This window comes from Pempheris klunzingeri, chromosome 18, assembly GCF_042242105.1.
Source record: "Pempheris klunzingeri isolate RE-2024b chromosome 18, fPemKlu1.hap1, whole genome shotgun sequence".
Taxonomy (NCBI): Eukaryota; Metazoa; Chordata; class Actinopteri; order Acropomatiformes; family Pempheridae; genus Pempheris; species Pempheris klunzingeri.
In genome coordinates this window covers 4,398,983-4,540,001 of record NC_092029.1, presented here as the reverse complement: position 1 = coordinate 4,540,001, position 141,019 = coordinate 4,398,983, and the positions used below count along the sequence as shown (strand labels likewise).

Sequence of the window (141,019 nt, the reverse complement as noted above, 5' to 3'; positions counted from 1 at the left end):
TATATAAAGCAGCCTCTTCTGTTCGAGCTACCGTAGAGAGTGTTTTATGCCACTTACGACAAATTTACCTTAGCCCCATAACGTCTTTATAAGTTACGCATCACTGGTACTTTGCTGCTGAGGTGAAATCACCCAGCTCTGGCATGCAGCATTCCTCCGTATGTCTGACAGTGTCTGATATGGCACTGCAGGCTGTTCAGCAACAGCACCTCTGGGAGTGCTGCAAAAGTTCAGAGAGGGAAAAGAAGGTTGTGCAAGAGAGGTTGAGGGGCAAAAGGATGAAAGGGGAAAAGAGAGGGCGAGAGGGGGAGTGAGGGAGAAATAAAGAGAAGTCAGGGACCCAGGAGGGAGGCAGAGGAAGAGAGAGTAAATCTAATGCACCAAGGCCAGAGCCAGATAGACAGAGCCACTCTGGGCAATGGAGACATCAGGACTGACAGCGCTGGCCGGAGTCCAGGTAAGGAAAAAAAAAAGACAGACTGTATGGTGAATTAACTGAACGGCCAGGGGCATGGCTTCAACAACCACGTCTGGAGAACTGACAAGTGTAGATGAGCCAAGAGACACTGAAGAAATATGTCAGGCAATCAGCTAAGGCTGACAAGCGTAGCCGTGGTTGCTAAAAATCTATTGGCTTGATAGGAGCTGACTGCTTGGTGAGGGTAGTGCGGCCAGACCAGTAATATTTTTGCTTGTGTTGAGCGATGAATCTTAATTTCAGTTGTCAACGTGCATAACAGCATAAAAAAAGGTAAACTTATCAACCCGCAGTCTTCACGGCTAAGCTCTAATTGCTCCGGTCTCAAACACTGATACATGTATCTACACCTGCCAGCACGCCGCTATAAAGCCACGCAGATTAACACATGCACAAACACATTTTTTTTAATCTGCATTCTTTATGTATAAAACATTCACATGGTTAAATGAGACAACACAAGTAAACAAACCACAGTCTTTAATCTATAATTGATCTGGTATGGGCATAGATGTTTAGCCCATGGCTAATAACAGCCGCCATTCCAGACAACAGCCAATCCATCTGCCAAGACCAAAAGGATCTTTCTTTATCCTCTTATTTAAGGGCAAATACCAGTGTTGCTCTGCTTAACAGCGCATGTCTCGTATAGATATTCAGCCGATCACATGATAAAGACATCTGAGAAATTCGCCTCCTCGTACAGCCTGCTTTTAAATCGCCATCATGATTTTGTGGAAGGGCCTTTCTTACACTGATGGCACTTCCTGAGATCCTTTCAGGATGTACAGTAAAAGGGTTTTGTACCAGCAGCCACATCTTTTACCCTTGTTTAAACTCCAGAGGACAAACCCTTTGCATTGTGAATGCTGATGAGCGCTGATTAAACACGCTCTATGCAAAAACACCTGTGACAGCCCAGGAATATTTACTGGATGTTTATCTACTTCAAAGCAATCTTATTATCTCATTATCTTTGCATTCTGGTGAGCCTTTGTTTGCTGCATTGTGCTAAATGAGTCTTATTAACACCTGCCTCTGCCCTTGAGAAACGAGAGAAAGAAAGGACAGGTTGATGGGAGGGATAATCTCCATGATAGCTTGTCTTTAAGTGGTGATTTGTTCAAATTTACCGGGCATGTTATTCACAGGGAGTTGCAAGGCTTATTCATAACAAGTACATTATGTGTAGAGGTCAGTATAGAAAATCAGTGTGACAGATTTTCAAGGTTGGATACTCGTTGACGCAACTGTGGAGTTAATTGAAGTCTCATCGAACATTATTTTTATGCAGAGGGCACCTCCATGTCACAAAGTATTTGAAATTTATTGAGACAGACCTTAAGATGAGTCAGCTCTGTGACGCTGTACTTAAGCGCAGTGCTGTTAATAAATGCTAATGTCCTCACAATGACAATGCTAACATGCTGATGCTTAGGTCCGTGCAAAATGCCCATCACCCCAGTATCTGTTTTTGCCTGACCAATGGTCCAAACATTCAGGGCTCCACATGAACTTTTTCCACTAGTGGCACTGGTGCTCCCAGCTGACAAACATTTTAGGTGCACCAATAGAAATACCAATAGAAACATCAGATAAAAAAATACTAAGTAGTGTTTTAGGAGAAATAAAACATTAAGCTAAAAGATGTACTGAATGTTTGCCTTTAGACACCAAAGAATACATTTACAAATTTAAACAAAAAGGTACGGTACGTGGTCAGTAAGTCACTGTCACGGCACAACAATCATACAAAACAATATAAGTAAGGAACTGTATGAGTACGTTGTAAAGAAAGCACGTCTTCACAAAGCAAAGTCAGAACGACACGTTAGTTCCAGCTTGTTGTGGCTATTATTGTGCACTTGATACTGAAAGAGGACCCAGTTTCTATTTAAATCTGCAGAGAGTTTAATGCTTAGCTTCAGGCTTCTTTTACTAATGACTGGTGATTTCTGATATTCTAGTTTTAAGCAGCCATCTGGCCCCGTCTGTCTTCTTACCATACCTCTCTGTGTGCTGGGGTGTGAACGGCAGCGTGCTGGGTGTGTGTTTCCGGACCTCGCTGACCCAACTACCTGTGCATGTTCCTTTCCACAAAGCATGGTCCTTCGTGCTGAATCCAAAGATCATCAGAATCTGGTTGCTCTACAGTAAGGACACATCGGCTGCAACGGGGTGCTCCTCGTTAGAAAATTCAATAGCAATGTCTTCAGAGATGACTCCAAATTGTGACTAAATTGTTACAGTCTGGAGCCCTGAAATTAGTTTATTATAAAATAAGATGAGGAAAAGCCCAGATGTTCATATTTAAGAAGCTGTAGCCATAATGTTTGTCATTTTGCTGGAAAAAGAATAAATAATCACTGCTTTATTAAAATAGTTGCAGATTCAATTTTGATCTAATCATTTAATCTATTAATTGACTAATTGTTTAGCTCCTAATTGAATGTTTGACCTGATGTTGGCACTAGATGAAACATTGAAGGGATCACTAAAGTTTGTCTTTGAGGGGAACATAAATGTCTCTGCTGCATTTCATGGCAATCCATTGAATAGCAACGCGGCACAAAGCAATTTACTGCACTGTCCATGTGTAATTAGAATGAATCGTACATATGTCCAGATGACACACAGTATGGATTTACCAAGCCTCTCAGTATACTTTAAGTAAACTCTAATGGAGCATTGTTCTTCTGTCAGACAAACCTTAGGTCAATAAGGTGACACATCGATACTTTTTATAAATTACAAGTTCCTAAAAGCAACTTCCCATCTGCGAACAGAAGCATGTGTTTTGAAACAGGATCATTCATCGTCCTGTCCCTTTTTGCCAGACACAGTAGAGCACTGTGGTGTCCTCGCTAACACGGTTACATCAGTAGTGGCCTGGCTAACAAACTAAGCATCTGCTGTCCCCCACTATTCTCTGCCTCTAATGTCGTTAAACCCGATTCATGACACTTTGTTACCATCGACTGTGGAGTAATGATGCATGCTTACTTATCACTCCCAACAGTTTCTGTCTGTATCAGCCTGCCGGGTCGCTCTCAAATCTCAAACAAGCCCTCTTTATCGATTCAATGACCCACCAAACCGGCAAAGGCTGGTGTAATTAAGTATTGATCACGGAGAGCAGGTAAAATATTCAATAACAAAGTCTGGCAAGACATTTGTCATAAAGGTAAGACTAATGAATGTCTGTCATCTTCCCATGAGTCAGGGATGAAATGAAAGAATTGCCAGTCAGAGATAGATGTTTTAAGAATGACTCATTCTGTATATCCAAGGATAATATAAATTCCTTAATATAAATCTTTCATTTTTGCAAACTCAATTTCATTCCCTAAAAATTGTATGAACGTCCTTGGCCCCTGTGCGCTCTCTGTGCATTGTGCAATATTACATTTTGATGAGTGACAAAGATGTGCGACTTATGAGAAGAGGCTAAAAAAAAGTGTGTGTGTTATTATTGAACAGTCTTATCTGCCATTCTCTTGTTTTTATGTGGACTATTTTCTTTGTAGTCTTAACAACATGTTCATGGCTGGTAGTGTTTTACTGCTGATTGGATCACATTGCGAGTGTGCGTTTTGTCCCTTTATACCTTTACACCCCTCTAATTTGGTTTACACACAGTGACAACAGAAAAGCGGAGTATATCCTTACAACCAACTGTATCGGACCGCACGTAAATGTTTTAACAGGACACCAGCTTTGTTGACTGCTCAGCAGAGAACATTATGAGACCTCCTCTAGCATAACCAAGCACTGTGATGGCTGAATGTGAGTTGTTGCAGTAAAACTGTACAAAGACACACATTTCACATCTGAACAGGCCAGTGCATGCTCTGACTTTTAGACCTGAACTACTCTGCACAGCTGAAAGGCTGAACCATCACTAACGGGGAATTAATGGAAAATTCAGAGCTGTAAGAAGAGATTTCTGCAAAAACATAGACAATAAAACAGGATCAAATCTGACCAACCATAGTTTAGAATGTGAAAACATGATACCATGAACCTTTAAGGACCAAAAAATGTTTGGAAGAATGCCAAATTCTGAAAGTACAAGATGAACACATACTTTTAGCTGCAAAAACAATGAGCCCACAAACCCTAATGTATCTTTTTACTAACTAGGTATCTAAGCTAACACAGCCGCAACTAAATGAAAGTGACTCACAATAAGTGACGGCAATAACACGCATGTTCCTGCATTACATCCTGAACTTCATGACAAGTTTATGCATATGCCTGTGGAGGGGTGTCTGCCTCCTGTTTGTTGTGCACTCGCATGGCTGTGTATATTTGTGCTATTTATGTGCGAGTATGCAGATAGTGTATTAGAAGCCAGACTGCTCCCCTGCTGTTTCCCACAGAGACTGTGATTAGCTAGTCTTTCCAGGACAGAGACCTCAGCCAGCATCTGTGTTGCTGCTCCGCAACCTTATTGATGAGCCGCCACGAGCTTTAACAAGCATGACTTGTGTCACAGCACGCCTCCTGTAGGAGAATCATGGGCAAGACAGGCAATCTGCAAGGAGCTGCGGACCACTCCTGCGACCAGACTGTGAAACAGCCTTCTTTGTTTCTCTGACACCGTAGAGAGTAAATTCTGGCTTAATTACAGCTGCACTTTTGTGGCTTTGTTTCAGATTCTTTCCCCCATAATGGTAAAGCATACTTAATTTAGTAATAATTTTTACTAGAAGGTTGTATCCCTTCACCCTGTATCTGTAGACAATCACATCTCAATCATTTTAGATTTAAAATAAGAAATGTATAATGGCTATATCCTCGCTCTCAGTTGTCAAGTAAAAAAAACAAACAAAAACAGGCACTTTTTCTGAACTATTCCATCTCACATTGCAGCGGCTCCCTCTGGAGCTGAGCAAGTGGCCAAGATGTACATTTAAGTTAATGTTTTATTCAGTGCTGTACAATGTCAATAACACTGTTTATAGTGGTGTCTTAGTTTTCCATGGTGAGAGGCTCTAAAGTGTTTTCTAAAGTGCTTCAGTTCTGATGAAGAGCACTATACCCTTTAAACGGTTTTCTACGTATACTGTCTCCATAGTGTGTGTTTTAGTTTGGAACTGATATAGCAGGAATGATTTAGGTGTACAGGACGTATGGGGTTTATGGGTGGCAAGCTGATTGGACATCAATGACCTGTCAATCAGACTGACAGCGTAGAAGATGGCCTGAATTGATGCAGTGTGATTCACTGAAATTCCATAGACTGTATATAAGAAGTAACGTCACCCATTGGTCTGTGACCGACATTCTGCGGCCTCGATCTTTTCGTTTCATGGCAGTCACCATCTTGGTTCTCTGGAACCAGATGTTTGTTACCGCCTCTGATTGGTTAGTCCCACCCTAAAGCATACCCCATCTTATCGTCCTTTTTCTTCTGAATGGCACCATCATTTTCTAAACAAGCATCATGCTGTGTTGAAGACTGAACACTAGCGACTGAGACCATTAACTCATTAGGAACGTTTTAATGAAGTAATGAATCAATCAAGCACTCTTCTCACGCCTTTAGCTTTAAATAGGACTTGAAAAAATGTCAGCCAAAGAAATGTGGGATGATACAAAAAGAAATCTATCTATCTATCTTTTATCTACTTCCAAAAAAAGGAGAAACCTACATTTATACACTCATTCATTTACCGAGCCAATATGAGTCTGATTTTATCATTGCATTATTATGCAACATTACTATCAGTAGCTAAACAAGCAGATTTAATGGGAATCCTGATCTACTAGCCAAATGGGCCAGAGGGGGGAAAATGTTACGTCAAACCCCAGAGGGAGTTCTCTATCTGTTACTGCCAAACATGGAAGTGGAACTTCAGGAAGAACACAGGCCAAACGAGAGAACAAACAAGCGCTTGTCAGCAATAAAACCACAACATTAAACCCCAAAAAAAAATCAGGAGAAAAAGAAGAAAACAAAATGGCTGCTCCCTCAGTTAAAAGGTGAGAAGTTTTTCTTCTTTCTTACTTAAAATAATTTCCTTATCAACTGAAGTTTGACAGCAGAACCACTAAATCTCCGGCATCAAGCTGGCAACAATGTACAAAGGAGCAACGGACTAAGTCATGACAGAAATAGCTCACTATACAAATTCTCCTTTAAATCCCCAGATGGTCTGCGATTGGCTCCAGGTCCACACATTCACCAGCGAATAGCAGGAGAGAGGAGCTGCAGCCGAGGCCCACAGAGCCTGGGGAGCAACACACAACAGACTGTATTAACATTTACACATCCACCTGTGGGGGGAACAGAGGAGGGGCAGGAAAGAATATAACAGCTACATAGAGTATCATCTGCTCACAGTGTGGGTAGGCTATCAGTCCTATTATTGTGTTATTATTATCATCTCACCCTCTAACCATACAAAATGATTGGAAGCTGCGCTGACAATGGTCTTTTGACCAAAGCGTTTACTTTTTTTGTCAAATGTTCTCATATTTTCGCAAATAAATTGATATTTTCTGGCATCTGAATAGCCTCCTCTACTTTTTTGTTTGTATTTGGGCAATTTTTCTGTGTGAGAGAAGTCTTCATTGATGCTACACACACCATTTCTTAGGAAGCCTGGATTCTAGAGTGCAAACCTCTCAACCTTTCATATTTGTTTGACCATACAAATGAACTACCTGACCAACAAAGTGTTACTTGCATGAACTGGCTATTGCTGCCTTAGGTATTTATATCTCATGTGATAATAATGTATATATGGACTGTGGCATGCTGTTGGAAAATTGTGCATACATCATTTTACCTCTTTTATTCAGGCTATGTGTATATTTTTGCCAACTCAAGTCCATGTTTGAGGCCATTTGTCATGCTGCAACACCTGTTTTATGGGCCAGGGCTTCGCATAACACACCCAAAGTGCTGCCACATGACTAACAAGAAGCTTGGAATGCATTCTGTGTATTATCTGATCTGTAAGTAGTGACATGGCCAATCAGCACAAACAAAATAATCGTGAAAAGCCTGTTTTTAAACAGACCATGCTCCCAAGGTCTGTCCGTACGGTTACCAGGAATACAGCGATGCTGGGCGTCAGTATGAGGTGATTGTGTGTTGAAGTTTATATCGGTTGAGGTCATTCTGAAGTTATTACCCAGTCGATTTTTTTTTGCAGCAGCCACTTCGACTCATGCTATTCTCTTTATCTGTTTGAGCTGCATATCTTCGCCCACAATACAGCCCTCCTCTGTACACTTGTGAGCATCTTATCTGGGCAGCACTGTCTTCACAGCGGCACAGATGTTGATATCAGGCCATTGCATCACTCCTTTCTCCTGGAGACAGGTAGGAGAAAAGAAAGAACTACAAAAGGAGCAGGAATAAATCATCTGGCTTTTGTTATTGTAATTCAAAAGGGCTGGCTGCTAAAAATATAGAGAACATTAGCAAAACATGATTATAAATGATGTCATCTTGACTGTGGTATTCAAAGTATTCAATTTGAAGGTTAAAAGAATTAAGATGATTGTGCTGAGAATGCATTTCAGATGCAAAATTGAATTTACAAATTTATATTCATATGCTATATTTGTCAGTGAACTTTGCGTTGGATTTGTTAATCTAAATAACAATCGTGTTAAGAGAGCTACAAACTAATAAAAAAATAATTTTTGTTCTGTACAGACAGGAGGAAAACAGACAACAATAATTTGACCATGTGCAAAGCTCATTTCAGATTAGGGCACTTATCTAAAATTAATAAAAGGTGAGACATGGTCCAACGTTGTGAAGCTCAAAGCAAAATGCCAATATACAAAGAATGGCTATAATAAATGTTTTTATGATAAAAATGTATGAAATGTGAAAACAATGTCAATGGTTGAACCCTGAATCTGCAGGTTCTTTCATAATTTACAGAGTTTTACAGCGAGTTTCAGCTCATAGTTTATCCGTCCAGCTGCAGTATAAGTCCACAGCACATTAGGGCTCACCCTCCAGAAACCATGAATGCTTGTACAAATGTTTGTGCCTTACATTGTGTAGATATTTCACAGGATAAGTGAAAACATTGACCAGAGTCATTGGAATTCATCCTCAGAGTCCCATCCACGTCTGCACCAGATATCATGGCAATCCATATAATACTTGTTGAGGTACCAAAGGTTAAAAATGTAAACCTCAGGGTGGTGCTAGAGGAGACCAAAAAGTGAATAAGATTTATCGTCTGAGGACCACAAACATCTGTACAACCTTCCAAGGAAAACCATCTCATAGTGGTTCAGATATTTCAGCACGGACCAAAGTGGTAAACCGACTGACATTGACATTACCGGAGAGCACGGCTGAAAACACTGCATTTTAAAAACACTGCTCCTCCATACAATTTCTTGTTTACCTACAGCAGCACAACCTCCAGAGCACACTCAGAAACAGTGAAAGTGGGCACCGAGAGCAACCCCTCCACAGTAAATAGAACTGCGACTCCTGCCCCGACATCTCGACCAGCCGGGACAGAACAAATATACAGTTTGAGAGTGTGTCAGAAGGGTGAGTCCAAACAAGCCATTACAAAGGGAGTGGGGCTGAAGTGCAAAACAAGGCCGATGAAAGACAACACCAACCCTCTTGTCACCACAAATAAGTAGATAGGTACACACCCCCTTATTTTTAGGAAAATTTGAGGGAAAGCAACCAATTTACCTTCCCACCCTCCCCTTTGTTCAAGCTCAAAGCAGCCACTGCCTTCTTCAGATGGTTCTGTGCACACATTTATCAAACTCCAGATACAAAAAATGCCAGTGGAGCTCTGTGGGCTTGTGCTGTTATTCAACTAGTCGAATTTAGAGCTATTGAAGATCTTGCAAAACAGCACTGTTTTTGTTAAATGATGCTTACTAATAACTTTTTCTGCTGTACACAAATTTCTCAATTCATTATAAATTGCAGACATTTCTCAGCTGAACGCCTTGTACTGCAGCAGGCAGACAGAATGGATGTCAGGACAAAAAAATAAATAAGCACCCTATTTAACGCACCTCTAGCCATATTTACCACATTCATCATCATCATCAACTATTTTAGCTTGAAGCAGGTATTTTGTGCAAGATACAGTAAGTGCAGACACAAAAGCCACAGACACAAGCCCCGCTGTGTATAAACAAAGCCACCATGTTGATGTTTGTTTTCCCTGCAGAGACTGCAGTAGACCACAGTGACACTAAACCTGGTCGACTTTAAGAACAAATGGCAGGAGGAGAGCTCGTACACACAGCCAAGGTCCTTTCTGCCCCTGTGGCTGCTCACTGATCGAGGATGATAAATGGCTGAACATGGCCGAACCCTCATTTGGCTCTCACAGCATCAGGTGATAAAAGCGAAGCCCTTGTCAGGGATGGAGTGTGCTCTGCTCTGCAAGGACAAGGCCTCACACCCACAGAGACACTAAAGGAGAATGGACTTAATATTCACAGCAAGCAGGCAGACAGCGCGTTTGGGAGCTAGCTGTGGAAATGCAAGAGATGTGTCAGGACACAACTCTGCGGCTGAGTTTAGAGGGAAGAATTACTGTAATCACACACGTAAGCGCAGCATCTTTTTATGGTATGGCTCATCATGAACTTGTCATAGAAGCATTAACCTGGATGAGCTCATGTCACGCCTGCTTATCAGGCACTGGCATGAGCCCAAAACGATGACGACCAAAGGCAGAATAGTGAAGATACATCGTTTGGCAGGTAAACGCTTCAGCATGATTCTTGACCAGGTATGGATTAAGCACGGGCACTGCTGACTTATTTACAGCGCAGTCACTGAGGCAGTCTGAGGGGGGAGGCCACTTGGCAACCGCAGCACACTTTGAGACGATTGGACGGTTAATTATCCTAGTGGGCCTTACCAAGCTAATCACTTATCAAACGTCCCTGCATAATGTGAATCTGCTCTGACGAAGTGAAAAGAAAAATCTTTTAATTAAAGGAAGCAAGCAAACAAAGTAAAAGCCGCGGCTAATTATATTCAATCAGTTTGCAATCATAATGTTGCATGTCTCAATTACAGGATTTCAATGGCCTCATCACTGTAATCGCACACGGCGTGTTTGGATTTGAGCAGTCAGCCCTCTCTGTTTAAAAATGCCCACCCAGCTTCCTATTATAGCATGCTGCCTTTGGGATAATTGATTTTGTTTAATATAATAGGGGACAGTGAACAGGGAAGTCTCAAAGGAAATAGGACTGTCATGTGCCTTCCATTCTATTATAACACATTGTACCCTCACCCCAATCTCCTGATCTCCAGAACTAATGAAGTTGTATTTGCATACGCACTGACACCACTTGGAGACACTTTCTTTGCGTGTCAAGCCAAAAAAAAAATAAAAAACACGTTTCTGTCTCTATGCAGGTGAGGAAAAAGAACTGCTAAGAAATATGTTTCATCTTTCAGGTGATGACAGATGGTTGTCTGATGGTATGAAATGTGAGCATTGCTGCCGTCTCAAAATTTATAAAAATAACACAGATGTGCTGTCAGGTGATGCACAACATCCATTCCACTACTATCTGTGCCTGTATCTGTTTATTTCACAAAAATATCTGTAATCTGATTCAAGATGGATGTCCCCGACTGCTCCATTTTCTGTGTTCATTTGTTTTCTATTGCCATTTATACTCATACTCATCTGTACATGCACAAGTGTGTGTAAGTGTGGTCGCTTTAGAAAATCACAAAATGAAAAATAAAACATAATATTTTCACCATGTACCTGAATTAAACAAATGGTTTTTGAACACCACCTTCAAAAGAGAAAATAAGTCTAAATAAAAGCCGTCTGGGTGGAAATAAGGTTGGTAATAGAACAGGAGGTTGTTACAGTGCAAAATAGGCTGTAGATATAACAGGAGAAGGCCAAGTTGGTCTAGGAAGTAAATATAATAAAACTACTATCAAACTTTATATCACTCCAATTCATCACATTATCTCAAGACACTTTTCATAAAGAGAAGGTCTAGAGACCAAACTCTTTACACACTCCCATTGTACAACATCTATATTTTCAGGTGGTCCAGATGAAACAAAGTTGGTTTGACTTGTTTATGAAACAGCAAAAGTCTGAGGAGCTCTCTTGGCCACTTTGCACTGAGCCAGCTGGCCACTAAGACAACCCCGAACTTCGGTTTGTCTCCGTCCCATCTGTTTCACTATCCGCTTGATCGTGAGGTAAAAATAACTGTGCAACGTCAGTGAGCAAGTAATCTGTCCAGAGAGCTTAACTGTTTTATCCGAAAGCGTATTTATGTTCATTTACATCCCTGCATTCCACTGAAGATTTAAGACATTTCAACCCAGAAGTCCACGAGACCACGACTGAGGGGAAACACAGCCAGTCTGAGAAAATTGGAACATATATTTTACAAAAAGCTAAAAAGGTCAGGCTATCTCAGCGTGCGCTTTCTGCATCTATCTGTGATTTACAGCAAGTTAATATCATGAGCAGAAGGTTTAGTGTTCACGATTGCGTTGCAGCTTGAAAACCTACTTTTTCGATATCCATTTAGCACATATACACACACACACACAGAGTATCCACGCACTTTAAAAACTCAGTTGCATAACTTGTGTGAAGGCAGTGATTTCCATCTGAATTGCCGTCTTCATAAATGGGATTATAATACTTGTTATAGTGTTCTTGCCTGTTAAGCTATCAAGCTAATGCACTTCATTCTCTCTTCGCGGTCAAGAACGATCCATAATCCAATAATGGGATTTTTTTTTTTTTTTTTTTTTCTCTACAACTGAATTATATCAGCTTCCGACAAAAGCATGGACCTCTTTAACATATGTCATGTATGATATGATTATTCTGGCTATCTTTTTAAGCCATAGGTTTTCTTGCAATTATTCCTGCCAACATTAATGTCAACATGTCAGCGCTTTAATCTACGTCCTGTCACTCCATCGCTGCATGCCAAATATTGGCCACCTGGTATGGCAGTGTGTGGCAGGACAAATCTATCTAATCTGTATACTAAATAGCTGATTATGAATGATGTTTAATAGGCAGTCTGCTGAAGCTTTCATGAGCTGGAATTTCCATAACTCATTATCCTGCAGGTTTAATAACTGTAATCATATTAATCCGTGGAGTACAGACGCATAAATCAAAGCTATTCATATTTAAAGGATGTACAATTTCTGTTAACAGTTGTTTGCTATTTTCTGATGGATGGGTTTAGATCAGACCTCATTTGTCTTCTGTCAGGTCTGGTACAAGTGGGAGGGAGAAAACTGAGTCAGCTGAGAAAATCCAACGTAAAACTCCAAGTAAAATGTGTTTCAGGAACAGTGTTAACCAACGACCGGAGAAGAGGTGGTGGTTTGATTTGTTTATGAAACAGCAAAAGTGTGAAGAGCTCTCTTAGCCAGTTTGCACACAGCTGGCAACTAAGACCCTTAACTTCAGTTTGTCTGATTGATCATGAGGTAAAAATAACAGTGCAACGTCAGTGAGCAAGTAATCTGTTGAGGGAGCTGTTAACTTCTATCCAAATAATGCTTTTGTATTCATTTACATTACTACATTTCAACCAGAAGTCCACAAGACCACTACTACTCTTCGCCAAGAGAGTCAGACAGTAGTGTAAAGCAGTCTGAGGTGAAATATAGCCACTAGAATATCTGAGAAACATGTATTTTCCACAATGCTAAAAGGTCAAGATATGCCGTTACAGCATGTACTTTCTGCATCAATATAATGAGCAGAGGGTTTAGTGTTCATGATCGGGCCTTCTCGGTGTTAACCAATAACCAGAGAAGAGATTAAACTCAGACTATTATACAAAATAACCAACAAAAGCCAACAATAACTAAAAAAGTCTGCAGACACGATCAGAAAAGACAGCATTACAGAAAATAGCCTGACCTTTCAACAGCAGAGTGAAACATCACCAAGGCAACCAGCACATATATCTATAAACACTATAAACCTCAGTTAGAGTCAAACATACATGGATACAGTAGAGACCCACGTGTGTCAATGACAAACATACATATCGAAGCCTCATTGTTTGTTGATGTCCCTCAGAGTGTTGTTGTGCTCACCTACCTGAGTGGCATCCTGTGAGTTTCCTCCACCGTCGGCTCCACATGCAGCTTCTCTGCTCCATATCATAACCAGTCCAGTGTGCCTCTCTGTCCCGCTGCCATCCTTGAACACGCTGCGCTGAAAGGCCTCACACAGGTCACTGAAGGAGGAAGCTCCGCCATGAAAGAAGTCGTCACCTGGAGGATCCACCATTTGCATGCTAGCATGTTTTAATGCATTACTGCAGCTTCTTCTCTGCTGCAGCTGCTGATGTGGCATCTTGATTCTGCTCCATCTGTCCTTGGCATGCATGTCAGTCAGCAGTTGTTTTCAAAACCAAAAGGAGACCCGGTTATCGAGCCATGACAGCAGCGGTGGGGGGGATGGAAAGGAGAACATTTGTTTTGGCCTGAGATGCCGAGATCCCAGATAGAGAACCATAAAGTAGAAGTGAAAATACTGATGTTTAAAAAGTACTTCTCACTGTAACAAGAGTAAATGTGATTTATTACGTCTACCCCTGGATAATAAGCAAACTAGCTTAACTAATTTAACACAATCTAACACCTGACTTCAAAATGGGGGGGTTATAAATAAATGGTTTAGGCCCAGACATAAGGGGAAGCTTAACTAACAACCAACATTCACCATCTAACACACTTAAAGATATTCAAACACAAACAAGTTATTAAAATAAACATGTAAAGCAAAATAATTAGCTTCCAGCAAACTATAACAAAGCCAAACAGGAAGGAACTTTTGAGGATTCTTAATTTAAAGTCCCCCCTTTTTTCAATCACCATTTGGCTGCGTCCACTTCCTGTGGGCCGTCCTTAAAGGGACACCATTTCGAGGCTGCAGGTCTTTGCCAGGTGAGCTTGCTAAAACAAAACAACGGTGAGTGTTACTTGCAGGTAAAAGCCATGTGACAGAATATTAACTAAATTGTGTGCACCCAAAGCAGAAACAGCGTGAATAAAGTATGTCTGGGTGTCAAATGTGACCAAATATGAAAATACCAACACTAGTGGGCCACAAAAAGGGGTGAGCATAAACCAAAAAAGTTGTGGACCATAAAAACCAAAACAATAATCTGAAAGACACCGAACCACCTTGTATAGCTAAGGGGAACTGCAGAGTCACTGATAATTAACTTATCAGCCATTTAGCCATTTAGATTATAGCAGCTAAGTAGATATTTACAGCCAACATAGCAGCTACATTCATGGCACACCACTGTCCTCATTTTTATCTGAGTTTTACTGAAAACTAAAGCAACAATGTCATTTTAACCAATATTAATGTTGCCAGATTTAAGAAAAAGTAGTGCTGCCTCGCTCACTTTCTATTTAGTTCCTGAAGCTAACTTGCTGTGAGCTGATGAAACTCATTCACGATTATATGGCCTCCTTTAGCAGAAAGTGTAGACCAGACATTCATTAACTGGCTGATGCCTCTTAAAGTATGTGTACAGTTTACCCTTTAGGATAATTAATTAACATCTGGGTAACTGTGCAGTGATTTACACTGGCTAGCTAACAGTGTCTCAAGTGGCTCTAGAGGGAGAGTTTCTTCACTACTCATTTTAATGTGTAACAATTTGTTATTTGAAGAAATGAATTATCCAAAAATGACGGGTATCCTTGGGTGATTTTGTGTGATGAGATGAGAAATGTGGTTCATTTAAAAGGACCTTTTTTATTTAAGCCTAACATTCACGACTATTTTTTTAAATCTGGCCACCCCAATAAATCAAGCACATCCCAAGAAACCTAAATATCTGACAACTTAGATGTATTTAGGCCTGATTAAATTCCTCCCCAATGCTTACAAATGAGCAACAGCCCAGGAGGAATAAGCATAAAGCTATTTTTTCCATATCTGTTCATCTGAGAAGTAATAATGATATTTCCATATCTTCATCTAATGGAGGACAAGCTTTAATTATAGAGCCATGTGGCCCCAGGGTGTATCTGCAGAGCAATAAATAGGTATTAACCTCAGCCATGCTGCCTCTTAGGCCGCATTCACGGAGTGGGAGATGAGGTGATGAGATAGAAAGAGAGGCGAGAGGAAGCACAATGATGAGAAGTGGCAGCAGAAGCTGTTGTCCAGTCCCAAGGTCACACGCTGACATTCATCCAAATGGGCATGCAGCTTTTGTCATCAGCGTATTTGTTATGCTAATGGTGTTTGTTCTCTGAAGGATGTTTCGTCACAGGGAGAGTGCAGAATTAATGTGTTCTTTCTGTTGCACTTTAAAGTTACAGTAAGATGCAGTGTAATGCATTGCAGTCACACTCCAAGTGTATTCCAAGCATATGTTTCCTATTATGATGTCCTGATCACACCACCTTTGTTACTTACATCATGAACTACCTTGCAACAGTACAACACATACATGTCACAAATAGCCCAGAGTGAGAAAGCCGTGCTCCAGATGAAAGTGCTCTATGCGTATTTTATTTCCAATTCATACACGTGGAGATACGACAAACCATCAGCTTTAACACAACAGCACACATGACCATTACAAAAGTGACTTCAGCCTAAACATTTCCTTATCTGCTACCTCTATTGTTATTGTTTGCTTTGTTTCCCGTAGTGAGATGAAACTATTTGGTCAGGTTTCAGGAAGGGGAAAGTTATTCCTTACCTGAACTGACCTGAATTGAGGGTCTAAGCTTCATGAGACAAATTTATGAACTGTGACAGTGGGCTGTATAGTTAGAATTGATTTGACTTAAATTCTTATTTTCTCTTGCAGATTTTCTGGAAATTTGGTTAAGAGTTATATTACATTTAGATGGAAACCTGGCCATTGGCTGTCAGGAGGAGTGTCAGCTCGCAGCATTTGAGGGAACTGCCATCTTTGCTTCTGAGAAGGAGAGCAATTAATTTGTGTGACCACAAGTGCATGTCAGAAAAAATGTCTGAATAAATGGCCAATCCTGCCTGGTGAGGAGGACCTCTTGAGCATGTGTGTCTGATCCTAGAATGTAGGTAAACATTACACTTTCCACCTATTGGTCCTGATAACTGTTCATCTAAACAACCAATCCGCTGACCTTTTCTGTCTTTATACCAGTAAGCTCATACACTCAAGCAACCTGGTTAATTAAAGACAGTCCTGTAGGGCCAGTTAGGCATCATTGCACCCTACAGACACACAGTGGCCTTAATTGATATGTCTGACAAGGACGTAGAAACTGGGGTTTCTTAAGCTTGTAGCTTAATAGGTTGTAAATAAATTGGCAAGAGGCTTAATTTAACCTTGAAAGTTGCTCAACAGTTACTGCTAGCTCTTACAGTGGGTTGATTGGCAGCTGCATCATTGTTGTTCACTAAAAGACAGCTCATTGATGAAGTTTGTAGAATGGATGGATGGATGTAAATGTATCAATTAAACAATCAGAATATAGATGCATGCTTTGTCCTGTGAAAATGGTAAGTATATTGTGCACAGATGAAATGAAGACAAGCGCATAAATCAAAGTGTCATTGCATGTCGCATTTTCAGGAAGTAATGATCAAACGTCTTTACTGTAAACACCACGACAGTAAAGGCTCTTCAGCGTGTGACAAAATGTGGCACTTCAAACATGACAGCATTTTGAATTATTATTGAAATATTCCATTCCCACTCTAGCTTTCTAATTTGTTACATCATAATTTGCATAAACTACTTGGATGGAAAACCAGCCACTGTATTGTCTACACAGCAATGACAATGTGTCTCTGACGGTGCTTGAACATAAATAATGCATTGTGTTTATGCTGACAGTGTTCTCCATAGGGTATCTGTGAGCAGGGTTACATAGCACTCTACCGCAGCATGAAACAGATGTGATGGACCGCGCTGTTTCTCTGTGGTTCTCAGGCATGTTGTAAAACATTGTAATCATCACGGGGTGCTGCTGAGGACAAAGAAATTGTCCCAATCGTTTCAGCCCGTCCTCACTCCTGCTGCTATCTACTCATGCTGCTGCCTCTGCTGTGACAGAGAGTGCGTTTCAAACCTGTCTGTCACAATGGATTGGCAGGCAGGGTGTGTGTGTGTGTGTGTGTGTGTGTGTGCATTTGTGTGCGCAAGTGCAAATACATTACGAGTGTGAGCAGACTGATTGGCAGGCCGGCTTCTCGAAGGATTGCCACAAAATTTACTCTCCATTTGATGCGATTGCTGCTGTAGAGTTGATTGGATATGAACTAGCTTCTTAATCCACACTTTATGTGGTCATACTGTTAGAATGGGCGCTATTTGAGTAAATACTTGTAATTGTACTAAATCTTTCGCTGTTTGGGACAGTCTGCATTGTTGCAATCCCTTCAAGACAACTCACATCAGGTTCTGTAAATCCAGTCTTGATACGTTTGTTACTTTTTTCAGGGAAATATTGCATTTACATACAATCCAAAACTTTTTTTTCATGCAGCACTTGCTTGTAATGGAGTGTTCCTACGTTGTTGTACTTAAGTAAAAGATCCAAGTACTTCTTTTGCTTCTGAATCTCCTAAAAATATACATTACATACATTATTTAGATCTGCACTGTAGTTTGCATACATGGTGAGTTCAAAGTCATTCCAGCATTCTTTTTATTGTGAAATTTTAGAAGTACATGTTCCAGTAATTCCTCAAATATCACTTATGTGTCTGGTCTATAAATAGGAATCCACTTACAAACAAACCTGTGAGGGAGAACAAATCAGTAGTGGTGAATAGGGGTTGCGCAGCTTATTCTAACCAATTTATATAAAGGTAATAAGAGACAAATGAAATCTGCAGTGACTGGTTGAATGTGCCACACTATCACTGATACACCAAGGCATAAGGTAGAAACATAATTACTATATCAGGGCTTGTGCTTCAAACTGAATGAGTTGTCTTACGGACTAAATGCACTGAGTGTTGCCCAGTGACCTGAAAGTCAGCCATAAAAGTGTCGTTCCAGTGGGTGCTGAGGCTTGTGTCAGTTAGTCACTCAGCACAGCAGGCAGAGCCTACTTGGTGTTTTACAGTCCGCCTCCACCGTTCTCCAATTGAAATGTCCAAGCACGCCTGCAAATGACTATAGTCACAGAGATTCAGTGGGTCAAGTTACAGTTTCTCCACCACAATCTGTACAGTGACAAAAAACACATGTTGTACAATTGGTTCTTTAAGTCTTTTCTTATAGCATCCTTTAGAAGTTAAAGATTAGGCTGACTTAATGTTATAAACCCTCAAATTTTTCTTCTAGTTCATTTTTTTCTGCATTTCCTGTTACTGCATCACACTGAACACCCCCATGCAGGATTTGGCGAATAAATGCTTCCATTGCTACCAAGCAGCAGTAAGAAAAGTTGAGGCCCTGAAAGCCAATTTTTTCAATAACCTAAATTTAGAATAATTACAACCCCTCACACTGTGACTCTGATTGACAGCTTAATGTGCTCTACAGAAAAGACTACTTTTTGATTTTGACTGTATCAACACCCATTGTATTATATTACATTGTTGGACTCAAATACATATTTTTAATATAAATGAGCAAGATTGGTCAAAAAGCATGGCCACCATCAATCAAAATGTCTCTACAAAAATCATAATCGTAATTTTCAGTGTGCCTGCAAACCATTTTTTGGTGTGTATGCTTTGTGGTCAATCTGAAGTCTCATATTGGTCGGTGCAAGTGAGTGGGCATGATCCATCACATATTTGCTCATAACTCAAGCTGCCTTTGATCAATCCTGATGACACTCACCAGAGACATCCTGCACTATGTCCTGAACATACACAGCACATTTTGTTCAAATACAATGATGTGGGGACAAATGGCAGCACTTTGACTGTGCAATTATTGAGTCTTTGTAGGCTTTGTGGTGATCAAACAAGTGTGTGATTGGTATCACTCCTCCTTTAAACAGCACTAAACTAGCTGAAGTGACTTTACATGGCTTTCTGAAACCCGGAACCCATTCGTTGCACATCACCACCACCAGCTGTATCCTGTTTTATGTTAATTTCTCCATGGTTTGAAGTGGGCGGGACGCTGTAATCTGACCATGCATCAATTAGAGTAAAATTAGAAACACAACTTAATTACAATTGTGGCTTCTTATTTCATATTCCCATCACTGTAAATCAAGTCTAATCAAACCACATTCTCACATTCCTGATGAAGTGTATTAGCTCAGTTTGGTGATCTTAAACTAAATGAAGGACAATGTCAGAACTTTATAATTTTGATTGTTGTGTATCTAGTCATAAGTCTTTCATGAGAAATATTTAAGATTTGAAACCAAGTTTTCAGGGTCTTGAATACAGCTGTGATACAGCTTAGGGTATGAAATTTGAATCCCACTGGGAATGGCAGACTCCGCCACTGACAAAGACAACAACTACATAGAGAGGTAATTACACAAAGTTAAATTTAATGGCTATTGCTGGAAAAAGAAAAAGATTTCATGAAAATCTTGTGGAAAATAGACATGAGATTATCATTCTGATCATGTACAGTATTAATCCAATGGTTTGATTGCAGGTTAAAGGAGGTAATCTGTAAATCATTACCGTTTTCATTTTGAAAACAACCACAGCCTGAGCTATCAGTGTGACAGTGTTGAGTACCTGCTCCCCGGTATCTGTCACTCTCTGCTGATTGGCAGGTTGCATTCTGGAGGTGAGCCATGAAACTGTCACCTCAGCAGGCGCCTGGGGGCCTGGCTGTGCTGATATGATTTATGTAGGCGCTGATTGTGTCAGTTGCTCTGCAAATTGATTGTGTCACTTCGTCCTGTAAACCAGTGCCATGCAGAGGGTCTCTCCAAGATGGGGGCAAAAACCTTCAAGCTAGTCCATTTTACGGAGGAGGCTGGGGCAAAAGGTTTTCTGCGAAACTTGTACATTTTTAAAGAAGTGTCAAATACCCTGATAGCACTTCCAAGCGTGGATTTGACTTTGAGGATGTAGGTCAGAGTGCCTTCAAAGGAAGAGAAAGAGGTAGTTCTGTCACCAAACACACAGTTCAGTCTTGTTCATGTCTGAGTCACTCTGCTTTGCATCAGGCTGCTGCAATCAAGAGGAGCGCATTTAGATGAGTGCTCCTCTGGCCCTCATTTGGTTTGATAATCCACCCAGAGGACATCTGCAACTGCAAAAAGGAGAACAGAGTTGAGAGCACAAGTACAGGTTGATGAGGCTGAGAGCTGTGGACGATCACAGACACAAATTGGGTTAAATGAAGAGGGCATTTCAGGTTGTCTGCTTAAATGTGTTTACCTGGGTTTTACATAAATATTCTGGACAAATGCTCCAGTTCATATGTAGACTGGATGTTTACTGACTGCCAAAGAAAAACATGGTAAGAGCCAATGTTTACAATAGTCTAAGATTTTGAGTGTATGAAATGTTTGGGTTTAGCAATGTTGTCACTTTTGTTTTTGCCTCAAAGGAATTATTCAGCAAACACTGATTTGATTTATCAGTATGTACAAAAAGATTATCTGTCACTTACTACAGCAAATATAGTGACTGCAAGAACATTTTGAAGCTCTTAAGGCAAGGATTGGCTATGGAAACCTTGGCCCTTGAGCCGTGCCATTCAAGATGGAGGTCAGCCAGAGTAGGAATAAAACAAGGTTAAGGATTCAGGTATTACAGCACTTACAAGGGGTGCTTTAAATTTAAGCTGCATTTATCAGTATTTTAACAATGGAAAAAATGACTGTGTGTAATGTTGCTTGTACTGAAAGGAGTCACCTGTAGTGTTGAACCAACAGAGAATTATCATCCAGCTCATTGTTTTGGTTTTAAGGCCTGCAACTTTAATGTTTTCAATCACTCTCACCACTTTCATCAGTTTTGTTTTTCAGCCGCAGCAGGCAGCTTTTTTGATGACAAAAGCTCTACCTGCCCGGCACAAAACAACAGACAAGCAAATTATTCAACAGCTACAGCAGCTAATGTCGCTGTGTCCTGAGCCTGTCACTTTTATACAAGCATTCTATTAAAATTTCACTCTGATAATAATATAAATGGTCATGTAATGTAAAGTCTGACTTCTTACCTTTCTAACCAAATATCATTTAACCATTTACTCGAGATTATAGTTTACTATATCAGTGGTTTAGCCATCAGCAATGCTTATCTCCTTTCTGTGTTTGCGGTTTTACAGGGTGTTACATTGTTTGTGAGTCAGAAAATCACCATCAATGCTGTCAACACATCCGGTTCGCATTGTACAGGAGAGACCAGGAGAATCAGGCTGACAGACTGAAACACTGAAAACAATCTTTATAGCTTCATTTTTTCAATTGATTTACATTTCCCTGCTGTAAACCATTTAGCCTACATGAAAAGTTCAATGACCCGAGCTGAGAAACAGCAGTGAAAAATGAAAGAGGCGCTCTGAGAATGGGCGGCTGAACATGGCCTGAACATGGCCGTCTCCTCACCAGGGAAGAACAAGAAAAAGGTGAGCAAGTGGGAGAGAAGATTCTCAAGGTGAGTTGTAGTCAGTGAGTTTCATCAGTATCAGTTACTTTCACAGGAGTGGATGAGTATTTGATTAAATGGTGTCATTAACTGCTAAACTTCAGTACGTTATCATTTTGACATCAGGATCCTTCTCAGGATTTAAGAAGAGGCTGTGTTTTCAGGATAAATGCATAAATATTTCCTATCATGTTAAATAACTCTTCCTTTCTTTCTTTCTTCTCACTTTGGAACAGTTCTTGTCTTCGACAGCACCGTCCCCCTCTGTGTGTCAGCCCTGAGGTTGACTGGATGGCGACCAGTCCAAGTTGTACTCTGCCTCTTGCCTGATGTCAGCTAGGACTGGCTCCAGCCTCCTGATAAACCAATATAGCTAAAGGATGAATGGACAGATGGCTGTATATATATATGTGTGTAAGGGCAGCATGGTGGCTCAGCGGTTGGCACTACCAGCCATGTATTTGCATGTTCTCCCTGTGCATGCGTGGATTTCCTCTTGGTTTTGCTTTGCTTTCCTGCCGCAGTTCAAACCCATGCACATTAGATTTACTGTTAACTCTGAATTTTATGAAATTATCATAACCTGTAATATTCTGGCATACTTGTATATACACCCACATACCTTGTTTTATATATATATATTTTTCTATTCTTATTGTTTCACTGCACATTATACTGTGTTTAACTGTGTATGTGACAAATAAAGAATCTTGAATCTTGAACCTCTCTTACATCATGGGCCAAGATGGGACTCATGTCCATCCATGAAAGCAGCTGCAGGTACTCCTGCACATCAAACTTCAGGAAGTGTCGGACAAACCACTTCATAAAACCCCTCAAGTGCCCTCCAGGAGTCAGTGATGTCTGGCCAGTAAGCCGACGGTAGTGCTGCTCCATAAAGTTGATCCACCACGTCTGGCTAAGCATGGTCGTTGATGCGTCTGGGTTGCGACGGTTGTAGACAGCCAGAGGCTGGGCCAGGAAGCACATGACTGGCAAAATACAACCAGTGCTCCACAACGAAATTTTCAAAAGTCAAAATCAACTTGGCTATAACCATTTACGCAGCCAGGGGCCACCCTTCCACTGACTTCAGGACTCCAAACTGCTTTGCTGTCTCCCGTGCACTGAGCCTGGCCTGTCTCATGGCATCCATTTCGTTGTCTTCCTGTCCCTCTTCTTAACTTGACATGTTTTAGGCATGTGCAAACTTGTAAATTTAGTCAAAATCAGCTTTAAAGGCACATTTCATGTCTTGAAAAATTTAGCAAAAGTAAAAAAAAGCAAAGAATTATAGACACATGTGCAAAGACACCTTAAATCAAAGCAACACCACATTTTCTTTGTCCACTGTTTTGTCTCCTGTAAAAGAAATAAAACAAATCTCTTTCACTCACACACACATAGCTTACCTACCTTTCTTACTTTAACTCCTGTCTCATCTTCAGTCTCCTATTTCATGTCTCTTTTCTCCTTATCTCCTTTCTAGTGTCTCTTTCTGAATCCTTCTGTGTCTCCTTGGCTCTCCCATCTCTCTGACTTACTTCCTGTGTCAGTTCTCGTTTCTGACAGAAATATAAACCACTCAAGAGCACAGAGGTGAGTGCAAAAAACATTAAATTCAGTTTTGGTTAAGACCAGACCGGATGTGCCTGACTAAAGACACACTTTTTTGCTGAAGATCCAGCTATTTCCCTCAGGAGTTGGTGGAGCCCAAAAACAGAGCAAAAAAAGGAGAGTGAGAATTGGATTTACAAAACCTCAGATGCGTGTAATGATAGATGTGTTATCCAACTATTGCACTACATTCATGATTATGGTTTTTTTTCCAATCACTTTCATGTCTGTATTCTTAGTTGTTCATGTTTGATCAAGGTCGTTTAAGTAATTAGAGGTTTTGATATTTTCGTTTTCGAGTGACTTGATTGCATTTCTATCTCCTAGGAATATCAATAAACCTCCTGGGTAATGTCGACAAAAAGATTCCCAAAGGATCAGTTGAATAAAGGCAAAACAGGCTTAACAGTTCTTGAGTTTTTCTGCAGTATCTTTTAAAGGCTGTGGTTCGTTTTGATGTGTACGCACTAACCCCCCCACACACACAAACACTCACTCATGCTGAAGTGTCCTGCAGAACAAACAATACCTCTGCATGACACATCAACACTTACAGTCATCATCAGGTCGAGAGCAGATTTTGTCACTCACATTTTGTGTCTCCCCTTAAAGCCTTCGTGTCATAACAGCACGTCCCACACTGCATACAGCATATCGCAACCTGACCGTCCACCCACACATTGTCACGAACTGTAATTGTCTGGGGCTAAGGCCTACTGTAGATGACTGTGCTGATCTGTCCTTGTGTATACATTATGTATACATCTCCTTTGTTTCCATTTCCATTGTTGGTTATGATCTTGGACTGTTTACATATGTTTATATATGACTGTATATATATATATATATACGAGCTAATTTTAAAAGCAAGGAGTTATAAATATGACAAATTCCCACTGGCTACCATTTCAAACGTACTCATCTAATATGGAAGTAATATTCTGGTGCTAAAGAAGATTAATGCCTCCAGCTGGCACTGCATTGCCATCTAGCTGAATTCATTGTAAGAGTTTTTAAACTGAAGCATTGTCACTGTATATGTGTTGCTTAAAGGTCTTAAAATTCAAGGGGGTATTGAAATGATCTGCTTCTGTCCAACTGTCCAACTGAGTCTCCATCTTTCTCTTCAGGATTTTCCCACTTGCCATCTTCTTCTAATCCTTTCCTTCTTTACCAAGTTGGGGAAAGTGTAAAGCTCTTGAAATTTAGAGATGACAAGGGGGTGCAGCTTGTTGTCTGTGGGCAAAAGAAATCTTGGCAAGAGTATCAGAGGAGTGGAAAGTTCAGCTTGTAAAAGGGACCATTGGGACCTGAATTCATTTGGCCAATCAGCATGTTTTTACAACATCAAAGATAGAGAATCAAAAGAACACAATCATACACATGGATTCATTCAACGCTGCAACAACATCCTCCCTTTGGTTCCACAAAATCTCACCAAGCTGTGAAAAAGTTGCATTGGTGCTAATAGAAGGAGAGGAGATAAAATCATTTGGACCAATGCAGGCAGTTTCTGGAGCCTCAAAGGGCCTCAAACCCCAGCAGGCGCCGCAGTTCACCAAAACAGAAGCATCAGTGATCTGCTCACACACACACACACACACACACACATTCATCACATCTCTGAGCTTGTGAGAAACTCAATGGCCAGACCTCAGATCTCATCAGAGGCAGTGTTGCCTGGTTACATGAGGTAGGTTGCTCATAGAGGAGCCGTGTTAAGCACGAATGGAAAGGTCAGTCGCAGGGTCCTGCCAAGTATTTTATCAAATCACACAGCTGTGTGGCTGATGAGGATTGGAGGGAGTGTGTCAGTGTGTGATTTGCAGCATATGTGTGTGTGTGCACTGACCGTGAGTGTTTGGAATCAGCTGTGCTTGCCTTGACTATCCATGCATTTCATGTTGTCTTTAAACCCAATACCTACAGGGGGATTCGTGCTCTCATGTTCTCTACAAAATATACCTCATCCACGATTGAACATATTTTGAAATTAGCCAGTGTTACAGGGAGACAACAACAGCAGAAAAGATGGAAAATAAGAGAATTATGAAGGCTGCAGCCCCGTGCAGTGCGATTGTGTTGAGACTGCAAATCCCATCAGGTTTGGGGCTTTAGGATCCAGCACTCCTTCACTCTCTGATTGGAACAACCAAGTCTTCTGAGGTTTAGGAGAGAGAGACTGAAAACAGTGAGAGGGGAAAGTGAGAGAGTAGACAGTCTGCTAGAGACTGCAGCAGATGTGAAGACACAAACAGAGGTACAAGCCTTTCCTTTCGAATCAACATATAAACAGCAAAAGTGGGCCAAATCTATTTGTGTTCTGCCAAGTGTGACATAACGATACGTTGTGGAGTTTTGTCAACTATTGTAAGTTTAATACTCAATATCACACATCCATAACAGGATTTGTAATATGGGTTCCTGCAGCACAGACTATTTGGACTTTCAACTAGCTGACAAATCTGATTCCTCCTATAAATATTAAATAATCTGTCAGATTCAAGGTTTCCAACTCAGGGGTCCATCATAGCCGCAGGGGTCCTGGCAGAGAGTAGAGTCACATGAGCACTTGCAATCAGTGGGATATCAAATGAACTGAATGTTGTGCCATTCAGTCAAGTTATTACAGAGCAGCGTGTCAGGAACATTACAAGAACACAGCTGGTTTTTTTTTTTGTGAAAAGACAGATTCTGTTTTAAAAGAGGAATGAGCATTGTTAACTAAGAACAACATTAGTCTTTTTGTATTTCAGTTGGGACAAACAAAAGACTATTTCCAGCTCTCCTATGTCTCATTGTACAAGTCAGTACATGTTATCACCATCATTGCATTCCAGTGGCAATGCAGCTAATGCAGCTAAATCTGGTATCATAGTTCAGGCCCATCATGGGTGGCTCCACTGTAGGACTTAATTTATAGTTAATCGTCTGCCTTTCACCCCTTGATAGCACCTCAACACAAGATAAATATGTTTTAAATAAGTACATGTAGAGCTTTATTTACACTTCATAGTAATTGTGTTTACATGCTTTCATGCACGTTGTGTTATCAACGGTGACAATTAGGTTTTCCTTCCTATAGTTTCGCTGTTTTCAATTATTTGCGTACGCTGCATGTAATCATGTTTACAGATCTCATATGTCTGCAATTCAGTGGTGAAAGAGGTATTAAGACCTTCTACTTGATCAAAAGCAATATCTCACTCCACACAACACTCCATTAGAAGTAAAAGTGCATTCAGAATAGAACTTGAAGATGCTCGATCATTATTTTCACGTTAGGGAATATGACTTTGTGAAAGGTGTGGGTCTTGATGCACCGGCAGAGAGCTATCACCTGACTCTGCATTCTTTTAACTATTTTTGTTTCACTCTCGGTTCTCATTAGCCTCTTTCTAGTCGCAGCAGACTTCTAACGTCCACTAACCAGCAACTAGCTAGTGAATACAGAGTATTTAGCAGCTAAAGAGATACACAGAGAGTTGGTGGTGACCAAAACAGAGCTAAAATGAGGGTGTCTTATTCAAGATGCTGTATGTTGTCTTTACTTTCCACTGACATCAGAAAGATGCAGGAAGAAACACAAAACAATCCAATCTGACCACTTACGGCTTTTACATTTGAACTACGCAGCTTTAGTGTTCTCTTCTCTTGCAGCTTCGTAACCAGTCATTCACATTCACATTCAACACTAAATATGTCACCTGTGATTCACAAAGACCCCCTTTACGATAGTGTCTATTCACAACAGTACAATAGATGCAGAAGTGAACAGACATGAACAGAGACTGAATCACCACCATGTTTGACAGACATAACGCCGGCTTTAGAAGGCGAGGAATGTGTGAAGGCATGAAGTGTGACACTGAAAAGGCATCAGAAAGATGATGTGACTTAGCAGGCAGCCTGGTGGTTGGTGGAATGCTCAGGTGGTGTATTACTCCTTTTTTTTTAATCCCTCTATTTCTGTATTACCCCCTGCCTTTGTTCGGCCCTGCTGTGTGCAGCTCACCCGACTGCCCAACAGTTTTTGCAATGAATACGTTCAGAGAATCCCCTCTTTGTGGAACATGATGGATGAGGACTGTAGAAAATACTTTATATTCACCGCAAATGCTTTCCCCTTGACCCACTCTCACGACACAGTGTATGTCTATATTTTGCATTTTAATGGGGTTTGAAAGATCCCCTTTTTGCAGCTGACAAGTAAATGCACATCCTAACAAAGGAGGAGCTCCTCGTACATTTTCATAAACACCAACGCTCTCCTGGGAGAGAAGCCAGTCTCCCGTGGAGTGAGATAGATCGACAAGCAATCAGCCGACTCTAAGAACTGCTTACTTAGCCCATCACTGTTACTCAACTGTGCTGCTGTTAATACAGCTGGAAGGGATTTGAAGAAAGAGTGCCTGTGGAAGTGCTTCAGTGTAGTTCTTGCCTCATTCTCCTTTCTCCTCCTGTGACGTTTAGTCAGTCAAGGGAGATATTAGTGAAAGGAAATATATCTTACAAACTTCCAACATTCCTTGGAGAGCCATGAGTATAATGTTGCTTCGTAAGAGCAGTCCACCCGACCACAGGCTATAAAATTTTGGTGAGCCAGTGTCTGGTGATTCCTGTGATATTCTCCCCGCAAAGAGCCAAATGGTTCCAGTGTAACTCTGTGATCCGAAATGAACATCAGGGTGGAACAGGGGGATGCCAGCAGATGGGATGCAGAGTGAGCTGAGATATTAAAAATCACTGCAGTCGTGTCTACTACAGATTGTGAGAAATTGTCTCAAACTTTTCTGTCAGAATACATGTTCTTCTCTGAGCACTGAATCCCTTTTTTCACGGCTCACAGCAGATACAAAAGCGTTTAGAGTTGCTATTGTGTGTTTTTCCTGTCTTTGGAATCAAAACACCAAGTGATCTCATCCAGTGTGTGCAACATTGTGGGGGAGACAGGTGTGCCACGAGCTAGCTTTAAATCAGGTTAGTTATCTGTTGTGTGTGGGGAGCACAGGTTTTATGAAGCCCGTGTGTTGTTTTGTGCATCATGACGGAGAGATGAAAGAGTGTTCTCCTGTAGCTTCCAGTCTCTTCGGAGAGCAGGCGCAGAGAGGGTGACTGCAATTTGCTTGCTCCTCAGTAGCTGAAATGGATGGATGGCATGTTTGGTTCCATTAAATTTTCACTGTGCAGAGAGGAAGGAAAGCAACCTGGCTGCCGTGTGCATTCCTCACTGCTGACTTTACTGGTCCGCTGGGAAGATGTGGCGAAGAGGCTTTCACTAAGGGCTGCTGCAATGACAAAGAGCTCGCGAATTCATTAGAGATCTAAGGAAAAGAGAGCTGTTGTGCAGAAACGAGCTGTCTGCTGCTACTGTCCTTGAGGCTCAGACGGGGAAAAAACAGCAGCGGATCAATCAGCTATTAATACAGTCATTTTAGTTAATGGATCCTCATTCTGTCTGCTCTTCGAGGTCGAATTAAACGACGAACTAATGAACGCATCAGTAACATTTGGCTTGAGGTGATAAGGGATTATAACACATCATAAGCAGACGATAAGAACATAATGAGGGCATTAGCATCATTATTATTAGGACATTATATAATTTACAAAATATGCCAAATCCCAAAGGATTTAGTGCTTTCTAGGGCAAAGGCATGACTAATAACATTTTCATATGAGAGTCATTCCAGATTTTAAATGTTGTTTTTATAATAATTGTCATAATTTGTGATGCATGTAATTTTCTGTGACAGAGCAATGAGAATATGTGCTTACATTGCATTTGTATTACAAGCAGAATTTAAAACAACTGAGGGATAACTTCAGTGATGCTCCTCTGTTATTTGACATGATTTCATTCCTCTCAAAACCAATTTTGATAAACTCGTAACTCCACAGCCGTCAAACGAGGCTGTTTCTTACACAATTACACCATTCGCATGATGGCTGTTGCGAGCCGCTGAAATGAGGGATGAGAGGCTGTGTGAATGTGAAGAGTCAAATAACTACATTTCATAGCCTCATCTGACTGAACAAAACATCTACATTCATTTTCTACAAAAATCGGCTAATGAAGAGCAATGAAAACTTTACAGCCCGATCCGGTGGGTCTAGTAAAATGGGGATGTCAAGGAAAATAATTAAGCTCAAAGTATAGAGGCTTTTCCCTGTATGCACTCGTAAAACTGGTTCTGTCATCGCAGATGGTGCTGGAGTTAATTCACAAGGCGTTCTCTGTGCATAATTGGGTCATCTGAGCAGTCGAACAGTGTCTTGATGCGGGCTTTAGCAGACAAGCAGCCCAAGAGAGCTTGAAGTGCACAAACATTTTATTTGCCCATTAATAGGGAGGATGTTTAGACAAAACTTTTACAAAACAACACTCTCCCACTTGTACTATGGCGGTTGAGCGGAGAGGCGATGGGGAGGTTTCATTCGGGAAGGCTCGTAAACATGACATGCACTCACCGGGGTTTACTTAATGTTGCAGCTGCTGCTACAGTTTCTGCATGAGATCCTGCTTTTTTGCTTGGCATCGGATCAACTGGAGGAGGAAGATTAAATGAATGTGCAGATGAACCAGCATGAGAAACATTTTATCACCACAATCACAGTCATCACCACGATCGTCATCAGCACCTCTGTCATCATCTATAAGAAGACTGTGGTTGTAAAAATGTCCTCATGATGATTAGGAGGCAAAGATTTTGTGTCTTGCTTAGATTTTGTTGCACTCTCATGAACTAAATTATTAGCTACTTTTTCCTTATCAGATCAATGTAATCCTATTTGCATGCACCAACACCGACAATAACAAGATTTCTACCAGTGAACCGAGGAGGTTGGCTTCTGTGTAGTTTCTGTTTTTTATTTAACCTTCATGTAATACCCCGCAGATGCCCGGCTCACCAGTGCACATTACAATCTGTGTGAACCGGGTTTCTCTTTCCTCTCAGTGGGAGCCGCAACAAGCTAATCTCCTTCCAGCTAAGTTGTCCTAGCAGCCCATTACAGTCAGCTCACAGTGAGCCATGCCACTGGGCCCGGTGACAACAGCGCCTGATAAGGTATGAACATTCCTCTGATTCTGGCGGCGCGATTGGCCCGTCTGGCCTATCGGAGCCCTTCAGTGGATCAGTGCAGGTTGAGCACCCACAAGAAAATCTCTCCCCCTTTTCTGCTGTAGTTTCAAACTCGCTTATATTTTTACTCACACGTGGGTCATGTGCGAATAAAATGTGTCTGTCTTTAAAGTGGCCAATATACGGCTGCAGATTGAAAGCGAGATTGCCAGGCTTAGCATCTGCGCCCCCACCTCCTCCCCCTTCCTCTGCTGCTGCTCTTGTCTGTTTTTCAGCGAGCCAATAGTTCTGGCTCCGGGTATTTATCTGTGGCCCAAATATGCAGCTCGTGTCATGCAGGGCAGCAGGCATTTCAGCGGCATCACAAAGATGGATTAAGTCATGCGTTAAATTGCCTCTTTGAAGGAAATGAATAAATAAATTTGAGGGACTAATTCCTTGACTGTGCACCATCTCTTGTGTGAGTGTGATTGCATAATGCTGGCTTAAATGTTCCCTCTGCTCTGCTCTGTTCTCTCTTGTGTTCTGTTACTGTGTTTACTCTCTAAAATTACATTTCTCATGACCTGGTAATGCCCAAAAGCTATAATTACATTTCGGCACTAAATTTATTGGCACTCATGAAGTAGTAATTTCTATGTACATTAAACAATGAAAAAAAACAATGAGCTACATACAATATCAACAGACGTATGAATGTATTTGAACCTGAGAGCATCACTCCTGTGTCCATTTGTTCTCCAAACAAGGCCAGGACCACTGCTATTATCCATTTTCAAACTTCAGTACAGATACGCTTCAACACGCTGTCACTTGGCTCTAGCACATTCTTAACTGAACATCTTTTTTTTCCACATCTTGTGATTCCCTCTACACATTAATAACAGAACAATCCTCTTTGTTCCTTTGCTGATTTCTCCAACGGTGATTTAAATGTCATTCCCAATATATCCATTTCTTATACAGATTTATCTTGACTTGTGGCACTCCAGTGGGACATACCGCAGCAATCCATCAATATGGGAGACTTTGAAATTGCTGTAATCAGAGGGTAACACAAAAATTAATATCAAAACACCCCAGAAACAAACGGCCGACAATGTGGCAGAAGCTGTCAATATGGCTAACAACTCTTTGCTCCATGACACTGTGTTAGAGACAGTTTTAGAGACAGTATGGGGGAGGGTGGGTGGATGTTGTAGGTGTTGTTGTTATGGAAAAATTATGTAACATCCATTGCAGGCACCTAAATCATATGCAACCAACATCAAGACGTCATGGTCAAGCTATCAAACCGCAAAATAACAAAACAAAACACTGTTATAATACAGTATTCTATTCTATTCTGCATTGCACTGCTGTTGTTTGCTTGTTATAGAACATGATACAGAGGAATTTGTACACATGTAAACAAGATTGGAGCAATTGTCAGTGTATCCTGCAAAGAGCACCATTCCTGTGCCCATTTGTCCTCCAAAAAAGGTTAGGATCACTGCTAGAGTTTATAAGCTGTAAATTATTTCCTGTTAGTCAAACCACTAATGAAACTGTTGGCTGTTACCTAATAAACATGCACTGCAAAGCAGTGTCTGTACGCTCCCTAAAGACGGTTTGTTAGAGAGGGAAAAGCATTAAAATTAAGTCAGAATTGCATCAATTTAGTGTTCGAAAAACAAAATAATGAAGAATTTAGTATCAGGTGAACAATATTGGTCAGAATCTATTTCATCCGTTCATTCATGAATTTCATGCATTTGATTTTAGAATTACCTATAAACTCTCATTTGTTAGTTAGTATCGAAAATAATTTAGTCATATGTCTAATATCAATCCTCACATCACTTTGATATCATTTTGTGGGACTCGGCAGGTGGATATTTTTAACAGTATTGTCGTTTTTGGTTGGAGTTGTGGCCCACTTAGTTTCCTTTTAAATCCCTTGTAGACAATTATGACTCAAACACTCAGTATATCTTTTTATTCTAATAATAAAAAACACTATAGAGTATTAGTAGTAGTAGTAGTAGTAGTAGTATTAGACTAATATTATAGACTGTAGGTGTGAAATCATATGGTCCATAAATATAACATGAGTTTACAATTGTTCTCATTGATCATTTCAGCAGTGAACAATAAGCGCACACATGTGACTGGGAAATAATAAAGGCAGTGAATTTCACAGATCCAGTCAGTGCCGAGGGAGTCGAGCTCTGGAGGTTTATTCAGATTCCAACTTCAGTACAGATTCGCTTCAAAACGCTGTCACTTGGCACTAGCACATTCTTAATTGATGCTGAACATCTTTTTTTTTTTCCATATCCTGTGATTCACTCTACACATTATTAACAGAATAATCCTCTTTGTTCCTTTGCTAATTTCTGCTTAAAATACCCTGAAGGTCCTCTCTAACAGTGATTTAAATGTCATTCCCAATATATCCAATTCTTACCCAGATATATCTTGACTTGTAGCACTCCAGTGGTACATGCTGCAGCAATTCATCAGTACGGACTTTGAAAATACTGTAGTCAGAGGGCAACACAGAAATTAACATCAAAACACCTCAGGAAGAATTCATGTAAATTCATTATTACCAACATTATATACAACTCCTTGCTCCACTACATAAGAATTGTTACACATGTAAACAAGACTGCAAATGCCAGCAACTTTAATCAGCACCCACTCTGTAAATCTACTACACATGTCAGTCAGTTTGTAAGAGTGGTAAAAGAGTGGATTGTGCTCCTACTGCAGAGCTCCACTGGTGGGAAGCCAGGTGAAAGTGGCATCATTTGATTTAATAAAAGGGCGTCGGTCAACCAAAGCAAAGTATCATTGTAATACAACTGTAAAACTAAACTCAGATTTCTGGAAAAGGTGTTTATGAAAGCCGGTTGCACTCCGGCCTCACAGCTGAAAAACCTGTCTATAGAGACATCACTCAAAAACAGGATTTAGTGGGAGTTCTAGCAACAAGGACGCATGAGGACAGGAGAGACGTCTCCCCCACTCATTATATCAGTGCAGACCTCTGTTGTGTAAACCCTGACATCCACTGGGAAATTATACAAAACGGTTATTAAACATTTGCCGCCATGAAGGACACAAGACTGGTCGTCTCATAAACTGAGACAGACACACACACACAGGTACACACCTCTGTGATCGCTTTGCAGCCGCTAAAGGCGACTCCAGCGATTTAGCTTTGTACTCCAATAATATTCTCTCGGCCGTGATGGACAGTTTTTAAAAAGAATTCAAATAATGCAGCAAAACCTGGCACCTACATTACCCATGATGCAAATCAATCACTGGCAGCTCAGTAGAAGATTCAGGTGTGTTGTGCTGGTAAACAGGAAATGTAACCTCGAGCCACGAGTTTCAAGTCGACACGAGGAGACGGCTACAAACGTCCAACTCCACAGTTTTTTTCATTTTCAAACTTGTACCCAACCAGCCCCGACTCAGGTGACATCACTTTAGTGCACCTATCAGACTTTGTGCAGCTCAGTGTGGAGCCACTTAAGGCTTTACAGAACCTGTTCACATATACAGTAGTGCTTCCTAACATCTGTGAACACACTTTGCTGGGTAAAACCAGGGGAGTTCCACTTTAATGACAGCTCAGCGGCCCATTGTGGCTGTATACTAACTTCTGTCTGACTGTATTATGTATCATGCCTGATTTCCATGGATTTAGTTATTCTGAGCTCTATCTACAGACACCACTTTGCACCATGGATCAGCTTCTGAGGAACTAATGAACATTTTCCGATTTCTTGTTTTGTTGGTATTCGGTATATGTGAACTCTAAATGTTCTGGTTATTTGCGCTCTTGTTCGTCTTGCCATTTGGTACTGGGTAGGCTGACTTATGTGAGCTGTGAAGATGTGACAGAGAACCAAAACAATGAGCTGAAAGGCACTAAATGGTTCAACAGAACTGAGGGGAATTGCAGAGTGATTCCCTGCAGGTTTGACAACATTAGCTGTCTCTTTCACAAAACCCGCAGTCATTTAAAATGCTTCTTACTGCCGCTTCAGTTAATGCTATATGGTTTTTATATCAAGCACATAACCAAGAGGGATGTGTAAGCACTGATCATAGTCGCTAACTTTTGTATGTACTGTGTGAAAAAGTTATACACCCCCTTTCCTACTGTTTTGTTAAATAAGTGAACAAAGTGAACTGAATCGGATCATCAAAGTGTCTTACTGAAATATGATCACATAGTTTTATTAAACAGGCAGAATGTAAATAAAGGCATGCCTCTAACATAGGCTTCTATGGCTAAAGGGAAAAAAAGGCATTGTTTCAAAGTGTTGCTTTGATTTTTTTGCACAGTATTAATTCAAAGAAAGGACTTGATTAGTAAACATAGTTCTGTATTCTCTTTTCACCAAAGCAATGGAGAACATGTACTGTACATATAAACACAGCATGACCAGAGGATGCTGTAGCTCGCTTTAACTTGTTGTTTTTTTTTTTAGCGTTTGAGCTTTGTTAGACAAATACATGAGAAAACAGGGCCAAAGTTAACTGACGCACTCAGGCAGCAGATACATCAAGAGGAATGATAGGAGAGCCAAATGAAAAACATCTGGATGGGTGTGAGAGATAGTGTGTCTACCTTCAGCAGACACAATGGAGGGCAGAGAGATATCAACAGCTTGGCCTATTATCTGGTCTAATGGAGGCCCTTCTGTTGGAAACAAAAGCCCTCGGTTGTTTTGCATCAGCTCTTCTGACGATTGGCCGACGCTCGTCCCACGTCGACAGAGTCAATTAAAAGCCCCATCCGTCAAGCGGCTCAGGCTGCCTGACGCCGAGCCTCAGCGGGAAACATACACTGACGCATACTCACCAATTTTACTGTCATGGGCGTCTTTGTTTTCTTTCCTTATTTTCTTATTTCCTCCTGTCTGTCTTTCTGCCCGTCTTTCTGTCTTCCTTACTTTCTTTTCCTTTTTTTGTCCTTCTGTTTAAGTCACCATGCCAGGCTCCTAAAAGCAATTTCATCCTTGCTGTGCTGTCACGCTCTGTGTACACAATTTCCTATTGTTTGGTTTCAAGTATAATTTCTAAATTTTCAATATGTACTGGATATATTGAAAACAGGGAATGTATAGTGTATTTAATATTTGCACCTCATAAAAAGTCTTAAAGCTAAATATGAAATTGCAGCAGCCACAGTGTGTCTGGTATATTAAGGAGGCATTTAATGAAAATGTGAGCCATAAGAATGAGCTGATAAAAATTCCCGACCACATATTTGTCTTTCTCCCTAACGGGATTAGAATTTTTCCTGCCAGTTCCTGCCAGTCCTCATCCTGGAGTTGGCATACTACACTATATAAAAGTAGTATGCCCTAACACACACACACACACACACACACACACACACACTTTTCACTATGAATCTGAATAACAAACTAAATTATGTTACATTATAATGCTGGTTATATAAAACCCAAGATAAGTTTTATTGTCCCTAAAACCATGCTTACGTCCAACTTTAACAAATGATACAGAAAAAATAGTTATAGGAGATTGAATGTGAAATGGTTTGGCTGATATTTCAGTGTTGAGTGGCTGCTTTCCCTGAGCCGACTTCCTCCATTCTTTCTCAGCCCTCTTATCATTTGGCCAACTACAACATCAACGGTTACCTTGTGACAGTGTTGTGCAACTAAGCGTATTGTTCAGATATCTCGATATCTAATGACACGGGATGAAATCAGCATTTCAGCTCCAATAATACAGGCATGAATATTAGCATAAATATTAACATGCACTTAATATCCATGTAACTTTAGCTTGAAGCTAATATGCAAACCAATCATAGCTGCTGAATAAATCACCTTCATGCATATAGAACTGTTTAGATGCAAATACAGGAAGGTGTAGAGAGAATAACTGTGGAGGTCTTTCTCAACTCCTACTGAAGAAAATTAGTGTCAGTGTCACGGTTGACAGACATTTCCCTGTGCAAATATTCTGCTTTGGAGTATTTGCTTTGGCTGTTTGATCTGCATCCACATCCAGTTTTGGCTTTCCCTCCAGGCCTGAGTATGATAAACTGTAAAGCTGCTATAATCAATATTTTTGTATTAACAATGGGTGTAACGACTGTGTGCTATGAAAGGAGCCGCGTACAATGATGAACCCACAGAGAATTACCATCCAACTCTGCAGTTCCTCTCAGCTCTACAGAGATTTCAAGCATCTTTTAGCTCATTGTTTTGTTTTTACAACCCACAGCTTCACTGTTTTTGTTCTTTCTCAACGCTCCCATCAACCTCAGTTTCCTAGAAATTCCATTTATATACAGCAAATTTTCTTTCATAGGTATTTTTTTTTGCAGACTAATATAATCACTACCTGGATTATGTTCACAGACAATATTTCTTTGAGTGGTGCATAAATGTGGACTCACAGGGAGGACGTTGAGGTGGTTAGTCTAATTACTGCGTACAAACTGCAATGTTTGATAAAGTGTAGGCAACCAAAGCACTTTGGCTAAAGTTCGGCAGATCGTCATTTCAGTTATTTTGCCAGAAAACAAATGAAATACATTGTCAGTGAAGATTTTACTGTTGCTTTCAATAGTTTTGTAAAAGCCAGGTGAATTAATTAACAACATTTCCTCATTATGTTTCATCTGCATTACAACAACAAAAACCACTCATCATTACTAACCCAGTACAAAATGATATTTTAGGTTAGCGACTGGCTGGCGAAGAAAGTATTAAGCAGCCATGATATTTCCCTCAGGGCTTGGTGGAGACCAAAACAGAACTAAAACAGTGAGTGAATATTAGATTTACATTTATCAAATTACCCTAATTTTAGTAACACTTAGGTAACTTTAAAACCATTAATTAAGGTGACAGAGGTGCACAGGCTACGTCACTTCTAAATGATACCTGACCTTAGTGAGAGATAAGCAGAAGTACGATACTTCTCACGGTAATCTCACAAAACTGTCACAAAAAGAACCTGTGAACATTTGCCCTGCAGATAAATGTAGAGCAGATATCTGATTTTATCTCTGATAACTGTTAAGTGATTCTTTGGTGAGAGGATTGTCACCCAGTGAGCCAGAGGAGCTCAGTCTTAGACTCTAATGCTTCAATGACGAATAGATCATGAGCTAATTATCAAGTGGAAAGATATAAAACACAGACATCTGGGTGTGTCTCTGGTTTACCATGAACAACTGAGCTAAACAGTCGTAAACAGAACAAAGAAAAGCAAATAAAGTCAAATTAAGAAGAAAAAAATGTAACCAAATGGAGGATTTAATGTGCCACAAGACGTAACATCATTTGCTATAAAAACGGATTAGTTATTTAGGTTAAATGATCCAGAACCACCTAATGAACAAGTTGAATTTGAGAAGACAGTGCTGTGAAATAATTCTCCCCGTGCTTACACTTACGACTTCCTGATGGGGTCTAAATTGAGTGTGTCAGGCCAATTCATCTCGACCGCCCCCCCCATCATTTCCTGAAAGCCACGAACCACATTGATTAAGTTCAACAATAGCCGTGTTCTCACACAGCCTGACAAATTGAGAGAGTGTCTCAGAGCCAAAGTAATTGCATTTATTCAAAGCAAAGCGGCTTTTGAGCGAGAAATTTTGTCTCTGAATTCAGAAAACTTTGAATCCACTGGTCAATGATGATGAAAAGTATGACTGGTTTAACTTTAATGTCTGTTTACAAGGTCTGTGAGCAGTCTGTGGTAGTGTAAATGGCATAAGAGGAGGAAGGTGTGCTGGATTATTATGCAACATTAATATTGTACAATATTGGTGTTATTAGAAGCGGTACTGTCTGGTGTTTTTGGTCTTGGTGGAAAGTTAGTTAATACTTTCGTGAATACTTTGGTCGCTGACTGAAATAAGTGTATGAACAACACCAAATGGATTACCAGTACCATTACATTCACTAAAGGCATTCATGGTTACCAGGGGATGAATCCTAATGACTTGGATTCAAAGTTTTCAGTTTCCACAACTGGTTTTGTAATTATGCATTAAAGTCTGGACACCAGTTTCGAAAAACAGGGAAAACTTCACAATGAAATCAGTTCATTCCAATGAAACCACAGCAATCGGTGCACTGTGCACTGTGAAATGTACACTTTTTAGAATTTTGTAGAATTACAAACTAGTCTGAACTTCAAAAACCAATATTATTGCTTCACCAAGTTAGACAAACAAATAAATGTACATATTATGGTCATTTTGTGTCTGTACTGCTGAACAGTGTGTGGTAGCTGAAGGAAAACTGGCATTTCTTCTCCTGCCACTGAAGTCAAACAAAAATGAGTTTGTACATGAAGGCGAAGTTAATTACAAATTAAATGCATCGTCAAATATTCATTTCATGCTAATTGTCAATAAATGTAGGCACTTACATTCACAGGTGAATTTCACACTTCATTTTTAAAGGACATGGATCATGGCACAGGTGAATGACACCCGGCCGGGCTGCCGATGTTAAAACAGAAAAAGCAAATGTCTGATTTTTATTTAAGCTGCCTCTGTGACCAGTACATCAGCACAGACGTGGGACAGCTTGGATGAATGTTGCTGTTAAATTGACCAATTATATATTGATTGTGCAAAATGACATGAGAGATTCTCTTCACTCTTCAATTTATTTTCCATTTCGTATTTAGAACGGTTTGATTGGAACACAATAGTCCCCATCTGATTTGTTGTAGAGCAGTTTTGGGTAACTACAGCAACATCACATCAGTGCCTGACATGAAAATATAAGCCGCACAAGTGGGGGAATAGGAAGCATATATTCAGTGGGTGATTTGTTAAATTTTAACAAGGGGGGCCCAGTGGAAGCACTCCACCACCCCCTACCAACACCCCCTTCCTATAATGTCATAGGAATATTACATGCAGCAGTGTGTCTCTGTGATCCACTCGCGCTTCCACGACCACACGTTGCGACTTGTCGCTTTGATCATGAAGATGACACGACATTACAGAACATACAGGCTGTAATATCGTACAGGATTGAGTATTTATAGTATACAGTTAAGAGCACGTAAGTGGCCCAAGAAGAAACTGACAGACGGAGAGGACTGAGAGAAAAAGATGATATTTCAAACTCGTCTGCTTCTCCAGCACTACAGTGGACTTATCAATACACAGCACAGTTAGGAGCCACTCAGATATTATGTCTAAAAAGTGGAAAACGCCAGTTGTGCCACTTTCATCCTTTTATCGAAGGTGCTTGGAAGGTCTTGCTATTGTCACACCTGTCATTACTAGGAAGCCAAAACCAGACATATGTATCCTAGCAAAAAGAGACGCTAGAGCAGGTGTTACAACAAACCAAATTAGCTCGCTGGCATTAGCTTTCAAAAATCCTGCTCGTGAGTTATCCCAAGGTGTGAGCTGATGTGTCTCCTGATGTTGTTCCTTTTGCTAGTGTCAAAATAGTGAGAGCTTGGTATAATCATAATCAGCAGTAATGCAGTGTTGCGACAAATGCACACCGTGATGGTGTCGCTTTAGGTTCTGAGTGTGATTGTCATTCATTTCCATTGAAAAACATTAATTTGGTGCACAAAAGACGTAGCATCTGGACAGCCCTGAACACAGGGGGAAGCATTTTGGTCATAAATGCTAAGATGGGACGGCACCAACCCCTTACTCCCCCTCAGATCTCCTACTCCCAATAGCTCCCTAATCAATGAAATAAACTTAAGCAACATCATCAATTTTTCCCACAGACACAAGAGCAACCACAATATCTTTTCAACCAATGTGATTTACTCTGTTTTGTGATTAGGACGTTTTGTGTTTTCCATACTTAAATACTAGAACAAGAACTAAGGGTGAAAAAGTCAAGATTTCTGTTGGTCCGACACTTTTTGTTCATTCCTAGCAAATTAAACGGACATCCTCTATATGTTCATGTTGACTGCTCGTACACATCCATTATAGAAAATCTCAGGCTGTGACCACAAGCCATTTAGTTTGACCAACCAGTCCCATTGACCCGTCCTTTCTATCATGTAGCACTGCCCTACATTAGCCTCTGCATCTGTAAACATTAACCTTTGCTGGTGTTATTACACATGCTAATCCAGTTAGCTGACTGCCAACGACATCCACCCTCTCATTTTGATCCCTGATTTTCTCTCTCTCTCTCTCTCTCTCTCTCGCTATCACACACACACACACACGCAGACACACATATCTATCTACAGTATATATCCCAGCATGCAGGCTGTTGGTTTGGAGCTCAGAAAGCCATCATTTGATAGCTTCTGGGCTGCTCTTATCTTCTCCAGGGTCATCAAACAATATTTCTCTCGGCTATCTTCACTGCCTCCACCAATCCATCCATCTAGGCAGCTCACTCACAAACTCATCACTTACTCCGGAGGATACATTGAAAAGAGGCGATCTGTCGGGGAAAAGTGCTTCTTTTGGGGCAAAACAATGTTACACTATGTCTTTTTTTTCTTTGTCTTGGTTTGGAGCAGCAGGCCAGAGGTGTCTAGAGAAAACCTTCTTTTAATCACAGATCTCAGCTCTACTGTCAGTGAACATTTGCCCTGCTGAGATCCTTTTAAATCCTGCTGAACTCAAACTGAAACTGAAATTTAGAGCACGGAAAGGTTTTCACACAGTTCAGGCACATCCAGGTGGATGAACCAGGTATATGTAGCCAGGAAATACAGTAGCATTGTATTTAAAAACACTGAAAAACCCGCCTGAAGCGACCTTTGCCCTTTCATGGGGCGTCATTTAAAAAAAAACAACAACACATATTTGCATATATTTTAGGTTCTAGGGTTGGTTGGTTGGTTGCTGGAATAGGTTATCCTCTGACTTCTCCTCCAGCACCTATTGGATAAAATTTACATTCATGCTCCACTCAGGATAAAGTGTAATAACTTTGGTGTTCTGCGAACTTTTCAGCTGACACCACCTGCAAAACTAATGACAATCCTAACATCGCCAGCATAAAGATTATACTACTTAGCATCAGCATCTTAGCGTGTGTTAGAATGCTGATGCTGGCATTTAGCTCAAAGCATTGTTGTGCATAAGTACGGCCTCACAGAGCTGCTAACATGGCTGCAGACGTTAACAAACGAGGCACCTTTTGGCAATGAATGTGTAAAAGATGTAACTAAGTCACACAAAATCTGTTCACGGGAAGAAGTCTTGCCATTATCACTACACATTAGACAAGGATCTGTAAATAGGAGCCTAAAAGGTAGTGGTATAGTCAACATGATTAGGAGAAGTAAGCGGTGTAATCACTCAGTCTGGCCTGACCCTATTTCCATCCTCTATGCCTTTGCTGTTGAAGTTGAACCCTCCCTCCGTCTGCTGAGTGCATTCTGTCCTCTCACTCACTCACTCGCTCGCTCTGAGTTAAAAATCAATGCTCTCCCACAGAGCTGTAATCAATAGCTTAGCTTCCACGACGGAGCCAGAGAGGGCTACACGGAGCTCTCTCATTATCTGTGTTTGCGACGGTTCTTTTTTTGTGACTGTTGCACATCTTGATTGACCAAAACTATTACAGTATTTCCCAGCTCAACCAGCACGTTAGATAGATAAATAGATACGCTTGTTTTGTTCTGGAGTGCTCAGTTCTCAGATTTAAAAGCCATTCATTTATTGTCTATACCTCTTATCCTTAAAGGTAACGAGCGGGGGGCCCTGAGCCAATCCTGAGACGAGGTGCATCCTGGATAAACTGCCAGTCAATCACAGGGTTAGTTTTAAAAGCTAAATACTAAACTAGAAAAATAAACTGGAGCGTTATTTGGACGTCCACAGTTTGGTTGTGTTGTTTTCCCAACTATGATAAAAATTCTAATTGTGGTCAGCATAAAAACCTTTACCATGCATGTGTGCACTCACTGAAACCATGACCTTGAGCAGTGAATCCTCTGCTTCCGCTCAAATTATGCATTAAGCCGGGTAGGTCTCTGAATGTACTGTCATGGGGAAGTCTGGATGTGCATATTTCATGAATTTCATACTGCTAATATATAATGATAATAATGTTTTCTTCTGATGTTTGTTATTCTATACTGAAGGTAAGGGTTTTTTTCCTCTTCTAACTTAAGTTATATCAGTGTATTTCAACATAAGTGTAGGTGACACTTCTTCCTTCTCAGAAAGGGAAACCAAAGAAAGAAAAAGTAAACTGCAAAGCAATGTTGGCTTTCTATAGAAACGGACCAATTTAGGTCATAATCATTAAATCATGCGATAAACTATCAAACGATATTCTTAACATTACTCAGTAATTTTCTAAAAACTAAATGTCATTCAAAAGCCATATAGAGTTGGTACAGTGGCTGTCCAGCGTCCAGCAGTTGAAGGTGAATATTTTCAGAATCCAAAATATCCCACGATCAGAAAAAATGGCAGCCAGAAATTGGACAAAGCTTGTTGGGCCACTAATAACCTGTAAGACATTAAGTAAAAGAAGTCATAATAACCCCAAAGTTAAAGTGGCATTAATATCATAATAGGTGATTCATGGTAATTGTACCTCATATGTCTGTGATTTCAGTCAAATAAATAAATAAAACTTGTACCTGCTCTTTGTTAGATTGTTATAAAGCTATGTATGGCTCTACATGTGTATGCTTATGCTCATGAACATGCATTGTATTCCCACGTGGCTTTCCATAAGATCTGCTGTTGCAGTTCAGCCATCTTTTATTCCCACGGGTGTGTGCAGGTAAAGCTGTGGTTTACATGTGTGCTTTTGTGTGTTTGCCTTGTTCGAGGTTATAAATCACAACACAACTAGATCCCCGAGGCAGCTCTCAACCTGTGTAACTGGAGGAACAAGCTGAAGATAAATCTCCGTCATTGAGGACATTTCTGCAGTACATTTTTGCCTTTATTTGATTCCAGGTGTGGGAGAGTACTGCTGCACATGTAAAGAACATCCTGGTTATGTATGGTTAACATTTAGAATACCATATCAATATTATATGGTATTCAAAATGTAGCAGTTGTGACGTTTACTTTAAAAGTATGTTATATTGTTGTTACTGCGTGTCACGCTGCTGTTGCATGTATTTATGCCCTTGTCAAATATCATAATCTGCAATTTTCTCATCAAAAAGAAACCATGTGTGTCTATTTGTTACCTTTCTGCTGATGAATTGTGGTTGAAAAAACAGTATTTTAAGCTTTTCAAGTGAAGAAAACTGCTTCTTGCCTCAAATAAGTGTGCTCCATAAAGCCAATGCCTTGCCGTAGGTTTTTAATTTAAATTTTTTAAAAATCAGTTTTGTCAAACAATAAAAGGTTAATTTTGCTCTATTCTTCACACAAGATATGGCTCTCAAGTTCCACATTCATATTCCTGAATTTTCAGAAAATTAAACAGAGGGAAGTTTTAATGATCAGTCTGGAGAAAATGATTGGAATAACCTTAAAGAAATTGTTGATGAAGCCCTAAAAAAAGTAATGTAGAGAATGATGTCTGCAGACTGATGTCTTATGTAATTGACTTTAAAAAATGAACAGAATTAACATTCTAATTATCTCTCCTTCTGGCTGTGAACAAAGTCTATAAAAGACCTGGGAATTTTATCTAAGTAAAACACACTTTGCATAATGATGCAACTGAGAACAAGAGATGGGTTTTTTTTCATTGTGCAGAATTGTCATAACCACCTGTTCCCTGGATATTTCAGATATTACGTTCTTTATATATTCCAAGATGTTTCAAGTAACAGAACATATGCGGGTGTGAAATATCTGTGGGTAGAAAAAGAGGAGGAGGACCACAAAGAAGAAAGAAAAAGGAGCTGCTGTCAAACTAGTAACGTCGCTTCTAAGCAGTTAATTAAGGACCTCAGCAGCAGCACATGGCTTTGAATTAATCTGTCTTTATTACTGCAGAAAAACTTGCTAGTTTATTTCCATCTTTTCTCTTTCAATCTGTTTCTCTTCATTTTTTCATCGGTGCGTAACTCGCTCACCCATTGTTCTTGCAGGGGTTTTTTTTCCCTCCGTGTGCATGTATTCAGCATTCATCCGCCCAATTTAAAGTGATTTCTCTCCCGTCATCCTGTCACCTCGCGTTTCAGCTGATAGCTTTATGTGAGTAAGCAAACAAGTTCGTGTCACAGTAGATTAACTGTAACTTGTGGTTTGGCAGACTGTGTTTGTTTCTGTGGAGACATAGAATGGATCTGGCTCGTGATTGTTTAGAAGAATATAGTTCTCTGAAAGGAAGCAAGTAAACAGTTTTCAGTTTGTTTCAATCCAGCAAAATCACTAGCCCAAAGCACAGTGATTTATGGCGACTTATTTGTCTAACAACACTTTCAAAATCCAGGCACACACATGAAAGCTGGTTTTGAGCAGAAAAATCTGTTTTACATCAATATGAGTCTTGCTGCAAAAATTCCCTGTATTAACATCATATTCCAACAAGAATCTATGTGATTATGTGCACAGCGGAAAAAAATATATAATTCACAGTCTCTCATTAAGCAGTATCCTCAATGTTACTCAGCAAAGAAACACAAAACTACTTCAGCTAAAGTAACTAGTGCAGTGCCCATTCAAATTCCCCAAAGCCTCATTTAGTGTCTAAGGACAAGGCCTAGATTTTACATACCTAAATAGCACAACTTGAGGTTATGTTATATTAAGCTGGAGAAAGCAGGCACACTGCATAAGGAGTATGTAAGTATCACCTAGTCGTTGCTAACAGTTAGCTATCTGAGACCAGTTACGTTACTGATGCTTGAAATGTTTAGGTTGGCTACAATACAGCCTGTCTGCTGCCTCCAGTCTTTCTTTCTTTATCTCTTCTTGAATTTACTGCAGCGAGTGACGGACGAGCTGCACGTCGTTCGGTGGTGTTAATAACAGTTAGCAGGGGGCCCCTCCCAACACACTACACGGTGTGTATTCCTGGCTGTAATAGTGCTCTATTAATAAATATGTATCCATTAAGTTTATGTCGTGGCCACCAGTTTTAGTTGTCCCTGAGAAATCAGAATTTAGAGCTCAGTGATTGGATGATTCTCGCTGAGATGCACTTTTGGAGTCAAAGTTAATGTCTCTCCCAAAGTTTGTACCTTCGACCTTTAATCACAGAGGCGGATATTTTCTAACGCAGTCACCTTTTGTAATGATGATTCAACCAGGAGAGTTTCATGCTGTTCCAAGCCATTGATGGACTCCAACTGTGAGTCACATAAGGCTGTCTGTGGATCTGGAAGCAGGGACACCTTAAATTGCTCTTCACACTCTCTGACAGTGCTAATGTTTTCCATGTTCACTATCTTTGGCCAGGGTGTTATCATGCTAACGTGTTATAGTAAGCAGAATATAGCTGCAGCTGCTGGGAATATGTGTGTTTTGCAGGTATTTGATCATATGGAAGTATTTAACAAATTCAGATTTTGAGTCAGTTTAATCACCAGAGTTGTTACAAATTCATCCTGGGGAGGGGCACGCACATCCGTACCAAATTTCCTTCAAACAGTTGTTGAGATGTTTCACTCTGGACCAAAGCGGTGGGCCAATAAAAATACAGTCAGTTTATGTGTCTGGGGTCAGAACACAGAATGTACGCTATGTAAGCCAGAAGCCAGGGGATGAATTCAGTGTCATCAGTGTGCAGAGATTTGCCTGACCTCTCCTCTGCTCTCCTCTCAAACACCTCTCTCATCAGCGCCTCTTCCTGCACAGTCCTCCAGCAAGAAGAAATGTCCACTCTGCAGTTATGTGGGCTGGTATGGCCGCACAACGATTTTTATTGGTCCAATAACACTGTGGCTTAATAAGTGTAATCTGTCTGCTAGCCAAAAGGTTAAAGCCTGGCAATATATCAGTGTCCCACTGCTATATTGCCGATCTGTAATTGCCTTGCTGGTGGCTTAATTGTTGAGGTGTACGTGGAGATCATTTGGAAATGATCCATCACTTAGTACTGTAATAATGAGTTTCCAATGGTTGGCTGGGCTGAAGCAGCCTCCCTTGCTCCCCACAGAGGGAGTTGTTGAACCAGAGCGCTGCACTGTGTGGTGAGGCGCAGCAGAGTGGAATCGTCAGACTTGTGTGTGTGTGTGTTTGCAGTTTGTTTGTGTGTGTGATTGCAGTTTGTTTGTGTGTGTGTGTGTGTGTGTGTGTGTGTGTGTGTGTGTGTGTGTGTGCATTTATCACTGTACCACTCTTAATCAAACCTGCTCTATCCCCTTTGCATCCTTCAATTTGTAAACACAAACCTGCATTGCATAGAAATCAGGACACAGTCTGCTCTTAATCCATGAAGCTGCATCACTTTATATCAGCATGAGAGGAGGTTGAGCTCACTCTCTCTGTTCTCTCTCCATTTTCTGCCCGTTTTCTCTGTCAAAACTGTCAAATACAGCCAAAGTGCCCCCGTCTAACAAAGGGTACATCCACTTTCCTCTAGGTTGCAGCTAAAGATCATTTCTCAGCAGACGGTGGTCCCATGAGCCGCCACCAAACCCCACGTTAACCCAGTGGACACACACAGCACTGAAATTTGCAATTTTGATGTTTTAAATGTCACCCTGCGGTTGATTATGTAGTCTGCTGTGCCATTAGTGCAGCATCTCGAAAGAATTTAATGCACTTGGAGTGCAAAGGTTACAAGGTGCTGTTTTTCAAAGGTGGCCATTACCATAGTAAAGAGCATTCCATGTCAGTAATCAAACAAGCCTTCTCACGCCACATTGTCTTACATACGACGCAGCAGGTAATTTGTGAATTTGAAGCTGAACTTGAAAAATCCGTAATGTCGATTGATGAGCGGGAGAGAACAACACCTTCTTTTTTTTCCTGCTGGAACTTCAGAACGTGACAGTTAATGATGGATGAGGATGTCAGGGGAAAGCGACGCGAAAAGCTTAGGGGCGGTTGATAGTAGTTGTTGCTGTCATGGTGAAATATCGCTGTGAGACTGTGAATCTCCAAAAACCTCTGTATGTGTGGATTTACAATAAGAAGTGAGAAAGTTGTCGGGTGTCTTCTCTGACTGAAGCAATTTACATTTCCTGTATGCTCCCTGCAGCAGGGAGCCTGACTGTGGTGGGAGCTGCACTGTAATGAGATATGTTGTTTTGTTTTGTCTACAGTGATGTATGATAATCACCCCATGTTTTGTTATGTAGAGTCAGAAATGTTATTTCCGTAATATTTTCTTTCACTGTCCCAACTGCAAAAAAAACATAATGATTCACTTGTTTTATTCAACTGAGCAATTCACAGCATCTGCTGCCTTCAGCGTACAAAGCATACACCAAGAGGCAGCTCCAGAGTGAGCAATAGCTTAAGAAAATACAGCAGCTCATATTTTTCCATTAAAATGTTATTATTTACACCTCCGAAAAATGTGGATACTCACATATTGTTTATATTCTCACATATAAATATTGTACAATTTGATGTTTTGCATGAAATATATATTTAGCCAAATTGATCAAACTTTTAAATATGTGCAACATTTTTTGTATATTAGACAGCAGCTCCTCCTTCAGCAGCTTTACTAGTTTAACTCATTTCTCAGTAGCATGGTGGTGTATATTTACTGAATCAAATAGCTTTTCATTTGTAGCTTGGTAGCAGCTTTCTAGTTCAGTAGCATCCACACAAGCTACATATTCCCAAACATTTCTGAAGCTAAGGTGCAGGTAAGTGACATGTATGTGTCATGGATGTATGATGAGACCTACACGACATATAGGAGGAAAGAGAGGTGGAAAAGTTTAATTACATTGAGATATTACATTTGTCGTTTTTAACATTAACCAGCAGAGGGTTTGAGTTGTATGTAGATATACACAAGCTACTAATACAGCAGCCAATACACAATCAATGAGTAACGTGAAAGCAACATAGTTAAAAGCTGAATTATATGAAATAACTAAACTCAAAAAACAAAATCAAGAGACCAATACTCATAACTATAACGATGATATACTATTCTCTGAGTATAAACTGTTTAACTGTGTTGATATGAGCAGAATGGAGTGCAATTTGGTCAATATAAAGAAAAACAAATAAAAAGATATTTTTGATGAACTATTTCTGTGATGTTGATCGGGTAGCTCAGTTCACTCCACTACACCAGTTAGCTTTCCCGAAGCTGATTTCATATTTCAATTCAAAGCCAATTTGATGAGACTTTAATTCAAGCAATGAGGATTATTTATATATATATATTTAATTATTGAAACATTATTATTTCAATGTTTTTTTCTATATTAAACATATATAATTAACCATAAGATGCTCTAAAATACTAACAATAATTTAATTTAATTTAATTCAAAATTTAAAATATAAAATATATTTTATTTCACATATATTATTTATATTTATTATATATAGAAATCATTTTTACTCATATGGTACACAATATATGTATTTAAACTTACAACTTGCATATAAAAATATATTGTGAATTGTATAAATGATAGATGATATCTTTATATATTCTATTAGTTTTTATGTTCTGTGTGTGTGTGTGTGTGTGTGTGTGTGATTTATTAATGTGTCAGTAGGTGGACATAAGAATAATACCAGTACAGGTTGTTAAAGCCCTCCTATCCCACCAATCACATAATACCTGTGTTTGTGAGTGTTCCCCCTTTATAATACATCTTTATTTGGTCACTGTGTAATTTCTACACCACAGCTTCCTTCTGGTCAAGCAACTCATCTCTCTGTACAATTTAACTGTCTCATTTCTCCAGCAAAAAAACTGCAGCTATCACACAAATGATTTATATCTTCCTCGTGTGTGTTTTTCCCTCTCCTTCCTCCGACTTTCCTGGCAGGCTGAAATTGCTTTATTATTCCCCCAGAGTCTGTCAAATCCCCCAGCAGCTAGAAACTCATCACCCATCACTGGCTCTTTGTCTGAGAGGAAATAAAGTGTCGGGATTTCCTGGGTGACAGATTTGTGTAATCGTCCTTCGTCCAGGCTGGGAGAACAACTCGGTGGACACAGGAGGAGAGCAGAGGAGAAAAGGAACGAGAGAGAAGGGCGATGCGAGCGTGGCAGATCAGTGTGCCTTGTAAAGTGAAAATTGAGTTTCTTTGAAGGGGAGCTTCTCAGGTAGTGAGGGTCCAAGACCTTTCCTTTTGAAATCTGGAAAGGAGAAAGTCACCCTTCCGGTCCCTGCCTCGATCCAGCGCCTTATCATTCACTGGCTGACAAAAAAAAGACAGCAGCTTTCACACTGAAGGTTCCCTCAGCTATTCTGGAGGATTTCCTGCAGCGCAGATCAATTGCAGGCCTGTGTTGCTTTAGGTTCATGAAACACCATTTTAGTCTATTTCTGCTCCTCTTGCCTATCTTGCACGTCTAATGCCTTCCATAGATAGATAGAAGACTTTTAGAAAGGACTTTTGAAAGACTTTTAAAAGACTAAAGTCTGACACCATCTCACATCTGAAGACGATGCGCCGCAGATTTTAGTCACAGGAGAAGATTTAGATTTTCAGAAAGGCTTTTAATATCTAGTTGCATGTGACATTTTATTTCATCTTATCCTATCTTTTATTTTAGTTAGGTGAATTATGTGTTCACTTTTTTAATATTGTCTATTTTACTGCTATTTTAAGTCATGTTTCTGTTTTTAAAATCATTTCCTTTAGTTTTTTATCTGTGAAGCACTTTGGTCACCCTTTTGGGCTGTTGGAAAGGGCTATATAAATAAACTTTGATTGATTGATTGATTGATTGATTTAGTAAATGTGGGGGGATCTTACGTGGTCACTATTTAAAAGAAATGCTTCTTTTGTGATTTCCTTTCTGTGACTGATTTTGTAATGAATAAAATGATCTAATCGTGCAGCTCTTCTAGACTTCCCAAACATTTTCAGACCAAATGGTTGAAATTCTGATGGAAAAACAGGTTTTGAAATATATCCGCTGATTTACAGGCGTCTCTTCCGCAATGGAAAAAGGTCTTTCTGGGCCCAATGGTATCGCCTGACGGACGCCACTGTTGTAATTGCACAGTAAAACTGGCTTCAAAGCCCGGCGCACTTCCTGGGGGTTTCATACTCACTGGGGATTTCGAGGGCTGCAGCAACTCTGTCCACTTTTTCTCCATCATAGTACAAATAGGAGTTCACGTCAGAGAGGCACTATTTGTCACCCGTAACTCCACCAGTTTCTCCCCCTTTTCCATCAGTCTGAGAGAACTAAGACTTGTTCACTTTCTCGTGTCCCCATTTTTACAAACACGGTAGAACGTGTCAAATAGTGAGCAACCCTCAGATGTGCAGGTAACTGGATTTTTTTTTTTTTTACATTTGATCAGAATTCAGTTTTTATGCTAAGCTAAGCTAACTTCTAACGACATGAGCGTGGTATCGATCTTGCCATCTAACTCTTGGCAAGAAAGTGTATGTGCATATTTCCCAAAAGTTCTAACTATTACTTTAAATTTTCTTCTTTAGCACTGTTGATGCACTGGGTTTTCAGATGCTTTCCTGAGATTTTGGTTTTGACCTTGATAGCACGTATTGAAAAGGAGCGGAAACACCTGAAATTTGCAGCACAGCTCACCGTTGACCCCAGTAATGAATGCAGCTCATGCCTATTATTTTTCATTGTTAGAGGTTACACTTTGCAGTCTTTCATTAAGATCTGCAGAAAACTCAGGCGCTTTTAATGACATGTAATCAACCTGTCATTTATTTTGTACCCGCCAGGCAAAAATATTGTCCATGAAAATCATCATATCTCGAGGGGCGCATGCAAAGCACAGAAATTTAACTGACTGTTGATAGACGAAGAGCATGAAAATTTCTGCCATGGCCAACTTTTTCTCAGCTTTCTGACCGGTCACATATTAGCCAATTCTCAGCAGACACACAGGCTGTAGGAAAGAAATAATCTTGTCCAAAAAGACATTATAAAGAAAATGAAGGGCCAACAAATGCTTTCTCACAATTGGGAAAGTCTGCAGCCTGTAGCCAACTGAAAAATCAAAATGTCAAGGATCCCCTTTTAAAATCACATCCCAAGGCATATAAGTGTGTGAGGCATCCAGTGGAAACAAATCCTTGTAAGCAAATCAGGGGATTGGCATTGATTCCCTCCCAAAGCTCAGAGATATTATCCGTGCTTAAAAACATCAGCGTTTCTCTTCTTCTCACTCATCGCGTTGACCCTGATTCCACTGACAGCCTCCTTGCTGGACTCTCCTCTCTCACTCTCCTCTGGCCTCACACGCTGCGGCTATGCAGAATTAGATGTGTTCCTTATGCAGAGCCTTGTGAGGGTGTCTACAGTTACTGTTGACGATGGAGATCAGACATTAAACACATTATGAAGAAAGTTTAGAAAAATGTAGCATCCATGCCGCTTTCAACAAGCTTCTGATTTCACTAAATAAGCTCCCGTCTTTCCCGTCAGAGGAGGAGATGAAGTAAATATATAATATAATATAATGTCATATCATAAATCAAATCATATCATATAACTTTGTTTTTCATTATATACGTACATATATATCATTGTTTATCATACTTCATGTTTCGTTATTATTGTCTCATGTATTATTGGCTTTGTCCACTGGCTTGTGTTGTCATCACTCCTACTTAGTTTATTGTTTACATTATAATCTACTGTCATTCATCCGTCCTTCATTTTAATGGCCGACGATAGTGTGTTGTTTGTAGTTGTTCACTTTGTGTCGCACACTAAATGCATTTACAGTGATCATTTTCAGTCAAAACAGTGTAAAGCCAGATCACAGACACCAGATATCCAGACGGGTGTTGGAAACATATAAGTCTACATATAAAGTCTACAAACTGCACAATATACTGATCAGTTTATTAGTCAAAACAAATCAAACGAACCGGATGCACCAGATGGTTTGTTACATAGAACCATCTGGGAAGTTTTCCATAGGAACTGTTTGTTCAAACAATACTTGGCAGGTGATTGGATGAAGCTTCTGTCTATCACCATCGAACACAGGCCAACTTCAGCCAGTTAGAGCAACAAACCACATAAAGTAGTTAAACCTTGAAGAGTGAAAATACCTTTTCCATCAACAAATCCTTAAACGATGTTATTTGCTCCTCTTATAATGAAGAAATATTCTCCAGCTCATAAATAACTGATACTTTAGCAGCATCTACACAAACCTCTTTAGTTTCTTTAACGTCTATGATTGTTATAAAAGTAAGGGGAGAGTTGGACAATACCAAGAAAGCTAAATGCAGCATAGCAGTGGACTCAGGTTTAGTGAAAAGGCTTTGACTCTTAGCTTTGATGCCGTGTCCAATCATCTAATTATCTTCGATGGACAGTGTCATTCAGTCACCTCGCAGCATCACGTCTCTTGGGTGCTCACAATTACAGCCTGTTCACACCAGCAATTAAAAGGGCAAAATGTCAATTCCTCAATCAGTAGAATGGCTGCATTCAGAGGGCTGAAGTAAACCTGTGCTAATCTGAACTCCTACACTCAGATTGTGACCAATAACAAACGGTCATGACAGTCTGACCTTTAAGGAGCCGGAGAATAATATTACATATTTTACATTTTATCCTATTTAAACTCCCCTGTCAGAGTATTAGCTGCTCTACAAACGAGAAATGGATGTGAGTCAGAATCACAGAGAATACACATATTTCATGAAGATGGATGGATGAATTTCTACTCCTCCAATATCTGGTGTGTCCGCACTTATCAGCCAGATTACAGTCATGAGGTGTGTTTGTATGTTTGAGCAGGTCTAAAAAAAAGAGGAGCGGATTCTGGATGGCGGCACTACACGAGACAACAGCATCTTGAACGTGACATTCAATCTTCATATTGCTGCCTGAGCCTCATACCACACTGATAAATCTTATTGAAGTACAAAAAGAGCGTGCCCCAGTATTTAGAAATCAAATTCAAAAGTGCAGCCACGTGAAACTGCACTGCTCTTGTCTTTTCCTGAACGGTTCGGAAGGGCCGCCTGTTCCGCCAACTTGGTTTAATTACACTGATGTGAGAAGCCACTGAGAGCTTGTTAAGCCTCTCTGATTGTTCTCCTCGGGAGCCCTTCACCCAGCTCTCCCCCGATGATGACACTGCCCAGCATCACACCGGCTCAATTATCCATGAAATATTCTCCCACACGCGTCCTCTGATGACACATTGTGTTGAGAATGACTCTCTGGTTGTGCTTTTCAGTTGCGCATGACGATCAGGGGACGTGGAGATGGAGACACCGGAAAAACTGTATGTGAAGCCTTGTTTGTTGTTTTTGTCTTTAATTAGCCAGCTGATGGTGAAATGTTTGTTGGCTGTTGCAAATCTGTTTCCGTCTCCTTCTCCGGAGCAGATTGGTCACGGTTGCCGTGACAACAGCAGGGACAGCATCAACTGGTGGGAAGTTTGCTTTTCATGGTATAGATTGGGCCCCATTGTCCTATTTATACTGAGTTTTGGGCACTCAACAATATAAAAGCAGGCCCAAAATAAGTTGTGCTTTTGTTAAATGCAGTGGGATGTGATGTGAATGGCATCTGTAGAAATTTGAAGTGATCCATCTTTTTGTTATTCAGCGCCAGCACCACACAGCGATAGCAAAACTCCAGCCTCATCTTTAATTCATGATTTACCACTTCACACAAAAATCAGCTTTTCCAAAATAATCCAGTTCTACAAAAGCCGTCCATGTCTGTTCCAACTAAACCTGCTTCCCTGTTTGAATCAAGATATTCCCTCAAAAAAAAAAAAAAAAAAAAAACAGAACAAAGTAGCGAACTGCTGCCAGGTGACAATGGTTTTTGCACTAAAGGGAGCACAATACCACTGGTGGCCACCACACAATAGCCCCTCTGGAGAATGCAGGTGGTTGTCTCAGCTGACACGAGGACATCACAAGCCGACCAGCGTTACACAACAGGTCCACAAGGCAGGGCCACTTTGCACTAAAACGCCAACACAGATGCCTCACAGGACCTAAACAACAGCTACACGCAGAGCCTCTTCGTCTGGGGGATAAACAAAAACACGCTGCTGAGGTTCAACATACAGCGTCAAACACAGACCGTAGTCACTGGCAAACACACTGTACTCTCACTACCGAACGCAGTCAGCTCATCACTGGGGTCCATCTGGATTTGACTGTTTCAGAAAATAAACATTGCCTGGGCCGTCTTAATAAAAATCAGAGGAAAACAATGTGTGAACGCAAGATGGTTAAAGGAATTTTCCACTTTTGTCACACACAGCACTTGAAAAAACATCTCGTCTGACAGGCTTTGGTGATTACTAGTCATGTTTTGGGAGTATTCCAGAGGTAAGAGGTGAAACTCTTGGTGTTACTGTCTCATCTCCCTCTAAACTTGATAAGCTGCTGGAAAGTTCAGACTGTATAAGAATGTGTTTGTGGGCTGGAGTCACTGTGGGAGATTTTTGGATCTCAGTACCAGACTGAGAGGAGAAAGCTGCTCTGAAATAACTTTGAGTGAAAGAATGGGTAAGTTCATCCAAGTGGCAACCACCACAGCTCAGTGCTGAAGCCAAATGTGAAAGCAACTTAAAACTACGCTGATCAATTTTTTTTCTATTAACAACCGATCAAATGACTTTAAAATGTGCCAGTTATAGTGACAAGGTCCACAGAGAAATCTCACCATGCAGTTTTTCCTCACTTCTACTGATCTTTCTCGCTTTTTTTAACTTCTTGTTTTGGTCTTCAGACCCACAAACTCTGCTCTCAGTGGTAGCAAGCAGATGTTTTCAGTAAGTTCTGATAAACCAACCGTACGCTACATGCCAGCAGACAGACATTAGAAGTTAGAAAACTAGCTGGTGAACATAGCAAAGCATTTAAGAGCCAGATATTTAAAACAGAGCTAAAAGAAGAGGGAATGTTGGACTGGATAGAGATTCCTGTGCTGACGCATTCAATAAAACTTTATAAGGTGAAAACATGTCAGTCTTTTAAGTGGAGCCCCTCTGTCCACAAGCTTAAAACTGTACTTCCCAGTTTGGTGCTGAGCATGTAGTGTAGAAGAGCTTCACTGCAGAAAACAAAGTGGCTTGATAAGACAAAAAAATGAGCTGAAAGACGGTAAAACGCTCCACAGAGCTGAGAGCAGAGTGTAACTATACTCGATCACTTTCCCACCACACACAGAAAGTTGATCCACTGTCAATATAAAAGCATTGATTAGTGCGACTTAAAAGAGAGGAATATTTTGGGCTGTGTTTGCTCCAACTGACGGGCGCCTCTGCTGTTTGCTCATCTCGCCTCATCTCAACCCAGCCTCTGCTCTGTTGCCCAAATTTGAATTTTGGATGGGTGATAGAAACAGCAAGATGTGGCGGAGGGGGGAACGATGGAGATCAATCAGAGCTGTGATTCAAAGCCATAATCGGAAACGCATTTCTTGTCGGTCAGGCCAGGTTTGGAGGAAGTTAAAAGCAGGCAACCCACAGGGTCATATCTTTGTTGAAACTGTTGAAATGACATCTATTACCAGAGAACTGGAACATCTTATCCATTTTGCTTCAGGGAAGCAGCTTGTTTCCAGCCAAGGTTTCCACTGTGTTTCCTATCAGGTCCATCTGATCCAAACTTCAGTTTGTAATAGGAGCTATCAAAGACCTCATCATTAAAAACAGGTCCTTGTTAGTGTGGAGTGATGCAAAAATATCAGATTTATGCAGGCTAAGTGGATAAAAATTGCACTTATATGTGCAGTGATGAAATTCAATCGTTTTTGCTCAAATCCTTGAGTTCTAACTCTGGAGAGGAGGGTGAGTGTGCGGTGCTTTGTTTGCTTTGATGATCACATTTTCCCCAGATATAAATATGAATCTGTCTCCAAAAGTGTAATTGAAAGTGAGCACGAGCGTTTGAACCGTACCTCCGGTCTCACTCTGCCACACTAATAAGCTACAATTCAGCTTTGATGTGGAAGTGTGTCACCTCCTGAGGAGAGGAGCAGAGGGAGGGACTCTCCCTCTCCTTTGGTTTTTTTTTTATCTCCTCCATAGACAGATATTATCTGCGTATGTGTGAGATGCTGTTTGAAGAGGGAAACACACACACATACACCCATGCACTGTTCTGTACATCAAATTAGTAATCACCATAACAAAGGATCATCATCATCAGCACCCAGAAACTGGCACAAAAGAAAGTGGCTAAAACAGAGATATCCATAATTAATTGATTGCAGATATGCCACATGGGACATTCAGCTTTCATGACAAATTGACAAGCAAAAAGTGAGGAGGAAAACGATGGAGGAGTAAAAGTCTTCACGGGAAATTCATTTTTCATTCCCTCACTGCATCCCTCCCATCTGACATCTACGTCTGTCTGTCTGTCTGTCTGTCTGTCTGTCTGTCTGTCCATCCGTCAGTCAGTTCCACACCCTCAATCTTAGCCGTCCTCCCCTCATTAACGCACCTTTCATTTGGCAACATATAGATGGCATTTAAATATAAATCAGGAGCATTAACATTCATAAACATGAGGGTTTTATGATGGCTTGGTAATGAGGTGTTATAAATCCCAGGGCCATGGTTCACAGTGCCAGCGGACACATAAACCGCCGAGAGCACTTTAACAAGGACACAACGCAGCATCTCCTCACTCTGCTGTCCCACAGAGACAACATCTAGATACATGATTTATGGGCTTATGCTGCAGGTAACAGACATATGTATCTGTACCGTACAGCATCAACTTATAAATATGATTTAAGAGAGTACAAGATAGATACTGTGGATTTATGTGGTTAAAAGTATGTGCCATCTCAACATTACACCTATATGTGATTGTTGAATATCCCATAAACACCATGGGTATTTACAGAATATCCTCTTATAACAGCCTCCGCTGCTCTGAGATGGCGGTCAACAAGATTTTGGATCCATGCTGCAGGGATTTAGCATTAATGAGGTCAGGCTCCAGTGCTGGGCAGCAGGGCCTGGCTGGCAGACGATGCTGCAATTCATCCCAAAGGCGTTGGAGGTTGAGGTTAGGACTCTGTGCAGGCAAGTCAGGTTCTTCCACAGAAAACAATTTCTTTATGCAGGGCAGAATCATCAGGTTAAAACAGGAGAGGGCCTTCCCCAAACTGTTGCCAGACAGTTGGATGCATGCTGTAGCATAACTAATACTTTGATTGAAACTGCGACCAGACCTGTTTCCTTAAAATTACATTTATATATATTTTCTGTGAAAACGTTCACTGAAGATGAATTCCATTTGTTTTATATACATCCACACAACTAAAGACTAAAGTGTGATTAACATGTTTCTGGTTATGTCTTTTTAGAGATAAGAAAGGTTAAAAAAAAAAAAAAAAAAAAGCTAACTCAAAGCCTCTGAGTTTCAAAACTTAAACATTTCTCAATAAAATTACATATTCATGACCACATAAGCAACAATTAAAGTTTTTTTTAAAGAAGTATTTTCTTAAAAACTCAACTAATTTGCTTCACCAGGATTATATGGGTGTGGTTTGTCAGTTTTGATTAAAAAGGTAGTGAACATTAAAAAAAAAACTGTCCTCAAATACGCATTAGATTAAATATACTCTATATTAAAATATTCAATCAAAATATTACTTAAACCTGATTGGCTCATGGAAGCATGTGATGTTATGTGACACTACAAATAGTCAGTTAAAGTCCTTTAAATAACAGCAGTTTTAAAATCGTCTACCATCCACTCAGACTACCCCTCTTTATTTTGCTGTGCCAGTAATCCACACAGTCATTGTGTTTCTTCATAGATAAAAACCATTCAGTTCTATTTGATTCTTGTTTTTAAGAGACAGGTTTGAAGGGGCCTCACCGAGAACTACCCCAGACCAAAAGAGGGGTTTAAATAGCTCTTTCCACTGTCCAGATAGATAGATAGATAGATGGACAGATGGACAGAGCAGTAATGGATAAGTGGTGTAAGATAGAATCGAAGAGCACAGAGGTAAGACAGTGCGGTTTGAATGATGCTTGTGTAAGAAAAGCCATTAAGCATTGGGTCAATAGCGGAGGACAAACAGCCTGAGTTTTAAACTGATCATGACATCAAGCTAAAGGCAGAGACGGCCTCTGAAGACTTCCTCTTGGCAGCACTTAACTCATGTTCGGCTAAGCCTTTTCATTAAGCACCGGACATAATAGATGATCTATTGATTCTCCCTCTCCTTCTCTATGTCGCTGCGTCTACCGGAGTTTCCCCGCTGTCAAAAATTCAGCTACGTCTCAGAGTTTTCGACAGTCACAAGCAATCAGAAACAAACATTCGTCTTGATTATAGTCCACTCTAAGCCATGGGAGCGAGATCGTTTTAGTCCATTCATCATGTCACCACCTCGCTCGGTAGGAGTTGGGCTCGACTGCTGCTGTGTTCCAGGCAGCAGCTCTCCATGTTTGTCTGAACACACGGTTCAGATTCTGTTTTCGTGGGAGAAAATCGGTTAAGAATAACACCGGCTTCAGGTGAGGGCGCAGAGGTGAAGGAGAGGCCGCGAAGTAGTTTGTCAGTGATGACACCACACAGTTTGCCATCGACTTTTTCTGCATTTCAGTTAAATCTCAAGGCACAGCTGAGCTTGTTTTTCATTGTGTTGCGAACACACTGCAGGGTCAAAGCTGCACGTGCTTACAGTCAGAGCGTGGAGGGTCAGCGCAGCAGCTACAGTCTTTTACAGCTCTGCATCTCAGTGCGTTGCACTTCTGTGCCTCAGGACACAACAGTGCACTTGTAACGTAACATTTTACTGCGGGTGCAGAGTGAAGCAAGTCTTTTAGGATTATTTGAGCTATAGATGAGCCACCAGAGGGCAGACTGTTGACAGTACTAAAGAACAGTGTGGATGTGACCTGACCTTTTGGGTTTCTGAGCAGGTGTTTTGAAGCCTGGATTTGGGTTTAGCAAAGAAACACCCAGTGGAGATGAGGTGAGACAAAAGTAAAGCCTACCAGCACGTCTACAGCTCACTGCCTAACACATTATACTGTATTTCAGCATTAACTCATACAGAGTAAGAACGTGACTATTTATCATTTTAACTCTAGGCAGCATCAGCTTGTTAAACATTTCACTCACTAGTTCTACACTGATTCATGAATAACACATTTATCAAAAATCATTTGACTCATCATATTCAGAGCACATTTACATTAATATTCACATCCATATGTCCTATTAGTAACCATGCATCGTGTTAGAAACAACATTTGTTAATGGAGGGAGGTATTAACATAAACAAGTAATGGAAGTAATGGAACCACAGCTTGAGCCATTACTGACTGAGAGTTTCTTGTAATGGTCTTAACTAATCATAGATTAGAAGATATGTAACGCAGAACTAGAGCATATAACACTTCTGGTATTTGGCTGGTGTCTATAACGGCCATGTCAGCTAATTAATATGGCATATGGATGTGAATATTAACGTAAACGTGCTGTGAATTGATGGTTAATGCTGCGTTTTTATTGTGTTACTCGGTACAAAAATAATAGTTTGTGAATCCCTTTATGTCGTTACATGTGCATAATAAGGAGTGTATTAATTGTGTGTCATTTAGGTTCTGATTCAATAGATGATTCAACAAATAATTCAGAAAATGGTCAGTGTGGAAATTCAAGATATTTAGAAACAACTCATTAGAAACTGGTTCATTAACACCGCGTCTTCGCTCAAGTAACTTTAGCATTATTTACCATGTACTGTACTTCTTGACTTAGAGCAGATACTTGCTCACTGTCTGTTAATTAGAAGTGAGCCCCTGATTTGTTCCCACTTGGGTCAACGTCTCTTTTCCACAGTGAGTCCCTCTGTTTTGTTTTGTTTTTAACAGGACTTTAATTGGCCGGCAGCCACTTTCTTACCGTATTCCATCAGGGCTCAGTGCTCCTAATGCTCTGCTGTTGCCAAAAATGCTTGTTGCCACTCTTTAAAGTGAACTGTTACCAGATATTTCAAGAGGAAAGTTCTCGGCTCTACGGTCGCATCACTGCACTTGACAACACTCCAGGGAGGGAAGGTTTATTTTGGCTGCTTATGTCAACACCTGCAGTGTATCTTTTATGATCCTGTAAATCTTTACTGATTGCCTCTATCAGACAGGTCGTAGGTGGTGGAGTGTGTGTGTGTGTGCGTGTGTGTGTGCGCATGCATGTCCCTAACAGGCCAGCAGCAATTTCACCACGCATTAGGTGTGATGGATCAGCCGCACACTGCCACACACCTTAGAGCTGCAGGTGTAAAAAAACAGTCAACATGTGTATCAAGAACCCGAGGAGAGCAGTGGGATCCTCTGGGGTTGATGTGATATGACAGGGGAATAATAATGAAACACAGCTGCAGTCTTACTACTGACCTGGATTGATACAGTACAACTGAGACACAGAGGCAGTCAATCCTCCTGCACAGCAGGTTCTCAGTTGAAACGTGCTACAGTATGTCTAATCCCATTTGTCAACAGCAAACTGGGATTTTAGGGTTGTGGCGTCGAACAACGCGTTCAAAGACGTGGAGAAGGCAGCCATCGCACACAGGATGGCGTTACACGGCAACAGTGCGTATGTGTGTGTTTGTGTGTGGGCACAGACGCACATAGGTCAGCACAGTTAGTGAGTGATGCGCTTTGGGCTGTCAGCACGAGTTACTGTAATAACACATCACAACCGAGTGCGTGCAAACATTTTTAGTTCACTTTCTTGTGAGTTTACCTCCTCCCTGCGACAGAGGCCTCAACATAAAAGACACGTACATCTGTACTTTCTGTGGCAAAGCAGACATAAATAATAAACATTATCAGTTTCCTTATTGTTTGTCTTTGATGCAGGAGCAGCCTCCTTCTGTCAGCCCAGCTCCTGCCTCCTCCTTGTCGGCTTTGATGCACATTTAACGAGGTTACACCCAGACATTCACAGCATTAGGTCTGTGCACTTGTGTACTCAGTGGGTTTTATCATTGCCACTTGTGTAGTGGGAACCACTGGGTTGTCTTCTTGATGTGTCATCGTCCTCCTGGCTGATTACAATGCCAAAGCCTTTGTGAAGACGCCTTTTGGTCCCCGCTCCTGGGGGTGCCTCTTAATGAGAAATACGCCCTAAAACAGAATTTTAAACTATCCCTGCTATGATCTTAGAAAAATAAATTGGGATCTAATCTGTAATAGGAACCCACAGTTTTTCCTTCACAGAGATAGATTAAAGCGTTGGCTCTTGCTTCTTTTGAGTGTGTTTACACTGTCCAAGTGGATTGAAAAAAAAACACCGCTCCCATTTTGGGTAGAGTCCCCCTTTAATGTGTTTTCCCTGGCTGAGGCTATGGCGCATCTAGCACACGGATAATAACAGATGATAGGAGAAAGAGCCTTTCAATGACCTTCCGAGTATTCAATTCATTTGACTTTGATGTTTAAAGTGGAGCACTGAATGGAGGAGCGGCTGTGCTTTAATTCTGGTCTAAATTACAAACTCAAATGAGTAGAGCATTAAGTGAACAATGGTAAGGTGCAAGGACCCCTGCTCTGTCCCTGTGATACAACAGTGCCACCTGCTGGCGTGTGTGTGTGTGTGTGTGTGTGTGTGTGTGTGTGTGTGTGTGTGTGCGTGTGTGTATATCCCTTTTTTCACATTATTAATAGATGCTTGTGTGTGAATATTAGTTTGTTTCAGATTTTTTTTCCTCAAAAAATCAATAACCAGTAAATAAATCTCCAAAAATTCATAAATTCCTTATTGAAAAATCCAGGATCTTAGAATAATTACATGTTTTTTTTATATAAAAATTTCAACTACCAGTCACAAAATGTCTCCTATCTCGCTGTAAAAGTCCATCCTCACTGCTTTTGTGGACTCACACAGAGAAACTATCCTCCCTAAGCAGATGAATGTGAAAATACATATTTGAGTGGAGGCGGCCTTAAGAAAAGTAATGATGCTATATAATAAAACCTTATTTCTGGTGTGCGTTTATTTTATGTACATTATAATCTGTTTTCACTCAGTGAATATTTCTTGATACACTGTATTGCTGGTGGTCATTGGTAACAAACACATTGATGTAAATGGAAGATTTTCTGCTGCTGCCTCATGTTATACATGTTCAAGCTGCGAAATATGAGGTGGCTGTTATTGTGAAACAGCCCAAGGAAATGCAATGTGTTTGTCCCCGAGGTCAGCACAGGCCATTTGAAGTGCAATTTCTGTATCAAAGGGGACATATTATGTTGAAAATACATTGAATGTGTCCCATTTTATCTAGAGACCCTCAGACTATGAGAAAAAAAAGCATCAAGATGATCCTCTCTCTTTTTCCTCTGCTCCATCTTTCAGTAAATATGTGTGAAAACGCTCCGTTCAGCTTCGGCCCCTTTTCTGACGTCACACGTGGGGATCTGCTGAATATGTGAGCTGTGTGTATGTAATATGTGAGAATATGAGTGTGTGTGTGTGTGTGTGTGTAACAATATTTTACTTAATAAGGGCTGTAAACGGTACAAGCTCAAAGATGGATCACTACTGGCTGTCTGTGACCCGACGTCAGACTTGGAAGCTATACGTTTTGCTGTGTTTCATATTTCTTTGCTGTTTATTTGGCAGGTTAGTCTGTTAAACTTGGCGTTAGCGTGTTGCATGGCTAATGTGGCTCCCCTGCAGAGATGGCAGAGCTGCAGAGAGTCGGAGGCGGAGGCTGCTGAGGCTCTTTAAAGAGACAGGAACTGAAACAGAGCGTTCAGACAGAGGGCGAAAAGAGCAGCATGGACAGTATAAGTAGAAAAACAATGTGTTTTCTGAACATGACACATGAGTAAACTAATTCTTTAAAAAAATAAAAGTACGAACCTCAAAATTAGCACTTGGTTGTGTCGGGCAGGTTACATGAAAAATGTAATAATTTACCCATTACACAATACTAATTGTAAAAGTAACTACATTACAAATTACTCAACAGTAAAAGTAATTAGTAACTTTGCCACCCAGCTCTGCTTTGTGAAAGGTGCTGAGTTCTGCTGTTAATAAGACAACTTTGAAGTTAGGTACTTGAATCATAACCACATTATTGCATTAAGTATTATATTACTGGTCATCATTGTTTATTTGTGATATTTTGTGTACTTTGTAGTTACTATCATTTAGGGCTGCGGTCCCCAACCCCCCCAAAAAATATTTTATTGATGATCAGAGTCTGAAAGATGTTTTATTTTGAAAAATGACCGGATTCTCTCCTAATTACATCCGTCTGTGGCTCTTGACACAGGTGAAGACAGGTCATGTGATGTGTTGCCCCAGGTAAGCCCTCAAGCAAAAATGAGTAAAACACAAACGTGTTTGGAAAGCTTCTTTGGAAAGCTTCTTTGGAAAGCTTCTTTGGAAAGGGGAAAAGGCCCAATGAGGAGACAGAAGAAGAAGAAGAGCCTACGACTTCCAAGAAGAAGAAAGCTGCAATTAAAAGACAATATCGGGAGTCCTACTTAAAGTACGGATTCATGGCCACAGGTGATTCTCCCGCTAAAAATCAAGATCAAAAATCAAAATGAAGGCAGAACATCCTGAGATCCCTGCTTCCTTTCCAGCATCCTGTCTTTGTGAAGCAGGGTTTTCTGCAGTGACAGACTTAAGGACATGAGGAGCACTTCGGGTGTCATTGTCTCACATCACCCCCAGATGGGGAAACAAGCTCAGGGCTCCCACTAATTCAGCGTAATGGTATATTTGTTTTTATGCCGGTCATATCATTTTATTTCGTCGTATTTATCCTCCACACCTTGAAGGCCGGTCCAAAAAAAGTTGGGGACTGCTGCTTCTTTTCACTGAGGGCCACATACAGAAACACATACAAAGGGCTGGGCCACTCACTAGAAGTGAGCTATATTACTAACTTTAATCCACTAGCTTGAAATAGTCTGTGCTAGAGCCCTGGTGCTCGAATCAAAAGCCTTACCTCGACTTTCTTGCCCCTCGGCGGACACCGTAGATTCCTCTGCGCTCGCCTGGAGCCCCATCTGTCGTACCTCCACACAGCTCGTCCCATTTAAGTCCCATCATGCCAACTGCTCCTGGCACAGCTTCAAAACCATCCTCACCCGTCCTGGTGCTCTTTAGACTACAAACATCAAGCAGCTCCTCCGTAATGCAGAAGTGATCGTCATTAGTTATTAGCTGTGCTCTCATCACACACCGCGTCTGAAACTTTCCACACTCACTTGCTCTCTTACGTTTCCTTAATTCTGCCATTTTGGGTCACCTGTGGTCACCACATTTCTTCTTCTATTACTCTTTTTATAGAGAAGCTGCCTCATTGAAGACAGTTACTCCACCTAGTGGTGAGACTGAGAAGTACAATACAGTCCTGTGCAGGTTCCATGTGTGGGCCGCATTCCAATACATTTTTAGAATTTCCTGCGGGCCAATGAAAATTGGACCACGGGCCACAGTTGGCCCGCGGGCCGTAGTTTGGACACCCCTGCTTTAGGGTGTATATTATATGCTGTTCTTCTTGTATATAGTAGATGTTCATAATGCATGTAGTGTTTTTAAGGTAACTGATCTATACTGTGGATCTACAGTGTTTATCTTATCTTATTCAAACTGATTTATGGTGTATTGTGCTTGTTTTGACTGTGAAATCATGCTTTGTCCTCCAAGGATGATTTTGAAATAATGACAGTGAAGGAATGAAAACCTGGAAGTGTCCGTGGTATTATGCTTGTAAATGTTTGTATGTTTTCCAAAGAGGAGCAAAGAGAATACTGTGTAGTGTTTCTGGTTGAGCAGCCAGTGACAACGACGGCCAACTGCTCTCTTTCAGTACAGTTGCTAGGCTGCGTAAATTGGACTGTTGTTCCTCCATCCCTGTTGCAGTAACACGGGGAGTGTGTGAAAACCCTGTGCTAGCAACTCCCCTCTCATTGGTCCTCAGTTGCTGATAAAATGCAATTAAATAATCACAAATCAACCGTTTCACTGTATCTTCTCATGTAATGATTAGAGACCTAAAGAATGGCGCTGTGGTTGTGGCACTGACTGTTGTGTGTGAAACGGTGCCATCTTTATTAGCCCTAACCTGATTCTGTCATATTATTTGAACTGCGATGTGCTTGTTTCTTTGGTTGAGTACATTTGTGCAGGTGAGAATAATTTAATTCCACCAGTCGAGACCGAGACGTTTGTAAATTCATGCCTGCTCCTCCTCCAAATGCTGTGTGGTAAACTGTCATGTGACCACACAACAGGCTCACTTTAAGGGTTGTAATGACTTGTGCTTAGAGAGTTCAGCACATAAGAATGACCTGAGTGCACGTGGCTTTATTTCATTATCATTTATTTTATGTCATTCATTTGTGTTGCAAAAACCTGCATAATGTAATATTTTGGCCTCTTGCGCTCAGTGGAAACAAGCTGTAAACACAACACTGACATATCATCAATTTCTTAGTTGACATGGCAAACGTGGTTGCAAACAGTTGCTCAGTTATACCTCAGCAGACACTGAGCAGCATTAGCATTATTTTCAACCTGTGTGTCTGATGAATAGAAACGCAATAACATCTCTTAAGAAAGATATCTGGTCTATTTAGCTTCTAAATGCTATGTTCACCAGCTAGTTTCTAACTCTGCTTGTCCTCCATTTGATGTTGAGGAGGTGTAGTTGAGCTGGTTTATCAGTTTTCTGCTAAAAACAGCTGACCACAACTGGAAACAACTTAGTGAACCAAACAGTGAAGTTTCAGTAAGACCAAAATAATGAGCTAAAGGACACTAAAACATTCTGCAGAGCTGAGAGGGACCGTCCAACTGGGTGATACTTACCTGTGTGTGTGTGTGTGTGTCTCTTCGAGCAGCCCTTCTTTGTCACTGTCACAATGAAAATATTGGTTATTGCAGCTTTAAGCAAAATTACAGGGAATCAGATTTGTTTGCGGCCAAAAGTGTCCAGTCGACTATCTGCCTAGGTTTGGCAACTAAGTAAAAAAGGACAACAAACACCTTTACAATGTAATTCAGAATAAAGTGTGATCACACCATACAACAGCTAGTGTGTGAACAAACAGAACTGTTTCGGCAGTTCCTATTTCAGATTACAGCAGTGCCTGTTTTGAATGTCATGCATGAGTTGAACACTGGAATCTGCATATGTGTGACAAAACCTGAGGTCAGCTCCGCCGTTCATTTTCTATTTCTTTTCCTGCTTTTTTCTGTTAGTCTCTGTCACTGCAGCGAGATGCTGTTTCTCCTCCCTTCACATCCCAACAGAACGAGAGTGGCAGACTAAAATAACTGGCGTTGAGACTACCCTCCACTTGACGGTGTATGCATTATAGATGCCCATTTCACAATGTGTCACATCATGTCTAGATTTGCATGCGTACCACGCATTTGATCTTCTTCAGGCAGGAATAATAACCAAAGCTGAGAGATCTGAGAGAGTCTCACTGGAAGAAGAAGGAGAGTCGTGGAGCTCGACACTAATGAACACATCTTTGTGCGGAGGCTCAGAGATGATATTTAGTTTGTGATGTTTTCCAGAGCAAGGGGGGGGTGGGGTTACTACAGCACAGTCTTAACTTTGTCTATATAATTGAATTGCAAAAGGTACTTTGCAATAAATTATTTAGCATGAAATTTAAATATGTGCAAAAAGTCAAGCCAAGATTTAAACATTGAAGGTAAAAAAAAAAAGCCAGAAACATTAATTTCAGGAATATAAAATCAGTCAGTTTACAACAAGAGTGGTTCACACCCCAGAAAAAATTAAAGCATGGCAACATGCTCACTATAATAAGATTACATGCTAAACTAACTATGGCTGAGGGTGACGGGAATATCTTGGGTTTTTCAAGTATTTTGTCGTAAACCAAAGTTTTGGCCAAATTGAAATTTTGACCTGATGATGGCGCTAAATGAGAAGTGGAAAGAGCACTGAAGTCATTAGGACACATTGTCTGAGAGCCACGGATATCTGTGCAAAACTTTGTGCCAATATCTCAATGTGGAGCTAATATACTGGAAATGTGGAGGGTTTGTCCAGCTGGTGGCGCTAGAGGAAAAGTCAGAGGGTCACACAAAGTTATTAGGATGCCTCTTTCTGCACCCACTTTCTGGCGGGTTAGAAACTGAGTTTGTCATCAGTATCTTTGGTTACTTGAGCATTTCATATCGGCTTATAGAAATCAGACTGTGGCCAGCATGCATTAGAAAAACAAATGATTTACATGAGCCATATATAGGACAGCAGTTGGACCAAAAATGACCACGCACAGCAGCGCAGCCTCTGATAGACTTCAGTGCTGCTCGGTCCTCACCGGTACCTGTTTGTGTGCGGCAGCATGGACGGATTTCAGAGGCATTTCGACACTTTGAAAGAGCTGCCCACTCTGCCTTCTGATTCAGACATTCTTACTCATGTCCTTCGCAGAAGTCAGCATGCGTGGGTGCCGACGGGGGAGATAAAGTGTATGTGTGCTGATTGTGTAAATGCCCCTGCGGCAACTCCTCTGTTGACAGGTCAAAGGGTGAGAAGTCGTGTGAGGCTGATGGCCATCAGGTTACACATCCTGTGTCTGCTGCGCCATTGGCCCAATAAGATGTAACTGTTAAACAGCAGGGATTTAGCTTCTAGATGATACTTTCCTCCAGCTGACCCACACGGCTGGATCTACAATGAAAAATGACTGCTTATCTCAGAAACAGGTCATAATTTGTGACTAAATATAAGTAACACTCAGAGGGGGAGATTAGATTTGATAGCCCACCAAGGACGATGATGATTCAATCATATTCAAATGTTTTAATCTATTTATTGTGTATCTGATGACGTGTTGCAAAATGAAAAGAAAAATGCAATCAATAAATCAGCATTTGTATTATCTTTCAAAGTGAAAACTAAATGAGCACATGCTTACATGCAGAACTCCTCAAACAGCTTCTTATTATGGTCGCAACTAACACTGATTTTTCATTATCAATTAATCGGTAGATTAATTTCCTCAATCAACCGTTTGGTCGATAAACTATCAGAAAACTGTGAAAAATGATCACCAGGAGATGAAACCAGATATTTTGTTTGTGCAACCAACAGTCCATTCCAATATATTCCTTTTATATATTCCTTACAGCCTTAAAATTAAATATATTCCTTAAAGTTTGGGCCTTTACTTGGCTGTGGGGTTGTTGATCTTGCCCATGAAGAGGATGCTCTCGCTGGAGTTCTCGAGGATGAAAACCAGGAAGGGTCTGTTAATTATGATGGATGGTGGCAAACAGCAAAATATCATTTCCATAATGCTGATGGCTGCTGCCTCTGTTCCCCTCTCGGTGACGCTCAGTACTGTCGCGTGGGACGCCTGTGGAGGAAAAAGGAGGTTGATGCTTAGGGGTCTTTTTCAGCATCCCCTGGAGGTGGATGTCTGCAGTTGTTTCTGGACCACTGCTCATGTGGTGGAATCGACATATTATCATGTGGTTCACAAACACTTATAACCACAATTACCTATGACAGAAATGTTTGTCTCTCCTACCTTTGAAAGTTTGATCTTGGCCTTGTCAGATATGCCAGAGAAATCAGCGCTGTTCTCAAAAGCGTTGGTTATGCCCATTTCTTTCAGCGTGTCACTCAAGGAGGCATCAGCAGAGATGGAAAACTTTGGCAGGAACACCCACACATAGCTGAGAAACACAGAATATCACCGGCATCAGAATTACTGGAATATATGGTTAAATTACAGCTTGCAAATCCTGAAAGCATTGCTTGTTGTTTCAAGTGACTTAAATATGTCTAATCCAGTCAACATTTTCCAAATCACTAGTTCATCCACGTTATTATCATCCAATCAGTGGTTCCTGTTAGTTACTTCTCCAGATCCAAGACATTTGACTTTTGAATACACAGTTTATCTACAACCACATGCACAGATTCAAATAAAACTTCCTCTTACTTCATGGAGACTGAGTGCAGCCAGTGCTTGATGTGCTCCTTGCTGATGTAGCCCTCTACCTCGCTCATCTTGCCTTCGTTGGGCAGGACGATCATCATGGAGGTGTTGCCCTTGTAGGGCAGCATGATGACGGTGGTGTGGTTTTCAGCATCCCAGTAGGACTTATAGTGACCCGTCCTCTCCATCATGTCCACCTGAACCTTGGTGGTCTCGTCCACATGGAAGTCTGCCTTGCGTGTCATTTCACTATCAAAGGGTTCCTCCCACTGTCCTGTGTGAGTCAGGGTGACAGTAATGTAGATATGTCAACACAAAGTATTGTTTGTGTTCGTTTATGTTGAAGTATGCATTTAAACTGGTTTATTTTTCATGAGATAAGTTTGTGTCTTTGCAAGTCGGTACTACACAACAAGACAGGCGCTTTCTTCTTACCTTTGAAGTAGACATAGTTGATCAGCACCAGGGCCATCTCAGAGTTCAGGTCCTTCACCATATCTTTTATCTTGTCATTGGTTTTATTAGCAATGAAGCTGTTGATCTCAGCAGCAGCCTCAGCAGGTTTGGTAAAGTCGACACTGAAGATCTCACCGGAGTAGTACTGCTTGACATCCTTCACGAACGTCTCCAAAGGAATGAAGTCAGAGTGTAGGGCGACACCATTACCCACATCCAGCTGCTGGTTCTCCTGACTGTGTCCGTGCATGTGGTCCAAAAGATGCTTGGATGCTTCGTTGACCTGAGTCTGGTTTAAGTCGCTGTAGCCCAAGCTGGAGAAGAGCTGTCTGTGGGTTTCACCTCGGGCCCCTGTAGACATCATGGACAGGACGGTGGAGATGCCCAGCGGTGAGAAGATGATGTTCTGTCCAGCAGCAGCCTTGGCGTTCAGGCTTTTATACAGGGCAAAGGCGAAGTCAGCATTTGGAGAATACAGCTTATGGCAGGCCATGTCTCCCCTGTTATATACACCAGATCAAAGACAACTAGCCAACAGCTCTATTAAAAACTAACGGGGAGCTGCCTTTTACGTCCTGATTCCTGGCAAAGCTATGGTCACTTCACATAGCCCAGACACCGAGCTCTCCGTGGACACTAATCCCCGGCGGGCAGGCGAAGGAGGCGGCGCAAGGACAGGAAGCAAAAGCGAGGCTGCAGTGTCCGGATGTGTCAGTTCAACCAGCGGACCTGTTGACTGGAGACCGCGAGCCGAATGAGTCTGTTGTTGTTGTCGTAGTTACGGCAGCTGTTGAAATCAGGAAGTCGGCTGCATAGCTGTCCGTGTGGATGCCTCTTTGTTTAGTTTACATCACAACGTCCAAACATACCGATCTGAGTCCACTTTAGAGTCTTACCTGTGGAAACGTGTCTCGTAGTGGTGTGTGGTCACGTTTTTGAACGCTGCTTGCTGTAACGGAAAATGTTGAAACCAGGAAGACGACAATCCGCCCTTCCTGTTTTAATAAATGAATAAATGTCCTAAACACCCGTCGTTTTCAGTCTTGTTTGAGTATTTGTAATGTAGACGCCCCATCCTCCACACACACACACACACACACACACACACACACACACACACACACACACACATCTTTTTTAAATGTGAAAAAATAGTTTTATTTTTTACGAGATTCGAACTCGCGCCTTTGTGGGAAAATAAACAAACAGCAGGGACACTGTGTGTGTGCCACTATCATCACAGTGTCACTTCACTGACCTGTCATATAACAAGACATATAGGACACAGGCAGCGGTCTCTGGAAGACAGGAGGAAGCCAGATCAACTTGTGACCACACCGCCCAATGCTGAGTACTGCATAAGAAGAGTATAAATGTTTCTCAGAAGTAAAACACATTGGATTGAGGTCTGCTGCTCACAGCTCAACCAAAACACAGATGTCAATCACTCAAAGTATTTCATTCAGGATGGGCCTAAATCAGATTAGTGTCAGACATCCTCTTCTCCTGGAACATCAATCAATCTTTATTTATATAGCGCCAATTCACAACAGCATTATCTCAAGACGCTTTCCATAAAGAGCAGGTCTGGACCAAACTCTTTAATTAGAGAGACCCAACGATTCAGGAATTCAACATTAAGGATTCAAGAATTCCCACATGAGCAGCATCAGATGTTATATTGAGCAACAGTGGAGGAAGAACTCCCCTTTAACGGGAAGAAACCTGGAACAGACCCAGGCTCAATGTGGGCGGCTTCTGTAGGGGTCCGTGTTGGGTGGAGGTGAGAGAGAGAGAGAGAGAGAGAGAGGGAGAGAGAGAGAGAGAGAGAGAGAGAGAGAGAGAGAGGGAGAGAGAGAGAGAGAGAGAGAGGGAGCTACGTGAGGCTGCTCTTCCTGGACTTCAGCTCAGCTTTTAACACCATCATTCCGAGCAGACTGGTGAGCAAGCTGGTGGACCTGGGTCTGTCCCACAACATCTGCTGTTGGGTCATGGACTTCCTGACGGACCGCTCCCAGAGGGTGAGAGTAGGACCCCACCTGTCCTCAGCACTGAGCACCAGCACCGGCTCCCCACAGGGCTGTGTGCTAAGCCCCCTACTCTACACCCTCTACACCCACGACTGCACCCCCACCCACCCGAACAACACCATCATCAAGTTCGCGGATGACACCACGGTGGTGGGTCTCATCTCCGGAGGAGACGAGACAGCTTACAGGGTGGAGGTGGAGCGACTGTCAGTCTGGTGCACCACCAACAACCTCATCCTGAACACCTCCAAGTCGAAGGAACTGATTGTCGATTTCAGGAGGTGTAAACCGGACATTCAGCCCATCACCATAAACGGGGACAGGGTGGAGATGGTGCCAGACTTCAGGTTCCTGGGCACCTACATCGGTGAAAACCTGACCTGGACTGCAAACTCTACAGCGATCCTGAAGAAGGCCCAACAGAGACTCTACTTCCTGAGGATTCTCAGGAAGAACAACTTAAGAACTGAGCTCTTGGTGTCCTTCTACCGCTGCTCGGTGGAGTCGGTGCTGAGCCACGGCATCTCGCTGTGGTTCTCCAGCTGCACTGCGGCAGAGAGGAAGCAGCTCCAGAGGGTCATCAACACCGCCCAGAGACTGGCTGGCTGCCCTCTTCCATCTCTGGAGGACATCTACAGCGCCTGTTGCCTCAGGAGAGCCCGCAGCACCATCAGGGACACTACCTCTTCCAACTCCTTCCCTCAGGCAGACGTTTCAGGGCAATAAAGTCTAGCACCAACAGACTAAAGAACAGCTTCTACCCCAGAGCTGTCATTGCCCTAAATAACAACAACACAACCTGAACAATACAAAACACCTGAATACAACCAACCAAAGAAATGTGAACCTATTTATATTTTTGTATATATTTTCTTACATATATTCTTTTTCTTTTGCACTATTTTGTATTTCTTTTGCACTATTCTGTATTTTGCACCTTCCGTTGTTTGCACTGTCCATGAGAGCTGCTGTATTTAAACTTCGTTGTGCTTCTTGCACAATGACAATAAAGGAATTCTGATTCTGATTCTCTTCTGATTCTTCTTGAGTTTTGTTCTAAAGGCTGTACACACACAGTCACACACAGTCCTCCTAACACAGTCACAGAAAACAGAATATACAGTAGAAATCAGGAGTCTTTGATGGAAATATGAAGCAACTCATTCCAAGCTTTCATAATATAAAAGACTAGATACTAAAAAGACTTTTCTTTTTTTCAGAAATGCCATTGATGAGGTGTTCATGTAGTCAGTTGGATTGATCTTGATAGTATAATAGCATGCCATGATGTTTTATGTTTAATTATGTTTAGTGCAATACGTTAAGGGGCTGAGTAATGGGATGTTAAATATTGTCACAACAACACCACCTACGTTAGAGCCCAGGACTCAAGTTGTTTTTAACTCAAGTAGTTTAATAATAATTCTAATTATGATTTAGCAAAAACAGACTGTATAACCACAAAGTGTACAACAAACAAAGAAATTAAAAAGACATTCAATCATATTCAAATGTTTTAATCTATTTATTGTGTATCTGATGACGTGTTGCAAAATGAAAAGAAAAATGCAATCAATAAATCAGCATTTGTATTATCTTTCAAAGTGAAAACTAAATGAGCACATGCTTACATGCAGAACACCTCAAACAGCTTCTTATTATGGTCGCAACTAACACTGATTTTTCATTATCAATTAATCGGTAGATTAATTTCCTCAATCAACCGTTTGGTCGATAAACTATCAGAAAACTGTGAAAAATGATCACCAGGAGATGAAACCAGATATTTTGTTTGTATATATTCCTTACAGCAAATGCTCCTGTTTGGGACCTTAAACCATCTAATATTTGCCTTTTTTTTGCATGAAAAATGACAAGTTTGGGCCTTTACTTGGCTGTGGGGTTGTTGATCTTGCCCATGAAGAGGATGCTCTCGCTGGAGTTCTCGAGGATGAAAACCAGGAAGGGTCTGTTAACTATGATGGATCGTGGCAAACAGAGAAATATCATTTCCATAATGCTGATGGCTGCTGCCTCTGTTCCCCTCTCGGTGACGCTCAGTACTGTCGCGTGGGACGCCTGTGGAGGAAAAAGGAGGTTGATGCTTAGGGGTCTTTTTCAGCATCCCCTGGAGGTGGATGTCTGCAGTTGTTTCTGGACCACTGCTCATGTGGTGGAGTCGACATATTATCATGTGGTTCACAAACACTTATAACCACAATTACCTATGACAGAAATGTTTGTCTCTCCTACCTTTGAAAGTTTGATCTCGGCCTTGCCAGATATGCCAGAGAAATCAGCGCTGTTCTCAAAAGCGTTGGTTATGCCCATTTCTTTCAGCGTGTCACTCAAGGAGGCATCAGCAGAGATGGAAAACTTTGGCAGGGACACCCACACATAGCTGAGAAACACAGAATATCACCGGCATCAGAATTACTGGAATATATGGTTAAATTACAGCTTGCAAATCCTGAAAGCATTGCTTGTTGTTTCAAGTGACTTAAATATGTCTAATCCAGTCAACATTTTCCAAATCACTAGTTCATCCACGTTATTATCATCCAATCAGTGGTTCCTGTTAGTTACTTCTCCAGATCCAAGACATTTGACTTTTGAATACACAGTTTATCTACAACCACATGCACAGATTCAAATAAAACTTCCTCTTACTTCATGGAGACTGAGTGCAGCCAGTGCTTGATGTGCTCCTTGCTGATGTAGCCCTCTACCTCGCTCATCTTGCCTTCGTTGGGCAGGACGATCATCATGGAGGTGTTGCCCTTGTAGGGCAGCATGATGACGGTGGTGTGGTTTTCAGCATCCCAGTAGGACTTATAGTGACCCGTCCTCTTCATCATGTCCACCTGAACCTTGGTGGTCTCGTCCACATGGAAGTCTGCCTTGCGTGTCATTTCACTATTAAAGGGTTTCTCCCACTGTCCTGTGTGAGTCAGGGTGACAGTAATGTAGATATGTCAACACAAAGTATTGTTTGTGTTCGTTTATGTTGAAGTATGCATTTAAACTGGTTTATTTTTCATGAGATAAGTTTGTGTCTTTGCAAGTCGGTACTACACAACAAGACAGGCGCTTTCTTCTTACCTTTGAAGTAGACATAGTTGATCAGCACCAGGGCCATCTCAGAGTTCAGGTCCTTCACCATATCTTTTATCTTGTCATGGGTTTTATTAGCAATGAAGCTGTTGATCTCAGCAGCAGCCTCAGCAGGTTTGGTAAAGTCGACACTGAAGATCTCACCGGAGTAGTACTGCTTGACATCCTTCACGAACGTCTCCAAAGGAATGAAGTCAGAGTGTAGGGCGACACCATTACCCACATCCAGCTGCTGGTTCTCCTGACTGTGTCCGTGCATGTGGTCCAAAAGATGCTTGGATGCTTCGTTGACCTGAGTCTGGTTTAAGTCGCTGTAGCCCAAGCTGGAGAAGAGCTGTCTGTGGGTTTCACCTCGGGCCCCTGTAGACATCATGGACAGGACGGTGGAGATGCCCAGCGGTGAGAAGATGATGTTCTGTCCAGCAGCAGCCTTGGCGTTCAGACTTTTATACAGGGCAAAGGCGAAGTCAGCATTTGGAGAATACAGCTTATGGCAGGCCATGTCTCCCCTGTTATATACACCAGATCAAAGACAACTAGCCAACAGCTCTATTAAAAACTAACGGGGAGCTGCCTTTTACGTCCTGATTCCTGGCAAAGCTATGGTCACTTCACATAGCCCAGACACCGAGCTCTCCGTGGACACTAATCCCCGGCGGGCAGGCGAAGGAGGCGGCGCAAGGACAGGAAGCAAAAGCGAGGCTGCAGTGTCCGGATGTGTCAGTTCAACCAGCGGACCTGTTGACTGGAGACCGCGAGCCGAATGAGTCTGTTGTTGTTGTCGTAGTTACGGCAGCTGTTGAAATCAGGAAGTCGGCTGCATAGCTGTCCGTGTGGATGCCTCTTTGTTTAGTTTACATCACAACGTCCAAACATACCGATCTGAGTCCACTTTAGAGTCTTACCTGTGGAAACGTGTCTCGTAGTGGTGTGTGGTCACGTTTTTGAACGCTGCTTGCTGTAACGGAAAATGTTGAAACCAGGAAGACGACAATCCGCCCTTCCTGTTTTAATAAATGAATAAATGTCCTAAACACCCGTCGTTTTCAGTCTTGTTTGAGTATTTGTAATGTAGACGCCCCATCCTCCACACACACACACACACACACACACACACACACACACACACACACATCTTTTTTAAATGTGAAAAAATAGTTTTATTTTTTACGAGATTCGAACTCGCGCCATTGTGGGAAAATAAACAAACAGCAGGGACACTGTGTGTGTGCCACTATCATCACAGTGTCACTTCACTGACCTGTCATATAACAAGACATATAGGACACAGGCAGCGGTCTCTGGAAGACAGGAGGAAGCCAGATCAACTTGTGACCACACCGCCCAATGCTGAGTACTGCATAAGAAGAGTATAAATGTTTCTCAGAAGTAAAACACATTGGATTGAGGTCTGCTGCTCACAGCTCAACCAAAACACAGATGTCAATCACTCAAAGTATTTCATTCAGGATGGGCCTAAATCAGATTAGTGTCAGACATCCTCTTCTCCTGGAACATCAATCAATCTTTATTTATATAGCGCCAATTCACAACAGCATTATCTCAAGACGCTTTCCATAAAGAGCAGGTCTGGACCAAACTCTTTAATTAGAGAGAGACCCAACGATTCAGGAATTCAACATTAAGGATTCAAGAATTCCCACATGAGCAGCATCAGATGTTATATTGAGCAACAGTGGAGGAAGAACTCCCCTTTAACGGGAAGAAACCTGGAACAGACCCAGGCTCAATGTGGGCGGCTTCTGTAGGGGTCCGCGTTGGGTGGAGGTGAGAGAGAGAGAGAGAGAGAGAGAGGGAGAGAGAGAGGGAGAGAGAGAGAGAGAGAGAGAGAGAGAGAGGGAGCTACGTGAGGCTGCTCTTCCTGGACTTCAGCTCAGCTTTTAACACCATCATTCCGAGCAGACTGGTGAGCAAGCTGGTGGACCTGGGTCTGTCCCACAACATCTGCTGTTGGGTCATGGACTTCCTGACGGACCGCTCCCAGAGGGTGAGAGTAGGACCCCACCTGTCCTCAGCACTGAGCACCAGCACCGGCTCCCCACAGGGCTGTGTGCTAAGCCCCCTACTCTACACCCTCTACACCCACGACTGCACCCCCACCCACCCGAACAACACCATCATCAAGTTCGCGGATGACACCACGGTGGTGGAGACAGCTTACAGGGTGGAGGTGGAGCGACTGTCAGTCTGGTGCACCACCAACAACCTCATCCTGAACACCTCCAAGTCGAAGGAACTGATTGTCGATTTCAGGAGGTGTAAACCGGACATTCAGCCCATCACCATAAACGGGGACAGGGTGGAGATGGTGCCAGACTTCAGGTTCCTGGGCACCTACATCGGTGAAAACCTGACCTGGACTGCAAACTCTACAGCGATCCTGAAGAAGGCCCAACAGAGACTCTACTTCCTGAGGATTCTCAGGAAGAACAACTTAAGAACTGAGCTCTTGGTGTCCTTCTACCGCTGCTCGGTGGAGTCGGTGCTGAGTCACGGCATCTCGCTGTGGTTCTCCAGCTGCACTGCGGCAGAGAGGAAGCAGCTCCAGAGGGTCATCAACACCGCCCAGAGACTGGCTGGCTGCCCTCTTCCATCTCTGGAGGACATCTACAGCGCCCGCTGCCTCAGGAGAGCCCGCAGCACCATCAGGGACACTACCTCTTCCAACTCCTTCCCTCAGGCAGACGTTTCAGGGCAATAAAGTCTAGCACCAACAGACTAAAGAACAGCTTCTACCCCAGAGCTGTCATTGCCCTAAATAACAACAACACAACCTGAACAATACAAAACACCTGAATACAACCAACCAAAGAAATGTGAACCTATTTATATTTTTGTATATATTTTCTTACATATATTCTTTTTCTTTTGCACTATTTTGTATTTCTTTTGCACTATTCTGTATTTTGCACGTTCCGTTGTTTGCACTGTCCATGAGAGCTGCTGTATTTAAACTTCGTTGTGCTTCTTGCACAATGACAATAAAGGAATTCTGATTCTGATTCTCTTCTGATTCTTCTTGAGTTTTGTTCTAAAGGCTGTACACACACAGTCACACACAGTCCTCCTAACACAGTCACAGAAAACAGAATATACAGTAGAAATCAGGAGTCTTTGATGGAAATATGAAGCAACTCATTCCAAGCTTTCATAATATAAAAGACTAGATACTAAAAAGACTTTTCTTTTTTTCAGAAATGCCATTGATGAGGTGTTCATGTAGTCAGTTGGATTGATCTTGATAGTATAATAGCATGCCATGATGTTTTATGTTTAATTATGTTTAGTGCAATACGTTAAGGGGCTGAGTAATGGGATGTTAAATATTGTCACAACAACACCACCTACGTTAGAGCCCAGGACTCAAGTTGTTTTTAACTCAAGTAGTTTAATAATAATTCTAATTATGATTTAGCAAAAACAGACTGTATAACCACAAAGTGTACAACAAACGAAGAAATTAAAAAGACATTTTACATGAAAAATACTAAAAGCAGAGAGGCAGGAGTCTTTAAAACATCACAGGGATCAGACCAATATCCTATTTAAAGTGTCCTCCAATCACACTGGCCTTATCCTGTGAATGAGCCACATCTCACTAACAATAACGGGTCTTAACACAGCTAGCCCCCCTGCTTGCACCTAAGAGAAATCTTGTTGCCAACTCTCATACAACTGGGCAGAACTCTGAACTCTGCCCGTAGTGTTTCTGATAAGCTCAGCAGCCTGTTGTCACCACGTCCTCTGTGGATCGGCACTGGTGGAGCCTGGAGAACGGCAACCAAGCATCAGCTCGTCAGTGGGGTTTCCGAGCCACGCCTTCTCTCAGCAGCACAAAATGAAATGAAAACAAAGGCAATAACAGGCCACAGCCCCACAAACACAACAAGCATTGCTGTTATGTTTTATTTTCCAGCTGGATCCAACATATATAATGATTTATTGTAGACCGTTTGGATGACTGATGATGAGAAAATTGTGGTGCTGAAAGACGGTGTAACAGACCGTTTCTGTTATTTGTGAAAGATCTGGTGTCATACTGAGCAAAGTGTCCCTTATTCATCATCTCCCCGACTGGCTAATTATCACCACAGCATCTCTACAGGGCCGTCACAGGTAATATGAGCCAAGACCCTGAAGCTACTGAAACATACTGCAGTGTGAAGTATAACTACCTGAAGGTTACCTCAAGCCAGCACAAGAGTAGGGCATCATGTCATTGTGCACAGTGTATATAATGCCTTCTTCTTTCCTTTGCCGTCTTTCCTGTGTAGCGTTACCACGGTTATGAGTGTTGCTCTCATCTATCGCAAGGTTAATGGAAAAGGCACTGCTTATTTCTTCACAAACACTGTATGTCCATGTCACTCTGCAGTAATATGGCTATCTGGCTCCCCTCAGTAAATCCAGCTATCTTCATAAACTCATTGACAAAATTAACACTGAAAGGCAATTATTGGGGTGGCTGAGATCCTTAATGATTTTCCTAGCCACAAGTTCCCTCATTTCCATTGTCGATGTCAGCAAGGAGTCACCTCGGGCCCCATCAGACATGATGAACAGGGCGGTGGAGATGCCCAGCGGTGAGTAGAAGATGCTGTCTCCAGACTTTTGCAGATGGAAAAGGCAAAATCTGCAGTGGGAGAGGACAGCTTGTGGCGGATCCTTTCCCCCTTGTGGCTGTGTTCAGGTTGTGGTGGTGGTGGTCTGCAATCTGACGAGGTATGGCCACCAACCTGAACCACAGGATCGAGGTGCACGGGGGGCATGTCAAGTCCTAGATCCCTGAGCTTAGTAATAAGCAGGAGTCAGGCAATGATGTTAAATTAAATGCTGAATTATGGTCTTTGAACAGCGCTCTCAGCTAGTTCCCCTTCCTGTGTTACCCCTGATAACACCTGGTTACTGATTTAACCTGCTGTTCTCTATTGTGTTGGGTCAACATCTTTGTTTGTTTAGATGAGACGTCACCACCACCAGAGTGCTCACCCACAGCCTCGGGTACAATCAGCTGAGTGAATTACTAATGATTGCTTTACAAATATGCACTATGCACCATGTCCAGATAAATCATGTGACATATTATTGACAGAAGATAAAGTCAGACCAGGGCTGGGGTCCTCATATGCATTTAAATCTACAATTGGCTGGACATTGATTTTATGTATTTACTCATTTATTATTTATGCAACATTAAAAAATGCTAATTGCTGTTTATGTCACAGTGTTTGTCACACACTAATGAAATCTACCTCTAAGTTATTGAAAACAAATTCACCATTACATACAATTGATGCAAGAGAGTTAGCTGACAGTTAGATTAAAAATTCTCTGTCTGTCCTGTGCCAAGAGATCTATCTTTAGCTCATTTGACACAGCATGGGTAAAAAACCTCTGGTGCAGTACGGGGACTCTTGGTCTAAAAGTGTGTGCTACAAATGTGTGTGTGTGTGTGTGTTTTTTCTTATGAGTTTCATTAAATGTGTTTGAGCTCACAGCGATCATCACACAATTACAGACGTACAATGATACACCAGAAATCAACGGCCTTGGGGCAACATGAAGAGACTCATTTCCACCTCACAATATACAACTTGTCCCTCCTCTCAATAATTTAGTATTAATTGGTTTTGTGAATCATATAGTTCCTAGTCAAGATAATTGAATCCATGAACTGAAATTAAAATTACAGAAAATGCCAGTTGTTCATGTCTTTATTTTGCTTCATATTGAACGAAGTTGAAACAGCAGTGGCACAATAACACGTTGGCTCGATGTGTTAGCAGATGTTTCAAGTGATATATCCACTAATGTTTGTATCATATACAACAGTCAGCTGGATGCGATATATAATGATGTATTTAGATCTTTACACACCTATCTAGGTTCAGATGACAGATGGTAATATCTGTGTCATGCTGATAGACTAAAAGCAGGTTAATAGACCTTCATGACAGATCTGTTGGTCTTATTCATCAGACTATCCCCAACTCATCAATGCTCTTAAAATCACCATGACATGTCTACAGGCTTTTGGATACTGAGGTAAAAAAAAAGAATGTAACCCTCATTGCCCTCGCATCTTTACATGGCCGTGGGGTCGCTGATCTTGCCCATGAAGAGGATGCTCCTGGTTGAGTCCTCCAGGATGAAGACCAAGAAGGGTCTGTCCATTCTCATGGTTTCAGGCATACTCATGGGCATAACCTCGATGGTGGTGGCGGCTGCTGCCTCTGTTCCTGTTTCATCCACGCTGAGCACAGCCTGGTGGGAAACCTATGGAGGAACCAGGAAAAGGTTTGAATTAAGTTTAAATTGGAGCAAAGGTCTTGGAAAACAGTAGAAGCTACATGCTAGTCTTTGCAGCATCTACTCTATTATATGTATTTGCATATATGTTGGTATTCCTTCATGAGGAATTGTCAGGAAATTAACATATTCTTTTAAAGCTTTCAATTTCTGAAACAAACACGTGAAGGTGTGTTTTCTGATCCTACCTTTGAGACCTTGAGCTTTATCTTATCAGATATGCCAGAGAAATCGGCGTTGTCTGAAAAAGCGTCGGCCATGCCCATTTCTGTCAGTGTGCTGTCCAGGGAGGCTCCAGCAGAGATGGAAAATTTGGGCAGGAACACATCCACAGAACTGAGAAACACAGGTCAGAATCATTTGAATATACAGTTGAGTTACAGCTTGTTTACTTAACTTGAGGTGTATTAAATATGGATATTTAAGCCCGACACAGGCCATGACATTCCTATAAACGACTTCAATGTTACTGTATCTACGACACACTTTACAAACCACGAGGAGGAGAAATCAAAAGAAAATCAAATTCCTCTCTTACCTCCTGAAGAGTGACTGATGCCAGTGCTTGATGTGCTCCTTGCTGATGTAGCCCTCTACCTCGCTCATCTTGCCTTCGTCAGGCAGGACGATCATCATGGAGGTGTTGCCCTTGTAGGGCAGCATGATGACGGTGGTGTGGTTGTCCATGTCATGGTACAATTCGTAGCGACCTGTCCTCTTCATCATGTCCACCTGAACCTTGGTAGTTTCATCCACAGTGAAGAAAGCCTTGTGTGTGTGGTTGCCATCGAAGGGTTTCTCCCACTGTCCTGTATGAGGCCGTGGAGGGGAGAAGATCATTGCAATGTAATTACTGTTTCTCACCTCAAGTGATTGTGGTCACTTTAGTGTTGGATTACGCACTACGATTGTCTTGCATCCTTTTAATATCGTTCATATTGGTCTATTTTACATATTCATGACATGCTCTGTCCGTAACTGAGCCTCTATAGATGCTGTGTGTCTGTGCGTTACTCAAAGCTGCTGGCTATCTGCATGCGAGTCCTACCTTTGAAGTAGACATAGTTGATCAGCACCATGGCCATGTCAGAGTCCAGGTCCTTCACCATATCTTTTATCTGGTCATGGGTTTTATTAGCAATGAAGCTGTTGATCTCAGCAGCAGCCTCAGCAGGTTTGGTAAAGTCAACACTGAAGATTTCACCAGAGTAGTCGTGCTTGACATCCTTCACAAACTTCTCCAGAGGGTCGAAGCCAGAGCGCAGCGCAACTCCATTTCCAACATCCAACTGCTGAGCCTCCTGGCTGTGGCCAAGCATGTGGAAAAGATGCTCATACGCTTCGTTGACCTGTGCCTGGCTGTATGCGCTGTAGCCCAAGCTGGAGTACATCTGGCTGAGGGTTTCACCGCTGGCCCCTGTAGACAGCATGGACAGGGCGGAGGAGATGCCCAGAGGTGAGTAGAAGATATTCTTTCCGGCATCAGTCTTGGCTTTCAGACTTTTGTAGAGGGCAAAGGCAAAGTCAGCATTGGGAGGGGACAGCTTGTGGCAACTCATTTCTCCCCCGTGGTGTTGGTGGTGGTGGTGGTGGTGGTGGTGGTCTGCCCAGGCTGCAGCCAGGAGCACTGCTGCGAGTGCACAACCTGCAAATATCCCACGCATCTTTACAGCCTGTCCAGAGGGAAGCAGAGGTTAGTAGGGCACACAGTAGTTTTTGATTGTAAAGACCCTTTCTTGAAGTGATTTTCAATGGAAAGACAAGTGGACAGTTGCTGATGGCTCTACACTTTTTAAAATTACTTTATATTATGTCACCATATCTTCAAAGCTTCACTTTCAAATCTTATTTTAAGCAATGAATGTCAAATATTTTAATATATCTTCAAAGTGCCATGCTTACCTTTAATGTCCTCTTTGCTGCAGACAGTTTGCCAGAAACTTCCCCATTATATACAGGAGCTCTGAGAGTCAGCTGACAGTTCAGTCAAAAATTAACTAAGACCAGCCCCTGTTCCTGTTCTCTGTCCTGAGATATCTGACGAGTCTATATTTACTGATGCAACACAACTCACTTTGCATTCAGCAGCAAGGTAAAAAAAAAAAAACCCACTGGTGAGATAATGGGCTGTTCTCAAAATGTGAGTTATAAATGTATGTGCTTTATTTCTATGTGTATTGCATCACATACCTTCATGCTTTCATTCATGATCACACACTTCTCTGGCCTGTCAGTAGGCAGGGAAAAAGAAATCCATTCAGACTGCAAAGTCACTCTGATTTCCGCTTGAAATCTCTTCTGAAATTAAAAACACTTGTATGATTTTTTTTTCTTCTTCATAAAATAGCATGAACTGATGTTCTCACTCATACAGTCATCAAGGTTAGCTGTCAAATCTATGTTGCCTTGGCTGTCTGTCTCTGTGTGTCAGCCCTGTGATTGACTGGTGACCTGCCCCTGGTGTACCCTGCCTCTTGCCCAATGCCAGCTGGGATTGGCTCCTTTCCCCATGAAGCCCTCAAGGATAAGCAGGTATGGCTACTACATATGGTAGAAGATAAAAAGAAAAAATCTAACATGGTTTAATGCAGGCGGCGCTGAGTGTGTACACCTGGTCTGAACTCGGTTTCTTTTATATGTCTAGTTTATTAGTAGAAACTGGCCTATGGCTGTTTTTTTGTCATCATTTATATATCTGGCCCCAGGTCAGATTGCTGATTTCAGCTTTACAAGTTCTTGGAGAGGGCATCTCACCTCTGGGGACCCTGCACTCTTCCTATTTGCTCATAAACCTGGGGTTTTGCAAGGAGTCACTCTGAGCCTTCTTGATTAATAGGCTGACATTTGTGTTACTGGTGATAGATCTGTTGTCCTATTCATCAAACTGTCCTCTATTCATCATCTCCTCAATGAGCTAAATATCATCGGGACATCTCCACAAGGCTGTCAGCCGCTGGGGTAAAAATGAGCTACTGAACTCTCGTGCAGCGTAAAAATGTTACACTGTTTTATGAGAGGCTTCTTTTTGTGTTGGCGTATAAACTTCGGTGTTCTTGCAAAGCCATTTCTGATAATTGCATAAGACGATAAAGAGATGCTACAGGAGGAAATGGGTGACGGAGTGAAGAAATGACAAAGGAGGAATTGCTTTTGTAGTGGAGGAGAAGTGTTTTATGTTTTTGCCAGAATAGCAGAGATTCAGTCACAGGGCTAATTTACAGCCGTTTAAATGTCTTTTCATCATTTTGTGAAAATGGAGAAGAAAAAAAAAAACTATAAAACATTCTGTAATGTTTAGAAAATTGGAGGTAAAACAAAACACTGCAACTCTTGTGAAATAGCTGGAAATGCATTTTTTTTGCCAAAATGATATGCCATGCTATTGGGAATAAAACAAACCAAAGCTGGTACGCACTGTAAGCGAATGCAGCATTATATCAATAGCAAAAAGAAAAAAAGGAGAGTGTAATGTTCACTCAGGTCTAGACGGCTGTAGGATCAATAACTCTCCCTATCAGCAGGATGAGTCCCGTGAGATGGTCGTAGATTATGAGCATGAATGGTCTGTTGAAGGTGATTCTCGGGGGGACAGAGAAGTCCAGCGTGACCTCGGGTCTCCCCCCATCTTCTGACTTGGTCTCTTCCACTTCCAGCATAACCTCATGAGGAGCCTGAGTGTAACGACACAGAAACAGGGGCACAGATGAAAAGACTGAAGAGAGTGAATGTGTGAATTAAAGGGAGAAAGACAAGGAAATCGTATATTCAGCATGTCCATCGCATGTAGTCTGTGAAAGTGATTTTCTAATGTGTAACATGCTCATCAAAGTCTCTGCAAAGTGCTTTCGCCTGGTAGTTTCATGGTATTCCATTATGACAGTGAAAAATGGGACATATTTGTTCTCTTTTAACCTTAATGAGTTTCAGCGTCTTCCTCTGCGACATTCTTGAGAAGTCGGCCGAGTCTGAGAATATGGATGAAACCCCGGCGCTCCTCAGGAGGCTTTCCAAGCTGTAGGATTTCCTCAGCTGGAACTTAGGGAAACTGATTTCTGCCCGCCTGTGAAAACAACAATCAATGTGTGAATGGATTTGCTTTAAGTTGTCTTGTTACAACTTGTGTGAGTCCTACTGCAGGCTTTCGCTCAGTGATGTATAGAGAGCAGTAATTACTGCTGACAGAGACTCTACTCAGCATCATTCATCATGCTACCGAACAGCAGAAAGCAAGTGACTGCAGGGGACCAGTGAGAGGTTGTTGCTTTGTGCCATGACATGGATCAATATTCTGTAGGCTGAGGGATATGCAAACACACGTTATAGAAGGCATATAACGTTCATGGACACACTCAAACCCATGGTACGTGGAGATTTACACATGCATCACCACTAAAACCTCGACATTTATGCCTCCAACCAATGCAATGGAGGTGAGGGGAGTTACAGCATTTAAAAATCACACATGAAAACAATTTGCACAAAGTAGATCAAAAAGAAAATGTTCTGAGGATTATTCAGAGCAACAGGGACACTAGTCAACTTTCCATCCAAATTTAGGGCAAATTTACCCAGAACACAGCAAAGGAAAAACATTAAACCACTACAGAAGAAGACGGTGCAATAAGATGACGTGCTGTCAAACCTTGAATGAATAAAAGCAGCGTGAGCAACATGAGGAAATATTCCATCTATGTTTGTTTCATGTAATGTTTTGAGGAAGTTTTTTAGACCCCAGTGGATGGAAACACACTTTAAGTCCCTAGAAAGATGTGATGTTGTAGAACTTTTAAAAATGAAATATCATTCACTTCCTTTAAATTGTACTGGGAACAGAAACCTCAAATACAGAAATCTTGAAATGTAGACACATAATTTCATTTTGGGTGAATATCCCTGAAATGTTTGCCTTTCTATCTTCACAGTCACTGGCCTTTTCTTTGAATTCACTTCAGTGGGAGCTTAATGTATTTCAAATAGGCACCTGATTCCTGTTCAATCATTTGGACTGCCCACCCACCCACCCACCTACCTACCTACCTACCCTGGCTTCAGGTTGCTGAGCCAAAACCTCATGCGGCTGTCAGAGAGGCAGTCCTCCAGGGGCTGCAGCTCGGCTTTGGGAAGCAGGAGCAGCGAGGCCAGACGTTCAGAATGGGCCAGACGCACCACTGTGGCCGAGCAATTGGTGTCATATAGCATCATCACCTCCGAGGAGTCGTCCCTGAACATCATGGCAACGTCCACGCTGGTCGTGGCATTCAGCCGGAAGCTCCGTGGCACGGTGTGGCTCCGCTCAAACGGCTGACGACCTGATTCATGTGTTATTAATAAAGGGAACAGGTTACAGATGAAATGTGAAAATAAACAGGCAAAGACAGAGTTGTCACCAGTTGTCACAAGTGAGCATCTGCTCTTCATAAAAAACAATAACTGATGAAAAAGCAGCTGCTCAACATAGTGGGAGGTATTGCACATTGAGCACATACTGGAAGTGTACTGACTTAAATTGTTCTAATTTAGCTGCAATTATTTCCATTTAAGCTTTCACGTGAACGTGTTTTAAAGTTGATATTTCTCTTTTGCAAAGCAATGAAGTGCTCTGATTGTTTATATGTTTAGAATATGAATATTCATGTTCAAAAGCTGCAGTTTTTATCAGCCGCATCAAGAAGCTACCTTTGAAATACACATAATTGTGAAGTTCAAGTTTGTCAGACGCTTGCAAGTCTTTCGTTAGTGTTTCCAAGCTGAAGGCGGAGGGTCCAGTGTGCTGAGGCCTGGACAAAAAACTATCATAGTCTGGTGAGGGTTTTCCATCGATATGTAGGCTGCTCCACACTCTAAACTGACCCCCATCATGAACCCCATCCTCAGTTCCAGTCCTGCCCTCTGCCCCATCCTCTGCATCATCTCTGTTCCCAGCATCTGCCCCTCCAATTTTCATCCCTGCAGTGGCCCCAATCCCCGCTTCTGCTCCAGCTCCGGCCTCAGACTCTGCCCTTTGAACCCCACTTCTACCCCCTCCCTCCTGGAGAGTGAGGCTGTGTTGCAGATCAGTAAGAGCAGATATGGTGGCCCCCACGCTCTGCTCTGTAGAATTGGCTGCCAGCCCCAGAGCCTCCAGGGCCTGGCTCCGACTCTCAGATCCAGACACGCGGGACAGCAGGACCAGTGCTGATGCCAGGCCCAAAGGCGAGAACAAGATGTTGTGCTGTCGCTCCTGCCGGACCCCCGGCTCAGCAGCGGTTCTGGTGGTCAGGTCGTGGTAAGGTTCAAATGCTAAGGCTGTGTTTAGGGCTGATGTGTTGAGCTGCTGCTGCTGATTGACCTCTTGTTCCCTTTGCTGAGGCCCGCTGAAGACTTTCTCAGGTTTTGGTGGAACCGACCCATCTGCTGCACAAACCATCAGCAATGCCAACACTGTTGTAAAACTATACATAACAGACGTCATCGCTTCTTGTCTCGCCGTCCTGGCTCGGCCTGATTTAGAGATGCCGCAGGTTGATCTCACATTGGACCGGCCAAAATCCAGCTTTGGGGAAGTGTTGTTCTTGTGGCTTGATGCGGGGGCGGCGGAGGGTTTGAAAATATATCGATCTCCGGGGCTGAGCTTTTGACCCACGGGTTGAGCTCCAAGCAAACAATGTTTAGTTTCATAGAATTTCAGGAGCAATGAGTGGTTGTGTGTGAGGGTGTGTATTTGGTGGACAGTGAGGACACGGTACACTCATAACCCCCTTTAATACACATTCCCCAGTCAACATGGATTTTGAACACTTATGCAACTGGTCCATACTTAAATTTTGCTCTAATTTCACTGTGCACACATTATGCATGTGCCCAATACATCAACAGTGCCTAGAAATACAGTATTTACATGGCTGGTTCTATCTCAGAGAAAGGACCAGAGGATATATGACAAGTATCTGGTCTATTATTTATATTTCATAGGCAGAAAAATGTCACGATAAAGCCGGCATTGTTGATAAGATTTCAGTATCACACCATATCTGGGATGAAAACAATGAAACAGTAGACATTCAGAGGCACAAGTGAGAAAGTGAGAGTCTGTGAAATGTCAAAGTGCTCATTAAATATTATCATCTTAATCTCACCACGTCGATACAGTTTCTAATTAAACAGCAGGCCATGTGGGATTCTCAGCAGTCAACAGAGTGCAGTGAAGACAGTCTGTCATGTGGGGAACAGCGACGCTGCAATGCCACCATGTGGCTGATGAGGTCAACTGAAGGAAGTGAAGTATTTCTGCCAGGAGAATAAATCAAATAAACGAAACATTTTGGACACGCATGCAGTGAAAACACCCCACAGACCATGTGTAATAAATTGTGTACTGTAGGGCCAAGTAGCTTAAGATATCAGTAATAACAGGGATAACAGAATTATGTGTTTATCTGACACTATAGCCCAAATGACAAATTATTTCTGCTGGCGGCAAGAAGTAAACATAATCATTAAATTTTGCCTTGAGGGAAATTTAGTGACACAGATAGAGATTCAGCCCAGACCTAAGTGTCCCTGTTTGGCTCATTAGTGGAAAGTGGGCTAATAAGCGTATCTTAATCAGAAGGGTGTACTGCGGGGGTACTCAGAGGTTCATTTGAGGTAGAATGAAGTAGCAGTAGAGCAGAATCCACAGGGCCAAGAGCATTTCCAGCTCTAATGGGGTTATGTCACAAGAGGCTGCAGAAGATTGAAGACTGAATCCTCCGTCTCTGTTGGAAAGCAGATAAAACACACAAGTGAGCCAGACTGAAATGAAGCTATTTACAATTTATTATGAAGACACAGACTTAGAATTAAAGCAGTTAAACCAAATGCAGATAAAAATGTAATTATCTGTACGGTCCAGCACCTGTCTAATCAGGGATGTTCAGTGTTTATATACAAACTGTACCCACTAACTAACATACCCTCTACAGTAGGAACCTGGTGTCATTCAAATGTTTTATTAGTTATCGACATTATTTCGATCACATTATGAACTAGCTGTTAACATTCTCTCTGCGTGATCCAAGGTGCTGGTTTATCGGAGCTTCAGCTAACTCCAGTAACTCCACAATTAGATACCGAACGTTGCTTTTCTCTTGTGAAAGCGAAGCCTCTTGTTTGACAGTATGAGCATTAAAGCTTAAGGCCGACCTCTGTGTATGTTTAATTACATTTCTAGTCATAATCCTCAGTCTTTTAGCATTATATCATATATGTAGCCAGCCTGTGCATATTTAAGACCCTTTTACATGGTCGTTGTTTTAAAATAAATCAGAAATTATTCAAAACCCAGCTTGGGATGGAGGTTTAATTTAAGCAAGAGTTCACGTTAGTTAGCAGCATCTGTCATCATTTCAGGTGGCAGCCAGTTAGAAATGAGCGGCTGCTTCTGTTTACTTGCGAGTTAAATTGAAGGCTCGTTTTGTGTTATTGTGAACTACATTTACAGAGCGAAGCTGGAAAGCTGGACTGCGCCGTGATTAAAGGTCACGTAAGTAGGCTGGTGACTTACCTGAAGGGCTGAGAGGCAGCACAGCAGGCAGGAGGATGGACGTTAACACCTCTGTCAGTGTCATTTTCTGGGCTGGTTGGACCTGGATGGTCTGCTGTTGTTGCCATCCTGTCAGTCAGCTTACATCCCTTAATCTTGAGCTCCCTGTCTTCATCTTTTTCTCTTAAAACTACCTTCAAATCTACTGGATTCATGACTTCCTCTCTGTATTCTTCCTTGGCGTCATCTTTGCAAGTTAAATCCTCCATTTTGAGGGCATTGTCTTCCATTTTGTTCTCTACAAGGGGAAGAGCCTCATCAATGAATACTTCTTCATTTACTCCTACCTTGACACTTTCTAAATTCATAACAGCGTTTGGACTTTCCCTCTCTTCCTCCTTCACATCCTCTTCCTGTTTAATCCTCTCTAGCTTTCTTTCCTGCCTTTCCTCAGATGTTGTCTGATGTTCTTCCTCTCTTTCTTTGTCTACCACTCTCCCCTCTCTTTCAAACCCCCCTCTGTCAGTCTCTTTCCCTGTCTTCCAACTAGCCACTTCAAAAAGCTTTGTTTTCTTCGTTTCATCTCTCAGAGGCTCTGTTCTGTCGCATCCATGCGTCACCAATTTAGCATTTTCTGTCTTCTCCTTCCTCCTTTCGTCCTCACAATAATCACCATCATCGTCTATCTGTCCTCTAACTGTTCTCTTCTCTTCGCGTTTCTCTCGGTGTCTGCTTTCACCCTCTGGCTCCGTGTCAAACACATCCTCGTTCTTTGAAATCTTTCTGCAACTGCTTTCATTTTTGTCCCGATCAAACTTGCTGTGAACCACTGACTGAATCCCGACTTTCGATTCAACGTTTTGTGCATGTGGGCCTCCTTGATGTTTACATCCACTCCTGTAAAACGTCTCGCACACTTCCAGATGTTTCGACTCAGTAGTCTGCTGTCTGATCGGAATCACTTCTTCCGCTGTTTCCTCTTCAACCTTTGGCACTTGTCTTTTCAGCTGATTATACGGTTGAAAAACCTCTTTATTCAGATCCAGGATGTAGCTGTAGGCCTCTTCCTCATCTGAGTCCAGCGCTGACAAGCTGTAGATTCCTTCCTCTGAGCTCAAAGAAAAGTGGCTCTCATCTACTCTTGGCATGCCGTAGCCCTGAGCCGCAGATGCTTTCTCCATCCATGATCTTATCTCCTGGCTGACTACGCCTGCGTCCATTGGACTGGGCGGCTTTAAGGCGCTTCGACACTTGCTTTTCTTTTTGCCGAATGGTGAGGTGGCAGCACTGCCCGCCGGTTGCTCACTGATGCTTTGGCTGCGACAGGAGGAAAAGATGTCACCGCTGCTGGAGGAGAGGTCAGAAGAAAGTGCTCCGCTCGTGTGAAGCAAAGTGGCACCGGAGCACCCTGAGGGTTTTCTGGCCCACCGTCTCCATAGTAGCTGCTCGCTGCTCTTCTCCAAGCCTTTCAGCAAAGCTTGGGCTTCTGGGTCTTCTGCAAGGGTCTCTCCAAAGCTGACTGACTCGAGTGATCCAAAATTTGGAATCTCGGGAACGTCAATATCTGTTGTATGACCCTGTAATAGAGGCTTTATGAGCGGTAGTTACATGATAGAAGTATCTTTGGGTTACAGTGTTTACGAATGCATTTCCTCTGGTGTTGAAGGGAAGGTTTTTCATTTTAGGAAATAAGTTTATTCCCTTTTCTCCCACGAGTTAGATGGGAAGATCAGTACCACTCTCTTACTGTAGGTTAATTGTTGAGTAACAGTCAGGAGCCAATTAGCTTAATTTAGCGAAAGAAAGACTGGAAATGGGGAAGACAGCCCACCTGGCTCTGTCCAAAGGTATGAAAGTGGCATCACTTTTCCAGTCTAACTCAAAAAAGCAACAATATCAAACTATTCAAGCCACACTGACCTCCGCTGTGCCTGAACAATGCCCCAGGAACATAGACACATAGGTGATGATGGACTGCTCATCTGGTGAGGTGACTGACACATCTGTAGAAAGAAGAATAGACAACATCAAAGATACAATATAATGACCTGAGTAATGACCTTTCCCTCTAGCAGGCTCAGCCTCTATACTGGTCTGCAATGGGCCAAGTGCCTCTGACTCCTCATGGTGTCATAGGTGCCTATGGTGTGGTGGCCTTCTAGCAGTGGTAGTTCTGACTAGGTGAAGGTGCAGAAAGATATTTGTCTTTCAGGGTGAAAATCGATGGGTGTGAGGCATGTCTATTCAGTGAGCTTTTACCTTCAGGCTCCAGCAGAGGTGGTATATTCAAACTGTGTTGGGCTATCATGAAAGCCAGATGGATGTTTTCTCTTGGCTCTCTAGACATGCTCGCCCTCAGGTCAACCAGGGCTGGATTTATGGACTTAATCATGGCTAGGAATGCCAGCCCACTCGTCCAGCTCTTCCCAAAGTCACGCACCTCCACTCCAAACCTGAACATTGTAAAATTACAGAACACATATTTTGTTCACCCAGTGAGGTTCAACTTTGGGTCACAGAAATTATTTTTTCATAAGCATTAGGATCTGTTCAAACTCACTTTGATGTGGATCTTTGAACCCATAGCAGGAGAGTTTTGATTGTTTTCCCATGGTACTTTGGCGCCCTGGCAGCCTTTCTGCCTTTGCTTGGCAGGGTGCTGCAGGAGTAGCGGCCAGTGTCATTTGGCTGGGGTGAGAGGTCATTGGAGGAGGGGTAGCTGCTCATTGATAGGGAAGAGAGGCTAGAACACAAATGCATTTGAAGGCCTTCTGTCACTTCCTTTACCTGTATTGGAGTAAAAGGGCAGAGTGTATGGAGGGTCGGTGACGAAGACAGACACCTGGGCAACGAGTGAAATAATGTATTAAGACATTAGCGTGACAGATGATGGAAGATGAAAAACATGCCTGGAAATGAAGGATGATGTTCCAGACAAGGTTAAGAACAACAGAAGGGACGCCATCAGCAATACCAGAGGCATCGATGCCAAGAAGCTTCACCTAAGGGACAGGGAGGAGACATCATCTGCAATTTAGTTTCTCCTTTTTAGATTGTAAGGGTAATACATAAAAACAATATGTCTGTGCTGACTTATAGGCAAACACACTCACATGTCTATCATCCAGGAAAATCAGGGCCTTGGAAATGTTGTTCAGTCTGAAAATGCGGTGAGAAGACGGCCTAAACCTGTAAAGCTAATGTAAGGCATTACTAAAGGAACGTTTAAGGGACTGGTTTGACATTTTGGGAAGCACGTTTATTTGATTTCTTTCTGAGAGTTAGATGAGAAGATTGATACAACTCTTGTGTGCTGCAATATGAAGCTACAGCCAGTAAGTTTTGCCAAGTTGTTTAAAGACAGGACGCTTGGCTCTGTCCATAAATATAAAAAACAAGTTCTTTGTTTTTTGTTACCTAGTTCTTGGCCAACCTATAAAGGTGCAATATGTAAAAAATTAGCCATCTACTCCAAAAACAGGGGGCAGCATTTCATTTCCTCCTCCCCCAAAAATTCAGTCACTGGCTCACCTCATTCAAGGTTCAATGTTCCTTTATTTGTCGTTTTACAACACACAAACTTAAAGTTTTAGCCCCTTCATGCTACACACACAACATACTCTCTAATTAAATCTGAAATAGAACAGGACCATATATAAAATGAATTAAGTTTAACCAATCACATAAGGCTTCACAATGAAATGTTCAACTTTAATGTCATTATATATAATATTGTGTTTTCTTCCTCTTGGTGATATAAAATAGTTCCACTGTGCAGCTTCACTCTTACTAGTTTGCAGCCAGACAGCTCCTCCAGCAAAGCCATCAGTATTCTGCCATCCTGAATGTCTGTGAACAGGTCACGCACCTCGACTGGAGGATTACACTGTAAATAATAACACATCGTAAACCTTCATTTATGAGCTCAAGGATAAAAGAATAAAGTTACAGTGAAATTTAATTGATTTGCGTCTTACTCTGTGCAGAAACACATTCATCCAGCGGGTGAAGGTTCTCCTCTGCACTGCAGTCATCTCATCTGGAGGAGACGAAACAGAGATTTGGCGCAAAAAAATACCGGTTTTTCAGTTGATGGTAAAAAAAAAATCAAGGATATGAAGACATTTGTTTCCTTTATAGCAAATCATCTAGTGAAAAAACTGCTTATGATTGGGCAATCAGGTGCCACAGTGCCAAAGACACCTACCTGACTATGAGGAAACGCTCTTAAGGGAGGAAACAAACATAAACAAGTTTTTCTTGCATAACACTTGAACAGATTATCACCCCACGGCTGGTCTGTATCATCCACCAGCATGAGATGGTGTTTCTTGTCACAGTACCTTGAAGCTGCTGCACATCTTCATCACTGATCTCTCCCACTGATTTTCGTGACTCCCTGCTGGCCTTCCTGTCCTGCATCCTCATTTCACTTCTACGTATGACCCATTACGGAGTTAAGACGGGAGAACAGTCCAAAATGTCTGTCACTTGGAGCAATTGGATGTGCCCTAGTTTCCCCACAGAAGACAGACGAAGAAAATGCCAAATCAGGCTGGTTGTCTTGTCTGGACACGCTGAAACCTCCTTCCCCAGGGTTGATCAACTCACTTCCACTCCCCTGAGACAACCAAACCTGAATCCTATTGGCAGGCTGCGGCTCCTAAAACTGTCAGTGGAGGCAGTTGCATAAACTTAAGCGTTCCAGTGAAAGAATCATTTGCGTGTTACTGGTTGCTTGGTTTTCCTGCAGAGGCCTGTCAGCACGGCGTGGCCTTCACCACAGGACTGAGGAGCAGCAGCCAAGGTTCTCACTGACGTTACTTCAAAGTATTTGCACATATGAACATATTATCTTATCTACAGATAGTTTGGAGCCAGTGGCAAGTGGTGTTTTTTCTTTATTTTAAAACCAGGCTGTATCACCAACAGCACAGAGTGAGGCCTTTCAGACATGTTACACCTTTATTGGCTGGTGACAGCAGAGAAATGAGGTGGTTTGATATGAAATAAAGGCCTGAATGTGGCAGACATGAACCAGAGATGTTACAGTTCACAGTTGGCGCTCTGACTGCAAACGACACCCCCGGTGTGTCACTGGACTGGCTTCATTCAAATGAGCATAGCCTCACCTCTGGGCCAACAGGATGTCCTGGTGATGCTAATTTATGATCCTTTTTAACTTGTTTAGAAAGTGAGACTTCTACTCCAATTCTAATTTAGTGAACTCTAGTCTCTGAAACATTGTAATGTTGTCCCGTTCAATACCAAACTCCAGTCAAAGTCTCTCCTTTCTGCCTCATAAAATGCTGCATTTCCATAATAAACCATCTGCACATGAATAATCCTCCACTGTCATGTAAATTCCTGAATTTTGTTCTTCAGAGAATCACTTAAAGAATGTTTATATTGCTCTGCTGAACTGGTCGAGGATAAAGGATGAGTTCATTTACTCCTGCAGGGTTAAAACGTACTTCCACTGTTAGGAACCTACATTACTGTGACATTTTATTTTGAAACATGTACGACACGTGGTGGACTCACTGTAAGGTACCGTAATAAAATGTTTATCACAGAGCAAGAGTTAATATATTTCAATCACTTTAGACCAGATTTTTGGATCTTAATATGATGTGATGCACTTTTCATAAAGCCGAGCGACACTGAGCACTCAGCGCTTCCTGCTGTGACCCACATTTATCCCACTTCTGTGGCATTCCTGATTCGACCTCAGCGGGGGACTACGCTGCATCTTTGATGACTGAAGTCTTCCATCAGTGAACAGAAACACTTACAGCTTGTATTACACGCTTGACTTATGAAGTATAACAGCACAAGCTGGATTTATTTTAGCAGAGCAGGAATGTGAGGATGCACATGAAAGAGGATCATAAAATGAAGTCAGTGTGGAACAGCAGCACATGAAGACTTAAAAAAACTGGACCAGGTCTTATTTCTTCTGCAGATGATCCTGAGTAGGGTTTCATTAAAGGCGTTTAATATATCAAAGCATTTTACTTGAACATGAATATAAACTTTATGTGAGGGATTTGAGAGTAAACAAAAATATTAAAAGAAGGATTTTGGGTTTAAACTGATGCCAACTTAAAGAAAAATAAACGTTGAAGCAGTGCGTGTCTTGATTTTCTGCTTGTAAAGAAATATGTTACTGTGACAGCTGACAGTGTCTGACAGGAAGTGCTTTCCCTGTTTCAAACAATATCTGGCAGTCAGGTTTTACTCTACCTGCTTCAAGAAAGGTGATGGCTACAGAGCGAGGCCATCACCACCGTGGAAAGCAGGAGTCTGTCCAAGGAACATCGCACGTGAATCTCCAGAGGCTCCAGAAGTCACGCCTTTTCATTCTTTGAATTGCTTTCTGCAGCCTTGTCGTGCCCACAGGCAATAGCACTTGCTAGGGGCAGCTTGACAAGACTGCAAAGACTTACAACATCAGAATATTGACATTTACGATGGGCGCACACAATCACATGCATCTCTGATATCACTGTAGGTGTTACTCAACCCTGTGGTATCATATCCCTCATAACATAAGCGACAGTGACGTGAACAAAAAGAGAATTAACAGTCTAAGTGCAAACAAACTGCTGAATATCCAGTCTCATTTTTATTAAAAACATACCAGGAAAATGTAGATGATTCCTAAAGATTCAATCAGGTGACATCTTTTAGAAAAGGCGAGGAGGACAGCACACCTGGTCGGCTCGCTCAGACATGAATAGTTCAGTCAGACTGTAGACAGCACAATGAAAACTGTCTCTTTCCCAGCTGGACACTGGCCACCACTGTCCCATTAAAACCTGCCTATTAAACTAGGCAGCCCGCCCTGGTGTCTCTGGTGCTAAACAGTAGAAGTGGGAGCACATGCGCCTCTTAAACTGGTTTAATTTAATTGTTTTTGAGTCGTGTGGCTCTGCAGTCCCTCTCCACCATGGTCTCATGAACAATCCGCCCATATGGAGCATTAAAGCCAGTCCTCTGTGTGTGTGTGTGAGTGTGAGTGTGAGTGTGTGTGTGTATGTATGTGTGTGTGTGTGTCACCCTGCAGCAGACAGGGGGCGTCATTTCTTCCCCATGATGAAGCTGGGAGCCTCGGCATCATCTTCAGCTTCTCTTTCCTCCTTCTCCTCCTCCTTTTCCTCTTCTTCACTGCTGCCTGAGCTTTTGTCGTCGTCGTCGTTCTTGTTCTTGGCCTCTAGTTTCGCCTTCTTCGCCATCAGCTTCTTGTTCTTCATCTTCTCTCGTTTCTTCCTCCGCTTCGCCGTCCTCTCCTCGGCTTCTTCTTTGTTTTTCTCCACCTTGTCCAAATACTGCAGGTCCTCGCCGAACTTGTCCGCCATCCTGTCCAGAAAGTCCTGCCTCTGGTACTCCCTGCGGCGGAGGTGCCGGTAAACGTGGAACTCTCCGCTGCCTGCTCCGGCGCTGGAGCCCATCACGTCCCGGACGAACTCCGGCGGAGCCCGCGGGTTCCATTCTTTGGGCCGGTCCGGGATGGGAGCGAGCTTATCCGGGTTCCGCATCAATCTCTCCAACTTCAGACGCTGTTCCTCCGCCGGAGTTTTGGCGATTATGAGAGGCTGTGCCTCTTTTCCTCCCGTTTTCCCCGTTTTGTTGTTCTTCTGCGTGTGCGCCGCCATCTTTTAAACCGTTAACGTCTTCTTCCGCTTTGCTCGAGTCACCCCGGAAGTACTTGAGGGCTTCTGTAACCCGGAAATAATTATTTCAAATGTTTTTTTTCTTATTGCTTTTTCAAACGAACATACAAAAGTGGTGGAGTATGTGACAATAGTTGCGGTGAAAAGTATTTCATTTTTTATTAAATCGTAACTTTCTTAATCGTAAAATCCTTGTGTAATAGATGTAATTGAAGCGTGGTTTGACCAATGGCAAATCAGATTAGAATTTGTTTGGGCGCAGTTGTCCAATCAGCGTTCAGGTCCCGCCCCTCCTTCCCAGCGTTAAGTGCGTTGGCTGACTGGTTTTCTCTGGCTTGTCCAGAAGTAAGTTAGTCAATTTCTTCGCAGTATCTTCTCTCCATAGAAAGATACAATCTACCGAACACGATGAATAGTTTACTTGGTTATACTGCGAGGTGTCTCCGGTCCGGGGCAGCGGTCTACCTGCCCAGACACGCCGGCGGACGCGTGTGGTCGGCCCCGGCCCGGTTCCTGTGCGCGGCGGCGGACGTCCATAAGGACCTTGGTGAGATGGTGAAGAAGGACAAAGTGGTGGTTTTTATGAAGGGGACGCCGGCCCAGCCCATGTGTGGCTTCAGTAACGCCGTGGTCCAGATCCTGCGGATGCATGGGGTGGACGACTACGCTGCGTACAACGTGTTGGAGGACCAGGAGCTCAGACAAGGTCAGTAAACTGAGCTCACCTGTCAGCAGCAGCACAGCAACACATGTCTCCTGTCAGCTGATCGTGTCACCACACTTCTTCATGGCTGACAGTGGAGCTGACTGCTCTAACTAGTGCTGTAGCTGTGTGTGTGTTTATTATCCTCTTCACTGGCACAGATATCAGCCTTTTGTCAGCAGCCCTTTCTGAGCAGTCCTTGAGATTTCCAAGTGTTGGGTGTTTATCAGTGCTCTGCAGCAGCACCCAAGGGTGCGGTCCTTCCACTCAGACATCACCCCATCCATCAGTGTGGACTTGTTTGTCTTTTACAGCCAGGACTGAGAGCTCTTCTGTGATAATCAACGACGACACAGGAGTTGAGGAACAAGGAAATGGTTTTTTTGTAGTTACATCAGCTCTGACCTACTCAGGGCACTCTGTCACTTGAGGCTGATGGTGCAACAGCAGTGTAATGCCAAGAGATATTCGGCCTGATGGAAACAAACAGCCTCCTAACGCTGAATCCACTCAGATCCAGTTGGTGAGGGATTTGAGTATCCAAGTTCTTGTCAAAGATCAGAAAATACAGACATTTTAGTAAGTAATAGGAAGTGGGAATGAGATGAGTCTGTTAGGAGCACACACAGACTGGACTGTAAAATAAGTTTTAGATATACCCATGTGATACTAAATCCTAATAATTTGAGTCTCGTTGTGTCCCTTTTATTTCGTAGGACCTGGTTCTGTGTAGTCTGATAGACGGGACAAGATTAAAAGTGCCAAAAATGAGGAATTTTCCAACTCTATATGTAAAATGGCCAATTCTTTAAGTCCAGTGCTGTCACTGCTCTCCATGAAGCAGTATCAGCCATTACAAAGCAGCAGTGTGCGGTGTAAGGGGAACATAAGCATTTAAATAAAACCACATCGGGAAAGTAAATGTATTAACTCACTTGGCCGACCAGGAAAGTGGCTAAAAATAAGTAGTAAAAATAGGCTTAAAAGTAAAATTCTACTTTTTTTTAATATGTATTTATTTTCCTACAAACTACATGAATTGATTCTGCTAATGTTGGATTGTCTCCTGGTGCCGCTCGTCTGCCTGTTTCTGTTTGAGATGCTGAAATAAATGAGTCCTGTTGCTGCTGTTAGTCATCAGTCACAGGCTGCAGACAGACAGACAGACAGACAGACAGACAGACAGACAGACAGACAGACAGACAGACAGTGATTGTCTTGTATACATTTTATTCACACACAACTGTCATGATATTCATAAAAAAGTAGAAATGTGTTATAAAACGTATTAATACTGCCTTGATAACAGTTATTGCCCAGATTAGTTGATAAATTCAGTACTTGATGGCTAGAAGTGTAACACGGTTGTGTTTTGTATTTTCTTGTGTTTGTTTGAGGTCACATAACTCTGGTTCACACTCCAACAACTGATTTGTTGAATTAAATACAGATTAAACATTCCCTTAAGTTTGTGTTGTTATTTGATAACTTCTAATAAAGGGACAAATAAAAGTTTACTTCAGGTTAAATACATTTCTGACCCAGTTTCCCGACTCAGAAAGTGAAAAAAAAAGAAGCTAATTTTGAGCGCTGCAGTATTGGTTTTATCTGAATTCTGACTCTGACACCATCTGCCTCCACACAGGCATCAAGGACTTCTCCAACTGGCCCACGATCCCTCAGGTGTACTTCAATGGCGAGTTTGTGGGAGGCTGCGACATCCTGCTCCAGATGCACCAGAACGGAGATCTGGTGGACGAGTTGAAGAAGCTGGGCATCAGCTCTGCACTGCTTAACGCCGAGAAGGAATCCAAGTAGAGGAAGAGGACGGACCTCGAACTGCAGACAAGACAGAGGACACATTTATCAGGTTGAATCCCCCACTCAGACGATCGCAGGTAAATCAACTCTTTAGGCAGCCCTGGGAAAGACTGACTCACCGTTCTGGCCAAGACGCACAGCCAGTGTGGATGACCGTGACGGGTGTGGGCAGTTTTGGTGGCAGGACTGTATCTGAAGTGATGGACGTTGATGCTTTACCACACCTAAAAACTTCTGTGAGTGCGATACAGAGCTTTATACTCAGTTTAGGTCGTCGAGGCTTGAGCAGATAAAGCCCCTGACAGGTGAGAATTTCAGAAAGGAAAAAAAAAAGTGGACAAAGTTAGTTTTACCTCACCTCAACACGTTTCTCATCCTCTTTTCAAAGCTGCAGTAATATTTTTGGCCACCTGGGGGGCAGCAGAAACAAGCTACAAACACAACACTGGCGTATTTTCAGGTGATATAATGAACTTATTAGCAACATTAACATTTATTTGGAGTCGTGTTTCGGGCCACCTGATGAATGTTGTCCAATATTCACTCACCTTCCAGCTCTTAGGCTGCTAAATGCTCCACCACAAGCTAGTCGGCATCATTGTGTGCCATTTGGTGCTGAGCAGGTAGCGTGAGATTATTAGAGCTTCTTTTACTGATGACAGCTGCTTCCTGCAGCCAAAAAATGAGTGAACCAAAACAGTGAAGTTGCAGGCAAGAAAACCAAAACCATGAGCTGAAAGATGCAGTGAAGCAGAGGGGAAACAACAGTCAGGGGATAATCTTTCATATCACAGTCCTTTGATCCATTGTTTTTATAAAAGCACTGATTAGCAGCTTTAATATTTCCTTATCATTTAACATCCCACATTTTTAAATATCTTTCTATCATTGATTTAGTATAGTGGTATCTAAAACAGAAGTTAGAATCAGAGGCTTTTTGTAAAAGATACAGTCCTAAATGTCCAACTATAACGCCGCTATGATAGAAGTCTATGGAGGTTGGACTTCTGCTGCCAGAGGGAAACAGTCACGTTCCCTCCCTGCGTTTTAATTAGTTTACACGACGATGCTGGCAACCTCTCATTATCTTGCCCTCTAAAAGCCCTTCTACCTCTACTGTCCACTTCCCCCCCCTCCAAGCCACAATCTGTTTAAGACCAATGAGCCTCAGTCTGCACCAAACCACGTTAAGATCGTTTTAATGCTGCGTGTCGCACCAGGAAGAGACGTCGTCCTACCGGAAAGCTTCCACATGCACTGCCTGCGACGACAGTATCCTAGACAGGAGAACAAAGACGGGACGACAGCTTTTCTTTCTTTATACGTTAAAGACTGATGAAGCTGACTCAGGTTCATAATAATATAAAGATGCCTCAGTTCAGTTTTTGGACAGTTGCATCTCTTTTTATGAATTTGAAGACGACGCCTCAGTGACACACCTGCAGTCAGTGTGAGCGTGACGACGTTTACATGCACATGAATATTCCACCATTAATCTGAATGTGGCATTTTCCAACTAAAAGGTGTTGGATATGTTGCTGATGTTCAGATATAAGGAGCATTCTGTAAACATATACAGCACATTCAGAATATGTGTCTACTGGGTTTTAACCGTCTGGGACAGTCGGTAGAGATGCTGCCCACATTTCTGGTCAGAAGGAGAAACACACCTGCTTTTAAACATGGTGAAAGACCAACAGGTTCTTGGATATGTGCAAACATCACATCACTGACCTTTTTAGGAATGTGGTTGACACAATGAAAGAGGAAAAATCTTGTTGACACAAAGCAGCAAAATGGCTCAATTGTCTCCAGCTGTTCCACTTGATGAAAGACACCTTTAATCAGAGTTTGCGTGGCCGCATGTAATCAGGAACATTAGAGGAATATTAAATTCTCACCAGCCATGTAAACAGCTTAGTAGGAATAATGTCTGTTTGAAACATAAAAGGCAAAACCTGGAACATTTTGTACACGTAAACAGTCACTGATAGAGCCAATGCCATCGTCCCCCATCTGCTCTTCCTGCCAGGAACCACATTTAAAATGTGTCCTATGTTTTGTCTACATCCGCTAAAACGCACCAAACAAACGCTGATACCTTTTCCCTGAGGATGACAGAACAGAAAACAGAAATATTTAACATTCGTTGTCTGTCCAAATCTGTAATATTTGTTTATTTATCACTGCGGGAAAAGATTGTTATTTTGTGGACGGGTGGGGAGTGTGTCTGTTTGTCTTGTTCCCTCGACATTTATGTTCCTCCTGCTGCACACAGTTGTATTATCAAAGCGATGGTCATGTAGTACACTGTAACATATTGTACATTGAAAACATTAATAAATGTATTTTAGCTGCATGTAAACCCTACACCAATTAAATATTTTGACACAAATAACAAGTGTACTTTTCTCTTTTTGTATGAGCATCAACATGAAGGGACATAGTCACCATTTCCAAGAGCTTATGTTTGATTTTACACAGACCAACGGTCCAAAACCCCAAAATACTCACTTAACGATCGTATAAGATGATAAATAATCCTATTTAACATGGAACCAGCATCTGTTCAGACCTTCAAGTGGAGGGACTGTGTTTAAATCTAGAAATGAAGGGATGTCAAATGACATTTAGTGCATTTTGTTTTCCTCAACGAAGAAACTGCAGCAAAACACTCGCTGAGATCTTTTAATACAAAATACTATAACAAAATATAACTTTACAGTAAAACTACTGTAAATGTGTTAAATATGGCCGAGGTGGGGGCGGTCCGGTTCACAGCTCTTCGTCACGTCCTTCCCCTCCACCGCCATCTCTGCTGCTGTCCACAGTCCAATAACAGTTAAACAACGAGGAGGAGGAGGAGGTCAGAGCTTCTGCAGGAAGCGGAGCACCAGGTCCCTCAGTGTGGTGCGCAGCGGCTCGTTGTTGTCACAGACGATGTGCGTCCCGTCCTCCTCCAGCTGAATCAGGGTGTCCTCCGCCTGCAGGTGGAGAATGTGTCCGTCTGCCGTCTCCTCCACTTTGACCTCTGTAATGCCGTGCTGCAGGGGGAGAAATGCACGATCGAGGTTTTGTACATGTTTTGTACATGTACATGTACATGTACATGTACGTGTTTTGCAAATGGCCCGTGTGTATTTAATATTTGTGGAATCTGAACGGTGCTGCATGTCAGATGAGATTCAACACTGCAGTCGTCTCCACGTCCTACATGAGGGACGAAGTACAAAAGGTGTTAATAATGAGGTTCCTCACCTTTTGCAATGTGGATAGGAAAGCTTCCAGGGGCACGGCTCCACTCAGCAGGGGTTTGGGGGCCAGCACCACTGGGGGCTCCTCTATTACCCGCTTCCTCTTCTTGCTGGGGGGCACCGGAGGGGGTTTGGGCACCGACTGGCAACACAGGAGAGGAAAAACTTCAACTTTAAGCAACAGTGTTCATATTTCCTCATTCAGACGCACACTCACCTGAAGTGTGTGTTTGTTGTCCTTGGAGTGCAGCACTGCAGACACAGTTGCCAGGGAGATGCCAGGTTTAATCTCAGCGGGCACCAGGGAGTTGGCCAGCTAGGAACAGAAGAATCACACTTTTCGACTTGAAAATTGGCCACCTGTTCTCTGACAGGAGTTGGAATATTTCCACAAAGCATTTCTGTGTTCAGCTTTTCGTACACCATATGTCATTGTCTCCTACCAACACACGAGAGAGTTAATACGCACTCTCCATCTGTTTCCAAAGGTACAAATCTTATCTTTTATTCAACATTGTCAGCTGAGTCTATCGGGTCCTTTTTAACCAGACAAGTTGAAGAGGAATCTCCCAGAGGAGTTCAAGCTGCTCTGATGTGACTCACCTCAGGCAGTATGTAGACACGCTCGTAGCGGCGTCTGAAGGGCAGGTTGAGTACAGAGCAGCGTCTGTAGGGCATGGGAGGGGGCTGCAGCTCCAGCATCAGGTCAGAGCGGTGGGACTGGGTCAGCGGAGGCTGGGTGTACTGCTCTGGACACACCACATGGAGGGGCTGCAACAGGAGACAACGATCAGACTCCTGATGACTCAAACAGTCCTTTGACGTGGATTCATTTTCAGGTAGATTTAACTTGAGCCTGGTTTGACTGACAGGAGCACGGGTGGAGTTACATTAAAGGATGATGGATGAGGAGAAAATAACTTATTACTGTTGTTAGTCAATGACAATCAGAAACAGACTAAACTACTGAATAATCTCTTTGAACCATAAGAAAAAAGGCCAGTGAATTATGGCTCCTCCTGTGGTATTCGCTTAGATGCTGTTATGCTCTGGTTAATATGCTAACAGGTCTTTTTGCTAACATGGTATTTAGCAGGAAACAGCACAGCGGAGGCTGATGGGAATCATTAGTTCTGTAGCTGTTTAATCAAGACTGAGGATGGCACTAAAGGAAAAATAAAATTCCTCCAATAGTTGTTGAGATATTTCCATCAGCACTAAAGCAGTGGACTGAGAGACAGACCGGCGGTGAATGGGCTCTTTTCACAGCAACCATTTAATTTTTTTTAAGTCCCTCAAGTCCACTACAAGAAAAGAGGACATTTGGTTGACTAAATGAGGAGTTTTGACAAGATTACTCCAAACAAAGATTATAGGGTTGATTGAATCACTTAAATTAAACCACTGATTTGTCTCTGCAGGGTTTCAGGGCTTGTTCTGTCGTCCCTGCTGCCCTGAATGCAGATCAAACACGGTCGTGTCATCTTGTTTGTTGCTTTCCTTTTAAAGTTGTTCCCATTCAGCGGCTTCACTCCCCAGACTGCTTCTGATGGTCTGTGTTTTTGCTCTTAGCAGTGTTGCTGGTAAACAAATAAAAACCCATGAGGCAGCTGTTTCTGGGCTAGACAACATTTTTCTCATCATAATCTCACTATTTGCCAATTCATCCTAAAAAAGGATTTCCTCTATAAACACACACACATATAGTATCTCATGTAAGTGTAACCCATTTACTGCTTATTTCTCTTACAGCCACCTGTAAATTGGTAGTGAAAGGGTGTGTTCATCGTATTTACGAGTGCAATGGCAAACAAATGATAACTGTACCTGGACTTCCTTGAGCAGCTTTGATACTTGGTGGAAGTTGAGCCGCGTGTCAATGGGACAGTAAACACACTTCATAGCCAGCGGCTGGTACGGAGCCAAAGCATCCAGGTAAGAAAAGTCAGGCTCTGGTGGTGAGACAGAAAGGTCACAGCAGCTTTTTAGAGGTGCGGCTTTTGTTTTGTAATTACAGAACGACATCTTTGTATTTGTGTCTACGGTGTGACAGGGGAGCGCTCGTCACACAGTTGTAGTTACCAGTAAAGATGATGGTGTTGAGGCCGGATTTGCCCCACAGCTCCATGAAGTGAACCACGTCCCCGAAGCGCAGAGACGGGTGACCGGTGAACACCACACACGGCTGGCGGAACTCACTGCTGAAGTCTCCGTGAATGCTGGGGTAGTGCTTCAGCTTGTTGGTTTGGATCAGCTGAAACAACGAGGCAGGAACTGTAAAGGAGGTCGATGTCATCGCTTCCTGAACGTCCACTGACCGGCTTGAGACATCGTTAAAAATTGTTGTTAACTAGCAGGAGGCACGGCAGCAGGACTCACCTCTGCATGAGGGAAAGGAGGCTCTGGAAGATACACCTTTGATTGCTTGTTGTGGCAAAGCCTAAAATGAAAAAAACAAAAAACACAAATCTGATCAGAATATCCCTGAATGATCATGGGGACCGATCAAACCACTAATCATTAGACACTGCACTGAAGCAGTCCACAACAGTAAATGTTTGACTTTAATAATAATAATAATAATAATAATAATAATAATAATAATAATAATCCTCACCACTCAGCAAAGATCTGGGAGAACTCCAGCGAGCTGTTGGCGACGGGCGAGATGAAGTAGAACGGTGTGGTCCCCAGGTTGGCGCTCTCGATGAACTGGTACAGACACTCCAGCAGGTCGTATATCACCCCAGAGGAATAGCACGGCACCAGCACGTTGCCTCCTGCTCGAATCGTCATGGCTACAGGCATAGGTGGGTAGTAAACACATTAAAAACACACACTGAAGCTTATATACAACGGACATTTAACATCATCTAGTGAATTTGAAACCTACCGAGGTTGCTGCAGAATTCTCCCAGCATGCCGTCTGGGTTGGCGGTGGGCATCTGGGTGAGGCCTGTCAGGATCAGAACATCGCTGTTCTTAAGCGAGCTTTGGTCCATCGGCTGGGAGGAGAGAAAAGGAGATACTTTACATTATTTTTATTAGAGTAAAAAACACAAATGGTGCCTCTTTACTTCCACCTTTCTGTGACAGAGACTCACTAACATCACTTTCCAAACAAATACAAAGTGTCTTCATTCAAGTCAAAACATACTTTCATCAGAAAACATTTCCTGGTTTTACTTGAGCTGCTACTTTGTTTATTCTGCTTATTATTTTAACTTTTACTCCCCTTGAGTTTCACAAAGAGTGTATTTTTATGGTTTTACTGTAAAGCACTTGTCCCTTGTGCATTATGCAACTTAATTGATCTTTGAAAGTTTTTTTCCTCTGTGTAATTCCATCCAGCATTAGGCCTGTTGCCCCACCTGTGGATGTGTGGTGAGGAGGGATGAACCTGACACATAGGAAACTTTCTCATGATGAGATTGGATGATCCAGTTGGAACTCCCCAGTGAGTAACCAGAGCTCAAGGGGGAGACCTGTACAGCTCCAAACAACTCCTGGAGAAAGACACAAGTTGTTGCTTTGAGAATAGAAAAACAGAGAGAAAACCTGATAGGCCGTATTAATTGAAGCGTCAGTATCAGAGTATGAGGAAAGACAGAAGAGGTTCTTACCACTTTCTGTGAATAGCCAACAAGCTGCACTTTGCTGAGGGCAGAGTTAACCTCCTGCATGCTGTAGGATCGCTTCCACGTCCACACGTCCACTGCATCTTTCAGTGGACCAGGGAGCATCCTAATACAATAAAATTATTTATTCATCAATATCATACATGATGATACGTTTATCTTTTGAAAGGTGAAATTAAAAGTTGAACATGGCACGACAAATAGAAATAAATAGACAATTTTCAGGTTAAAAAAAAATAGTGTTGCTTAAAAGATTGTGTTTTAGATTTTTTTTTTAAAACTACTAGTTCCCACTTTTTCTCAGAAGTTTAACTACCTTTGTATTTCCTTATTTTTCCAGCAGGTGGCAGACTGGGCTTTGGGAACTCTCTCCATGAAGTTCACCAGTTCTTCCATCAACAGTCTGAGGAAAATATCAGCAAGAATCAGCACTTCATGTTCACGTTGTCACAGTTGTTAGGGTCATACCAAAACAAAGATAAACATGAGCAGAAAGTGTCACATTAAAATGCAAACTTCTTTTAAATCAATTCAAAGACACTATGATGAAGTTCTCATGTACTTTATCTCCTTACCTGCCAATCTGCAGGGTGGGCTCTGTAGCGTACACCGTCCCAGTGAAGCCTGTGTGTTCAGTGATGTAGGGCAGGGCCATCATACAGTGGTAGTTTGAGATCAGGATGACATCAATGGTTGATAGATCCAGCAGTTCTTTCTGTAGTCAGAATAAACAGGAATGATTGTTAATTTAGACCAAACGTGTATTATTATTGAAGTTTATTATAATTAGCATTATAATTTCCAGCAGAAATTTGAGATGTCTGAGTTTACAACCTCGGGGAGGCAGAACTCTGGCTGTGAGTCCACAAACACTCTTCCTGCACACTCCTTCAACTCCTGGAAAGATGGAAAGAAATGGTTTACTTTTGTAGCCCATCGTCGCAGAGAAATCTTAATACATTTGCGCTTTGCAGATATTGAAACACACAGATAGAGCTTAAGGTGATCTAACAAAGCAACAATCAAACACAAGTTACAGTTCAGCTACAGGTTAAAAACAGCAAAGCAGCTTCCCACACCTTCTCCAGGTTTATTGTCCCATCCTTAGAGACCCAACCAGGTAGCTTGGAGAGCCTTGGGCTGAAAGAACAGCATAATTAATCATGATTAAGAGTAATGCTAAGTCTGACACCTATCCACACACACATACACCCATATATACAAACAAACCTAGAGACACAGGACCAGTAACTCACCTGTGCACCAGAGGAAGGGGCAGGAAGTTGAGGACAGAGGTGGTGTCCAGCCCACAGTCCAGCATGATGGTGGTGGATTTGAACTTGAGGACATTGCAAGGCAATGTAGGATGACCAGACAGACAGTACTGAAAGACACGGAAATAAAGCACTTATTGCCAGAGGGGGAAATAAACTACAGCTGTCCAGCACGACACAATACATGACAGATAGCTGCTAGCTGCCTGGTTCGCCCCCAGTGAGTGAGACAGGACCAAACAGGGCTGTTGGCTGCTAAGCTAACAGTAGCTGCTAAGCTAACAGTAGCTGCTAAGCTAACTGTAGCTACAACTAAAGATACCCTGAACGATTTAATAGCGCAGTAACATAAACAACTATGGTTGACTTGGCTGCTTTAATTGCGATAACGTATTACTTACTCACCAATTTCATTTTCAACCCTTGCAACGATTAATAAATTAGTTGTATGTGGTCAGCGAAGCTAACACCACATCCTCCTACAGCTCGCTGTTTGTATGGCTGTTGCCCTCTACCGCCCCCTACAGGCGCGGAGTGTTTCCCCACACACACTAAATGGCTCATACAGGCAGGCAAAATAGGCCGAATGCTGGACAAAACAGCGCGTATGTATTTGTTTATGACAGGTCCAAAAAGAGCTACAAATCTCATGAAATATTAATAAAAAATATCAATCAAAGCGGCGATAATTATTGTCAACAAATGCACGTGTCAGTAGCCGATTCAACCAGAGCCGTATGTAGGTGAGTTGACTCAGCATTGCGAGGAACTTTAAGAGACAGGTGCAGCTGATGCTTATACTGTAATTTAGATAATAATATGAGCAGCTATTCATCTATAATATAGGCTGCATGATCTTGCGTTGAGCCTAAATTGGAGGGGTTGGTTTTTAGGCAGCCGGGACGGTGCAGCAACACTCCCCATTCACCGCTCTGGTTTAGCCCCCCTCCTGTGCTAGCAGCAGCTAGCTAAGTTGTTAGCATTAGCGACCTGTCAAACCACTCCCAAGTGACTCACACCGCCACTTTTATCTCGACAAAGTGAAATTAGTTACGTGGTAATGTTGCGAAACTGATGTAGTAACGTTGACACACACCTGCTTCTGTATCTCCGGTAGGCCTTGTTTTTTGTTATATAGTTATATCGGTGTTTTTGTGGTAAACGGCTAACCCAAAGGTAACTAGGTTAGCTTGGTTTGGGTTTTTAACGTTACTGAAGTCGATGTTTTCTCATGGAGGAGTTGTACAGTTATTAGTCAAGAGGACTTACGAGTGGGCCAGGACAGGTAAGGGTCGAAACGCCACTTTATTTATCATTATTCATAGCGTATAGACACTAATGTCCTCCATAGCTACAGCCAGGTGGAAACACCTGTAAGCTGAAGTTTGGTTGTTAACATCACACCAACAAGTGCAGGCACTCAATCACATCTGGTGAGGCTACTTAAAAACTTCATTAGTATTATTAAAGCTGAGTTATTGTCCATAAAGGGTTAACATTACAGCCATGGAGCTAATAAATAGAATGTAAAGTCTAATTTGACACCAATAAACTATTTTTCCATTCATTAAAAATGATCGTATGTCATAGTAATAAAAGAAAAAAAGAGTATTTGACATTTTTAAACTGTTCAACTAATAATAGGAGCCATTTTCATAATCTGCTGACTTTAAAGAAATATACTGCCTGAGGTCAGTATCAGCAGTTTGGTTGTGTGTCTGTGTCTTTTTGTGAAGTCATGAAATCTCTCTCCTGACTGTCACTTCTTCGGTCAGCGTCACTGCTTCCTGTCAAGTTGTTTGGTAAAGTGTGTGTCTCTGTATGTGACAGACCAGAGGAGGTACACGCTCGGTTTCTTCGCCATGGGGAACACCTGCAGTAATCATCTCGGGATCCCTCCAGCCAAGGGCCCCAATGCTGTGGGGTGCACCGACTTCATGATGGACCACACTGCACAGGTGAAAGCAGAACCAGCTGTCCGATCACATGGGACGTGTGGACTTTGTCTGGATGTGCAACTTTTTAGATCAGATTTCGATTACTGCACATGCTTTTCTTCCCCGAAGGAAAGTGAATACAATGATACACTGGAAAAAGAAAGGATACAGTAAAAATGGGATATTGTTTCATGGAGACGACGGCCTGTAAAAGCTGGACGAATATGCATTGTTATGTCGTGTACTTTTGCATCTTTGTGCCGTCTTTATGAGGAACAGCATCAGAAAGTCTGCAGCAGTTGGAGTTGATAATCAGTTACAACATTTGCCGATCTCTCTTACAGCCGTTGAACAAGGACAAGAGTTCCAAAGTCCAGCATGACAAAGAGATGATCTGTACACACACTAATCCCACACGTTTTATGAACGAGATATTTAGGACATACCAGTGATCACATGACAGTAGACCGTAGTATTTGTGTGCTGAATTGTGTGAGCCTCTGTTTTGTGTTACAGGGCAGCTTCTTTCGGCTTTACTATCCTTGCCAGGAAACTGAGAAAGCAGAGAAACCGGACTGGGTGCCGAGCAAGGAGTATTTTAATGGTCTGGCAGACTTTATGAAAATCAACAGAACTCTCAGTGAAAGGATCTTCAACTACCTCTTTGGTAATTTAACTTCCATTAGTAACATGTAGAACATTTTAAAAAGCTGTTTAAACTTCTCATTTCAGGACTGTACTAGTGTTTTTGCATGATTTTGCTCATTTATGACAAATTGATATACTCTTTGAGAGCAGCAGTGACTTTTTCCTTCGGTAATACACTTTATATCACTCCTCAAAGTTATTCCAAATATACCCAAAGTCCTAGTTTCAAGGTTTCCCTTTATCTCTGAACATTGTTTAAATCAGCCTAGAGACTTAATTTTATTTTAGCCAAAGTTGTGTTGTTGTTGCACAGTAATCCAGAGACTTCTTTTTCAATTAAACTGCAACTTTGGCAACAGTGAAAGCAGAAACGATGCCCACTATAATTATCAGTTACCTGACTCAAGTTTCATCTCTGCAAGTTAATGTTCACACTGCAGAAATGTAGACAGCAGTTGCCTGAAAAGTGGGACGACAGCGACAGCAGGCTCTGGTAAACAGTCATCAGTGATAAAAACACACTGATATTGTGCTTTAAAAAGCTTCAGTTTTTATCATTTGTGTGTTTCAGGGTCCTTTAAGATCCCAGCCTACTTGGATGCTCCATTTAAATCAACTGGAAAATGTCCTGTAATTATCTTCTCCCATGGCCTTGGAGCCTTTAGGTATGCACTCAGTTTTAACACCACCACAGCATCTATTCACTATTTTCACACTATCAACTGGAACATCTGTGACTTTGTTGTTCTCCAGGACTTTGTATTCGGCCATATGTGCAGAATTGGCCTCTCAGGGCTTCATCGTGGCGTCCGTGGAACACAGGTATTTATTCGTAGGAGATTTTTCATTAAAGACACTTCTCATAGTAACTAAGTCAGCTATTCAAACAGACCCAATGTTGCAAGCCGTCATGATGCAGGCCAGGACTGATCCCCCTGATCCCCCTGCCGAGTACGGCATCATGCTAAGATAACAACCACACGGCCAGTCAGTCATGTCCTGTTGGCTGATGGCATTTATCTTTTTTCACCCATTGCAACCTCAGATAATACAAAATGTCTTTAATGTTCAGCTGAATGTTTGTTCATAATGTTCAGAAAGGGATGATGTATACAATTATTACAAGACGAACCCCTTTAGGACGATTGCAGGCGCCTGCATCAGCCTGTCGGGGTTCGTTTTGGAATAAAGACGCCGCTCAACATAAGTTATCCTGTGTATCAACAGTGGGACACAAAATACTGTCTTATAAATGATTTTATGATTTAAAAAAACGACTGTAGAATGCCGCAATTAACCAATTAATCAGAATATCAGAGTATTATACAAAGCTGTGTAATAAATCTTGTTAACACTAACTCCTCCCTGCTGATCGTATACTGTTTTTCTTCATCAGTTATGGCCTTAGTGCTCCACATTTTGGCTGTGATACCTCAATGAATTTGTATTTCTCAAAGGCCAAAGTGCTCTTGCCTTAAAAATGGCTTCATTCCTGCCCTGATCATGTGCAGAATCTTTAGGTATTTGAACTCTAATGAAACTTTGGGCGGACAATACGCTGAAAATGTGAAACTGAGGCCACATGTCAGTTGGAGGAAATTCTAGTAGAACGTTTGCCAAGCCAACAATAACAGAGGGCAGTCTCCTCTGCAAGCGGCTGTCTGTTTATCTGTGAGTAGGAGTGGAAAGGGTGTGCAGACAATAGTACGAACCAGGTCATCACATTTCTTTTCAGTATAGAGACAAGGGGACCATATGGAGATGAACATAATGGCCAGGGTCAGTCTGTCACTCGTGTGGACTGAATTGAGGTATTCCACTGAGTTTTAGCAGCAGAAAAAAGCATGTGCTGGTGTTGTGACGTAGGTCAGAGCTGTGACACAGGACGGACTTTGTTTCACATGCATGCATCGCTGGTCAGAGGTCGGCCCAGCAGATCGGCCAGCAGTGCTTTTGTCACATGTCAGTGTGTGACCAAAATCAGAGCAAAACAGTCATAAACACAAAACAGGATGTGGTTTGAGTGACAGATGTTAAGTAGCAATTCACTATCATCTGGTTTTAGATGATTTGCAACATTTAAACTGTCAAACTTTGTCCTGACTTGTAACAGGATAAACTGTAGCTCAAGCTGACACAACATTTGTAGCATAAAGGATCTTATTCATCTTTCACTTTCACTGTGAAACTTCAGAACACATTTTAACGTTTTCCTTTCCTGTCTTTGGCAGTTTGCTTATAATTTTGCAGCATTGTGTGTTTCTTTCTTTACGTAGAGACCAGTCAGCTTCAGCTACGTATTATTTTCGTGAGAAGACGGAGTCGGAGAAGGCGAATGAGAATGTGTCCAAAACACCGACCTCACCCCAAGACAACTTGGTCAAAGAGTGGATGTACTACAGATCCATGCAGCACGGGGAGAGTGAATTCAACCTCAGAAATAAACAGGTGGGTGTTTATGTTCTGAACTCTGTGCCATGTTTAGTCAACAGTCGCATTATTCCCGTTTTATACAATGTGGGTTTAGAACTGGCAACAGTCGGGTTGCACAACATCTGAACTTTACACCAACAAACTGCAAGTCGCTGATGTTCAAATCAAACCACATCCTTGTTTCTTCAGTCAGTCTGTTATCTCAGATGTGTCACATCCTAACTCCTCCCTCTTATCTTTCCATTTCAACATTTCATTAATCCTGTCTTTATTGTTTTGAAATACTGCACTTTGTGTTCACTGTATATCAAAGGTATGGATTTATGTGAAATTGTGGCCATATTTGTTGCATCTGTTTCTTTTTTTCCTCACCTGTGTGAATGTTTGGTGTCGTTTCCAGGTGAAGCAGAGAGCAGACGAATGCATTCTGGCTCTGGATAAACTCACCGACATCAACTCAGGGATATCAGTGCAAAATGTTTTGCAAACACAGTTCGACTGGACGACGCTGGAGGTAACCATTTTATGAACTTTGACCTTTTTTTTGTCTCATTTTAGAGAGATTGTGAGTTTCTTTAGAAATGAAACCCAACAAATGAGGCAGCAGCACACAAGTTTCAGTAACAAACGAAAAGAGAATAGAACTTAGAATAAGAAAGAGGAAATATGCAGCAGAGACTAGTGATAATACAAGCTCGAGCACATCAGCAGCAAATACAGGGTTATTTTTGTGTTCTAAAATTCACTATGTTTAATTTCACTTATGTGATTGCCTTTTGCAAGAAATAAAATAAGTAAAACTGATCATGAACATCTTTGATGAGCCGACAGCACTGACACTGACACAAGAAAAACTCCATTAAAATGTAGAATACTGAATATCACATAAAGGATCCTCTCACCCAGGCAACAGCTGAGAGTAAACTTTTCATTCTTTCTTTTTCTATTCATTTATTTTTTAAATCCTGAAGCAGCATTGAAGGTGAAAGGGCAAAGCAAGAATTTCATTGTGCTTTTATCTTTCATATAAACAATAAAACGATTGAACTGACTAGAGTTTTCATTGATCTTACCTCTCATCATCCACGTCCCTCCTGTGTGGCAGAACTCCATGGATCTGTGTCGGATAGCAGCCGTGGGCCATTCCTTCGGAGGAGCGACGGTGGTCGAAGCTCTGTGCAAAGAGGTTAAATTCAAGTATGTGGATTTCCAGGTCTCCTCCATCATCCCGTCTCCTCGTTTTGGAGAAGCAGGAATACGATAAAACCGTAGACGGTATAGAGGAAGTGGACGTAGCTTCTGGGTCTGAAAAGTGGGGGGTTATAAAAAGAAGTCTGATTTGATGGAAGCCTGTGAGAAAATGACTGATTTAAGCTTTAAGTCTTCTTCAACACATCATGACGTTCATTTAGTAAATTATGGTCCAGTTTAGAGGAAAGTAGACGATAAAGCTGGGGAGGCTTTAGCGTGGGTCTGTCTTAAACCTAACCAATCAGAGGCATCAAATCTGGTTCCAAAACCAAAATGGCACCTGCCACAAACTCAAGGCCTCAGATGACCAGTGGGTGACGTTACCATGGCTATGAACACTTCTTTTATAAAGTCTATGGATACAGCATAAGGATGATGTTAATTAAGTCAGTTAGCAAGGATATAAATGTCTAAACGTAAAAAAGCATCAAGTTCCATCTCGAACTGCAAAACTTTAACGATTTCTAACAGATAAATGTTTGTGCTAACCTCTAGTATCAAAAACATTCAACCAATACTCAATCTTAGATCTAGATGTTGAAGTACTGAGCATCCTTACAGCAGTGTGTTGTTCTGCATCATCAGGTGCGGCATAGCGCTGGACGCCTGGATGTTCCCGTTAGATGACGAGCTCTTTCCTCGAGTGAAGCAGCCGATCTTCTTCATCAACTCGGAGAAGTTCCAGTGGGCGGGGAACATCAGCCGCATGAAGAAGCTGGAGTCGGCCGTCATACAGAGGAAAATGATCACCATCAGGTAGAACAGACAGAAACTCAGATCAAATTCAGTCTGTTGTTTAGTCGTGTTAAAAAAAAACAGAGTGTCTGACTTTGTGCCGATGTTTTCCTTCATCAGAGGAACGGTCCACCAGAGTTTCCCAGACTTCACCTTCTTGACGGGCAACTGGATCGGGAAGCTGATGAAGCTGAAGGGAGAGATCGACCCAGAGCTCGCCATAGACCTCTCCAACAAAGCAACACTAGCCTTTCTGCAGCGCCATCTTGGTAGGAACAATAAGGCACTGAGCAGTCACTGCTCATATCCCACTATAAGTACAATCTTACAGGACTTAAGGGAGAGATGTGAAATTGGACACCCTAACACTCTACCTGGAGCTTGAGAAAAGGTGCACACTACTTAGAGATTTCGATTTTTTAACACATTATCAAAATTAAAAAGTATTTTATAATAGAATTTACAACATACCAAATACCCAAGATGAAGCAAAGAACCTACAACACTAAAGAATTAACTGAAATTAAAACTGAAATATGTAAGCTAACTACGTCTACAGATGAATACATGAAATAAATGATAGCCGCGTCCATCAGAGGAATTTATAGTTCTTTATACTGTGTGACTGTAAATAGTCGAAAAGCAAACATCAGTCGAGGCAAACAAGCAAAATTAACTGTTCTAATTGAACAGATTTCATGTTAACTAGTTTAGGAGCCCCCGGCCGTTATGGTATTCAGGCTTTAGCATATTTAAATAGTAGCTGCTGCCTTGAGCTCCTTCTGAAAACAGACACAGATGAAGACATTTTCAGTGTCGTCAGTCTCTTTCCCTTCCTGAAGACCTGCAAACCACACTAAAGCTCATACATTCAGGTTTTTATATGTATGGGTGTTTTGCTGTATCTCTGAATGATGCTACCATTAATCTTGTGTCCTGCAGGTCTACAGAAGAACTTCAACCAGTGGGACCCTCTGATTGATGGACAAGATGACAACCTCATTCAGGGAACTAATGTCACTGTGCTTCAGTCTGCAATCTGAACTCTGTGCAGCAGAACAGACCCGGGACTGTGTGGCCCAGGTGTCGGATAAGGATTCACCTGGTGTGCGGGACTCAGCAGAGCGGTCCTAAATGTCAAGCCAGGCCTCCTTGGCATTCCCGGATGACTTTCTGGAGTAGTTACGGATAGGAAAGACCTCTACCTCACCAGCAGGACAGACTTGTTTCTCTCAACAGACGAAACACTCAGTGGATCAGCGTTTGTTTCATGAGGCCTGAATGTTGCTCGCAAGCGGCTCAACACCTCTTTTCACTGTTAGTGACATCCTCGCTATTCCCAGCAATTTCTGAGAGAAATTCTTTTAACCATTTTCAGCTGAGGTAATGTTACCTCACACAAATCCTGTACGTCTCTTTGGATGCACGACTATCCTGCAGAGATGAGCTACTTTATGATTGCAGTGCGATTACGTGATGAAAGGCCTATAATGAGGATCACGGTTCTTAAGAAAGGACTCGTTTGATTTTAGGTTAATTGTTAGGCAAGATGGCAAATGAAACGTATCCATCCTGATTCAGCAGGACAGCTGCATAAGCAAATCAGCACCATTAAAGGGAAACAAACACTTTAAGGTTGTGCTAAGATCCCATGCGCCATAACTCACAGTACTGTTCATCCTGTAACAGCCTTCTACTTTTCTACACCTACCGTCTGAAATATCTGCCATTTATACTCAACAGAAACCTAATAAATCTGGTTTGTATACGAATACATTTTGTGCCAACTTATTTAAAAAGTCCTTTATGATGTGAAGTGCTTTTCTTTAATGTCACATAAATGTGTCCCCAGTGTGCCTGGAGGCCGCCGCTTTGTTTCTCTTCCCCAGACTTTCAGTAAAAGTGAGGAAGTGCAGCTTTTAGATTTGGTACTCTCTATGAAGTCAGAAGGGGATGTTGTTCCTCATGTGACCTCAAGTCCTTCAGCGGGCCGATTGACCCCCACTGAATCCACCTCGCTGTCCCCCATCGTTTTTTTCCTCAAACGCCAGCTCCTGGTCACATGACGGAGCGTTCAGAGGATGAAAACAGCTGCAGCAGCCGTGTCTGGTATGAGAAGAATAAACCCATTCGAGCAGGACGTCCAAGTATGAACTTGAGCAGAATATGGGACCTTTCGCTAAAACGAAAACCTTTGAATATGACTAACTACTCCAGACACACTAAGAACAAGCTTATTGATCATCAATCTGAAAAGCGTTTGTGCTTTTCACTCTGAATGGTGAAAAGGAAAACTCCTCCGGTTCCTATTTTAATGAAACAAAGCCGACTAAATACAAACGTCCTGCTCCAACTAGTAAAATTAAATATTTTCACTGTCTCCACGGACACCAGACCTCAAACATTCACTCCATCCTCTGGTACGTTTGAAAGAGAGAAAGTCAAAAAGAGAGAAAGAACAGTACAACAAAAAAAGTTCAATCATGTCAGAAACATCTGCCGACTTTAACTCCTTGGAAGCTATAAAGCTATATTTTCCTTTTTAGATGTAGTTAAAATACGGGTAAAAACCACGAGTCGCCTCTATGAATCTGTAATGATATTTATTGTGCCAACATAAAGATATCCACAACGTGTGCATCCACACAAAATACAGAAAACTTTCTTGAAAACTGCTGCATTTCTCCTGACAGCCATTCAAATTAGTCTTTTACGTTCAACAAAAGATTCAGTACTCCCAAAGAATTATGTGGCAGTTTATCAGAACAGATCTGAAACACAACAGAGCTCCAAGTTAACGCTGAGCGAGCACACGGACGCCGACAACAAACTCCTATTATGTACCAACAAGTTTTCCTGGACAGAGGTACTTTTCACCAGGTGGCTGTTTTTCAATAGGAACAGTGAAATAATAAACCCAGGGTGCCAATGAGCACTTAGAGAACAAACAACAAAGAACAAAACTGAACTTGAACCCGTCTGATAAAACTTAAAATCATGTGCACTTGATTCGTTTCCATCTGAGGCACATGGAGGAAACGGTCGTCACTCCTCTGGCTGCTGCTCAGGCAGGAGATCAGCAGGCCCATCAGTAATGATCAGGGAGAGATGAGTTATCCTCGACAGCTGGCCGTCTAAAAAGGAAGGAAAGAAAATATTTGGTGTTGCACCCAACACACATCACACAAGATGGAGCAGTGCCTCAAAGCCTGACAGCAGATGAAAAAGGACTCTGTTCACTTCACTTTAATGACAAAAATCAGGACCCAAGTTTAAAAATGGCAGAGAGACCGATGAGAAGGTTCTTCAGATTTGTAGTCTTTGATGTATCCCACTGCTACAAGACTGTTTAATTTCACCCATAACATATATATTTGTAAGATCAATAATTAATACCACTTACCATCATCAAAAGAGGTTGACATTTCTTCATCACTGAAGTTCTGAAAAATCATCAACAAATTAGAGTTTAGACACTTGAATTCCACATTAGTATCCCTGGTTTGGATGTTATTAGGAATATGTTGTTTACATGGAATATTAAAAAGCTGGTTAATCATATCCCACATGATTCACACTAGATCCAGGTCTCTGACCATTTGTGTGCAGTGTTGGCAGTCTTGGTTTTTCATCATCTCAGCCACCATGTTCTGTACCAGAAGCAACCCAGATAGCATGCAACAGTATCCTGGTGTCTATCAGTACTCCAGATCTCCCAAAGCTAAGATTATCCAGGTTTCTGCAGCCAGGACACTGTGTTTACATGCTGAACATCCCAGCAGCATATGAGTGTCTAATCAACACCGTGTAATGTCACTCAGTCTACAGCTACTTACACCTCCAGACACCCTCTGTCCATCTGTCAAAGTTGTCTCTACACATTTGGACATCAAACCCTTTTAACTTCCTATGTTAGAATTAACTCAGCCATCAAAAAGCATCTTTTTTTGCACACAGTTACCTCTTTTTGCTCGGGGGGCGTATGCACCAGCTGCTCACTGTCCTGTGTGTCGTCTTTTTGTGCGTCTGAAAGAACATGGAGGAATCAGAATAATCAGGCTGACAGACCAGCAGAGTGTGGGTCTGTTTCTGCACTCAGTGCGATTAAGTTTCCTGTCAAACCTGTCTGTTGGGATCAGTGTTAACACTGACGAGCAGACTTATTTAGGCACTAAATAAGAGGTTTAATGAAAATTCATTTAAGATATGAACTGAAACACATGGCTGCTTGTTCATCCAGTGTGATACCTCTGCAGACGTCCTTCAGACAGATCTCTCCGACGAGACAGGTCACCTCTTCTATCAGGTTACTCTAAGAAGCAGCAACATGTCAGTGATGCGATGTTTACTTTACAGATTGTGTTGATTATTTATCACATTTATATGATCTATTACCAAATCTGGACAGGGAACTATGTGGCTTTGTGGCTCAGTGTCAGATGGCAGAGCTGCAAATACAAAGAGGTGACACAAATATCACATGTTAGTGTTTTTAATAAGCAGTTGGCCACAATGAAATATACTAAAGAAAGAATGCAAACACAACCAAGAAGAGGGATGTGGAAAAAATGTTCAACAGTCCAACTTCACATCTAAACAATCAAGATGATGGAGCAAACCAGAATATATTTTCAAACCTGGGCCCCTTTGTTACATATTTTGGGTTTGAAGTGACTGCTAATGGAACAGGTCCAGTAGATCGTCTTAGCCAGCAGCCAAGGACAGGCTGTAATGCCGTCCTTCAGAACCACTGCACCTGATCAAAGTCAGTCGACAGACAGACTCAGGATGTCATTCTAAGCGCCTGACAACGTTATGAAAACGCTCCCTACAGAGAGAGACCTGTAAGATCCCTTTTGTTTAGCCAGAAGTTGTTATATCACTTGGTTCAAGCCACCAGACTCCACTGACAAAACCCCTAATTTTACAAACTGTCTCAGTCTGTTATTGTGTGACTTTGGTGTCTTATAGGGTTAGAGTGGATCCAACTGCTGTAACACACAATAACATAAATAAACTAAACAAATTGAGGCAGCAGTAGATCTCCTGTGTCCTGCAAGGTAAAATGTTTTTGTTTATGGAGTCTGATTTGAATAGCACAATGCAACAGCTGTGTCTGGTTAAACATCTCTGTAGGGATCCTTCCTGTAATGTTGTCAGACCCTTAGAATAACAATCTCACACTGTCAGTGGCAAAAACAAGCAGTTTTAGTGGACGTACTCTGATCAGGTGCCCTGAAGGATTACAGCAGCTCATTCACTGGCTGCTCTCAGCTGCAGGTGGACACAAAATACTGGACCAATTCCAAATGTTTTTGTACCTACCAGTTTAAAAACACCAGAGTTATCCTTTAATGAAGAGTCTTGGCCTCACCTTTAGTCCAACCTGCAGTATTTATTATTGCCCGTTTCATGGTGTATTATACATGTTGTGTTAAAAATGACTCACCAAGCACTAGTTCCTGAGGCAGCTCCCTATAAGGAGCCATCGATTCATTGTGGACCTAAAATTTAAGACATTTTAAAGTAAAGATAATTTCACACACAATGAATAAACATAACTGCATGTATAGTACTTTACATACAAGAGGAGCAACAGGCCTTTATTCACAACAGTATAACAAATTCTACAGTATTCAGCTCTGAATAGCCTCTTAGGTTTAAATGAATTCTGTGTTATCTGCTCTGCACTGTCGCTATACCACAGAGCTCGAGGCCCAGAATAACACTGCAGGTGTGTATAGTTCGCATGGGGAAACTCAGTGTGATGCAAATTACCATTTCCTCTGCTGTCATACTGCTGAGACCATCATCTGTTGCACTGGTGATTTCCCTGCCATCACTTGGCTCATTTGGATCTGCAGTGCAAAGGACAAAAAACAAATTATTGATAGCACAGTGCGTACTGAGAAGAGATGCTGAATGTAAGTGATAAGATTAACAGTGGAGTGTGAGACCTGTGCAGACTTCTGTCAAACAGGCCTCTTCAATATCATCACCCTGAGAAGCAATGAAGAGAAAATTCACACATCAGATGTCGCAGGTTTTGCAGTTTGACTTTAGAAATCTGTGGATACAAACTCATTACCAAGTTTTGAGAGGGAGCGGAGCAGATGTTTGGCTCACTGGCGGCTGTGTCAGTGACAGCTAACAAGGCTGCAGACAAAAAGAGATTATTTAGGCAGAGAACTAATGTGTTACATAAATGCTTCGGAGTGCTTTTTTCCTGCTTATGAAAAGACAAGAGCACAACTGAATGAGATTAAAATGATTTGCTTGGTTTCCTTATTCCAAAAATGGCCCTGCCTACCACTGTGTTTTACTACTTCGTAACTATTTGACCCAATAGGGAATGTTTGCATTTCTGCATTTCTATTGCACACAAGAATAAAAAAGCAGAAGCCTGAGGTTTTAAAACCAACAATTCATTTTGGCAAACAAATATCCTGAGATGCTGTCATCAAACCTGAATACGTATCCTTGTGATGTGCCAAGGTGTCCTCTTCAGTCTTTGAGTCATTCTAAAACAAAAAGATTATCCATCACCTGAGGCCTCAAATGTCAATACTGTCTCAGAACACCACCAAACATGACTATTTAAACTATTTATGTAACATTACCTCGACATATGTGGCAACACATGGCACCTCTTCCTTTGTGACACCATCTCCAGCTTCAATTTCATGCTCTGTAGGAGCATCTGTGAAGACAATCACACCACAGCATCAACATATAGTGAGCCGGAGGTGTAGGTGTGTTGCAGGGTTAGAGTCAGGGAACCCCTTACCAAACACAGGACGCACACAGGGGGGAAGCTCCAATTCTGTCTGAATCTACAAGACAACACACAAGAGACAGTGAGGGATTTAAAAAAAAATAATGTCCATGCAATTATTTTATCTATTACTAGTTTTTCCTTGTGTTTTGAAACATGGAGCACCAGAAGACCTCATCTCACTGTGTGCTTTTGACTGGAGAGGAAGTACAGCTCAATAGCAGCAAATCACACCAAACCTATAAAATGTGTTCTCTGGTTTAACTTTTACAAAGAAGAAAGTACTTTTATGTTTAGTGTGAAGTGATAAATGACTTCACATACCTGCTGTAAGTCTTCAGTAATCTTATCAGTTGTCTCAAACAGATCAATGCTCTCTCTGTGACAAACAGCTTCACGGGGAACCTTTAGAAGAACACGACACCCAATTAGATTTCATCAAGTCCATCTACCCTCAAGTCAGTGAGATCATTCTCTCATAAAAAACCACACAACTTACCATTTTCACAGTTGTCATGCTAAGAGAATTATCCCTTGTACTGTTGTTCTTGCTCTCATGTCTTTCCTCAGTTGTATCTGGAAATAAAAGGGGAAAAAAAAAAAAAAAGCAACAAATTAACTTAATATCTTCACACAATCACTGACCATGTCCTAACAGGTGACCATCAGGTGTCACGTTACTTTCCATAAACCAATTTACTTTTAGCTGCTTCTTTGATGGGCTAGAAATACACCATATTGTTTACTACACAAACAAAAATAGAAGGAAAAATTCACTTGTTTCTTACCAGAAATATTGATGAAGTTAATGATGCTTTCCACGCTGCGGTTATTCACCTCTTCAGGCAGAGACTCCAAGTCAGTCGATGCCACGTCCGACTCATCTATGGCCAACTGAGTATTTAAGTCATCTGGACTAATAGTGTCTGACGCTGAAGCGCTCTCCTCTTCAAAAGTCAAAACACCTTGGTCATCTTTGTTATCCAGTGGAGGTAATTTGGCTTCATCTGTGCTGCGATCACCTGGCAAACTGTCTTTGGGTTCAGTTTGAGAGACCACCGTTGTGGAGACTATATTCTCCCCTTCATTGGAACCAGCTTCTCTCAGGGTCTCTGCTGTACTCAGTCTCTGAGGCCCAGTGGTCATGTTGCATTCTGACACAATCAGATCCCTTTCTTCTTCTGCCACAGACTCAAAGAGAAGAGACTCTTCAGAGCTTTTATTGTGCTTTGGACTACTTGTTAGTTTTGGGACCTCACCTGCTGTGTGAGGGTCAACAAGCTCGCCAGCACTCTGCTCTTCAGTGTGGTCTGTCTGAGAGTGAACACAAGCTGCAGCAATATCCATTTCTTGGCTTTGGGGATACGCTAGTTGATCCTCAGGTAGTGCAGTCTCGTTCACAGTCGAGGCACACTGCTGTGGCGTTTCATATGAAGTGGTCTGTCCAACTGCACCAGCTTGGTTTCCTGTCACAGACGTCTTCCACCAGGTTTTCAGTGTTTCGTTTATCACCTGGCCCTCACATTCCACCTGCACCAGGCATTTGATTTTTCCTTCCTGCCTTGTTACTCTAGTGACAGTCAGCTGTAACACTTTGTCTGTTGTAAGTGCTGATAATTTGCTGACTGCACCACTGTCCCAGCATCCACGTGAAGCGTCAAAACCTTCAAGCTCACACAGAAATGCCTGTGGAGGAGTTTCCATCAGGTCAGGGGGCACCTCCCTCACATCTGTAACATTGACTCTGGACTTGTTTCCGTAGTCCACAAAGAGCACAGACAGATCGTCTCCATCTTTGTCAATGACCTCTGCACGGTACCAAAGCTGATCGTTTGAAAGGAGAGCAATACATGGACTGCCAAGGGAGAGAGACTGTGGGTCAGTATGTTTGAGAACAGCTGCATTCATAACTTCTGCAACACTTGAGGTTATCTGATCAAGCTCTTCTGAGTCCGCAGTGTGACACCAAAATGTCTGAACATCATTTGTAGTTGTGATGTAGACCTCTAACTTTTGACCCTCTGAAAACTCTCGGCGGTGGTAACGGAGAGAACTGGAGTTCACTATCGATTCCTGTGAGTCCTCCAGCATTTGCCTGATGTCAGAGTCCTGGGCAGATTTTTCTTCAACTTCAAGCTCAAGTTTCTCTGAGGCGACTGTTGAGCCATCAGTTGTGCATCTAACAGGTGCTTCACACAAAAGATTCATACCACTGTCTCTGAGCCTGACTTCCCACACAGATCCTGACTGCCTGATGAACCGGCAATTGAGTACCTTTTCTGCATTACCACCGATGTCTTCTCTGAAAGCTGACACCTCCTCTGGATCCAGCACATCTTTTCCAAGAGTATTTCCCATCATACAGTGTGTGCTGTATAAAGGAAGTAGCAAGAAAGACTTATGGAGTCTGCCCATCTTGGAAATTGGCACCATTGATGTGTTTCCAAAGTCAATAAACTCAACGAGAGCCATTGTGTTACTGTGGATTTCTCTTACAACTGCTCGGTACCACGAGGAATCATCTGCAAACTCTGCTTGAACAAGGTCACCTGGATGGACATCTATGATGTCACCAGTTTTGGGGGTGAATTGGGGATCATTGAGCTTTTCCACTAGGGAGAATATTTCATCCTCCTCTTGGACAAGCTGTACATAGAAACTAGATGGGCTGTTGCAGTGTGAGACATAAACATCAGCTTCCATACCTGATGTGATGGATTTTGAGGGTAGGTCTGCAAGTTTGGGGAGTTTCTCAACACGGTTTTCCTTCTGACATTCTGTGCCAGGTGACTTGGACTCGATGAGCTGTTTGGTGTCCGTGGGAATACTCTCTTTTCTTGGTTTGATATGGGTGCCGGCCAGATCAGAACCATTTCCAGTATTGCCTGGTGTCTTTCCACATGGTTGCCTTTGGTGAGGTGGTCTGTACAGCTCTAATGGAAAAGCCTTGACCTTCTGGAATGGCTTCCGAGCAGAATGTAGATTTATGTCGGCATCCCTCATTTGACATGCTGGTTTTGGGGCAGAGAGATTTTTCTTGATGGCCTGTGTGTGATCTTCCACTTCTGCAGCTTGTTTAGGGACAGCTTTTGTAGTCTTTTGTCCAAAGTTTGCTGAAGCCTCGAGTGCTCTCCGACTCTGGAATAAAACCTGCTCCTCTGTGTGCATCTCAATCTGAAACATTTTCTTAATCTTTGAATTAATCTGAGTGTTTCCGTGATACAGCTCAACCAGCAGTCTCCCATCAGGTTCTCGTGCCACCACCAGTGCTCGGAATTTACATTCTGTAGCATTTGTCTCAAACCAGCTGTTTGCCGCGTTGGGAACATCAGCAGGGACATCAGAGAGACGACATACAACTGCTTGCACAGGCACAGACATGATGTCATTAGCCTCCCTGGGAACTGGAAGCAAGTCCGATTTTTCCACTTCAATAGTGTCACCATAATCCACAAAGTGAACCAGAATCACTGGCTTAGTGGCCTTGATCTGTGCCCTGTACCACTGCCCATCAGTGTACTTAGCAAAGCACAAAGTTCCAAACACTGTTGGGAGCTTTACATTCTCTAGCTGATGGCACAGATTGCTCACTTTGATCTTGAGATCTTTTATCACATCAGCATTCCTCTCGAGCTGGCAGTAGAAGTGGCGGACATTGTTCACACATGTCACTGTGACCTCTTCCTCTGTTCCAGTTTTGACGTTGTGCGTAGAGTAGTAGTACGTGTCCAGTCGAAAAGATGGCCCACCAGCCTTCTTGGGAGGCATGCTCTTGACTAGATTGACCATACTGGTGGACACACTCTCAAAGGGAGTTTCGAGATCCACAATGTTGAAAACTATCTTCTGCTCGCTGTACATAACAGCATATATGGTGCACTTCAAAATCACAAAGTTGGATGCAGCAGTTTCCACAAAGTTTTGGAACTTTGCCACTGCTTCGTCGTTCCACTCATTTGTGGCAGACGTGGGGTCAACAGGGTTTAACAGACTGCATCGAAAGGCTTGGCCGTGCAGAGCGAGGAATTCGGGGCAGATCCTCCTCAGGTCGTAGAGGGAGACCATCTCTGTCTGGCCGTAGTCAACAAACAACACGTCCACATGAGGCGTTTCATGTTTGTGAATTACAAGGGCCCTGTACCACATTCCATTATCAGGGTGACAAGCAACACAAGCAGTATCTACAAGAGGCTGAAATTTACTTCCTGCATAATAAGCCTGGATGTCATGCATGAGCAATTTCAAGTGCCCAGCATTGTGTACAAGCTGGCACCAGAAATCATTTGGGCTTTCAATGTAGGAGACATTGACATCAAGAACACTTCCAATGGGAAACATGTGCTCCTTGAATGAAGGAATTCTTCTTTCATTACGGGCAGGGCCTGTTGTGTTTGGGGTCTGGAAAGACATCCCATTGTTCGTGCACAGTCCTGAGAGTCTGGTATCTGGAAGTGGTATGGGAGGAAGAATGGCAGGATGAGTGGTCATTTTGGGTTTGGGTTGTCTCTGTAGCTCAGTCCTTTCAGCAAAACCAGAACTACACATCAGTGTGGTGAGATCTTTTTCTCCATAAGCTTCAGGATCTGTTAGTTGGACAACATAGCCCTCATCATATTTTGCTGTCACATGTACTCTTAGTACTTTATCTTTGACCGCTTTGATGAAAAACTCACAGGCAGTACGACTCCATCTTCCTTCTTTCGGCCTGACACCAGCCAGGGTGCATTTCAGTGCTAGGTGTGGCAGCTTTTTGAACTTGTCAGGAAGGACCCTGACATTATCTCCGTCAACCACTTCGGTGTTTCCATAATCAATAAAGAACACCTTGATTTGTCTCTCACCAACTTCAGCCACAGTTGCTCTGTAGAAGTCACCATCTTCTGCCTTGGCAGCACAGTAGAGCCCAACAGTTGGATTCCTCACCACATCTTTATTCACTGAATCTTTGTAGAGATGGTAGATACTATCCATAAGTTCATCCAACTCTTTTGTGTGGTTCTGCATTTGGACCCAAAACTCTGATGGGTCAGACACGTGCTGAACAACTGCCACATGTGAGGAGTTAAGAAAGGGGTCTTCAGCTGGCAAGTTCACAGTTGTTTCTTTCCCTTCCTTTTCTTCTGCAGCCTGTCCAGGAGTTAGCATCTTTCTTTGATTTCTTTTTTGCAGAGCTGAATGCTGGCGGCTGTAAGCAGTGGTGCGGATGGCATAATCTCCAAGTGTTTTTTCACACTCCAGCGAGTAGCTTTCCTTGGAACCAAACAAGTTGTTAATGTTTGTGTTTTCATCCCCGTACAGCGTGACATAGTGAACACCCTCAGAGATGCTTTGGTACTCAAATTTGGCAATCACCGTCTTGCACAGAAGAAGTGTCCTGAGATATTCGATCTGACTCGATGTCCATCCAACCCCTTTGTCAATGATTCCATGGAGGGAGCAGATGTAAGTCACAACAGGCATCCTGAAGAACTCTGCAGCCAGAGGTCTTACGTTCTTAACTTGAACAAACTGTTTTGTTCCATAGTCAACATTCAACACTTCCACCACTTTGTTGGCTTGGAATACCTGTTGTAGAACAGAGCGGTACCACCTGCCATCACTTCCTCTTGCAGCACATGGAAACCCAATCATTTCTGGACCTACAATGCAATTGGTCATTCTGCCCTCATAGCACTGTGTGATTTGCTCAGAAAGTTTCTTCAGCTCTTGGGAGAACACCCTCAACTGGCAAAAAATCCGCTGCGGATTTGTTACATCTGTCACTATGACGGTCTCCACAGTTCCTGCAGGCAGCTCTGGGTACATGAAGAACTCTTGCTTGTGCAGTCGCTCACCTGCTCCAACGAAGGTCTGCCGATTGTCTGGAGACGCTTCAGTTCCACTATGGGACTGCAGTGACATAAGGACAGAGTCCAGGAAAACGTCTGTAGACAGCTTCCTGGCAATTCCCATCTCATACATTTGTTTAGATATGCAAGGGATGTGCAGGACAAAAGTTCTGTGTTGCACCAGCACATCTTGTACATGTGCCTTCACAGACTTCCCAGAGAGAGATTTCAGAAAGTCAAATGCCACTGGAGACCATCTGTTCTCAGGTGAGAGAGGTAACACATTGGCTAGGACACAAAATTCCACTTCAGGTGGCAGGTGGAAGTGGCTTTTCTTACCCCATGCCAGCTTAGTTGTAGTGGTGCTACAGGTCACCCCTTTGTCAATGAGAAACACACTGTATTTCAAGCCATTTCTTGAGACTATGCGGGCCCTGTACCAAGTGCCATCTACCTCAACCAAGCACTGGTCACTAGGATACCCTTCAAACTCTTGAAACACGTTTCCAGGATACTGAATGTCTTTGGCCAGGCACTCATAGTCTGCTATCCTGTCCTGGCAAAATTTCCCCCAGAACTCCACAAGCACACAAAGGGGGTGCAAGTGGACTTTGGCGATGTGAATCGTTACGTCTGATCCTCGTGTAGGGAGTCCAAGGATTGAAGACATTTTGGCAGTTTCATGAAGTCCAGCTACCCATGATTTGTCACCTCTCATCAACACAGCTGTGTGGGCACTGGATGTTATCTGGAAAACAAACACAACAAACACACATTAAACTCAACACTGCCACTCACTCACAGAATTCCTGTTCACCTGTATTTTGTAGGACAATTAGTGTTGCAAGTGGAACTAACAATTTTCACATAAGACAAAGAATAGCTACAAACTAATTCCACGTAGAAGAAGAAAGATGATAAACTAGATAATTTACAAACTACAGCCTCAGAAATCACTGAAAAAAAAGTGATCCACAGGTCAGGAATTAGGGTAGATTCCTACAGCAAACAAGTGAAATACCAACACACAAATGTGCACAGTGCTTTTCAGGATTTCTTCCAGGAAATTGGTTTGTGGAGGTGGGAAAACGCTGCCGTATGCCAAAATACTTACTGTGTCCTGATTCTTGTTCTGGTTTTTGATGTTCAAAGGAGCTTGCAAAAAACTTTTTGAGAGCGATGCAGAGGGAAATCTAAAAACATGACGCCAAAACAAGTTTAAAAAGAGATTCACAGTACTGTTAATAAACTGTATGCATTTGAAAACTGAGAGGAAGGGATACTGAAGCTATATACAGTTGAGGTTAAAATGATTAGCCCCCCAGGAATTTTCCTAAAATTCTGCCCAATGTTTGCATCATTGATAAAACTTGATATAATCACACATTCACCAGTGCTATTTAGTAGCTTTTGGTACATTTTGGAATGTAAACTAAATTTTTAGGCTTGCTTTATATCAAATGTAGTGAAAAATGGGGTGGTCAAAAACATTAGCCCCCATGTGAATTTTTGCTTTCAAAACACACCTAATCAACCAATCAGCTCTCAAACCACACCTGTGCAGTCAATTGGCTTCCTAGCAACACCTGAGCATTCAATCAGCATTGAGCTTTACTTAAGGGACTCCAAACAGGGCACTTGAACACATTATTGAGAGGGACTACTCTTACTCACCATGCCAAAGACAAAGGAAATCATTCTTGAGCTCAGAGAGAAGATAGTGGAGGCTCATAATGAGAGGGGAAGGCTATACTGCAATTTCTAGGTGTTTTACAGTGTCTAGAACAGCTGTACGTTGCATCATTGCTAAGTACAAGGAGACAAATTCTGTAAGAAACAAACCTGGGCGTGGTTGAAGATTGTTGCTATACTTGTTTGTTAATGATCGACTTAATGATTAACTAGCTTGGCCTGATATTTAGTCCATCTCCTCTAGAAAAACTGCCAGTTAGCTTAAGTGCATTTTTTACAATCATAGTGAATAATACTGGGTGATAATATAAAATAAAATGAATGGGAGGGAACAAAAAGCCTGTAAAATCACTTACAGATGCTCCATTTCTGCTTTTAAGTTATCTGAATGACCACAGCTCAAACATACTGTTATCTTTATCAGCCACTTCAGACATTTCAACTCAAGTCTCTGAAAACCCTCCAAAAAGTAAACGGAAAACACCTGAAAAATCAGTGCTTTCATTTTTTATTTGATAGACAAATAGTTTCAGGAATGGGGAATTAGAGGACAGGCCTTTGCAGCTACAGGTTATTAGGCGAATTAAATTAATTACATTTGATGTAAAACTGTCTCAGTCTCCAAAGAACACATGGATAGAAAGTTATTTGGATGAGACAAATTCAGGATAAATGAGCAGAGCTAGCTAGCAAGCCATACACAAGCGGTTAATATTAAATGAACTATTACAATATTATGCTCATGAATCACTTTAAACAAACAGGAATGATTCATTTAAGTTATTTCTAGAAAATGAGCCCCAAACCTTCACGTTAAATGTAAATCTGCAACAAACGCGTGTGTTTTAGTTAAAAAAAAACAGCTAACGTTACATTCTTATCGACTTTATCAGAGTAATGAAGCTAACGTTTTAGCTAGCAGTTAGCAACGTCAGTTAGCGCTGAGAGACTTCGGCACAAACTGGCAGGTGCTATATTAACTTTAGCATGATTAGCTTGACTTTACATGCAAGAAAGAAGTTGGCGCACATTAACTCACCCGGTTTATTCCACTAGATCGTGCCGGGTCGTGCTGAACTCACAATGATGATGGTGATGATGATGATGGTGAAGGTGGCGGTAACGCTAGCTCAGGTTCACGGAGTTAACGTTACGCTAGCTGGTCCACATACAGCCAACCGCCCAAACTCTGCAGATTTAGCTAACGCCAGCCAAAGTAGCTCCACTGCGGGCAAATTTTCTTCTGCTCCGCGCTGTTGTGACAGAGGAAAGCGTCCGTCTGCTTTTGGACGTATTTCAGTGTTAGTAAAAAATAAAAAAACAACAACAAACTCCACAGCAAACCGTTAGTGTTAGCTAGCGGCTAACGCTAACCACCCGCGTGCTGAAAACTTTAAACGGTTCCCCGTTTTTTCCGGTCCTGACCCGGAACTGAGTTTGAGTCCCGTCACACAGGTAAACACACACCTTAAACCGCTTTTAACCTGTTTTTACTTTTATAGCCTGCTCAGTTAATGTTGCTGCAGCTTTGAGAAATATAATAATAATATAATAATAATAATAACAATAATAATAATAATAATAATTTCCATTGGAATATTACTAAAAAAGAAACCAATGTGTGTGATACCAGTGATCTCTATTTAGGAAATGTGAGTTAATCATGAAAAAATCCCCATAATATAGTTTAAAAAAAACATTTATGACACCAAGTGTTGGCTTGACTCATGATAGTGTAGATCAGTACTTTGATACTTTGATACTTTGAATAAGGAACCTGTCCAGATTTATCTTTTTTTATTTATCACTATCAGATTAAAGCTGCCTGACACTACATCAGATAGAAGATATTCATTTTAACTTCTCATAATGTTCTTTAATGTGGCATCTAATAAATAAGCTACATCAGCCAAGACATAAATGCTTAAATGTTTTTAGGTCAACCATCTCAGCACAGATGAATTCTGCTTTAGAGAGTTTTTTCTATTTGTTTATGGACTAGGAAGATATTTAAGTACATCATGAAAGATGAGAAAGAGTAAATGGCAGGAATGCACATATTAAAAATACAAACTGTACTTTCTGCTACACACACACGCAAAAAGTTTGTTTATTTTTTATATTTCCTCAGTAAACTGCCAAGTGAGTCCTGTAAAGAGGCCAAATATGTGATTCTTGCGACTGCCAACCATTAAAATTGACTAAACGTCTTCCTCTGATTGGTGTTACAGTGTGTGGATGAAAGCAGGAGTATCGTTCAAAGTATGTTGAATCATCCGTTGCGTCACCTCAGAGCATTTTGTGTCGTTAAAGTTTCACTCACCAACTGATCGCTGGTTGCTTCAGCTACGCACAGCTTGGCTTCTTTCTTGCACAACCACTGTCCTGACAAAAGGAAAGGTGGCTTTAATTGTTTCATCATGTGCTTGAGAGCTGCCACACGCAGCTTGTTCTGCAATTTTGTCCCCGTGCATTAGAATCACATCTTTTTTTCAAATGTATTATGACTGTGGCTCAAGCAAATTGGCTGACTTTGGGTGAGACACTACAGCTTTTTCATGCACTGGTCAGTTTTGAGATTTGGGGCTATTTTGCATGTCTTCTTCTAGACAAATGGAAGGAAAGCGTCCAAAATACACATTTAGCTGTTTATTTTACTGCAATTTGTACCCTGGAGGCTCCCAGGTGGAGAAGTGAACTGGACTGTGTCAGTTCCACAGTCGTCCTGCGGGGGGCAGCACCGCTCCGTCTCTGGACCCGGTCCCTCAGCCGGAAACCGGAAGTTCGTCACCAGCTAGCGACAGCTGCCATTTTGACGGAAGGCTTGAAGAGCTGGGAAACTACGTGTTTTGTTGTTTAGCGGTCTTATTCACACTTTAAATATCTCACCATGGCGATGCAAGCAGCGAAACGCGCTAATGTAAGTCTGAGAGAGTCGGCTGGTATACTCTGGTATTAATTTAACCAATAATGTTAGCTTGGTTATGCTAGAAGCTAGCGGCACCTCGCGTTAGCACACGCTTAGCTGGTTAGCATGCTAACGAATTGAAAACAATCACACTGCCCATGCTAAATCTCCATTCTTTAGTTCCTTCTTTATTGAGACAGGATTCCATAGACAACACATTTACTTTTTCATGTGACTAACTTGAGCTCAACTGCCGTCTGATATCTTTTAGATATGTGTTAGCATGTATGTATGCTTTAACATTGGTGGGTAATGTGTTAGCAAAGTTTGGTTACTGGTTCCAAAGATCCTCTGCTTCACAGTGCTTAATCATATCTGGTGGTGGGTGATGTGGCCTCTGAGTAACTAAAATATATAGATCCAGTGTAGATTTATTGTCCACGAAGAATGTTAGAGCACCATTCACAAAGAAACGAGTGAAATGGGTAAAGGAACTTGTAGTCCTTACTGGAGTGTAGGTTAGACAAACTAAATTCAGTGTCTCCGCTGGATTAACTACTACTATAAATGTGCTCCATGAAGTGGGTGCATGCTGCATTCTCACTGGCTTCTACATGGCTTTACCTGTCATCTAAGAGGATGCTTAACATGTACTTTTCTTGCGATGTGCTGCAGATCCGATTACCTCCAGAGGTGAACAGGATCCTGTACGTGAGGAACCTCCCATACAAGATCACAGCTGAGGAAATGTATGACATATTTGGGAAATATGGACCAATTCGCCAAATCAGAACGTAAGTGCTGATATACTGTGGATTTCTGAAGGGTTTACATGAGCTAAAATTGATGTTTGGTCACAAGATCATATCATCACATGGGCTAAATCACCGTTCAGATTGTGTTATTATAACTTGAAATACTATTACTGTGACACACACAACCCCCTTCAAGCCTTCTTAGTGTCATTCATGAGCTTAAATGGGTACAAAAGTAGTACTTTATTTCTTCTTTACATCTTTTTTAGTAGTTGTATGTAGACGGATCTGTACTACTTAGTAATAGTTTAATCAAAAATCACACTTGAATTGAAATGGCAGAAAAGAAAATCACTTGAAAATATCAGAATATTTTAGACTGCATCTGCCACAATTTCTACTGCATACGTTTGGAGATTAACAAGGATGAGAGCTATTGCCCATACATGCATATTTATATAAAATATTCTACATTAAATAAATCCTAAACTGGTTTGGTTCCAGTAAAATTCCTTCTGTCGCATGTACAATTTGTCATCTCTCTAACACCTGTGGAACTCTACATATATTGGTCTTGTATTCATTCCTGTGTTTTGATGTTGCCTCACAGGGGGAACACTCCCGAAACAAGAGGAACAGCCTATGTGGTTTATGAAGACATCTTTGATGCCAAGAACGCCTGTGACCATCTGTCGGGTTTCAACGTCTGCAACCGCTACCTGGTGGTGCTCTACTACAATGCAAACAGAGTACGTGTGAGCTTTACAGTATCTGGAGGCGCCGTTAGATCAAAGGGGCAATCAGGCGCTTCAGTAAACGCCAAACAAAAATGTATCTCTGGGAAAAATATTGGTTTTTGAACATACATCTTCAGATAATTATTCCAAGCTTAATTTAGTTTCCACTGTTTTTTGCAGGCTTTCCAGAAGATGGACACAAAGAAGAAAGAGGAACAACTGAAGCTTCTAAAAGAAAAATACGGCATCAACACAGACCCTCCGAAGTAGCGTTCTGTAAACTCATCCACCACCTGCCCCATCGCCTCAATCTCTGGAATATTTTTTCTATCTGTACAAAACCTCACAAGCTCCTTGGTTTGTGCTGGTTCCTGATAGTGATGATTTAAAAATGCTGTTTTTTTAATGAGTTTTTTTTTTTTCTCTTTCTTTTATTCTATTATTTCCTTCATCAAACACATCTCATCTTCATCTCACACGATGCCAGACTAACCAGCAATAGTCTGGCATTGTGTGAGAGTCACCATTAGAACAGGAAGCTGTTTTATTCCAGTCACATAGTGTGCAATTCCTCCCCCTTCAGTTTGATTTTCAGAAGAAGACTTTAACATTTTGGTTGATTGACAGGCAGGATAAACTCTTCAGCAGGATTTAGACAATGACAGGTTATTGTATTCACAGTGGGAAAGATGTAAAAATCTGCCAGGGCAGATTATGTTTTTGCTCTTTCTACTGTCACTCTTCATCCTTCCTACGGCCTTTCAACTCAAAGCTATTCAGTGTGTGATGTGAAACTGAGTCGATCAGTACCGCCTATGTAAAGTATATGGTTTCTGTAAAATAAATGTTCCTTTTCTTAAAGCCCCTGTGACCTCCTTTGTTACATACTGTGGATGCGCCACAAAGGAAGTGCTGTCCTCTCCGTGAACCCCTTCAGATCAACAGACAGTACGGACTTTCCACATTTGCACACAGGTTAGGGACTCGCCTGATTCTCAGTCTGCCTGAGGCTTCAAACAGCTTGTGATGATGACGATGATGATGCAGTCCCTGGGGTATTAGTGGAGAGTTTACTGTTTATATGCGAGGACAACATCCTCCAAGTGAACCCTGTCTGATCTGTGGTGTGTTGAGAGTTGAGGGTAAACTGAAGGTTTTCTCAGTTATTTCCACTGGAAAGTTTATTTTATTTGTATAGAGTAAAAAAAAAAAAGAGAGTAACTGAGCCAGCCAGTGTAAATCCACCTGAAAAACACATCAAATCATGTTTTCAACAACTGAAAACCTCAGTAAAAATCAACTTTGTGTCAACACTGACATCTAGTGCTTGTACTTGGACACTTTCAGAAACATCTTGCAGTGTACTGAACCTTTTCAGCTGGAGGGTGCTCGTTATATTTAGCAAACCGGATTGCTTTTTTAAATAAAGTCTCTATATTATGTTTATTTTTATTATTATTATTAGGGAAAAGGGTCTGATATGAGACCACACTAGTATTTATCAGCTCCATGTGGGCAGCTGTACTCTGTGGCTTAGTGCAGCAGCATCTTCATGGTGTCCTTAGTGGCACATGGTTATCATTTTAGGTGCAAGTTGTACACAGGTAGTACTTTAATAGCTGCTGGGAACATGTGGAGTAGCTCAATTGATTTTTAGAATATTAAATTATGATTATTGTTTTGTTTTTTTTAATATACGTACATAGCAAAGTAGTAGTGTAAATTGTTGTTTCAGATCTTCAGTTTTTGTCACAATAACCAGAGCTGCCAGCGATAAATTAGTGAGAGGAGAAAAAAATTAAAGCTAAAAATATGGATAGAAATTGAAATAATTAGCTAACATTAATGGAGAAACTGTGTAAGTAGCTCAAAGTAAATGATAAATGGCTGAAAAAGATGAAAACATGGATAATATAACCTTGAAAAACTGACCTCAACAATTCAAATTCATGAAGAAAATCATTGAAATATAATTTTCTGTTTTACCTACTTAACATCTCCTGTAAATGAGTATCTGAGCCACTGTGATAGCGATGTGAAGGTTTGTCAGAGGGAGCCACTGCCTGAGAAGGCGGTTTGTAGAGTTAGCAGACCAGACGAGAGCCCATAGAGTTCCTTTTATTAGATTAAATCACAACACAGGGAGTAGTGCAGCCATGTCGTCAGGGACACAATACATGCTACAAAAGAATCCTTGTACACGGTTGCCTTTGCTTACATTTGGTACCTTGATTAGCAATAATAGTAATGAGAGAGTAAGAATTGGAAACATTGTCTGGCCAAAGATGTTCATGTAAAGAAGTTCAAGACGAGGGGACAAGCCACACTGCTGAGAGATGATGATGGACTGGTATGTTAGATCGTTATTGCAATACTGTATATTAGGACATATCACAGCTCTTCTCACCTCCAATAGCTCTTAAAACACTGGTAGCGTTAGCGCAGGTTGTAAAGTGTCTGCGGTGCTTTCAGACAGGCCCAGGCAAACGTATTTAAAAATGCAAGTGGGCTTATAGGTGACTTCCAAATCCCTTTCAGGAGGTGCTGCACATCACTGAACTTCTCTACATTTAGTATGCATCAGTACGTGTACAATGTGTGAGAGAGGGGAGTAAAAAAGTAGAAAAAGATTGACTGATTGGTAAGAGAGAAATACTTCGAAGGGCGGGGAGGGAGAATTGTCCAACTTACTAAACACATGGCTTTACGATAAGGGCTGTCCTCTACTAGTTACAGTGTATAATGAAACGCCATTCACTGCTCCTCTCGCTACTTCAGCACTCATTTACTTCCACTGAAAAAGACAAACAAGACAGTTAAATGCTGCGCAGGCCTTATTTCTTCTCCTTTTTAGAGCTCAAAGAGTCTTAAAAAAAACTCGGAGTTCATCACACTGATATGCAACCTGCAGGCTAATTGAAAAAAGGTGGATGTGACAGTGACACAAAGGTTTTAACTAAGTTTGATAACAATGCTCTCCAACTGTAGATGCTTTTTTCTAATCTAATTCCAGAAGCCCAGTTAAGGGAAGCTTCGTTCATTCTCCAGGGAATCCTGATGTCAATTTATCTCTTTTTTTTTTTTTAATCTCTGACGCTGGTTCAAAACGATGGATTCCTCCACATTCAACATCTAATTTGTAATGAGATAGTGTGTTTAGATGCACAGGGGCAGAGATTCAGTTCTTAGCAACATACACTACAGCTAATCTACAAGAAACATGCTCCCACAGTTAAAGCAGTCAAAAGTAAACGTCTCGACAGGTCACAAAAACTACATCCCATACGACAATACTTGTAGAAGAACCTACTGCAATATTTCTTCTCCCTATTCAGTAAAAATCTTTTCTTGTGGTTTCTCCCGAGTGTCACCGCGCTGCTCTGGTAAGGCTTTCTGTCTGCAATTACGGGATGCAAAATGAGGAGATTTTTAAGGCAGAACCTAAAGGCATGCAAATTAACTACGTTTACATTTTCTTTACCGACAGTACAAGCATGTTTTGGAAGGAGAAAGTTGGACAAACGCTAATCCATCTCTGCTAGAGCTTATATTGGAGACGATGGATACAGTGTCTTATTGGAGGCAGATACATTATCATAGGAATTTGGTTCAGTTGACATTACTCAGTATTATGAAACACATATAGCTAGCGTCAGTAAACTCGGAACAATAAATAGAGTAGCGGCAAATTCAACGCAGCACATCACTGATGCGCAAGCTCCAGTAAAATGAAACCGTATGGAAAATACTTTGCACACTTCACATTTTGGCAGTTGATCTTTGATTAATTTAAATATATATTCATATTTATATATCTATATATATATTATTTGTGCAAGGTGTTAATATATGTAGTGAGAGGTGTGTGTGTGTGTGTGTGTATGTATTGTGTGTGTGTGTGTGTTTGTGAGTGTGAAGTGTGCACCCGCATTCTTGCACCCGCACACTGTCGTATGTTGTGTGTAGATCTTTTTATAGCAAATAACATTCTCATGCACACGAGTGTTTCAAACACAAGAAGCAGATCCATTGAAAGGTAGTCCAAGCATTTTTTTTTTCAGTGGAAATAGCTGCAAACTGAATGGAACATGAAATTCTTTCTGTGCAGTCCGTGGCGGCTGGTGGAGCGCTCCGCCTATTTCTGGAGGTCACACTGCAGCAGTAATACGATGGACGGGTCGCTCTTGGCCGCCTCTTTGAACTCCTCCAGTGAGATCTGGTCGTCGTTGTTCTTATCCATCTTGGAGAAGATCTTGTCCACCCTCTGCTCGGGCGTCAGGCCGTCCTCGTTCATTTTCATCATGATCACCGTGCCCACCATCTTGTAGATCGCCTGCAGGGGGAGAAAGAGAGCAGCAGATTCTTAGAAGACGTGGGGTACGTCTCTAGTCTCTTAATGCACTCCACAGTGTCTTATGTTGCCTTGAAGTTTGTATTTGCACAGATAACAGACATGACAATCTCTGCATGCATGAAAACACTTCTCTGTATTTATTCTAATGTCTATGTTCACTGCTCAGATGTTTAATTCATATGAGCTATTTCTATCGACAGCCTGTTTTTGATTGTGTGCATCTGTATGTATGGATGTTCTGTTTGTAAAATCACTCTTTAATAATCCAAGTTAGTATTAACAGTGCTTATAGATTGTAGAAAGAATTTTGCAGTTGAAATATATTAGAGAAATGGAAATTAGCCTATGTTAATATATTCTACATAAAGATATAGTTATATGATGCCAGTAGACGTTTTAATGAGTTTACTGCTGAATAACAAAGAAATCTCCGCCTCTGCCTGACTAGAATATTATAGTCAGCACACTAAAGTCTATGTGAGTCTGCTCTAAACATGCACTTTTGCCTCTCGTCGCTTGTTTCATATTATTTGTGTTTATGAATAATTAGTGTCTGGTCAACCCTTCAGGCTCAGTCTGTGCTGGTTGACCTTTACCTACAAAACAGTACAACATGAAAATGCAGCATCCTTGTGAAGCAGCAGGTTAAGAAACACATAAACCATGTAGCAATGTAGCACTCTGCTTGTCATCTGTAGCTAAATAGTGTAACAGTACATGTAGTCCAGGATGTTTGGTTTGGTATGTGACCTCAGTATAGTACGTGATCCCAACCATTACTGCAAACATTGTTTAAATCCAGGAGCATGACTACAAATACATTTGATTTCTATCGCGGTCAAACAGCACAAAGTCAGAACCAGTTCTGAGACATGTTGTTAAAAAGTATGAAAGTAAAAGTGTTGGTTTGGTCCCACTAACTGATATATTCTGTCAGCAGCTGTCCAGACTCCTTACAGTTAAACAGAAATGTAGTTTTCCTTGACGACTGCAGCAAAACTAAACTGTTTTAGTCAAACTTAGCCATTATTGGAGTTTAAGGTCCAAAATGTTATTTTCTACTTTTCTTTTGTTTCCATAATGAAAATGTACCGTGAGCTCTGTGTACCATTACACCCCTACTATCATAAATGACTCATTCTTCAATCCATTTAGCTCCTTTATTCTTATCATTTATTCCAAGATGGTTCAGTGCTGTGATACCTCGATGATCTCCAGCATCTCCACCCGTGTGATCTTGCCGTCTCCGTCCAGGTCGTACATGTTGAAGGCCCAGTTGAGTTTCTGCTCGAAGCTGCCTCGTGATGTGATGGACAACGCACAGATGAACTCTCTGAAGTCGATGGTGCCGTCGCCGTTCTTGTCGAAGGTCCTGAAGGCGTGCTGGGCGAACTTGGATGCATCACCGTAAGGGAAGAACTGGAATGTAAAAAGAAAGAGGAAGAGGAGGAAAACATCAGTATAATTTTCATTTAATGGTCAAGTCTTCCAAAAGTTTCCAGAAATACGTACTGTCTCTGACTCTGCGACCTAAAATCTGAGTCAAATAAGAAACTTCCACTCTCACCTAAACACCAGCCACAAGGAACATCAATACTGAGAGCATCGATGTCTGGTGGGGCAAAGTGATGCAGATCATGTCTCAGATATAAAACCTTTGCACGAATTCGTGAGGCGATTATCAGATTTTACTTAGACAGATTAACGAAAACATATGGAGCTGTTTGGGAAATGAATCACAATGAACTATTTGCATTCAAAATCAATGGATGTTCATTACCTGCAGTAGTTAAGACAGCTTTGATTTCCTATTCTCATCCAGTGCTTTTAAGCTCCACCATTGCTCCGTGTATTCATGAGTTTGTTTGCATAATCATGGCGACTGCGAGGTGGCTTAAAGAAGTCCATATAGTTTATAGTTAACTTGGGAAACCTGTCTCTTCAAACCATCTACAGCCTGCAGTCTTTCCTTAGAGATGCATATGACAGTCTAAAACAAGCGCATTGTAGTTTGTTGTTTTTATTGGTCCCTGAAGCGAAGTTGTGTTTTCCTTTGGGCCCCAACACAGGAAGGTCAGGGTCAGCGGCACACAGCAGCCAGGAGCCGCTCACTCGTTCACAGAAACTTTCACACACCAGATGCGTCCTGACACGTGACTTAAATTGAAGTCTCCCAGTTACAGGACCTCCTCCCGCACAACTTCACTTTGCAGTACACTTTTATATCCCTTCAAAGTGGTACAAAATGTTTTCCGACACTTGAAGCGTACATGAACTTCAGCTTTAATGGTTCCTGTGGGTCTCAGCTGCCACTTTTCTCACTGATATTATCAAATTTCATTTTAATATGTATACGAGTCATTTGTAATGACTTTGGCGATCCTCTAGCGTCTTTATCAGGACAGAATTTTAATTTGTCAAATACTTACTTTTGTGTTTAATCCTAATTAGCAAATGCTAGAATCCTAACATGCTAGCTAG

General features: G+C 41.8%; 12 protein-coding genes and 1 non-coding gene across 14 annotated transcripts in view; 3 read left to right on the top strand and 10 right to left on the bottom strand.

The window, feature by feature from the left end:
- Positions 1-68,559: 68,559 nt before the first annotated feature.
- On the bottom strand, positions 68,560-70,954 carry LOC139217573 (alpha-1-antitrypsin homolog). The gene is made up of 4 exons (XM_070848920.1): positions 70,122-70,954; positions 69,690-69,960; positions 69,273-69,420; positions 68,560-69,098 (listed from the first exon to the last, which is right to left on the bottom strand). Exons 1-4 carry the CDS (start codon positions 70,633-70,635, stop codon positions 68,907-68,909), a joined length of 1,125 nt encoding a protein of 374 aa, XP_070705021.1. The 5' UTR covers positions 70,636-70,954; the 3' UTR covers positions 68,560-68,906.
- Positions 70,955-73,678: 2,724 nt separating this feature from the next.
- LOC139217574 (alpha-1-antitrypsin homolog) lies at positions 73,679-76,177 on the bottom strand. Its single transcript, XM_070848921.1, has 4 exons — positions 75,275-76,177; positions 74,843-75,113; positions 74,426-74,573; positions 73,679-74,251 (listed from the first exon to the last, which is right to left on the bottom strand). The coding sequence occupies exons 1-4, from the start codon at positions 75,786-75,788 to the stop codon at positions 74,060-74,062; spliced, it is 1,125 nt and encodes a 374-aa protein (XP_070705022.1). The 5' UTR covers positions 75,789-76,177; the 3' UTR covers positions 73,679-74,059.
- A 5,095-nt stretch (positions 76,178-81,272) lies between these two features.
- On the bottom strand, positions 81,273-83,619 carry LOC139217571 (alpha-1-antitrypsin homolog). Its single transcript, XM_070848919.1, has 5 exons — positions 83,519-83,619; positions 82,665-83,289; positions 82,155-82,425; positions 81,805-81,952; positions 81,273-81,583 (listed from the first exon to the last, which is right to left on the bottom strand). Exons 2-5 carry the CDS (start codon positions 83,278-83,280, stop codon positions 81,392-81,394), a joined length of 1,227 nt encoding a protein of 408 aa, XP_070705020.1. The 5' UTR covers positions 83,281-83,289; positions 83,519-83,619; the 3' UTR covers positions 81,273-81,391.
- A 1,479-nt stretch (positions 83,620-85,098) lies between these two features.
- On the bottom strand, positions 85,099-88,022 carry LOC139218302 (alpha-1-antiproteinase-like). Its single transcript, XM_070849866.1, has 4 exons — positions 87,467-88,022; positions 86,658-86,925; positions 85,529-85,676; positions 85,099-85,287 (listed from the first exon to the last, which is right to left on the bottom strand). Exons 1-4 carry the CDS (start codon positions 88,020-88,022, stop codon positions 85,099-85,101), a joined length of 1,161 nt encoding a protein of 386 aa, XP_070705967.1.
- Positions 88,023-88,359: 337 nt separating this feature from the next.
- Positions 88,360-94,913, bottom strand: clmnb (calmin b). The gene is made up of 10 exons (XM_070849375.1): positions 94,463-94,913; positions 94,097-94,158; positions 93,910-94,005; positions 93,227-93,316; positions 93,029-93,115; positions 92,680-92,906; positions 92,379-92,572; positions 92,040-92,122; positions 90,141-91,696; positions 88,360-89,352 (listed from the first exon to the last, which is right to left on the bottom strand). The coding sequence occupies exons 1-10, from the start codon at positions 94,545-94,547 to the stop codon at positions 89,226-89,228; spliced, it is 2,607 nt and encodes an 868-aa protein (XP_070705476.1). The 5' UTR covers positions 94,548-94,913; the 3' UTR covers positions 88,360-89,225.
- Positions 94,914-96,286: 1,373 nt separating this feature from the next.
- Positions 96,287-96,563, bottom strand: LOC139218390 (small Cajal body-specific RNA 13). Its single transcript, XR_011585659.1, has one exon. It is a non-coding gene; the product is annotated as a small Cajal body-specific RNA 13 (non-coding RNA).
- A 446-nt stretch (positions 96,564-97,009) lies between these two features.
- Positions 97,010-98,112, bottom strand: prkrip1 (PRKR interacting protein 1). Its single transcript, XM_070849940.1, has one exon. It carries the CDS (start codon positions 97,775-97,777, stop codon positions 97,202-97,204), a length of 576 nt encoding a protein of 191 aa, XP_070706041.1. The 5' UTR covers positions 97,778-98,112; the 3' UTR covers positions 97,010-97,201.
- Positions 98,111-101,962, top strand: glrx5 (glutaredoxin 5 homolog (S. cerevisiae)). Its single transcript, XM_070849941.1, has 2 exons — positions 98,111-98,501; positions 100,144-101,962. The coding sequence occupies exons 1-2, from the start codon at positions 98,204-98,206 to the stop codon at positions 100,314-100,316; spliced, it is 471 nt and encodes a 156-aa protein (XP_070706042.1). The 5' UTR covers positions 98,111-98,203; the 3' UTR covers positions 100,317-101,962.
- A 1,031-nt stretch (positions 101,963-102,993) lies between these two features.
- On the bottom strand, positions 102,994-108,989 carry ints9 (integrator complex subunit 9). Its single transcript, XM_070849937.1, has 17 exons — positions 108,891-108,989; positions 108,468-108,595; positions 108,291-108,351; positions 108,046-108,108; positions 107,787-107,926; positions 107,528-107,614; positions 107,197-107,317; positions 106,945-107,079; positions 106,467-106,578; positions 106,191-106,371; positions 105,953-106,013; positions 105,656-105,827; positions 105,401-105,525; positions 104,177-104,344; positions 103,791-103,889; positions 103,578-103,715; positions 102,994-103,363 (listed from the first exon to the last, which is right to left on the bottom strand). The coding sequence occupies exons 1-17, from the start codon at positions 108,897-108,899 to the stop codon at positions 103,187-103,189; spliced, it is 1,977 nt and encodes a 658-aa protein (XP_070706038.1). The 5' UTR covers positions 108,900-108,989; the 3' UTR covers positions 102,994-103,186.
- A 466-nt stretch (positions 108,990-109,455) lies between these two features.
- Positions 109,456-117,261, top strand: pla2g7 (phospholipase A2, group VII (platelet-activating factor acetylhydrolase, plasma)). 2 transcript variants are annotated; one of them, XM_070849938.1, is made up of 11 exons: positions 109,456-109,770; positions 110,316-110,443; positions 110,939-111,089; positions 111,642-111,735; positions 111,824-111,892; positions 113,347-113,518; positions 113,904-114,017; positions 114,609-114,700; positions 115,340-115,510; positions 115,610-115,758; positions 116,432-117,261. In XM_070849938.1, the coding sequence occupies exons 1-11, from the start codon at positions 109,707-109,709 to the stop codon at positions 116,530-116,532; spliced, it is 1,305 nt and encodes a 434-aa protein (XP_070706039.1). In that variant the 5' UTR covers positions 109,456-109,706; the 3' UTR covers positions 116,533-117,261. The 2 variants fall into 2 exon arrangements, with proteins under 2 accessions (XP_070706039.1, XP_070706040.1); XM_070849939.1 differs by having other exon boundaries at positions 109,457-109,598.
- A 1,273-nt stretch (positions 117,262-118,534) lies between these two features.
- tdrd6a (tudor domain containing 6a) lies at positions 118,535-128,762 on the bottom strand. Its single transcript, XM_070849864.1, has 9 exons — positions 123,053-128,762; positions 122,293-122,322; positions 122,110-122,189; positions 120,939-120,993; positions 119,885-119,937; positions 119,738-119,801; positions 119,451-119,515; positions 118,893-118,932; positions 118,535-118,623 (listed from the first exon to the last, which is right to left on the bottom strand). The coding sequence occupies exons 1-9, from the start codon at positions 128,760-128,762 to the stop codon at positions 118,535-118,537; spliced, it is 6,186 nt and encodes a 2,061-aa protein (XP_070705965.1).
- Positions 128,763-132,583: 3,821 nt separating this feature from the next.
- sf3b6 (splicing factor 3b, subunit 6) lies at positions 132,584-135,045 on the top strand. The gene is made up of 4 exons (XM_070849527.1): positions 132,584-132,704; positions 133,368-133,486; positions 134,058-134,196; positions 134,365-135,045. The coding sequence occupies exons 1-4, from the start codon at positions 132,675-132,677 to the stop codon at positions 134,452-134,454; spliced, it is 378 nt and encodes a 125-aa protein (XP_070705628.1). The 5' UTR covers positions 132,584-132,674; the 3' UTR covers positions 134,455-135,045.
- A 3,245-nt stretch (positions 135,046-138,290) lies between these two features.
- Positions 138,291-141,019, bottom strand: part of vsnl1a (visinin-like 1a) — a 21,348-nt gene continuing 18,619 nt past the window's right edge. The window contains exons 2-3 of the mRNA XM_070849297.1: positions 139,742-139,957; positions 138,291-138,517 (exon numbers count right to left, since the gene is read on the bottom strand). Of these exons, the coding sequence (XP_070705398.1) occupies positions 138,320-138,517; positions 139,742-139,957 (414 nt within the window). The 3' untranslated portion in view covers positions 138,291-138,319. The remainder of the gene's footprint in view (positions 138,518-139,741; positions 139,958-141,019) is intronic.

What these genes read in the sequence shown, in the direction of transcription:
- LOC139217573 (XM_070848920.1), bottom strand. Translation starts at nt 70,635, where the DNA reads ATGGCCTGCCATAAGCTGTATTCTCCAAATGCTGACTTCGCCTTTGCC. An exon ending in CAACTATGTCTACTTCAAAG is followed by an intron (nt 69,961 to 70,121) that starts GTAAGAAGAAAG and finishes TGACTCACACAG; the next exon opens with GACAGTGGGAGGAACCCTTT. An exon ending in CCAAGATCAAACTTTCAAAG is followed by an intron (nt 69,099 to 69,272) that starts GTAGGAGAGACA and finishes TTTCCTCCACAG; the next exon opens with GCGTCCCACGCGACAGTACT.
- LOC139217574 (XM_070848921.1), bottom strand. Translation starts at nt 75,788, where the DNA reads ATGGCCTGCCATAAGCTGTATTCTCCAAATGCTGACTTCGCCTTTGCC. An exon ending in CTGCACTCAGTCTCCATGAA is followed by an intron (nt 74,574 to 74,842) that starts GTAAGAGGAAGT and finishes TGTGTTTCTCAG; the next exon opens with CTATGTGTGGGTGTCCCTGC. An exon ending in CCGAGATCAAACTTTCAAAG is followed by an intron (nt 74,252 to 74,425) that starts GTAGGAGAGACA and finishes TTTCCTCCACAG; the next exon opens with GCGTCCCACGCGACAGTACT.
- LOC139217571 (XM_070848919.1), bottom strand. Translation starts at nt 83,280, where the DNA reads ATGCGTGGGATATTTGCAGGTTGTGCACTCGCAGCAGTGCTCCTGGCT. An exon ending in CAACTATGTCTACTTCAAAG is followed by an intron (nt 82,426 to 82,664) that starts GTAGGACTCGCA and finishes GGCCTCATACAG; the next exon opens with GACAGTGGGAGAAACCCTTC. An exon ending in TAAAGCTCAAGGTCTCAAAG is followed by an intron (nt 81,584 to 81,804) that starts GTAGGATCAGAA and finishes GTTCCTCCATAG; the next exon opens with GTTTCCCACCAGGCTGTGCT.
- LOC139218302 (XM_070849866.1), bottom strand. Translation starts at nt 88,022, where the DNA reads ATGGTTTGTGCAGCAGATGGGTCGGTTCCACCAAAACCTGAGAAAGTC. An exon ending in GGATGGGGTTCATGATGGGG is followed by an intron (nt 86,926 to 87,466) that starts GTCAGTTTAGAG and finishes CACATGAATCAG; the next exon opens with GTCGTCAGCCGTTTGAGCGG. An exon ending in AGACGCTGAAACTCATTAAG is followed by an intron (nt 85,288 to 85,528) that starts GTTAAAAGAGAA and finishes CGTTACACTCAG; the next exon opens with GCTCCTCATGAGGTTATGCT.
- clmnb (XM_070849375.1), bottom strand. Translation starts at nt 94,547, where the DNA reads ATGAGGATGCAGGACAGGAAGGCCAGCAGGGAGTCACGAAAATCAGTG. An exon ending in AGATGTGCAGCAGCTTCAAG is followed by an intron (nt 94,159 to 94,462) that starts GTACTGTGACAA and finishes CGTCTCCTCCAG; the next exon opens with ATGAGATGACTGCAGTGCAG. An exon ending in ACCTCTGCTGGAGCCTGAAG is followed by an intron (nt 92,123 to 92,378) that starts GTAAAAGCTCAC and finishes TTCTTTCTACAG; the next exon opens with ATGTGTCAGTCACCTCACCA.
- prkrip1 (XM_070849940.1), bottom strand. Translation starts at nt 97,777, where the DNA reads ATGGCGGCGCACACGCAGAAGAACAACAAAACGGGGAAAACGGGAGGA.
- glrx5 (XM_070849941.1), top strand. Translation starts at nt 98,204, where the DNA reads ATGAATAGTTTACTTGGTTATACTGCGAGGTGTCTCCGGTCCGGGGCA. An exon ending in GGACCAGGAGCTCAGACAAG is followed by an intron (nt 98,502 to 100,143) that starts GTCAGTAAACTG and finishes GCCTCCACACAG; the next exon opens with GCATCAAGGACTTCTCCAAC.
- ints9 (XM_070849937.1), bottom strand. An exon ending in CCCCTTCCTCTGGTGCACAG is followed by an intron (nt 108,352 to 108,467) that starts GTGAGTTACTGG and finishes CTGTTCTTTCAG; the next exon opens with CCCAAGGCTCTCCAAGCTAC. An exon ending in TCCCAGATCTTTGCTGAGTG is followed by an intron (nt 106,014 to 106,190) that starts GTGAGGATTATT and finishes TTTTCATTTTAG; the next exon opens with GCTTTGCCACAACAAGCAAT.
- pla2g7 (XM_070849938.1), top strand. Translation starts at nt 109,707, where the DNA reads ATGTTTTCTCATGGAGGAGTTGTACAGTTATTAGTCAAGAGGACTTAC. An exon ending in AGGAAAATGATCACCATCAG is followed by an intron (nt 115,511 to 115,609) that starts GTAGAACAGACA and finishes TTCCTTCATCAG; the next exon opens with AGGAACGGTCCACCAGAGTT. An exon ending in CTTTCTGCAGCGCCATCTTG is followed by an intron (nt 115,759 to 116,431) that starts GTAGGAACAATA and finishes TGTGTCCTGCAG; the next exon opens with GTCTACAGAAGAACTTCAAC.
- tdrd6a (XM_070849864.1), bottom strand. Translation starts at nt 128,762, where the DNA reads ATGTCTTCAATCCTTGGACTCCCTACACGAGGATCAGACGTAACGATT. An exon ending in TAACTTCATCAATATTTCTG is followed by an intron (nt 122,323 to 123,052) that starts GTAAGAAACAAG and finishes GTTGTCTTGTAG; the next exon opens with ATTCAGACAGAATTGGAGCT. An exon ending in GCCTCAGGAACTAGTGCTTG is followed by an intron (nt 119,938 to 120,938) that starts GTGAGTCATTTT and finishes TTGTATTTGCAG; the next exon opens with CTCTGCCATCTGACACTGAG.
- sf3b6 (XM_070849527.1), top strand. Translation starts at nt 132,675, where the DNA reads ATGGCGATGCAAGCAGCGAAACGCGCTAAT. An exon ending in AAGCAGCGAAACGCGCTAAT is followed by an intron (nt 132,705 to 133,367) that starts GTAAGTCTGAGA and finishes GATGTGCTGCAG; the next exon opens with ATCCGATTACCTCCAGAGGT. An exon ending in CCAATTCGCCAAATCAGAAC is followed by an intron (nt 133,487 to 134,057) that starts GTAAGTGCTGAT and finishes GTTGCCTCACAG; the next exon opens with GGGGAACACTCCCGAAACAA.